General features: G+C 37.5%; 2 protein-coding genes across 3 annotated transcripts in view; both read left to right on the top strand.

Moving 5' to 3' along the window:
- Positions 1-729: 729 nt before the first annotated feature.
- On the top strand, positions 730-76,496 carry NWD1 (NACHT and WD repeat domain containing 1). 2 transcript variants are annotated; one of them, XM_012542394.3, is made up of 18 exons: positions 730-865; positions 8,004-8,120; positions 11,819-12,152; positions 23,566-24,844; positions 31,449-31,652; positions 33,097-33,256; positions 33,339-33,456; positions 34,817-34,978; positions 37,344-37,541; positions 43,150-43,278; positions 45,772-45,980; positions 47,259-47,531; positions 49,500-49,590; positions 58,162-58,316; positions 59,581-59,857; positions 60,688-61,238; positions 70,451-70,556; positions 75,961-76,496. In XM_012542394.3, exons 1-18 carry the CDS (start codon positions 782-784, stop codon positions 76,254-76,256), a joined length of 4,743 nt encoding a protein of 1,580 aa, XP_012397848.3. In that variant the 5' UTR covers positions 730-781; the 3' UTR covers positions 76,257-76,496. The 2 variants fall into 2 exon arrangements, with proteins under 2 accessions (XP_012397848.3, XP_031803834.1); XM_031947974.1 differs by lacking the exons at positions 59,581-59,857; positions 60,688-61,238.
- Positions 76,497-95,072: 18,576 nt separating this feature from the next.
- Positions 95,073-144,179, top strand: part of SIN3B (SIN3 transcription regulator family member B) — an 81,252-nt gene continuing 32,145 nt past the window's right edge. The window contains exons 1-12 of the mRNA XM_031947975.1: positions 95,073-95,211; positions 96,139-96,245; positions 99,273-99,426; positions 112,231-112,431; positions 114,338-114,481; positions 122,410-122,532; positions 125,610-125,699; positions 127,130-127,248; positions 138,354-138,561; positions 138,725-138,841; positions 142,468-142,706; positions 142,928-143,111. Coding sequence (XP_031803835.1) covers positions 95,092-95,211; positions 96,139-96,245; positions 99,273-99,426; positions 112,231-112,431; positions 114,338-114,481; positions 122,410-122,532; positions 125,610-125,699; positions 127,130-127,248; positions 138,354-138,561; positions 138,725-138,841; positions 142,468-142,706; positions 142,928-143,111 — 1,806 coding nt within the window. The 5' untranslated portion in view covers positions 95,073-95,091. The remainder of the gene's footprint in view (positions 95,212-96,138; positions 96,246-99,272; positions 99,427-112,230; positions 112,432-114,337; positions 114,482-122,409; positions 122,533-125,609; positions 125,700-127,129; positions 127,249-138,353; positions 138,562-138,724; positions 138,842-142,467; positions 142,707-142,927; positions 143,112-144,179) is intronic.

Raw genomic sequence — 144,179 nt, forward strand, 5'->3', positions numbered from 1 at the left:
ATTTATTTCTACCTCCATCTTTTCATTAGGTCTTCTCCATCAATCTATGAGTAAGTTTGCAAGCAGGGATGTTTAGTAAACATTTAACAAGCAGCTTTCTGAGAAAAATGTATGCCATACACACTTTTAAGTTTAAGTTGAATTTTTTTCCCATTGCTTTCTGAAGTCTAGAAATCAACAAAACAATAACTAAAATCCTGATTTGTAGTATTTGCTGATTTCTGAGTATAAATGCATGCCTTGAAAATTTAATAATTGGCTTTCATGAGCCAGTTTGAGTTGGCTCTAGCACATCGCTACTTGCTAGGGGACTATGATTATGATTAAGATCTTGTCAGGAATTATATCATCACAGATGACAGAAAGGAAGTTCAGAGAGGGTAAGCTACTTGCCCAAGTGTGAGTATCAGAACCAGGAATCCAATTTGATTTTAAATTCAGTGTTCTCCCACCTCACCAGGCACTCTCTGCCACCAGACCCCGCCTTCCACAGATTCTGGCTCCCCTGCTAGCCAGGGCAGACTGGGGACTCTGATTTACCTGGTAGGAGAATGTGGATGATTTAGCACAAATCAAGGAACTGAAACCCCAAACATACTTTTTGCTGACAAGAAATGAATAGGATCAATTTTCAGAAAGAACTTCTAGTTTTAAAATACCCAGTAAGGAGAGAAAGGGCGGTTGCTCCTGTCCCCAAGAAGGTGTCCTAGAGTAGATTAATTTCCATATGAATTTTCTCTGATTTACTTCAGACTAAATGGACTGCTGATATCTTTCAGATATGGATGCTGAGAGAGAGGCTCTGCTGGGAGCTGCATACCCTGAAGTACAGACCTTTTGTCAGAAGCATGGCTTAATGTTGGAGGTAATGTCTCCTTTTAGAGTTCTGTGCTAGGGACTAGCTCCTTGTGGGCAAACTGAGCAATCTTGGAGATCAGAAGTTCTTTGAAAATCATCAGTTCTATCACTTACTTTTAGGTAACAGAATGGCTTTGTGTTGCTGGGGCCTAGGTCAAAAGTTAAACCTGATAATGAAGACTCACTTTTGTATGGCCTTTACAATTTTCATATTTTTGGATCCTCTAAAAGAGGATTTTGGAATTATTCTCTACTGCCTACATTAAGAATTATCATTCCTAGAAATAGATTCTAGAGAATGTTAGAAGGTGTAAGAAATAAGAAAAAGGTTAGAAGGAAAACAACATTTCTTAGAAAAGGTCATTACATATTAATATCATGGAGATTAAAAAAATGGATGAGTTAGGAGGCAGGAGATTCAGATAACACATTCTTATTTAAGGTGGGAAAGGAAAAGGCTAATCAAATAAGTAAATACAAGAATTTTGGGACTAAGCAGCAGTAACTGGAGAGGACCAAGTTTAGATTTGGATAACCAAAACAAATGACAATGACCAAGTGCTGATTTAAAAGAGATGGTAAATTTATAGTATACATATATATATTTAGACACACACATACACACTCACATAAGTAGTCAGTGGAAGAAAATGCAAACTTAACAATTATAATCATAAATGTGAATGGATTAAATTTCACAATAAAAAGAAAAAAAATAAAGGAATGGATAAAAAAATTCAGCAATTTGATGCACACAAGAAACACATTTAAATCCTATAATCACCTGCAGAATGAAAAGTGAGCACTGAAACAAAATCTTACTCTTTAAGGAATTCTAAAAAAAGGATCATGATCTTGTTGAGGTTCAAAAGGAAATCCCAAGACCAGGATTATGAGGTGTCTCAAAAGAATTTGCAAGCTTGAACCCAACTCCAAGTCAAGGAGCAGTTTATTGTAATTGTAATGCCAATTGAAGTGGGCTAAGTTCCAAAAGGATGTAGCAAAAAATCAGGAGAAAGAAGATAAATTACAGGACAAAATTAGAGACCAGAGCTTCATGTTACTTATTTGCTAATTTTATGGCTTACAGATAGGTTTGAGTGGTCTATTCACTATTATCTCAAATACTTGGTTATTACTGACCAGCACATTATCTTTTGACAATCAGCAATGTTTGTAGTACTATCCTAAGATCAGAAGACTTTAGAATCATTGACAGATTTTTAGAACAATAGCACTCTAAGGTCAGAGGGCCTCAGGATCACTGCTGTATCTTCTCTAAAGTCTAGGGGAAGAAATATATATTATTATATTTCTAAGGCCAGAAGACTTTAGAGTCACTGACAGATAGATTGTTAGAACACCAGCATTCTAAGATCAGGGCACCTCAGGATCACTGCTATATTTCCCCTAGATGCTGTACCCCATCAATATCAGGTAAAGAAACAACAAAATTTGAAAAGTCAAGAAAAACTAATGAAGAAATTACATTATGCCCAAAGGTACCACAGATCATGAAAAATTAATTACTAAATTTATATGTACCAAGTGTCATAGTTACTAAATTCTTTTTTAAAAAGTTAAGTGATTTTAAAGAAGACTTTTACCATCACAAAATGTAAATTTTAATATTTCTTTTTTAAAACTAGATAAAGGTAACAAAAGATAAGGAAAATATAGAGCTGAGCAAATTATTGCATAAGTTGAATTTGAGTGACCTATGGAAAATTCTGAATGAGACTTAATATTTACAGAATATATTTATGAAAATTGGTTGTGTGATAGAGCATAAGAATATAATAAAAATGTAAAAAGGCTAATATTTATAATATGATTTATGGAACATAAAACAATAAAATTGGTATTGAATAAAGGAAATACAATAACAATATAGACCTAAATAGAGACTAAATGATGGAATCCTGAAAAATTATTGGATCAAAGAACAAATTATAGAAATAATGAATGATTATGTTAAAGATAATAACAATGAAACAACATACCAAACTTTTGGCATGCAGGTAAAGAAGTCTCAGAGGAAAACTTTTATATTTAGAAACTTATATTTAGAAACATAACAAAATGGAAAAAAGAGAGCAGTGAGTATTCAATTGGAAAGCCTAGAAAATAAACAAATTAGCAACCTTAGAATAAATATAACATAAGAAATCTTGGAAATCAGAGAAGAAATAAAGAAGTTAAAAATACTGACTACATATTTTCATCTTTTTTGCTTTTTCTTTCTCAGGGTTTTTTTCCCTTTTGGTCTGATTTTTCTTGCACAACATAATAAATATGGAACCATTTTTGACCAATATCAGATCACTTGCTGTCTCCGGAAGGGGAGAGATAAAGAGGAAGGGAGAAGAATTTGATGAAACTATCTTTACATGTATTTGGAAAGATGAAATGCTATTGAGAAAAAATAATACTGACTATAGAACTGATAAAACTGAGAGCTTTTTTTTAAAAGATTAAAAAAAAGATAAAATGCAGATCAATCTGATCAAGGAAAAATTCTAGAACATTAAATTAATACATAAATATAATACATAACATAAAATAAAAAATGTACAAGGTGAATTCATAAGAAAGAGGAAATAAAACTTACTATGCCCAATTATGTGCTGAAAAACAGTATCCAAAAGATATGATGAGATTCTATAAAATATAACATCCAAAGTGGTAGTATTACATATGGAAAAAGCAATGGCCCTAGAATTAGAGGATCTGAGTTTAGTTTTCATCCCCAATATTTGTTATCTGTGTGTTTTTGGGCAAATCACTTGATCTTAGTGCCTTTTATCTGTAAAAAGATAGACTAGATGACTTTTGAGGGCCATTGAGATTTATTATGTTAAAAAAAAATCTTTAATAAGCCAATCTCAGAAAAACTATCAAATAAATGAATTGCCAAAATAAAATATAATAAAAAAATCTGGGCTATTTGATTTACAAATGAATTTTATTAAGAGGTTGATAATATTTAGACTAAAAAGGGTATGCTCAAAAATAAATAAATCTCTCCTTTTTATGAGGTAAATATAATCCCAACAACCAAACAAATGAAAAACAAAACAGAATAAAAATTAGGCCAAACTAACAAATGAATATTAATGCAAATTTTTAAGGTAAAATCCTTGGGAAGAGACTACAGAAATATATGCAGAAAACAACTCACTGTGACTGATCAAGTTAGATTCATAGAAGGGATTAAGAATGGTTTAACATTAGAAAAATAATGATCATAATTAATCATAAAAACATCAAAAACATTAAAAATCATGATTACTTCCATAGATGCAGAAAGAAAAACCTTTGACAAAAGTTTATGTAAAAAACCCAAAAAACATAGGTACAGAACTTTCTTTAATGCAATCAAAATCATATACTTAGAAACAAGAGCCAGCATTATTTATAACAGAGAAATACTAGAAATGTTCCCACTATAAAGAAAAGTAAATCAAGGATGTCCTTTCTCTTCATGATTATTTGATATGATTCTAGAAAGTCTAGAAACAATAAGAAAAGAGTACAAAATCGAAGGGACAAATATTGGCAACAAGGAGACAAAATCATCCCTACTTCTAGATGACATAGTATTATATTTAGAAATCTCCAGCGACAGCTAGGTGGTGAAGTGAATAGAGTACCAGCTCTGAAGTCAGGAGGACCTGAGTTCAAATATAACTTCAATCACTTAACACTTAACACTTGGGCAAGTCACTTAACTCCAATTGCTTCAACAAAAAACAAAAAACAACCAAAAAAAGAAATCTCTAAAAGATCATTGGAGAAACTGAGATAATTAATAGCTATAGCAGGAATATAGGACAGAAAATAACTTCCCCAAACCGTTACCATTTTTATAAGTACTAACAAAAGAGAGAGACAGAGACAGAGAAAGAAGTAGATGCTTTCCCCACCTTTGACACCTACTTGTGGTTCAATCATTTAACTTCTGAGACCTTTAGAAAACTCTCTGAAGTTTCAGAGAAGATGCTGACGTGCATTGGTAGAAGGAATTTCCTCCTCTGGTTGTTCCCTGTAACAATAAATTCATAGGTCCAGTCTACCCCTATTCCCACTAACAGTAACAACAGCCAAAAACTTCAGGTAAATATGGAAATGCCAATCAAAATAATAATGAACTACATAAAATATATGGAATTAAAACACACATGGATTTATATAAAGATTACTCCAAATAAAGTGAAACATAGTTGCAGAGATAGCAACTATAGTTGTGAAAAGAATAAAATCACAATATTACCTAAATTAATTTATAAATGTTATGCTGTACATATCAAACTACTGAGAGAATACTTCTTAGAAGTAGACAAAATAACAAAATTCATTTGAAAGAACAAAGAGATTTTAGACTCAAGAAATATAAAGAGGAAAAGTACAAGCAAAGGGCATAGTATTACTAGATGTTACACTACAGTATTTTATAGAACAGTATTCATCAAATTATTTTATATCAATTTTAAAAATCCAGGAAAATAGGTCAAAATCCATAATACCATAAACCCTAGTCCAAAAATTATTGGGAAAATACTAGGTTTTTAAAAATACTCTTTCATTGACAGAACATATGCATGGGTAATTTTTTACAACATTATCCCTTGCACTCACTTCTGTTCTGACTTTTCCCTTTCCTCCCTCCACTACCTCCTCTAGATGGCAGGCAGTCTTATACATATTAAATATGTTACAATATATCTTAGATACAATATATGTGTGCAGAACCGAATAGTTCTCTTGTTGCACAAGAAGAATTGGATTCAGAAGGTAAAAATAACCTGAGAAGAAAAACAAAAATGCAAACAATTCACACTCATTTCCCAGTGTTTTTCTCTTTGGGTGTAGCTGATTCTGTCCATCATTGATCAATTGGAACTGAATTAGATCTTCTCTTTGTCTAAGATATCCACTTCCATCAGAATACATCCTTACATAGTATTGTTGCTGAAGTATATAATGATCTCCTGGTTCTGCTCATTTCACTCAGCTTCAGTTCATATTAAGTCTTTCCAAGCCTCTCTGTATTCATCCTTCTGGTCATTTCTTACAGAACAATAATATTCCATAACATTCATATACTACAATTTACAAAACCATTCTCCAATTAATGGGCATCCAAAAATATTAGTTTTTAAAAAGGAACTTCTGGGTAAAATTAGAAACCAGTTAGGATCAGATCAACATTTTATATTACATTCCACAAATGATCAGAACATGAGCATATTATCTGAATATTAAAAGTTCATATAAAAAAAATAAAACAGATCAGAAGAGGGTAAAATCAAGTCTCTTTGGCAACTATAACTAAGTGGTGACTTCTTAATCAGAAAAAAGACAACAGATTAGAAAAGAAAATACATTATTTTGACTACATAAAATTAAAAGGAAAGAATAAGATCAGTGAAGACAGAATTAAAAGACAAATGGTAAAGTGAAAAATCATAAATGGCAAAACTCTAATGCTCCAGTTATGCAGAAAATTGACACAAATATATGATACCAAGAGCTATTTTCTAATAGACAAGTGGTTCAAGATATGGAATTTTAAAAAGAAAACTTGTAAATAATAAATAACCACATGAAAATGCTCCAAAATATAAGAGAAATGAACATTAAAACAACTATATGGTCTCATTTTATGCAAACTTGTAAAAGTGACAAAATGTGAGAATAGTCAGTTTCTGAGGGATTGTGGGGAAATAATCCCTCTAATTTACTGTTGATAGAGCTGTGAAGTAGTTCAACTATTTTGCATTTAAATGTAAAATTATGAAAGAAAAATGACTATATGTTCTTACAATTTAACTTAGCAATTGAATCCTAAATATTTTGTAATTAGGTGGCACAGGGGATGGATTACTGACTCTAGAGTCCAAAGGCTTTGAATTCAAATCTAATCTCAGACTTTTACTAGCTGTGTGATCCTGGGCAAGTCTTGCAACCATGTTTGCCTTAGTTCCTCATCTGTAAAAAGGAACTGGAGAAGGAAATGACACATGCCAAGAAAACCTCAAAAGGAGTCGTAGAGAGTTGGACACAAGTCAACATCAACCACAACCTAAATATGTACTACCTCAAAGAAGTCAAAAACCAAAACAAAGGTCCAAAACATAATAAAATATGTATAATGGTACTTTTTATGGCAGTAAAGAGTTTAAAACAAAATACAGTAAAGCATTAATTTTTGCAAAGCATTTTCTAATTACTATGTTATTGATTTTCTCAATGACTCTGAGGTAGGTACAGATATTATCTTGAAGTTTTAATGATGCTTTTTTTAATACCATGTAGAGAGCTGAAACTATTGAGTCGATGCACTGAGGTTAGGACTGTCGAGCACTTAAGGCTAACTACCAATTGGACAATATTCTAAAGGCATATGCTTGGAAAATGGTCCTTTTCACTATCTGTGCTGGCTCAATAATTGGTGCATACAGAGGATTGTAGGAGGGACTAGGGACTGGAGTAAGACTAGCCAGAGTCACTCTTTAGCCATAGACGAGGGAGAAGGCAGTTGCAGAGATTCTGCTTCCATCCTGTCCAACCCTGCGTCTAAGACCAAGAATAAAGACTAAGGACTTTTGTTTATCCTAACTCCAGCTGATTCTGAGGTGTCTGGGGTGCTAGTGTGGTCATCACAATACCACACTCACTTTCTCTACTCCAAAGAATGCTCTTTTGTATTTAAGAAAAATAATTCAGCAAAACTAATTATTACTGAATTCAACTCTCACCTGAGAGTATATGAAAAAATTTTTTCATTCTATCTCTCATCGTTCTACCAAGAAAGAGTTGTCCTATCAAACTGAGATTCGTCTTTGTAATTGAATTTAGATGCCTTTGAGTGTTAACTATAGATATTATTATTCTTCACAGTGCTCTCCTGATTTTGTGGTCAGATTTCTTATAATACCATGCTGCTTCTAGAATTCTAAGGAGCTAAGACATGGAATCCATTCCATAATTTATAACTTCCATTAAGTTACATTTTGACATACTGAGGGTCCATTAATCAAAATAGGCTTATGGGATAGTATCCCCCTTCTGTAATTTGGATTCACAGACTTCTCTACAGCTGGCCTTTTCCCAACTCATTATGTGATTATTGTCTTACCCAGGTGGTAGATCTGAGGTGGGGTCTCCCTACTTTGGAGGCTGTGGATCACACAACCACTGACCTGTGCTTGGAGGAGATCGCAGTGTGTCAGAAACTCTCCGCAGGACCCACTTTTATAGTAAGCAATCAATAAATCAAGAGGAATCCATTAATCGCCTGCTATATGCCAGGCATTGTGCTGGGTGCTGGGGAATGCAAAGACAAAAGGGAAAATAGCCTTTGCCCTCAATGAGCTTATAATTGAGCAGGAAAGGAATAACATGAATATAGCTTTATACAATTTATGTTATGTAAAAAGGCACAAGAACAGAATAGTTTAGTACTACTATCTTCTGCTGCAGAGTTCATTAGGTCTGGTTGACTCATCACAATTATGGTCAGCCACCTCCCATCTTTGTCTAGGGTCCATTCTGGAGGTCAAGGAACTGGCTAGGGAGAGATTGCTGTCAGTAGTCCCAGCTAAGAAGTGGGGACAAAACTAAAATGAGAAAGGATAAAGCCATTTGAAAAGAAGAATACATAGATAGGTAAATAGGTAAGTAGGTAAATAGAGTAAAGCATTAAGTACTTATTATGTGGTAGGTACTATGTATACAAGTACAAGCAAGCAATACAATTTGGGACAATTCCTATCCCAAAGAATCTAATACATTAAGGGGAACTGGAAAGAGAGGAGAGAAACAGAGACATGGATTGAAGAAGGCCTTAAAGTAATGTGGAGTTTGGTTCTGGGAAAGAAAAAACAAAAAGTTTGCATTTTAGAGCTCACTTATCAGTATGACAGGGGTGTTGAAGAACCCAGACTTCCATACTTTCCCCCTTGCTATTGTTTATCCACACTTTAATGGACATTCCTGAATTTGACACACTTTGGCCAAAGTGGCTGGATCATCTTGCTTGCCCACAGGTAGCCCTAACTGATCAATCTATTCGTTCAGAAATGTTTATTATGCAAAGACTTTGTGATGGAAGCTGTGGAGGGGAATAAAAAGGAACAAGACTTTTCCTAGCTTCAAAGATGGGAAGCCTTGAACTGAAAGAGAACCTCAGGACAATGATTTAAGTTTCTCTTTCTTTTTTTTTTTTTTTTTTTTTTAGGGTGAAATATACATTCTTTATTGAATTGAAGCCCTTCACCAGTTCCTGCCTACCTTTCCAAATTTCACATTATTCCTCTTTGCTCATTCTACATTATAGTCAAACTGTCTAACCAACTATTCTTCAAATTCAGAACTCCATTTCCTACCTACTTGACTTTACACAGAATATGTTCTGTGCCTAAAATGTTCTTCCTCTTCACCCTAATCACTGCAATTCTTAGCTCATTTTATTTTCTAAGAAAAGCTTTTTATCTTCAAAATATATGCACAAATAGTTTTCAACATTCACCCTTGCAAAACCCTTGTTCCATTTTTTTCTTTCTTCTTTTCCTTTACTCCCTCCCCTAGATGGCAAGTAATCCAAAATAGGTTAAATATGTGCAATTCTTCTATACATATTTCTACATTTACAGGATTTAAGTTTTGACCCTGCCATGTATTAACTGTGTAACTGGGCAAATAGTTTATTCTCTATGGGCTATGGTCTTTCCATTTATAAAATGGGCACATAGAATGGTTTCATGGCCTTATCATGAAAAAGCATAATGTACTATGGAAGTAGGAGTATTAATAGTATAGATGTTAAGGCATTCATCATGAAATATTTCATTATATTTAGTTAATCTCATGATTTGGTCTCATGAATGTAAAAAAGGTCAGATGGCAAACCCAACAGTATCTTTTTCTCTTACTTCATTCTGTGCTTTTGTCTTTCCATGTCCATCAGTCCTGCAGAAAGCATTTACGCAATGGACTGGAAGTTTTCCCTCTAGTTCTTTTAATGCCAGTGGATATCAATGTAATTATTGGGTACAGCCATGAAAGGGATTTTTTTTTTAAAACCCACAATACAAATGTAGGGTATTATCATTAAGGCATTTATTTAGTAGTGAATGTATGCAACATGCCTAATTCCAAATCAACACTGTATTGAATCACACAAAGGTGACTTTTTCCCCCTAAATCTGATTTGTTTAAATTGTCTGCAATCCATGTCATTTTTTTCTGCTTATCTTCATGTATTTTTTTCTTTCAAAGATCACATTTTGAGGTGAGGGTAGGTAGGTAGTGTCATATTTTGGGCCAGCTTATCTTTAGACAAGGACTGTAATTTAAATAAATTACTGAGAATACATAGGAAGAGCTCATATATATGATGTTAATGCCCAGTCTATAGGGAAGACTTAAAACATGAGGGATTTAGGAGGCTTTGCAAGGAAATTAGAAATGACTCTTAATATTCTTTTCTTTCCTGACTTCTCACTTGCCCTCATCCTCTACTGACAAACCTTTAGGCCAGACCTTACCTCACTCCTTTATTTGGAGTGATCCTATCCTTCCTTTATAAGATAAAGAAAGAAACTCGGTGAAATGAGCATTGACTTTGGGTTTAAAAGATCTGGCTTTGAATCCCACTTCTAATACTGGCTGCATGACTTTAGGCAAATCACTTTCTCAGACTTCAGTTTCTTTATTTATGTAAAATAAAAGGGTTGAAGTAGGTAGCCTCTGGAGTCTTTTCCAGTTTTGGAATTATGATTCCATGATAAATAAATAAATAAATGATAAATAAAATATGATTCCATGATACATTCCATGACAAATCTCAATGTCCTTTGCAAGGCTGAAGAATCTTGAGTGACTTTCCATGAAAATTCAAATTGACCTCTAAGTCTTTAGGGAACCATCTCTCTAGTAAATAAGTCATTAGGCTGTTGTAGAAATCCACATTTTCCCCAATGGTTTCTCCATTAGAGGGTTTGGGGCCTTTAGGGGAAAAAAGCAATCAGAATGTCTTTCAAAACACATGTTGTGGATCAAGCAGACTTGGTTTTATGTTTTGGGTTTTTTTTTAATTCTTTTTAAAAACTGTTTAAAGCTTTGTGTAGCTATAATGAAATAGTTAGCCAGTGACCCAGAGTGTCACAACTTGAAGGGACCTTGGAAATGTCAGAGCTGGGAGGATTGGAGAACCCAGAATTTCAGGAATCTTAGAAATGAAAATGTTAGAGCAGAGAGGGCATCTAGAACACAGAATGTTAGATCTGGGAGGAGCCTCAGAAAGGAACTGAGAATGGGAAGGAATTGAAAGCATAGAAGATCAGAACCTAAAGGCACATTAGAACATAGAACTCTAAAATGAGGGAAACAGAAAGCATAAGATGTTGGAGAGTAGGAAGAACTCTTTGAATTGAATTCCTTAATTTTAGAAATGAGAAACTTCAGGCCCAGGTCAAATCTCTCTCTCAAGGTCACACAAAAAGTTAGTAGCTTTGGCTTGGGAATTAGAAGATGCAGGATCTTTATTCTTGTAGGATGCTGGGGAAAAAATACCTTCCCTTCTATGGGGCCCATTTCCTTATCTGTAAATTGAGGGGTTTAGATAACTACTTCCCTCTTATTTCTGATGTTCTCTATTCCAAGAGCCTTCCTAGCTCCATCACCCCAGGCACACTAATTCTCAATTATTACTCATGTGATGTATCCTCAATTGATGAAATCTGGCTTATGAAAAAAACATTACTTTAGCTCCAGAGTCTGTCCTTAGTTCCCTCTCAGATTCCTAAAGCTGAAACCTTTGAGGCAGGAGGTCCCATTGGCCTAAGGTGGGAGGGTAATACTTCTGGGTAGAGACCCCTGAGATCTCAGTCCTTGTTATAAGTCCTATCCCAATTATTGCATATACGACAGTGTCTCTCTACACCCTCTGCGGCAGGCACTCGTGGGGGATCAATATGGACATTGCCCTATTCCCCGACTGATCGAAGAGAAGGAGTTCCAGGCCTTGTGTGCCCAGCTCACAAAAAACCCGAACAGCTTGACCCTCCTGGCCCAGTGGTTCTGGAAGGATGAGAATGCCGTCCCTCCTGTCTACATCTTGCAGCCCATCACTACACACTTGCCCCAGTACCAGAAGCAGCATCATGTGGACTATGCAGCCTGGAAGAAGGCAGAAAGCAGCTTGGCCACGGCCCTGAGATCAGCAGCCCAGGAGGCGGAGAGGCAAGGCTTAATCAGCAGGGAGCAGAAGCATCGATATCACAAATCAGGTGCAGAGATGGACTATAGTGTTTCCTCTGAAACTAATAACAGTTCCATTTCTATAGCATTTTAGAGTTTACAGACTACTTTCCTCATAACCATTATTGTGAGGAAAGTAATATGAAGGTTATTACCTTTATTTTGATTCTTTTTTTTTTTTTGGCTGAGGCAAGTGGGGTTAAGTGACTTACCAGGGTCACACAGCTAGGAAATGTTAGATGTCTAAGGCCACAGATTTGAACTCAGGTCCTCCTGACTTCAGGGCTGGTGCTCTATCCACTGTGCCACCTAGTTACCCCTATTGCTCTTATTTTACAGATGAGAAAACTGACTTTCAGTCAAGTGACTAGTTTAAGGTCATGCATCCAGTTGGGAAAGGATTCCAAGTCCTGCATTTTTTTCTAAAAGTACTACCTAGATCTCTAATTATTAGGGAAAGGAAAAGGAAATAATTTAGATACATCCTGTTGGCCCCTGAATTGTTTTTTTTTTTAATTCCATAATATATTTTTCTTTTTTTCTGTATTTATTTATTTAAAGCTCAAATGCAAAATAAGAAAAAACAAAATGGAAAAAGAACCCCCCCCCAAAAAAAACACCATTTTTATGTACCTAGCAGAACACTGGGGGGGGATTCAAAATAAGTAACAATAAATTTCCATTTCAAGAAAACATTTATAATAATAGAAGACATTGTATTCATAATTGTCCGTCTTTTATTTTGTTATAGGTTTTTTTTTGTTGTGTTCTCTGCTGTGCACTTTTTACTTTATTCTTTTTTCCCCCTTTCCTCCCTCTGCTTTCCCCAAGCAGGCTGTAGTTAAGCATGGATAAATTTATGCATATATGCCACTTGCTATCTTAATCAAGAAAAGTAAAATATTCACTGTAATGGAATGGGAAGAGATTGGATCTGGGAACATGAAGATCTGGGTTAAAGTTTTAGTAATGATATTTTCTAGTTGTGTGGACTAGTCTCATTTTCATCCTCTATAAAATGGGGATAATTATATTTTATCTGGTTATTGTGAAAAAAGTGATTTATAATTACTAACATGTCATTAAGGTTTTTGCTACTTAGAAAAGATCTCTAATTTCATTAGTTCTGGTACTTTTTTATTTATACAGATCATCACCTTGGTAAATAGTTTTTCAGGAATTTCTATGGCCAAGACCCATTCTTCTTCTAGTAGCCAAACTTTCAATGGCAATGCTTTCCCCATTTAAATAGACTGGTCCTTAGATAACAGGTTCACAATCAGGGGACTCTTCAGAGAATATTATTAAGTGGTCTAGAGAAAAAAAAGAATGGGATTTAGAACCAGGTGTCCCAGTTTAGAATCCTGGCTTAAGTGGAATGTGATCATTGTCTTTTAATATCTGAAGGATTGTCATGAGGAAAACAGGTTTTTTGTTTTGTTTTTCTCTAGATATGGGGTAAAGGAGAACTAGGATTAATGAGTAAAAGTTATAGGGAAATAGATTTTGGTCATTTCTATAAAAGGAAGGATGTTCTAATTACCAGAGCTATCCAAAAATGGAATGCACTCCCTTGAGATGTAGTAAGCTCTCTGTCACTGGAGGTGTTCAAGCAGAGAATGGATAATAATAGGTAACACATATATACTATTATACAAAGAGCTATTCTCCCAATATCCCTGAAAGGTACATATTATTATTCTCTCACTTTGCAGATGAAAAAACTGAAGCTTAGGGTAATGAGATGCTTTGTTCAGTTAGTAAGAGGTCAACAAGGTCAGTAAATGAGAAAACCTGGACTTTCCCCCAGATATTATGTCTCCAGATGACTTTGCCTGTTTTGAGACAAGATGAGCATTTATCTAGGATACCAGAGAGAGAAGGGATTCCTATATTAGGCAGGGTCTTGGATTTGATGATCTTGGAGAGCTCTTCTAGCTCCTTCCTTCCTCTGTTCCTCCCCTCTCCTCTCTCTTTTCTTCACTTCCTTCATTTCTCCCTCTCCCCCTCTCTTCATTCCTCCCTCCCTTGTTTCCTTTCTTTTCTCCTTTTCTCCTTCCTCCCTCCCTCCCTTCCTTCCTCCTTTTCTGTTTCCCTCCTTCCCTCCCTCCCTTTCTCCCTGTTTCCCTTCCTCCCTCCCTTCCTCTCATCTTCCCTTTCTCCCTTCTTTTCCTCCCTCCCTTCCTCTCATCCTGCCTCTCTACCTTCTTTTCCTCTCTCCCTTTCTTCCTTCCTTTCTCTCTCCCTCTCTCCCTCACTCCTTCCCTCCCTTTCTTCCTCTCATCTTCCCTCTCTCCCTTCGTTCCCTCCTTCCCTCCCTTTCATCCTTTCTTCCTCCCTCCCTCACTCCCTCTCTTCCTTCCTTCCTTCTTTCCTCCCTCCTTCTCTTCCTCCTTCCTTCCCTTCCTCCCTCCCTCTCTCTTCCCCTCCTTCTCTTTCTCCCTCCCTCTCTCCTTCCCTCCTTCCTTCCTTCCTTCCTTCCTTCCTTCCTTCCTTCCTTCCTTCTTTCCTTCCTTCCTTCCTTCCTTCTTTCCTTCCTTCCTTCCTTCCTTCTTTCTTTCCTTCCTTCCTTCCTTCCTTCCTTCCTTCCTTCCTTCCTTCCTTCCTTCCTTCCTTCCTTCCTTCCTTCCTTCCTTCCTTCCTTCCTTCTTTCCCTAACTCTGCCATTTACATAGTAAATATCATTAAAGGGCTTTGATTCTTGGGTCAGAAAGCCCAAGCTGCTTAGGTATCTGAGTGAGTTGGGATCTAGGCTTGTCTCTGAGGAGCTGTTGCCATGCTCCTGTGGCTGGGAGTTTCCCACTGAGGTTAGAGCATCTTCAAAAATAACTTCTCTCATTAGAGGTTAATTTCAAAACAAAGCCACCTCTTTGGAGAAAGCTTTAAGATGTGTCTGGCAATTAAAGCTGGGTCCACTCAACAGTAAGCAAATATTTGGGGAGAAATCACTAGATATTTGTGGCTGTGGATATTAACTTTTAATTGCAGGATGACTTTGGGCAATTCCTTCTCTCCTTCCGTAACTCAGTTTCCTTTTTATATGAAATGGGAAGGGAGCCCTAAGGTCACATTTAGTGTTAATGGCACTTATATAAGACTTTACATATTACAAAACACTCCGAATACAGTTTCTCATCTGATCTTCATAACTCTGTTAGGAGGTAGCATATTATTATTATTATTCAACAGATGAAGAAACTGAATCCCATATACTTAAAATGTCTTGCCCAAGTTCACAAAATTAGTAAGGGTCTGAGGTAGAACTTGAACCCACGTCCTTTGCCTCCAAATCTATTCATGCTTATTTCACTAACCTGCACTGATTTGAGAAAGAAAAGAGACACAAGCTTTGGGAATGCCCTCAGCTACAATAAACAAGTGATTCAAAGTGAGAGATTAGTTGATTGAAGAGGAGCCTGCAGTCCTGGATGGTAATTCTTTCTCCCTAATTTTGTGTGAGGTGAAGCCATCTATGTCCTCTCTTTATGCTGTGTGTAGTTTGATTCTATCTGGCAAAACAAATAAACAAAAACCACAGAGTCAGTACCAAAAAGTCTCTTGAACCTTTTCTGTCAGTTTGTCCAGTCTAGTTTGTTTCACATAATGTACCATTGTTGTCTGAGTATCTTCCATAATTTCTACTGAATTGTTGACCTTACCTATACAAAGTTAGGGCTATCATGAAGCAATCTTAGCACTTCCCTGGATGATCTTGGCCCTTCCCTTATGTGACCTTCAGTTTTTTCATCTGTCAAATGATTGAGCTCAGTTTCCTTTCCAGCTCTGACATTGTATGTTTTAGATTTTAAGTTATATGTCAGTTTGTGATACTTTATATTCTGGGGTTTATGTTTTAAGCTTCTTTTCTGTTTTGACATTCTATATCACAGGGCCCTTCAAGTTCTGAAATTCTGTCAACATAGAAAGGGGAAGTACACACACAAAATTAGTGAGTAAGAATTAGAATCTAGGTCTCAAAACTTCTCTTCAATCAACTAGACTTTCACTTTGAATGTCCTTCCCAGTTCTGTTATTCCTTGCTCCTAGCATTTCACCCAGCTATTCTATGTTCCATGTTCTATGATCTCTGAAAACTGACATTCTATAACTCTAAGTTTCTTTTCAACTCTGACAATTTCATATTTTAAGCCCTCTCCCTTCTGGCACTTTATGTTCTAAGGTCCCTCATATCTCTAAGATCCCTCTCATCTCTAAGGTCTCTCCCAGTTTTCGCAATCTAGAAAATCTGTAAATTCAAAGAGAGAAAAATTTCTGCTCTAACAGGATATCCTGCTAAACTATAAAACAAAGGTGTGGAAATTTGGCCTAAGGAAATATCAAATTATGGACATTCTTTTAGGAACACTCAGTATCCTGCTGTGGATACAGATAAGTTATTCCTTATCATGAAACAGTGGTAGAGGATATTAAGACATTTTAAGGGGTAGCACAAAGATAAAACTTTTAAAAACACAGATAAGTTTGAGATTTTAAAAGGGGACATGAAGTTTTGAGCACATGTAAAGTTTTTAATAAAATATTTATACTTTAGGACCACTGAATATTATTTAGACTGCCCAACTTCTTAAATTTCTTAAACTTAAATCAAATCTGAGGTCTCTTGACTGGACGTGGGAGTCATGAAATTATAACATATCAGAAAATTTTTGATTTGTATATCTATTTTATATATCTATATATCTGGGGTCATGTAAAAATTTCTCAGTCAAAAAAGATTTGTGAGTGGAAAAAGTTTAAGAAGCCCTGGTTTAGAGAACCACAAAATCATAGAACTTGAAAGCTGAAAGGGACAATAGAGACTATATTGTTGAAAATTTTAATTCACATATGGGAAAATTAAAATTAGGAAAAGAAAAGGTCTTGATCAGCATTATATAAGGAAACAGTGGTAAGTTCCTATTATTTTTAAATTACAAATTAGAAGTTCAATAAGCAATTTTTGTACCAGGAAGAAGTAAGAGGAAATATGCCTTTAGTGAGGTGCGCTTGGGATAGGGCCAAATAAACTCTAATCTGAAATATGTCTCCCTAGCAGAGAAGAAATAAGGTTGGCTAGGTAGTTTCCTCTTTGAACTAAATTCAGTTATCTAAGGCAAGGTCTCAGTTACTCTTCTTTCATTATGGCCTTGAATAAATTTATTGTCCTTTTCCTTTTAAACTTTTAGTTTTAAAAAGTATAGTACATTCTTAAAGAATCTTTATCATATCAGATTCCCAAACTAATTTTCCATGGCAATCCTTTTGCATGTTCCTTTTGGAGTTCAAAAATTATAGATAGAAGCTACATCCAATACTGACTGCTTCTCTTTGAAAGGGAAAATAGTATTCAGATATAAACTGAAAAACAACACATATAATATACTGTACTTGAATTTCATACAAGCCAGATTTAGAGCATAAGTCTGAGTTAAATTTGGACCAAAACAATAAAGTTTAGAAACCTAGAAATATTGTATGATTTGTTACAGTCTTCAAAGTCTCAGAAGATTTCTGGCTCATTAGTATTTCCTCTTCACAACCTTTCCCTTCCTTAGTGAATGACCTTCAGGAGTTTCCGCAGTACCCCCAAATTAATTTGTTATGAATGAATCATAGGTAGCTATAAAAAAAACTCTCTTTTTGATAATCCTTCTCTAATATTACTGCTCAAAGTGGCTTTTCTCTCAATTCTCTTTGTGGTTGCAGGTTTGTTTGTTTGTTTGTTTGGTTTAGGGATTTGTTGTTGGTGGTGGTGGTGGTGAAGCAATGATGGGGGTTAAATGACATACCCAGGATCATACAGCTAATTGTCTTTGTTTATCACATATGATGCCTGGAATTGGTCACACACATCAGCCCCTTTCTTTTTTTCCTTCCTTCCTTCCTTCCTTCCTTCCTTCCTTCCTTCCTTCCTTCCTTTCTTTTCTTTTCTTTTCTTTCTTTCTTTCTTTCTTTCTTTCTTTCTTTCTTTCTTTCTTTCTTTCTTTCTTTCTTTCTTTCTTTCTTTCTTCTTTCTTTCTTTTCCTTCCTTCCTTCCTTCCTTCCTTCCTTCCTTCCTTCCTTCCTTCCTTCCTTCTTTCTTTCTTTCTTTCTTTCTTTCTTTCTTTCTTTCTTTCTTTCTTTCTTTCTTTCTTCCTTCCTTCCTTCCTTCCTTCCTTTCTTCCTTCCTTCCTTTCTTTTTCTTTCTTTTTTTCTTTCTTCTTCTTCTTCTTCTTTTTCCTTCCTTTCTTCCTTCCTTCCTTCCTTCCTTCCTTCCTTCCTTCCTTCCTTTCTTCCTTCCTTCCTTTCTTTTCTTTCTTTTTTTCTTTCTTCTTCTTTTTTTCCTTCCTTCCTTCCTTCCTTCCTTCCTTCCTTCCTTCCTTCCTTCCTTCCTTCCTTCCTTCCTTCCTTCCTTCTTTCCTTCCTCCCTCCCTCCCTCCCTCCCTCTCTCTCTTTCTCTCTCTCTTCCTTCCTTCCTCCTCCCCTCTCTCCCTTTCTCCCTCTCTCTCTTCCTTCTTTCCTTCCTTCCTCCCTCCCCTCCCCCTTCTCCCCCTCCCCTTTCTCTGTCCCAATTGGGGTTAAGTGACTTGCCCAGGGTCACACAGCTAGAAAGTGTTAAGTGTTTGAGATCAGATTTGAATTCAGGTCCTCCTGACTTTAGGGCTAGTGCTCTATTCAATCAGCCGTTTTCTGGGGGCCATCTACTCTGACTTTTCATCCAGCAACTTCTGGCAGTTTCCATGACTAAGGGGATTCAATCAGGAAGAGTCATTCCCTCATCAAGATATAATGTCTTTGTGCCTTGGTTTTCTTGTTAGTAAAATGGAGATAACAACAATACCACTTTGTAGAACCAATTCCCAATTCATGTTGCTGTAGGTAAATTTGTGTTTTTGTTTTTTAAAAGATGTAAGAGCAAGAAAAAGGCTTCTTTTCTCTTTCTTTTGGATAACGCACACCCTGCTAGTCTATAGAAGGTAGAAGAAATAGAGCAAAGGTCAGGGGGTCACTACACTCTTGTTCTAGTTAAATATTACTATTACTCTTAAATATTATTATTATTATTATTGATGCATGCCTTATTTTTCCTATTACTATAGCAGTTGCTGTTATTTTTCATCTTTTTATCCCTAATGTTTAGCACACTGTGGATGTGGATGTGGAAGGAAGTTAACAAATCAGAAGCAATAATGGGAGGAAGTTACCCAACAACATGTTTTAGTTTTTAAAAGAAAAGGTATCCCTACAACTTGAGTAATATAGATTTGGAATTATTACAACCTTCTTCTCTTATGCATAAAGGTAAATGGAGGCAGTGAGGCAACAAGGCAGCAAGGTAGCTCAGTGGGTAGAGTCTTGGACCTGGACTCAGAAAGACCTGAGTTCAAGTGTAACCTCATAAATTTCCTAGATGTGTGATGTTTAGCAAGTCACTTAGCTTTTGTTTCTCTTACTCCACTGGAGAAGGAAATGGCAAACCATTGGGGAAGCTAGAAATAATAAAGTGGAGAGTTCTGATGCTGGAGACAAATCTGGTCTCAAATATTTACTATCTGTGTGATCCTGCACAAGTCATTTAATTCCATTTGCCTCAATTTCCTCATCTGTAAAATGAACCAGAAAAGGAAATGGAAAACCACTCCAGGATCTTTCCAAATGGTTCACAGAGTCAATTATGACTGAAATGACTCAACAAGATGTAACTAAGGTACAAAAGGGTTTTACCTGATTTGCAAAAAGTCATACATTTGGTAAATGGCAGAGCCAGGATTTGAACCCAAGTCCTTTAACTGTCAAACTTTGCTCAACTGCCTTTTAAGATAGTAGCTTGCCTCTGGATAAAAGCCTTCAAAAAATTGGGGTGGTCGCTTTCAGAGATATCAGGTGAATGCACTGGGAGATCACTTCTAGGACTGAGATGGCCGATTCATTTGCCTCTCTGCACTTGGGCAATTGATTCTTGGACCACAGGCCCTTGGAACCTGTTGGGTTGCATTTTTGGCCTTCTCAATTTAATAGAGCTCAGACTTCCCTGGTGTACTCTTTGAGAAGCTAGATAGCCCTCCAACCCAGAAGAAGGCAATTGCTTTGGCAATAATAACAACTCTTATTTCTATAATAATATAACTAGCAATTATAAAGTATCTACTATGTACTAGACCCTAGTGCTTTACAAATATTATCTCATTTGATCCTCATAACAATGCTGGGAGCCATGTGTTACTATTATTCCAATATTACAGTTGAAGAAACTGAGACAAATGAATATTGTGACCTGTTCAAGATCACAGCTACTAAGTAATTACTAAGAAACTCAGGTATTGCTGATACCAGGCCTTTGCACTCTATCCACTATAACCACCTCCCTGCTCCAAATGCAGCATATCCAAACATTGGTCAAATGGATTTTTTTAGTCATGACAATTTAATATTTCAAAGAATCAAAAAACATAAGAGCTGGATCTTAGCAGTAATTCCTCCCATAGCTGTGCATCCAGTCTCTGCTCAAAGACTTCCAAGGAGGAAGAACTTGCTACCTCCTGAGGCTGCCCATTTCACCATTGGACAATTCTGACTAGGAGGTTCTTACTTATGTGTCCCTGAAACTTCCACCCATTTCTAAGCAGTATCAATCAAATTACTTCAGATTTCTGAAGACCGTTATTATGTTTCACCTAAAGCTTCTCACCTTCATTCCTAGTTCTTTTTAAGTGATATTCTTGTGGTTTGATTTTAAGACCTTTCACCACCCTAGATGCCCTTCTCAATATATGTGACATCTTGTCAATGTCCTTCCTTTGCAAAATACTTTCCTCACACAGCCTGAGGAAATAGATATAAGTATTATTATCTCCATTTCACAGATGGTGAAAGAGAGAGGAAAGTGATCTATCTTTTATCTCAACTATTAGATTAAATTTTAAAAATCATCTTGTTGGTCTAAATATAGGTTACCCCAAGCTTAGGCTAAACTCCAATATAATATCTCTTTAAAACAAAAAAAAAATTGGAAAGATTTACCTATAAGAAGCACTAGCAAGAGTAGACTACATTTGGGATTTATGCAAACAAAACTGGGTTAGGGGCTTTGAGGGGAAAGAAAAAAAGGTCTACATCCAGAGTAATATGTTCTCTTTTAATATATAGAAATTGGTATTGGGGGGAGCTATATTTGTAAAATGATAGACTTCCCTAGAAGGCCAGCATTCATGGCTTACCTTTTTGGCTTTGGTGGGTTTTTTTGTGTGGTCATTGTTTGGATTTATCATTTTATCCACATAGGAAATATCTTATGTGTGAAAACTCCCTCTGTCATTATAGATTGACATAACTTAAAGTGTTGGAAAGGGTGGTATATTGGAAAGATTGATTACTGTCTCTGGGGCCAGAGAATCTGGGTTCAAATCCTTCTGGTACTTACTATGGATAAGAATTTGGATGAGTTATTTAATTGCCTTTTGCCTCAGTTTTTTCACCTGTAAAATGAAAAGGTTGAATTAGATTGCATCTGGGATCTTTCCAACTCTTCATGTACATTCTGTGAAAGTTGTCCAGGGTCACTGAATCAATATGTGTCAGAGGAATTGGTCTTCCTGTGTTCGAGGCCATCTCCACAGTCACCATGCCATACTCTTTCTCTCCATACCTAGAAAATTACAGTTTTTAAAGATTATTATTTTTTATTTATTTATTTTTTATTGAGACAATTGGGATTAAGTGACTTGCCCAGGGTCACATAGCTAGGAAGTGTTAAATGTCTGAAGTCAAATTTGAACTCAGGTCCTACTGATTTCAAGGCTGGTGCTCTATTCACTGCACCACCTAGCAGCCTCTCTTTAAAGATTTATTATATAAAGTATGCACCAAAATGGAGAGAGCTTCCATAAATCTTGTACCAGAGTTCAAGGTAGACATACTCCTCCCTCAGGTATATTTTTGTTGCTATTCAGTAATTTTTCAGTCACATCTGACTCTTTATGATCCCATTTGGGGTTTTCTTGGCAAATATACTATAGTGTTTGCTATTTCCTTTTTTTTATTTATTTTTTTTATTTAATAGCCTTTTATTTACAGGATATATGCATGGGTAACTTTACAGCATTAACAATTGCCAAACCTCTTATTCCAATTTTTCACCTCTTACCCCCCCCCCACCCCCTCCCCTAGATGGCAGGATGACCAGTAGATGTTAAATATATTAAAATATAAATTAGATAGTGTTTGCTATTTCCATCTCCAACTCACTTTACAGATAAGGATATTCTTTGCGTTCTTAACTCTTCTTCTTAACTCTAAACAGAGTTAAGTGACTTTACCAAGGTCATACTGAAGGTGAGAGAAAAACAGGGCAGCCAAAATAATGAAGTTTTAAGAGCGTTTATTGCTAGCTAGCGACTGAACCCCAACACCAAGACTGGAGGGGTCAGCAATGAGTGGCCTCAGGGCCATATATTTATAGAAAAAAGAGAGAGACATCAAAATGTTTCTTAATACATTTGTCATAATAAAGGAATTTTTATTCTAAACAGGAGGCAAAAGAAGTTATCACTCTAAGGGGGTCATTCCCAGGTAGCAGCAAGCAGCACTTCTTTAAGCTTTATCAGGTTGTCAAGGTCTCAAGACTCTCAGGACAATACATCTGGGTTGTTCAAAATACCATCTGCATTAGGGAGTGCATGAGTACTAGTTCTTACTAGTAATAAACTTACTAGTAATAAACTACAAAGATTCAAGATTATGTTTCTCACGGCCCAGACTGGAATTCAGAAACATGAGTCTTCCTGACTCCAGTTTGACTATCCACTATGACACCATCTTGCTGTTTATGTCTGTTGTTTATCCTGGAATCACAATAGCTTAAAATTAGTGTTTTTTTTTTTCACAACAACCCTGTGAGGTAGATAGTAGAAGGATTATGTTTACTTTTACAGATGAGGACAATAAGAATCAGAGAGGTAAGCCACATGGCTGGTAAATTCAGGGCTGGGACTGGACCTCAGGACTTGACTTTCCCTTCTAATTCTTTTACTTGCCTATGACATCAGCTGCCTGTCATCAGAGCTGAAGCCAGTACCTGGGCCATGTAACAAAAAACCGTGTCCAAGATAAGTCACATTAAACACACTGTCATTTGACAGGATCTGTTCTGTGGGGAAAAGAAATCCTGAAACACAGTTCAAGGCCACTGCTGAAGAGATCATTGCACCTGATCATCATTATTAGTGGCTTTCTATTTTTAATTAATTATTTATTCTTAATAGATACTGAATTTTGTTGTTCCTATGCTGCTGAAGGATTACATGTGCTGTTAAGGCAACCCAAATTTGGCATCCTGAGGCAATGTCCTAGTCTCCACTCTCTGCTGGGAAAATGTCTTCTTGGAAAATGGAAAATGGATTAATTTATTTGAGATTGTGAGTCTGTACTTGAATTCTCAATCTCAATTTGTTTTTACTTTTGCAGTGATCGAATGGGAAATAGAACATGGTCTTCTAAATATAGGTAGCTGTGACGGTGATATAGGGGCAACAGTTTTCCTTAGAGAAATCAAAGACCTGAATAAGCACATTCTAGATGAGTGTGACCTACCAATGGTAGACCTGCAGGAAGATGGCTGTCTGGACATGGAAGCTCAAAACTTCCTCACTAGCCTCAAAGTGAGAATTACAGACAACCATCCCAAACTGCTGAAGGTGCACTTTGTCCAGTGGAGCCAAGACCTGGTGAACCCAAAGAACCGAGCACATGCTAAGTACCTGAAGGAGCTGGGAGAGCAGTTCATCGCCACAGTAAACCATCAGATTCTTGAACGCCTTCGCTACCAGAATAAGGGCAATCAGATGCTGGGCCCTTTTTTCCAGGAGCTGCATCACCACATGGCCCAGTGCAAGGACAAGTGCCAAGTGTTTTGTGGGAGGGAGGAACTCCTGAGCAGAATTGGAAAGGCCATCACAGCAAATGATGGCATCAACCATTCTCCCCTGGTTGTTTTTGGGCCTCCTGGAGTTGGAAAGACAGCTCTGATGTGCAAAATATCAGAACGCATCCAAGACTTCCTGGGACAAAAGATAGTGCTGGTATTTCGGATCCTGGGAACATCTCAGGCAAGTTCCAACAGCTGCATTTTATTGAATAGCATCTGTCTCCAGGTGTGCTTAGCCTATGGTTTGCCACTTCCACCTGCACAGGTCATGGCTGTTTATAGTGGTGCTGTCCAGTTCTTTCAAGATCTTCTCTTCATGGTTTCCAGCAGAAATGTTGAGTCACTTGTGCTCATATTGGATGCATTTGAAGAGTTGAACTTGACTTATGGGGCAAAAGGTCTCACATGGCTGCCAAAAAAGTGCCCCCCCAAAGTTCACCTCATTCTCTCTGCTTGCTCAGTAGAGTCTAGAACCTTAAAAGCCCTGCAGGGGGTGGTCACTAGCTCAGAAGCTTATTTTGAAGTGAAACCACTCTCTGGGGAGCAAGGTCAGAAGATGATTGAGCTCCTTTTGTCATCTGTGAAGCGGAAGCTGAGCCCTGCCCAGAGGGACCTACTCTGGGCCAGCCTCCCAGAATGTGGGCATCCCTTGAGGCTAAAACTGGCTTTTGATGAAGCCCAGAGATGGGCATCCTACACATTACCTGTCTCTCTGGCCACCACTGTCCAACAAGCAATGCACCAGCTTTGTGCCCGTTTGGAGGAGTTACATGGCCAAGTCTTGGTGTCCCATGTACTTGGGTATATTGTGACTGCCCGGTAAGTCAGTTTTATTTTTGCCCTGTTTACTTTTTAATGCAATGATAACTGTAACATAAGTGTTATTATGATAAGGTGTTTTATGTTTCAAAAGCACTTCATCATGGTCTTATTTATTGATGCGTCATATTTTATGGGTATGTAACAAACTGATCTCTTTTCAGTCTAATGTTCTGTGGTCCTATAGTTGGTTGGTTGTTGTCCTTTGTTCTTGAAGAGGACCAAAATGACATCACTATGCTAGAGTCAAGTTACAGTGTGTCTATGGCTGATCAGACTGATACGAGTTCTGAATGCTCTGCTGTAGGTCAGACATAAATAGTCCCTAAGAACATTTAGGATGGATTCTCTAACTTTGTGCATTTCACATTTCTAAGTAATTCAATTCTGCTTTGCTTCTCTGGTGAGGGTACACCATGCTGGGAGTCATGTACAGGATACCTGGTAGGATATGATCCAATGACTTTATAAGTTGGAGCATATCTAGAATCAAAGTAGTGAAGGCACTAATATCCACATCATATGAACAGAAGTTGGAGGAACCATAGCCTTTTAGCCTGGAGAAGAGGCAACTGAAGGAGAATATAAATCCTCTCTGGATTTCTTAAGGGCTTTCATGGGGAGGAAAATCCCAGCATCAAAGATTTGGAAGTCCAAACCATATCTGAAGAAGTATCTCCATGACAATATTCCCCAACAAATGGTCATCCAAACATTCCTTTGAGAACTTCTTATGAAGCAAGTCCCTACCTTCTGTCACAAGTCTCTTCTCACTTCAGTCCATTCATCAACTCAGCTGGAAGAAAAGCTGCACTTTTCTAAAGTGCAGGTCTGACCATATCATCCCCGACTCAATAAACTCTAGCAGCCCCTTAATTTGGCATTCAAAGATTCTTACAGCTTGCCCTGTATCCTCCTTTTCAGTCTTCTGACATCCTAGCCTCTCCCACATACTCTACAATCCAGTGACTCTGGCCTCCTGATTGTTCCTTGAACAAGATCCCTCTGACTCCATGCATTTTCCCAGGCTATCCCTCATGCCTGGACTGCTCCCCCTCTTTGCTTCTGTCTCTTGGTTCCCTAGGCTTCCTTCATAACCTAGCTAAAAATACTACAGGAAGCATTTCCAATTATTCTTTATTATTGGTTCTATTTCCAATTTCTTCTGCCTATATTTTGTTTATACATAGTTGTTTGCTATTGTCTTCTTCATTAGATTCTGTGTTCCTCTAGAGGGACTTTTTCTTTTACCCTTTTTTTGGCATCCTCAGAGCTTAGCCTGGAACATAACAGGCACTTAACAAAAGTTTATTGGCTAACTGAAATCTCATTTCCTTTCTGGAGATTGTTAAGTTTTTCCTTACATTGGATCTAAGTTTGAAACTCCTAGCTAGTTCTTTCCTGGAAACTGTAAGAACAATTCTAATCTGTATTAGCCTTTTAGAGCTCTAAAGTCAGCTCTCATGTTACAGAATCACAGAGTTTCATGCCAGCATGGGATTCTGAAAATCTAAGTGTTTAAAATCCTGGCTTTGCAATGTGACTTTGGGGGAATTAGTTAGTCTCTCTGGGTCTCAGCTTCTTCCTCTATAATATAAGGGAATTAAATTTTGTTCTCCTCCAGCTCTAAAACTAGGATCTTATTATCCTATGACTATAGCTGATGACCTGACCTTTGTTCAAGACCTCTGCTGAGGATGACCCACTAACTCCCAAGGCAGCCCATTCCTTGGGCACTTTTAGAGAACTCCAATTTTTAACTTATTTTTCCTTACATCAAATCTAAATCTTCTTTCTGTAATTTGTGCCTGTAGCCCCTTTTTCTATTCTCTGGGACCAGGTGAAGTGAAGGGAAGGGGTTGGGGCTTTGATTTCATTGGTGAAAAGAACTGCTAGAGAGAAGGAACTCCCTCTATCAGTACAGATCAACAGCTTTACTAGAATTTATAATCTTAGAGAATGGCTTAGAGCAGTGAATTCAGCAACTTGAGCATAGTGTGTCACAGGCAGGAACTGACGTCAATACTTCCTGCCTCCAAGGCTACTATGATATAGTGCCCCATGAGAAATAAAACAATTCACTCTACATCACATAGTTCCAATAACTTAGCCAGCAAGTTCTATTTCTTTAATATAATAGCCCTTCAAATATAACAATAATAATAATTCTTCTTTGGAGTTTACAAAACACTTCACATGAATTACCTTATCTGATCATTACAACAATCTTGTGGAGATGTCCCATTTAACATATTTGGAAACTGAGGCTGATACAGGTTAAATAACATGCTCAGAGTCACACAGCTAGTAAGTATCTGAGGTAGAATTACTTGACAAAAACTATGATGTTCCCCCCAGGTTTTCTGTAGGCCAAATAGAGTCAATTGCTTCAAATAATCTTCATATAAAATCATCTCAGATCCCATTCCTATCCTAGTTGTTGTTCCTTGAATCTGCTTCAGTTCATTGATGCCCTTTCTAAAACATGGCACCAGAGATTTGATCAAGATGCCAACTATGGTTTGACTAGGAGAGAGTAGGATAGCTTCTTCTTCATGTTGGTTGGGATTCCTTTACTAAGGAGATTAGCCTTGTTCTGCTTGGCTCCAGAGGGCCAAGATCAAGGAGAAATGGGAGGAAGATGCAGAAAGGGGGATTTCAATGGGTGAATGAATGAAAATACTCTTATGAAAGATGTTACAAAGTTAGAATTGAAAGGACTTGGCAACAGATTGGATTTAGGTGGGGGGGTGTGAATAAGGAGTTGAGGATGACACCTAGATTTTAAGACTGGGGATTGGAGGATGGTGCCTTCAACAGTAATAGGGAAGTCAGGAAGAAAGGCAGACTGCGGTTGGGGTGGGAAAATAGGGATTAATATGTTCAATTTTGGACATGTTGAGTTTAAGATGTCTATGGGACATCCAATTTGAGATGTTTATAATAGGCAGTTGGAGATTCAAGACTGAAATTCAGCTGTGAATTTAGAGCTGGAAACAGATTTGAGAATCATCAGCAGAGAGATGATAATTGAATCGATGGCAGCTGAAATTGCCAAGTGAAATAGTATAAAGGGAGAAGAGAGATTAAGTCTGATTCTTTGGGGACAAAGGAGTCTGAGAAGTGGTCAGAAAGGTAGTTTCAGGAAAGGGAAATGATTTGCTTAAGATCACTGGCTAAAGGGTGGGACTGGAGATGGAGCCCAGGTCTTCTATAGCTGGTTCAGCCAAATGTCCCAGAAGGCAGGCCAAGAAAAATGGATAGTAGTGGTAGAAGCAAATTTCGGCTTGATGTAAGAGGAAAAAACCCAACAACTTATAATTCTACCCAAAAGTAGGTCCAACTGCCTTTAGAAGTAATGGGCTTCCTTTCATTGGAGGTCTTCAAGCACAGATGACATGGCCACTTGTCAAGTGAGATGTAGTAGAGATTATTTTTGAGTGTGGATTGTACTATACGACTACTGATAATGAAACAGGTAGAATACTTAAGGGCCTTGCTCATCATCACACAATAGGAAGTATTGGAGAGGAGATCTGAACCCGTGATGCTGACTGCAAATCTAGGACTTTATCTCTCAGGCTTCCCAGGGGATCATTAGTAGGATAACAATCATGGTCTCTGGTATTTTGATGTTTACAAAGTTCTTTCTTCATATCTTCTCTGTGAAGTGGAACTATTGCAATGATTATCATTTGGATTTTATAAGTGAGGAATAAAGTCTCAGTGAGGTGATTCACTAAAGATTATACAGTCAATAAGTATGAGTTCAGTTGAATAGTACAGTGGATAGAATGCTAGATCTGGAGTTGGGAAGATCTGAGTTCAAATCTGATCTTAGACATTACTAGCTTGGGCAAGTCACTTAACCTATGGTTGCTTTAATTCTCTGGAAAAGGAAATGGCCAGCCACTCCAATATCTTTGCCAAAAAATCCTACATACAGTATCCTATCATTCCTGGAATCACAAAAAGTTGGACATGATTAAACAATAATTTTAATGTGCTAAACTTAAAAAAATGCTTACTGTTTTTCAAATACAATGGGTTTTCTTTGTAATCCTATGTATTTTATTTTATTCACCTGAAAACATTATTTTTATAAGAGGCCCATAGGCTTCCCCAGACTGGCTGCCAAAGGTACCCAACACAAAAAAGATTAAGAAACTTTGCCATGGAAAGTGGGATCACAGGATCAGATTACTCAATTTTTTATATATAAAGTGGAAGGAACCAGACAGAACAAAGAATCATAAGATTTGGAGCTAGAAGAGAACTTCAAGATCATCCAGTTCAACCTTTTCATCTTGGAAATGAGGAAATTGGGGTCCTAAGAGTCACAGACCCTTCCAAACACATGTTCAAAAACACTTCCCACCTGCCATTGGTTATCAATCAATCAATCAACCAAGTATATATTAAGTACCTACTATGTGCCAGGCACTGTATTAAGGGGTGAGGATTCAAAGTCCACAAATGAGTTTTTTTTTTTTTGGAGGGAAGGGATTAACAATTAAGAGAATCAGGAAACCTCTTGTGAAAGAGGATTTTCTAAGGCTGAGCCTTGTGGATCCTGAGGGATTCCCAAGAGGTAATGGTGAGGAGGAAGTACATTCTAAGCATGGAGGGCAGCTTAGGCAAAGATATAGAGATATAAAGAGAATATTGTATATGGAAATAGCAAATAGCCCAGTTTGGTAGCAATATATAGTGTGTGGAGAGAGTGATGTATAACTAATCATTTTGGAAAGCTAGACTAGAGCTGGATTGTAAAATGTGTTAAATGTCAAAAAGACTCTGTATTCTGACCCCGAAATAGTGAGTTCCTAAAACTATTCAGGCAGGTGCATGACATGCTTGGATCCATACTTTAGGAATAAAAACTTGGCAGCTATGTGAAGGATGCATTAGAGAAGGGAGAGGCTGCGATCAGGGAGGACAATTAGACTCTTGTAAGAGTTCAGGTAAGAGGTGATAAGGACTTGAATTAGAGTGGTGGCCATGTGAAAGGAGAAAGGGAACAGATCTTTGAAATGCTGTGGTGATAAAACTAAGACTTGTAAGCTGATTGGCTATGTGGGGTAAATGAGAGTGAAGATGAATCTAGGAGGCCTTCTAAGTTAAGAGCTTGAGTGACAGAATATTGGTAGTTCATTCCACAGAAATAGGAAGGTGAGGAGGATAGTGGATTTAGGAGGAAATTGCCTCAATTTTGGACATATTGAATTTGAGGCATCTAGGACATATGGGATGTTCAGGCAGAGAGGTTCAGAAAGCAACTGGAGATGCTGGAGAAGTTCAGGGGAGAGATGAGGGAAAGATAGTTCAACCCATATGGGATGGTAAGATCTTTGGAAGAGAGCATATGGACAGGAAAAAATGGATAATAAGGCTTTGGTCAGAGCTGGGATATATGCAGAACTGAGGCAGAACATAGATGATGAACTAACATAAGAGGACAAAAAGAATCATCTAGAACCAGGAAGGAACAATGTCATGAAAATCCAAGCAAGAAAGATTATACATAAAGAGAGGGTAGCCAGTGTCAAATGCTGAAGAGAGTCACTTATGTTCATAGGCAGCCTCTGGAGCTCTATTTCCATGCCAAGATTACTTGGTCAGGGGATTGTGCTAATCTGATTTCTAGATTTGCAAGGACTTTATCCTTACAGCAAAATGTTGTAGAGATCAACAAGAGATCTAAGTTTATATCCTCTCTGATAAACTACACAGGAGGGAACCTATCCATCTCTGCTATACATCCAATATGGAATCACTACTGAGGTTCCAGGCTATTTTCCATGCTTGGAATATGTGCTTTCTCTATTTCTTCTTCCTAGAATTCTTTGTTTGAAATGTAGCTCATGCCACCTCCTCCATGAAGACTCTTCTGATTTCCACCCAGTTAGTAATACCTCCTCTACAAATTTATTTCATATTTATTTTCTATATTCATTTGGGTGTATAATTTATATATCTCAAACAACAAAATGGAAAAATAAAGCACTTATGAACTGGCTATTCTATTATAAGCTCCTAGAAGCCAGGGATTTTTTTCATTTTTGTCTTCATACCTATTATAGTGTTTGACACATCAGAGGCACTTGGGGAATATTTGTTTCAGCTCTGGTCTTTTTGTCAGAAATGCTTGAAAGTCTATTTCATTGAATATCCATTTTCCCCTGGAGGATTTTACTGTTTTGCTGAGGAGGTGATTCCTGGCTGTAGTCCTAGCTTCTCAAAGGACACTTCTTGAGAGACGTCTTGGTATAGTGGAAAGAGTGTTAGACATTAGAGAGTCAAGAGATCTGGACAGTTTGGTGGTCTAATACTCACTAACTGTCTGTCTCTTGTCAGGTCATTCCTCTCTCTGTGCCTCAGGGACCTCGTCTGTAGAATGGCAATGATAATATACTGCTTACCTCATAGCATTGTGTTCTTGCAACAGTAGATACTTATTTCCCTATGGTTAGGTTGAACCTTTTATGGTAAATCAGGTCATAAAAAAGATGATCTACCAAGAGACCTTCAGGAGATGACCAGACAGATTTCAACTCCCTCTACACCCCCTTACTCCCCACATATTCCCAACCCTCTCTGGCAGGTATGGGCTGTCGGAAGCAGAACTGAAAGATGTCTTATCTTTGGATGACGAAGTTTTGAGGGAAGTCTATCAAGAGTGGACTCCTCCTAGCAAAGATGTTCTTCGTTTTCCTCCTCTCTTATGGGTGAGGCTCCGGCGAGACCTAGGGGATTGCTTGATGAAGAGACCTGCAGATGGCTTCATGCTACTTGGACTCGCTCACAGGTAGACAAAATATCCAAATGGCTGGATTGATCAGAACCTCAAGTGCTTTGCTTAAAAAAAGGAGGGAGTAGTTTTTTTGTAATAGTCTAGTTATTGCTGCTGACATTATTAATAGGGCCAATGATTATTGGCTCTTTCTTCTGAATATTCCCTTTTCTCCCACTTCCCCACTCCCCACAAGGAGAGAGTATTGATAACAAATAAGGAGATCAAGTAAGGTCTCCTATAGTATGGCACCTGAGTTGAATGTTGAAAGAAGTTTCCATAATAGCTTTTGAATTCATCTCTAGTCAAAGTTCTTATTTGGCAGCTAGTTGGCACAGTGAATAGAACACTGAAAGTGTTCTCAAAACTGGTAGTTTTGAGTTCAAATTTGATCTTAGACACTGATTGTATGATCCTGGACAAGTTACTCAGCTTCTTAAACTGTAAAATAAGGATAATTAAATACTTAAAATGCCTGCTTCACAGATATGGAAGCATACTAAGGTCCCTCCTGCTCCCCTTTTTAGACTATAAATTGCAAAATAACATTAGTTTAGTCTGAAGTCCTTGTTCTAACCCAAATAGTAACAACTCTCATTGGTCTTTTTTTTTTAAACTATTAGTTCTAAAACTTTTGTTTTTATTTTTTACTGACCTAACTTGTTTCTAAAGCAGAGGCCTGATAAAACTAGGAAGTAACCCTATCAGAAATTGATTATGATAATTATCAGATTAAGAACAAAAAAAAGACAGTCTTTTGATTGATTTAGTTAATACAAGTATCTCTTGAATTTACTTTTGACTAATTTGAAGGCTGGATCTTTATAGGGAGTAATTAAAGAGGGATTAAATAATTTTATAGAAAATGATTAGCCAAGCTACTTGAAAGTTATATTAGTATTGGTATTGTTCTGCTTAATGAGTCAAAACTGTTGCCTGAACATTTTTTGTTTAATCTTGATCATAGTACTGTATCTTTATTCTTGAACTCTATACATTGAAAGAAGAAAATATCTTGGATCAGAGATACTTTCAAAAACAAGAAGGATCTCTGGCTCTTTAAATTTCTCTCTAAGTAGAGTTATTGAGGATTATTTAATAAATTCTGACATTTCCCCACCTACAATGCCCAGAGTACTGATAATTTTTTTTAACTGAGGCAATTGGGGTTAAGTGACTTGTCCAAGGTCATACAGCTATTAAATGTCAGATTTGTCAGAATTTGTCAGAAATGTCAAAAATCAGATCAGATTTGAACACAAGTCCTCCTAACTTCAGGGCTGGTGTTCTATCCACTGTGCCACCTAGCTGCCTCTGGAATACTGATAATTTCTTCCACATTCTCCCATCTTGTTAAGATACAATTTTGATGTATGTGCATAAATACTTTGTAAATAATAAAGTTCTATCTAAAGGTCAGCTATTAATGTTATCTTACACTGGTCCCTCTTCTTCTAAGACAACTGACTGAGGTGGTCAAGGAACGCTATTTATCAGGACAAGAGAAAACAAGGAGACATCATCTCTTATGTGAATTCTTCACTGGAGCCTGGAGTCAGGGTATAAAGAAACCTATGACTCTACCCCTCCTGGGAAAACCACTGAACTTTGACAGGAAGGTGAGATCCACATAAATGCTCTTTTGAATAAGATTCATAGGATTGTGTTTTCCTTTGTAACTCTTTCCTCCCTTCTTTCCAGGTTGCACCTCAACCACTCTGGTTTTCGGATACTGTTGCAAATCTTAGGAAGTTAAATGAATTGCCCAGTCACCTGGCTAATTCAGGACGTATAGAAGAGTTGAAGAAGGATGTTCTGGGTAAGGATATCAGCTTCCCTAAGGATATCAACTTCCTTATTCAACAGAACTGATCATTACAGATGGAGAAATGGGGGTAAAATATAGAATTTAGGATGTCAGAGCTGGGAGGAACCTTAATACACAGAAGGTCAGAGCTGAGAGGACCCTTAGAACATAGCATGTCAGGACTGGGAGGGATCTTAGAACACAGGGAATTAGAACTGGGTGGGGAGTTGTAAGAATACAGAATGTCACAGCTGGAGAGCCTTTAGAACACAGAAGGTCAGGCCCAGAAGGAACTTAGAACCCAGGATATTAGGGCTGGGGTGGGGGAAAATGGGGGTCTTAGAACTCAGGTTGTCAGAGCTGGGAGGGTTCTTAGGACCCAAGATGTCAGAGCTGGGTGAGCCCTTAGAACATAGGTAGTCCCAGCTGAGGGGAGTGTTAGAATACAAATGTCACAGCTGGGGAGCCCTTAGCACATAGAATGTCAGAGCTGGGAGGAACCTTTGAATACAGAATGATAGAGCTAGGAGGACACAAAAGGTCAGAAGTGGGAGGGCCCTTAGAACTAGGAGGGTCCTTAGAACAATAAAAATAATTTAACACTATCCTCTCATTTTATAGATGAAGAGACAAAGGTCCAAATTGGAAAAGTAAGCAGTTGACCCAAAACCAGAATCTGTGTGTCTAATTAGTTTCACTTGTTTCTGTACCCAAGAAACTCTAAAGTTTACCAGATGTAATAAGACACAAGGATATATGCAGAGCCCTGAAGGCTTGGCCCTTTGGCATTTGTTGTGAGGGTACATTACAAACTCTCTGGGGGTTATAAAAAATAGGTGAGTCAGAACTACATTCTCAGATATCCAAGCCTTTTCAGTAGTGGCCACCACACTTTTTTTTGACCTGGGCAGGCTTCTTCTCTAGTTTGCCCAATGCCCTCACATGCTCTACTCAATCATCCCTGTGCCAGCCAGATTCAATTGGGTCAGTTCCTTATGAGACACATTGACTAAAACAGCCAGTATTAAAGACTAATGTTCTAACACTGAAGTTGTAGAATATCCCAATGAACAAAGTCTTATGAGTATTGTGGAGGTCAACAATATTTCTCTCAATAATGACCCACCATGCTTACACTTAGAAAACATAAACAGCCTGACCAGATCACCATATCTAGCTATATGTGATTCTGAGGGCTCTTGTATGGAGCAAGGGCCATGACTTCTTGGGAGCATCTGTGCTTATGTTTGCCACTTGTCAATTAAGGCTTTGTTGTTAGGAGGAGGAAGGAAGGGTTCCAGAAGGGATGGAGAAGAGATATCTCAATCCTCCAGCCCCCAGATAAGGTGGAAATGGTTTCCCTTCTTTGCAGGGAACATGGATTGGATTTCATGTAGAGTTCTTTCCAGTGGAATCACAAGCATGCTGGAGGATTTTGCCCTATGTGCTGAACACCTTGACTGTCCTGAACTCAGTCTTATCCGTGATGCTGTACAGCTCTCAAGACCCACTATAGATTGTACAGTGGGCATGGGTAAGTGACATTAGATCACTAGATGTAAGGAAATCCTCTTCTATGTTGAGCTTCTGATATGATTTGCACAACACTAGAGAAACATTAACTCTATAATATCCCACATCTTTTGACTCAGCAAAATCAGTGCCTTTTCTTTTTGGATCAGCTCCTGGGATCCTATCATTTCTCAATCTGTTATTAGCAAAAATCCAAAAAATAGGATGGTGTAGTGGAAAGAACCTCAGAATGGGATCTAGGAGGCCTGGAATTTAATCCTGGCTCTGTCCTGGGTGTCTGAAGCAAGTCTGTTTTATCATCAGCAAAATGAAGACATTCAGTTAAACAATATCTTACAAACTTTTTAGGTCTAAGAGTCTATATAATGTATTAAAGGTAAAAGCATCCAAGCTCAGACAGAGTCTTCAATTCAAATTCCTCCAGGTAATGAAGATTTTGGCAACTATCTAGATTTATGGATGCTAAGAACCAAGTCTGCAAAACCGAGGAGAGCAAAATTCACTGTCTTTTTCTAGGACTAAAATTTCTGAGGAATTGCAGCAAGGGGATTCTCTCTCTGGCTAAACAAGAGCATAATTTAGTCACTAGAGGGCAGTGAAAGTATGTTCACCCATGTGAATACATCCTTTGTAAAGAAAAAGACAGAGCTGGAAGGGAACATTTAGTCTGAGAACTTTAAGGGAAACTAAAACTCAGAGAGAGGGTATGGATTGCCAACATGACATATAACTTGGTGATAGACATTTTAATGCTCTCAAATGTCAAATACTTCAAAGACATCAAAAGACTACAGTAGGCAGTTCCTTTAATGATGAAGATCACCATCCTTCCATTTGAAATTTCAGTACATTTATCACCTGATGGCCAACCCTCTAGGGCTGAACTTCTCCTCAATCTCACTGAATTTAGCTGTCTCAGTCCATCTATCACGGGATTTGAATTTGGAACTTTCTAGCTTACTAGTGCTTGTGTGCCACTGGCCAAAGCCTTGTGGAAAGAGGACTTTGGGAAAGGGAGTGGTGGATACACTTCTGGAAAGTTACATTAATATGTGAGGGATCTGGAATTTCTTTGATATGGAAAATCTCTTTTAGGAAAGAGGTTGTATTATATCCCCATTATTGTATTGCATGGTATCCCCAGTCTCAAACTGAGTAGATAAGCCTTAAGAGTGTTCCTTAAGAGAACAGTTGAGTAATTTGTTCACAGATAAGTGTCAAGGGCAACGTTTGAATTCAAGTCTTTCTGAGTTCAAGCCCAGTCCTCTGTACATGTGGTCTCTTCTGGACCTGAAACAGATAGGGAAAAGGACCTGGAGCTGTGATCTGAATTATAGAGGGAATTCCCAAGTAAGGAAAAACTCTACAACTGCAGGTTGGTAGTTCTCTGAAATGTATAGTCTTAGAGAGTTAAAGTTAATTAGATTTGCTTAGGGTAACACAGCCAGGACGTGTTAAAGGCAGGGCTTGAATTTTTCAAGGCCAGCTTTCTATCTGTTTATATTATAATGCCTCTGTCTGAGAAGCCATATAAATTTAATATATTTTTGTTGTTATAGAGTTGTTTCAGTCCTGTCCAACTCTCCATGATCCCATTTGGAGTTTTCTTGGCAGGGATACTAGAGTGGTTTCCTTCTCCAGCTCATTTGATAGATGAGGAAACTGAGGCAAATAGGGTAAAGTGACTTGACCAGGGCCAAACAGCTAGTAAGTCTGAGGCCAGATTTGAAATCAGGCCTTCATGACTTTAGGCCCAGCTCTCCATTTAATATTCCAGTGTCCTTCCATCTTGAAAGTTTTTTCTTCCTGCTTGGGAGGAACTAGTGATAACTGTCACTTGCCTCTTGGAAAGCATTTTGGGCTCAAGGGCACAAGCACCTCAGGATAAGTCTTTCCTCTGACATTTACTTGCTGTGTGACCCAGGGCTAGTCATCAAACTCCCTTGGATCTCAGTTTTTTCTTCTCGGAATTGGGGATAATAATGGGAATAATACTTATCTGTGTTTTTGTAAAGTTTAAAGGAATATGAGTTACTATTATAGTCCTCTGCAATTTTATATTTTAGTTTTAGGCAACTATGTTTGTATAAAATAATAGGGGCAGCTGTGTGATGCAATGGATATAGTGCAGACCTGAAATGAGGAAGGAAATGGCCAACTAAATCCGGTATATTTGCCAAGAAAAACCCCAATGGGGCCATGAAGAGTCAGAGAGAACTGAAATGACTGAACATGAAAAATAATCAACAACCTAAAGGAAAACTAGATGATTTTTTTGGAGGAAACCTTTCTAAGGGTATCCTTTCATGAGGTCTCAGTTTGGCTATTTGTCCGAAATCCTAACTAAGTATGGTCCTTTCTTTCAGACAAGAGCATTTTCTACACAGAGATTTTGGCCCGGCTTTATTCCTTCTCCTCTCTCTACCCAGCACTCATTGGACAGCTGTGCCATCAGTGCACGAGGTGGTTTAATGCATATCCACATCCTGTTCTCATCCCCCTGTGTGGGTTCCTTCTGCCTCCAGGAGGGCCCCTCCAGGAGATGCTCACAGGCTATCACAAAGGTAAGTTTTGTCAGTGGAGTGAGGGGGAAAAACAAATGTCTTGGAGAGCCTGGTTTTAGTCCTGACTCTGACACTGTTGAACTGATTTGGGGTAGGTCAGTTTTCTCCTTTGGACTTCTGCTTCTTGCCTTGTAAAACAAAGGAGCTCAGAAAGCTGGGGAAATACCTCATGCAAAGTCATACAATTAGGAAATGGCACAGCCCCAGGACCTAAAGTTTCCTTGTCCAGGGCTCTTGATCCTACATCATTCCTGTCATGTACATCTATTAGCAATCACAAAGTCCCTAAGAATGCAATTTGCTCATCTTTTTTCCACTAAAAGATTCCCCATCATTGGCAAAGGTGGCAGGGAGGGAGGATGCCCCAAATCTGGCATCACTCACTGGCAGGCAGAGGAAGTGGAGAAATAAGGGGCCCTGAATCACTTTAGCTGAGAACATGTCTAAGAAGTCCTGCAAGTTCCAACTTCCAATATTTTATGTTAAGTTCTTTTCTAGTTTTGACTTTCTATATTCTAAGATTTCTTTTGGCTTTGACTTCTTTGTTTCAAGGTACTTTCTAAATCTATGGTCTAAGATACTTTCTAGATCTAATGTTCTATGTTCTAAGGTAATTTCCAGTTCTATCATCTTATTTTTTTATGGTTCCCTTCTCAGTTCTGGCATTCACAAACATGGATGATAATTGCCTATTTGTTATTTGTATCAATCAGTTAATCAGTCAATGAACAAATATTTATTAAAATGTCTTCTATGGCCAGTTAGTACACTAGGTGCTAGTGACAAAAAACAATGCAGTCCTTGATCTTAGGAGTTTATATTCTACTAGAAGAGACAGATATATTTACAAGTATATACAAAATTAATACAAGTCAAGGTGGCTAAGTGGATAGAACGCTTGCCATGGAATCTGGAGGATCTGAGTTTAAATCTGACCTTGGACGCTTAATAACAGAGTGACCTTGGGCCAGTCACTTAATCCTATGTACCTCAGTTTCCTCCTTTGTAAAATGAGTTGGAGAAGAAAATGACAGTCCACTCCAGTATCTTTGCCAAGAAGACCTTAAGAAAGGTCACAAAAAGTCAGATAAATAAGAATAATGACAACAATAAGGAGAACAAAATTTTAGAGAAAAGGTCCTCTGGAGGTCAAGGAAGGCATCCTGTAGGAACTGCCTCCTTTGAAGCCTCTTTAAAAAAAATTATGCATTCTAAGAATTGGAGGAGAGGAGGGAGGGAATTCCAGGCCCCAAGGGGACAGCCAACCTTGGTGTGACAGACTGCTCCATATTCCCTTGGGTTTTAAAGCTGCTTTAAGCAATCAGTATTCTCTGCTTTTAAAAATGACTTCTTTCTTTCCTGGCAGTTGTTTCATGTCACTTTCCTGTCTGAGGGAGAATCTAGTTTTCTGTGACTCTCTTTGGGATTTCCCATCTTCCATGAGTAAGGTCCCATGGGCACTCTCAAGGGTTGTCTTGTGCTGCCTCATGCTGACTCAGATGTACCAGCTTCTCTGGAGGCTACTATTTATAAGTAATAAATACTAGTAATGAGCCTGTATCTAAGGGGAACAGGAAGGGTAGATAGCTAGAGGCACCAGTACTTTTAGCTTATTTTTGAAAGGAAAGAATTATAGATCTGTTTATCTATCCATCCATTCATCCATCCATCTATTTAATCTATTTATCTATCTATCTGTCTATCTACCATCTATCTATCTATCTGTCTGTCTGTCTATCTATCTATCCTACCAATTGCTCTTATTTGTCTTCCTTTTTTCCTTCTCCTCCACCTCACCCTCTGCCTTGTTTGCTCTTTTGAGGGCCATCTCCAATCATCTTGATTTATATCTGGTCATTTGAGCCAGATAGTTCTGGAGGAGAAAGTGAGACTGGTGACTTTGCACAGCCTTCCCTCATTGAAATCCAATTCCCTTACATCACCTCCTTGATGTCACCATGTTCTTCCTTAAGAATGAAGAAAATAACAAATTAAAAACTGATTGTAATAACTTAGAGAAATGATAGTTGAATCATGACAGTCCTTAATCAGCCAAAGGAATCTGGTTTCATAGTAGGGACCAGTGCATATCATTTTTATCTATTATAGCAATGAGCATTGGCCCTATACACAGTAGGTGCTTAATATGTGTTTGTTGAATTGAACAAACACTATTGGACAATATGATGGAGCTGTAACTAGGGTGGAATGGTTTAGGCTTTGACCCAGGAGGCGCTGAGAGTCCTTGCTCTCAGCACCTCAGACAACTGAGTTTAGCACCTAGTTAGCAAGAATAAGGATATTAACAAGTGCCACCTTTTCTCTCTATCCCCACCCCATTCTCCCCACTTAGTAGCACCTCAATGAGCTTCTCTATGGTTTGGTCCCACTAGGCTCTCTCTCATTTTCCAGGTTCCAGATCTATAATATGCCTACTTGAATTTAATATGTCAGAAATCCATAGTTAATACTGCTTACCCTAGATGCCCCAAATCCTAAAAACAGCCTTGCAGCTCAGCAGAAAGTGCAACGTGATGGAAATCAAAAGATATGTGTTTAATTTTAGCCCTACTACTTATTAACTATATGAAGGCTTAAACTTTTTCTACTTATAACCCCTTTTCATCCAAGAAAACTTTACATGACAGTATATAAAATAGGTATGCAAATCAAACATTTCATGATTTCCACATTCAGTTAGGAAAACCCCATATGGGTCTGCAAAACACAGTTTAAGAAGCAGGAAGTTATATGACCTTGAACAATTTACCATTTCTCTACCCCAGTTTCTTTACTTATTAAATAAAGAGCTGGCCTAAATGACTTTTAGAGTGCTCCTGAAGATAATATGTTTGGCTAGATAATTTTTAGGTACCCTGCCAACTCTTATATTTTATGTTCCAAAATTCGTTCTGGTTCTGACACTTTGTGTAGTTGTAGAGTTCAAAGCTTCTTAAACTATGGATCATGACCCCATATAGGGTCTTACAACTGAATATGGGAGTTATGGAAAAAAAGTAATCAAATATTCTGCCAAGATTTAATGCTTTATGGAAAAATAAGCAAGCATATACATCTCAGTATATAAATTTGCTTTTCAACTTTTACAAACGGTAAAATTGTATGTATACCAAAGAATTGTTTTAAAATAGATTCCTATATGTTATATTATCAATAAATATTTGGTTTGTATGCCTATTTCATATATGTACATATCCAGAGTTGCATAAAAATTTCTTGGGCAAAAAGGGTTTGAGAGTGGAAAAAAATTAAGAAGCCCTTATATAGTAGACAGAGCATTGATTGGGTCTGAATTAAAAAAGACATGAATTTGAATATCACCTCAGACTAATTGTATGACCCGAGGTAAGTTACTCAAATGCTCAGCCTCAGTTTCCTCATCTGTAAGATAGAGATAACAATAGCACCTCTCTCACAGAATTACAGGAATCAAGTGAAATAACAGACTAAAACATTTTTCAAACATTTAAACATACTATTTAAATGATAACTATTATTGTTATTGTTGTGTTCTAAGATCTCTCCAGCTTTAATATTTTATGTTCTAAGTTCCTTTTCTGCTTTGACATTCTAAGTTCTAAAGTCCTTCTTAATTCTAAAATTCTATGTCCTAAGGACCTTCACATATCTGATATTCTATGTTCTGTGTTCCAGGGACTTTTTAGCTCTGTTCTATGCTCTAAGATCTCCCTGAACCTCCCCCCTCCTCCTTTTCTTTTTTTTTTTTTTATTATAATGATATTTTGCTTTTCTCAATTACATATAAAATATTTTTTAACATTAATTTTAAAAAATTAAGTTCTATATTCTCTCCTTTCCCCTTCTCTCTTCCTGAGATAGTAAGCAAATATATGTGCAAATATACAAAAATATTTCCATATTAGTCATGCTATGAAAGAAGATGCAAACAAAAAAAAAAAAGAAAAAAGTGAAAAAAATAGTTTGCTTTGATTTGCATTCAAACTCTATTAGTTCTTTCTGTGAGGATAGCATTTTTCATCATGAGTCCTTTGATATTGTCTTGGATTATTCTATTGCCGAGAATAGCAAAGTCATTCACAGTTGATCATTGTAAAATATTGCTGTGACTATGCATGATATTCTCCTGATTTTGCTTACTTCACTTTGTATCAGTTCATGTAAGTCTTTTCCGGTTTTTCTGAAATCATCCCACTCATTTCTTTTCTTTTTTTTTTTTCTTGCTTTTATTATTATTATTATTTTTTTTTGCTGAGGCAACTGGGGTTAAGTGACTTGCCTAAAGTCACACAGTCAGGAAGTGTTAAGTGTCTGAGGCCAGTTTTTTTCCCCCCTGAGGCAATTGGAGTTAAGTGACTTGCCCAGGGTCATACAATTAGTAAGGGTTAAGTGTCTGAGACCACATTTGAATTCAGGTCCTCCTGACTTCAGGGCTGGTACTCTTATCCACTGCACCTACTAGCTGTCCCATTTCTTATCGAGCAATAGTATTCTATTTCATTCATATACCACAGCTTGTTCAGCCATTCCCTAATTGATGGGCACCCTATGGTTTTCCATAGGGAGTAAGTCCCTATGGGCAGTAAGGGATACAGTAAGCTGGAGGATGGTATCAAAATCACTAGGACTGAGAGAGTAGGAGGAGGTGGAAGTATTCCAGTCATTAAAGAATGAATAAGCTGAATATCAGTGACTGGGGAGAGGTCTGTGGAGGGATGCAGAGGTTTAGATCATTTGTTGTTCAGGTATAAACTTCTCTGCTGCCACAATATTTTTGTACAAATAACATCAGTTTTCACTCTGGCATTCTATATTCTATGTTCTAGGAGTGCTGTCCTATGCTTTAAGGCTTTTTCCAGTTCTGACATTCTATGTTTTAGGGCTTGTTGTTGTATTGTTGTTGTTGCAGAGCTATTTCATCACTTTGATTCTATGTGCAAGATGTGTAGTGAATCCATAGGTGAATACAAATAGCCTCCCTTTCCCCTCTCCCCCACCATCATGGAGTTTTCAGTGTAATAAGAAAGCTAAGACATGTGCACAAAAAAGCCCCACAAGGCAGAATGAAATAAAGGCTATATCAGAAATACAGGTAAAGTCCATGGGGGAAGAGGATCAAAGAGAGAACTGTGGGATGAGAGAAATCAGAGAAGAATTTTTTTTTTGCAAGATGTGGAATTAGAACTAGTTCCAATAACTTTCTTTGAAACAAATCTACTGTGAAACAAGGTTGCCTACTATCACCATTACTATTCAATATTGTATTAGAAATGCTTGCTTCGGCAATAAGAGAAGAAAAAGAGATTAAAGGAATTAGAGTAGGTAATGAGGAAACCAAATTATCACTCTTTGCAGATGATATGATGGTATACTTAGAAACAAATCCACATTGGTTTTAAAGGGTTTTCTAGTTGCAGATACTCAAGGACCATTGGTAAATAATTCTCACATTTCCTTTATGTGCATGTAGCTTAAAAAACTAGAAGATTGTCTCCCATTAATTTGTATGCTCCTAGCACTTGATCTGTAGCTTTCTGCCAGCATTGTGAGATCTCCATCTTCTCTTTCCATTTTCCCCCTTTCTATCTGACCTCTGTGTTTCCTGCAGGCATTACGGCAATAGAGTGGAGCTCCAATAACAAACTCTTGATAGTTGGATCACAGAATGGAGTCCTGGTTGTGTGGGGTATGCAAGAGCGGAAGAGCCAAGTGGTGCACATCTTAACTGGTCACACTGGTGAGAGTTTGAAAGGGAATTTTTTCTCATTTATTTTTTCTGATGTAGAGTCAACTTTCCAAGGATTTAGGCCTCCATAGAATCATTTAATTAAAGGAGTCAGGAGGGCATAAAAATCATGGCATTGGAAAGTTGGCTGAAGAAATTTGGGGTGCTCAGAACTAGAGAAGACAATACCTAGGAGGGAAATGTAATAATTATACATTTATTTAAAGGACTGTCATGTAGAAGAGACAAGATTCACTTGGCCTCGATGGGCAGAACCAGGAATAATGGTGGAGGGAAGAAGGGAAGTTTCAGAGAGGTTTTAGATTTAGATTTAAGATATTGAAAAGCTTATTCATAATGAGAAATGTCCAAAAGTGGAATAGTCTGGTTTAGGTGGCAGTGGGTCACATCCTTAGGTAATGAATGAAGTAAAGCCTGAATCATCAATCAGATGCCAGTAAGCATTGTTAAGTATTAACTGTGTTCCGGGAATTGTGCTAAGTGCTGGGGACATAAAAAAAGACAAAGCCATATTTTCTACCCTTAAAGAACTCATCTATTGAAGGAGACAATATGCAAGTAACTATGTATATTTGTGCATGCATAAAACATGATAAATTGGAATATGATCTCCCAAGGAAGGCATCAGTATTAAAAGGGGTGCTTTCAGAAAGAGGGATTTTTCAGGGTAAATGGAAGGTAGTATAATGCTGGCAATGTAAGGTGTGGAGATTGGGGAAGGCCTCTTGCAGAAGGTAGTGTTTGAGCTGTCTTGGAGACCAAGGTAGCTGGAAGGCAGAGGAAGAGCATTTTGGAAATAGAGGGTGACCTGTGAAAGGATATGAGTCAAGAGATAGTGGTGGATTTGGATTGAATGAACCTCAAAGATGAAGTTATTGAGTGATGGGGTAGAAGGAGAGTCTGCAATTAGAAATGGGGCTGTCATTCACTCATATCTGGCTCTTTGTGAATCCACTTGGGATTTTCTTGGCAAAGATACTGGGATAGTTTGCCATTTCCTTCTCCAGCTCATTCTACAGATAAGGAAACTGAGGCAAACAGGGTAAAGTAATAATAAACTGAGACTGGATTTGAACTCGGGTTTTCCTGACTCCAGGCCCACTGCTCTATCAATTGAGCCACCTAGCAAACTCTTGAACTCTCTCATTATGACCACTGTGGGGAGTAGGGATGAGAAAGATGGGAGTAAGTCCCAGAGCACTAAGGGATACAGTAAGTTGGCATCAAAATCACTAAGATTGAGAGAGTAAGAGGGGGTGGAAGTATGTTAGTCATTAAGGAATGAGGCTAAGCTGAATATTAGTGATTGGGGAGAGGTCTATGGAGGGATGCGGAGGCTTAGATCATTTGTTGTTCAGGTATAAATTGGATTAGATGGTAGCTCTGAGATTTTAAGAACCTATGGCCATATCACTTAGACATATTCAATTGTCTTTGTTTTTATACGTTCTTACAGAAAATAGTTCTATAAAATATAAAACAAAAACAAAAGCCAGGTATGTTAATGATTAAAGTTATGTTTTTTAAAATGACATTGCATATTTCAGTGTTCTACATCAGCCTTGAAAGTGTAGATTTTAGGTGAAAATGAGCTTGTTAGAGAATGAAGGTGGCAAATGAATAGAATTCTGGGGCTGGTGTCAGGAAGAACCTGCATTAAAAATACTTCCTTCTCACTTAGTTGTGTTTCCCTAGGCAAATCACTTAACCAATTTGGTTGGGGTTTTATGTTTTTTTTTAAATTAAAGATTTTTATTTTCAAAATGTATACATGGATCACCCTTACAAAATATTGTGTTCTAATTTTTCCCCTCCTTTTCCCCCATGCCCTCCCCTAGAATGGCAAGTAATCCAGTATATGTTAAACATGTACAATTCTAAAATCAGATCAAGAAGAAAAAAAATGAGAAAGAAAATAAAATGCAAGCAAACAACAACAAAAAGAGTGAAAATACTATTTTGTGATCCACACTCAGTTCCCACAGTCCTTTCTCTGGGTGAAGATGGCTCTCTTCATCACAGGACCATTGGAACTGGCCTGAATCATTTCATTCACTTAACCAATTTGTACCCATTTCTTCACCTTTACCTGAAACTTGTAATGGGGACAACCGGGTGGTGACTAATTGTCTGTAACCTTAAGCAAATCACTTAACACTGTTTGACTCAATTTTCTTATCTGTAAAATGAGCTAGGGAAGGAAATTACAAATTATTACTGTATCTTTGCCAAGCAAGCTCCAAATGGAGTCACAGAGAATTGGACATGACTGAAAATGATTGAACAGCAAAAAATTGTTGTAGTACCCATCTTCCTGGGTCACTGGGAATTTCAAAAGAGGTAATGCACATAAAGGGCTTTGCAAACCTTAAAATGCTGTATAAATATTATCATTATGATTATTTGTTCCAAAGCCATTGGCATTTCTGGTTGTTGAATTTTAATGTATCTCAAGTGTTGCGAATGTTCTCTCCTGTGCTATAGGAGAAGTGAGGTGTGTGAAAACATTTGGACAAGGCAATTATGCCATCTCTGCTTCCAAGGATTGCACACTGCGCAGGTGGAATTTAGTTTCTGGCAAAGAGAAGTATGTCATTCGGGATGGAATCTTTACTGATCGCAAGGAGCCATATTTCTGTTGCCTTCATGTGGATGAAAAGAAAAAAGTTGTATATTCAGCATCTGGTTTGAAGGTATGGAGGACATGAATTATTACATGATGGGCATTTTTACCACCACCCAGGAGTTAGGGCAGCTTTTCTGTGAGGTAGCATCAATGACAGTCTTTTAAAAAACTAATTAATTCTTTTTCTTTTTTTTTCTGAGGCAATTGGGGTTAAGTGACTTGCTCAGGGTCACACAGCTAGGAAGTGTTGAGTGTGTGAGATCAAATTTGAACTCAAGTCCTCCTGATTTCAGGGCTGGTGCCCTATCCACTGCACCATCTAGTTGTCCCTTCAATAATAATCTTAATGAAGGATATGAGCATCTTCCACTCTGAGGTTGCTTGGATAAAAGCAAAGAGTTCCAGAGATGCTGGGATGGTGCTATGTTGGCCCAATATACTGCAATGACAAAGCTATTGTGCTTTGTGGGGAGGAGGGAGGATATGAGAGCTTCTTAGTAGGAGAGCACCAAGGGGCTGGGGGTCTGGTATTCCTAGGTGGCTTTCCTTGTAGATTTACTCCTCCCTAAATTAAGTCTCCACTCTGCTTTGTGGGCTGTTCTGAACCTTCTTACATCCTCCTTCCCACCTTCACAGGAGAGGACTCCATGTCATACTTTGTGGAGAAAACAGAAGTCATTAGTCCTGAGTTCCCCTCTTCTTTCCTTTCTTAATAGCAAAACTCCTTGAGATAATCTCCCATTCTTTTCCTGCTTTCTTCCAGTCCTTGTTAATGGTATCAGCTGCCTTTTCATATACCCTTGATTGCATCCTATCCCATGACTCCACAGATCATTTCCTCTCTCTAATCTTCAATCTGTATTTATTGGTTTCCTCTCTGCTGCTTACAAAATGATCATCTCCCTACTTTTAAAAAATCCTTACTTAATTCTATCATCCTGACAAGTTATCATCTTTATTTTTCCTTTTTACTGCTCATCACGAGACCAAGCTCCCTACAATGCTATATAGACTTACATTCTCTCACTTCTCAATAGTCAGCAATCTGACTTTCAGCCTCATTACTTTACTGAAACTGCTGTCTCTAGTTAGCAATAATCTATAAAGTGAAAATTTAATTCCTTTGCTTTTACACAGCCTAAATTTTCTCCTGTCCTTTCCCATAGAGTCATCCTTTATGCCAGCAGAGACTTATTTTTTTCAAATAAAAAAAGCAAGTGGGTGTGTGGGGGGAGTATCAAATGGATCAGTTTAACAAAGAGAAACACTTGCATTTAATGACAGGGGAGCCAAGAGAGACAGTTCAGACCACAGGCTGATTGTTTCCTCCTCCTCATTCCTTTAGATTAATGCATGGAACCTGGAAACTGCAGAAGCCATTTTCCACATTGTGGGTGATGCAAGGGATCCTTGGCTTTGGGCCACAGTATTTCCTTCGAGCTCAGAGGTTGTGACACTGTCTAAAGAAGGGCTTGTGTGTACCTGGGATGCTCACACTGGAAAGTCCAGGTCAAAGCATTGCCTCTCCAATCTGAAGGAAGAAATCTGGACTAGTGGAGTCTCACTCCAGAAGCAAGGACGGATTGTTGTTGGCTCCCACAGTGGCTCCCTCTTATTGGTATGCATCTTTGGTGACTATTATCATTAGTTCATGCATAAAAGTGAGTGGTCTGACTAGCTCACAGGATGATAAGCTGTATATCTTAGGCTGTTTAATATGAAAGAAATAATACTGAGTATAAAAATATGGGCTCAAGTCATGGCTTTCCCAACATGTCTATGTATCAAGTCATGTCCCCTACCAAGACTCAGTTTCTTCATATATAAAATGAAGGGATTGGACTAAATGATCACTGAGCCCCCTACCATCTCTGACCTTCTAGGCTTGGTCTCCCTTCTACCTCCAATATCCCGTGTTCTGAAGTTTCTTCTCTCCCTGATATTTTGTATTCTAAGGTCCCTCCCTGCTCTGACAGTCTGAGTTCTCAGATCTCTCTCAGTTTTGAAATGTTAAGTTCTAAAGAAATCTCCAGCTCTAACAACCTGTGATCATTCTGCTCCTGTACAGAATTGTTGTGAGGATCAAATGAGAAATGGATGTGAAAATGCTCTGTAAACATGAACCATTCATTTCCTAAGAATCATTAGGAATATAATTGCCATTATACCCTCCTCCAAGATAAAACATTCCATTTCTATGAAATAAAAAAGGAGAATAGAAAGGCATTATAAACCTACTGACTCATATCAATACAACAAATCATTAAAAACCCCCAATAATTATCATGTCTATGGCACTTTTCTCACAATGCTGTGAAGGAGATGATTAACTATCCCCATTTTAAAGATGAAGAAACTGAGAACTGAAGAGGTAAAAGGTCTTGCCCAAGGTAATATTTATAATGTTAGAGCTGAGATTTAAATAGGTCTACAAACTCCCAGACCAGTAATTTTTCTATTCTATAAAATGCCAGGGGAAATAAATAGAGATTATTGATTCTAACCACATAACCAGTTAATGAAACTTGTTTATAATATTCTTGGCTGGAGGTCAAACAGTTGAACGCTTCCCTGACAAAAAGAGTACCTAGAATTATGTAAGTAGTATACAACAGATTATGTAATTCTAGTATACAACAAGGTTGGGATTTGAACCCAGATGGGGCTAATTGGTTGGTTGTTAGCCAACTTTGATAGTTAGAAAGTGCTTCCTTAGATTAAGCTAAAATCTGCCTCCCTATAAATAGCATATAAAATCAAAGGATCTTAGAGCTGAAAAGGACTTCAGAGGCCATCTAGTACAACTATGTCTGAAGCAAGAATAAATACCTATTACAACACTCATAACAAATGTTCATTCAGCTCTGTTTGAATAACTCCAGTCATGGGGCACTCGATACTTGAAGGAAGTGTGCTATAATGGAAGGAATGATTGACCCCAGTCTATCACAGTTAATCTTTAGTGGGTCCCCTCAGTTACAGCACCATATTGGATTAAAGTAAGTTGTGTGAAATTCAAGGACTAACATTAACAGCCCTGAGCTTTAAAATGAACTGAAGGTTTTTTTTTTGTCAGAAAGAACCAGAACTATGTTTATAATAAATGTTTAGTGAATAAGACCAGTGTCTAGCACATGCATGAGAGCAACCAATTGCACAAAGGACTTGAGAACAGTTTGCTTTCCCTCTTCCCAGAAGAAGGATTTTCTCTTTGATAACTGCAGAGTCCAGACTTGAAGGTGATAGCCCCCCCCCATTTCATTTTTAACTTATTCTAGAAGGAATTATGCCTCTTACAAGAGACAGGGCTAGCAGGAAAATAACAAAGGAGAAGATACTATATCATTTCATTTTCTTGGTAGGCATGAGGTAAGTGCTAGGAATCTGTAAAAATAGTTAACTTGCTAGTTCTGTTAATTTGATGAAGTCATTGGAGGAGGGAATAAGATGGGGTGCATCTTTGCCTAGGGTGTATATGTGGAGGGGGTCTTAATTTGCTATGATGTGGGAAATCCCCTGAAAGGACTCTTCTGGATTTTTAAATAATTTTTTTTGCTATATCTCCCATTTCTTTATCCCAAAACAGATCTCCCCTAAGGGAAGCAGTCTGCTGGAAAAAGTCTCCACTGCTGTGCAGCTTCTGGTAGTTTCAGAAGATGAATCTCTTCTTGCTGCAGGTACAGAATGCTTCTGGCTTTCTTACTTGACAATGATACTATCTGTCGTGTTCTAATTAGTTTTCTGGAGGTCTTTAGACCAGCCTTTGTTTCAGCAGAGTAATCACTATGAGAATAGCTGGAGATAAAGTCCAGAAATCTTTATTGTCTCCTTCACAGTCTTGTCTCCTTGCCTGGGGCCCCGGCCAGCTTTCTGGAGATCCTCCAAAATGTGTCTTGGTTTCTGTGGGGGAGGCAGGAGGACCACCATAATGGTCTCTGTCTTGAAGCCTCCTTGAGTCCTGGAGCTTGTGCTCCAGCGTCCAGTCTTTTGTCTTCCCTGAGTCTGTTCCAGTTCTCTCAGTCCCCCTTCAAGGTCTGACTCTGACCTTCTTAAATACTCTATTACAGTTAAATCCATTAATCATACTGACTATAAGCCAATCAATCATTCTTTCACTAGGGAGCCATTATTTGTTGTATGATTAATTCAATCATACTGAACTAGAGAACTATTAATCACCATGCTAAACTAGATAACCATTGTCTCATCAATTCCACTGACTTAATGCCTTGTAAGAATCCTTGTTTCCGAGTTCTGGACCATTACATCTCCCGCTTTCTTTTGTTTTAGAACAGAGGTGGTCACCTCCTTCCTGACTTCTCAGGGAGGTGAGAAGTGTCTGAGGTCAGATTTGAACTCAGGTCCTCCTGACGTCAGGACTGGTGCTCTATCCACTATACCAACTAGCTGCCCCCCCCCCCAGTTATTCTTTGTTTGATGTCCAGCATTCTATCTGGTGTGCTACCTGGCTCTCTCCAAGAGAAAGAGGACTGAGAACAAGCAAACCATTAGGTTTGGCAATGAAGAGATCATTGGTATCTTTATAGTGTGCAGTTCAGTTGAATGAGATTAGATGCCAGCCTGCAGAAAATTTAGGAGCTAGTGAGAAGACACATTCATTTTTTAAAATAAATTTTATTTTGTTTTTAAATGAAAGGAGAGGAGAGATAGGATGGAGCCATCAGAGAAGTTAGGATCAAGTTTTTCTTTTTTTTCTTAGGATAGAGGATAGTAGAATAAGATAATGTTAAAAAGATAGGATGGCAATGAATTTGGGAAGATCTTTTTATGGTGCAAATTTTGAATAGATTTTATTCTCCAGGATAAGAATTACATTTTTATTTGTTTGTAGTACTGATAAAATGCAACATCGTTGATTTCTTTCCCTCTCCACACATTCAAGTATTCAGAATGTGCAGATTTACATAAGTAATCCCAGTCCCAAGAGCCCATTGGTATGGGAATCTCACCTCATCGGTGGGGTCAAATGCCTAGCCTGCATGAGAGGTGGGATAGAGTTGACTTAAATGTTACTTTTAAACTGCCACTTCCTTGGCTGCAAATTTGACTCCTTGAATTTTTGAAAAATTGTATTGAGTGTTCTTTTAATTCATTTAATCCATCTATTCTATGATGGGTCTAGAAGAAGCAGCTCCAAATGGAGCTGCTCCATCACCTGAGAATCCACCAGACGTGTCTCCTGACATGTTCTCTGCACTCTGGTACAATTTAATAATGATGATATTGCAGCTCTCCAATTCTTTCTAATGCTCAAATTCTTGCTTTCCAGCAGTCCAGTTCTTATCCAGCTAGTTGGTTATTTTGTTATGTTTATCAAGGATCTTCTGTTTGACTTCATTACCAATTTTACTTTTTCATTCTCCACTATAGCCTTCATGTTGAAAGCATAAGATTTAAGTGAGTTCTTAGAAGATACCTTGTCTCTTTCCTTTTTATCTTTAGCTTTGTATTTCTCAACTTTGTATGCTCAATATTTTCTTTGCTCAGATGACCTTTGTCATTGGTGATGGCGGTCTTTTCCTTGCTTGTGATCTATCCACAGCAGGTACACTGAGGATGCCATTTTCATCAGTGTCAAAGATTACTTCATTCTGAGGAACACCCTTGGGGTCAGAGTGAGTTCCTGTGAACTCAAACTAGCCAAGCAGATTTATCCTTTGTTATTGCTCTCTCGACTTTGCAAACCTGAGTAAATACACTAGGTTAGTTGACTGAGTAGGTGATAAAGGGCGATGTCTGCTTGGTGTAGGGATGATGGTATTGTGTTTGATCAAAACAGTCATAACTCTATCAGCAATTTCAATATTAAGGAAAGGAGAAGTGACTCCAAAAAGTAGCAAGTCTTGAACATTCTTTAATTTATCTCTGGACAAGATGGCAGCTTGGACAGCTGCATCATAAGCAAAAGCTTTATTAGGATTAATACTGTTGTTTTAATCCAGAGCCTGTTAAATATTTTATTTTTTCCATTTTATATAATGGAAAGAAGTTTCCATTATATATAAAAATTTTTTTAACATTCACTTATTTTTTTTAATAGCCTTTTATTTACAGGTTATATGCATGGGTAACTTTATAGCATTAACAATTGCCAAACCTCTTGTTCCAATTTTTCACCTCTTACCCCACCCCCACCCCCTCCCCCAGATGGCAGGATGACTAGTAGATGTTAAATATATTAAAATACAAATTAGATACACAATAAGTATACATGACCAAACCGTTATTTTGCTGTACAAAAAGAATCAGACTCTGAAATATTGTACAATTAGCTTATGAAGGAAATCAAAAATGCAGGTGGGCATAAATATAGGGATTGCGAATTCACTGTAATGGTTTTTAGTCATCTCCCAGAGTTCTTTTTCTGGGCATAGCTGGTTCAGTTCATTCCTGCTCCATTGGAAATGATTTGGTTGATCTCATTGCTGAGGATGGCCAGGTCCATCAGAACTGGTCATCATATAGTATTGTTAACATTCACTTATTTAAAATTTTGAGTTCTAAATTCTCTTCCTCTTCTCCCCTATCATTGAGAAAGTAAGCAATTTGATATAGGTTATACATGTACAATCATACAAGACATATTTCCATATTAGTAATTTTTTTTCTGAAATAAAATACAGACTAACAAAACCCCCAAGAAAAACTTAAAAAATTTAAAAAATGCTTTGATCTACATTTAGACTCCATCAGTTCTTTCGCTGGAGGTGGACAGCATTTTTCATCATGAATCCTTTGGAATGGTCTTAGATTATTGTATTGCTGAAAATAGCTAAAGGAGCAATAGCTCCTTTTTTTGATGTGGGTCCACTGTTATGTCCTGCTTTCTAGAGCCCCCAAGTTGGGATGACAAAACTTACCATTGCTTTCTGGAGCCCCCACACCAGCGTGATTAAGATAGACCTTCCTAGTGGAGAAGTAATGAGGTGGGACTCTATTTTTCTACCATCCTCAGGAGTCCTGCCTCATCACTTCTCCACTAGAAAGGTATATCTTAATCATCCCAACATGGGGCTCTAGAAAGCAGGACTCAACAGCCCACTATGCTGAGCAGTCCTTTGCCATTTTCTCCTATGTCATGTAATCGATTGCAAAGTTCTTCAAAGAGACCTTAAGCGTGTCCTTGTGTTGCTTCTTCTAACCTCCATGTGAGCACCTGCCTTCTGTGAATTCTCCATAAAAGAATCTTTTAGGAAAATTTATTTTTGGCATTTGAACAATCTAGCCAGCCCATTGGAGTGGTATTCTCTGTAGTAGAGTTTTAATGTTTGGCAATTTAGCTTGAGAAAGAATTTCAGTATTCAGTACCTTACCATGCCAGGTAATTTCCAAAATCTTCCTAAGATAATTTAATCACAAATAATTTAATTTCCTGGCAATGGTGCTGGTATGCTATCCTGGTTTCACAGGCATATAATAACGTGGTCAACACAATGGTTCTATAGACCTCCAGTTTGGTAGTCTCCTCTCTCCTACACTTTCCTGTGGAGCTTCCCAAACACTGAGCTATCTCTGGCAATGTGTGTGTCAGCCTCATCATCTATATGTACATTCTTGGTAAAGTATATTGCCGAAGTAAGTGAATTTATCCACGGCATTCAAAATTTCTCCATTTGCTATAACTGTTGGTTCCATGTAAGGATGTCGCAATGCTGTTTGGTGGAGAACCTCTCTTTTCCTGGTGTTATTAAGCTAAGCAGCAGAGAATTGATCTATATTTTGGGCATCTCATCCTCAGAGACTGCAATAAGTGCATTTTTTGTTTTTGTTTTTATGTTCAGATCTATTTATTAAAATTTTTTTATTAAAGCTTTTGATTTTCAAAGCATATGCAAAATTCCTGCAAAACCTTGTGTTCCAAGTTCTCTTCCCTCCCTTCCCCACAATGCCTCCCCTAGACAAGTAATTCAATATATGTTAAACATGTGCAATTCATCTGTATCAAAAGCATAATTTTTGGCAAACAAAAAGTCATACACCAAGCTTGGCTTGTAACCTTTTCAAGTTAAATAATTTACCATCAGTGCAGAAGCTGAACTTGATGTCATATTCATCCTCATTGAAGGTATCTGACAATACTGATGAAATATGATGCTAAAAAGTATGGGAGCAAGCATATTAATGTGCTTTACTCCATTGGTGACTGGGAAAGTGGGAAAGTATCACCCATTATCAAGAACCTGTGCAAGCAGGCTGTTATAAAATTGGCATAAAATACCAATGAACTTTTCTAGACCCCCACATTTCAACACGATCTTCCACAAACCATTACAACTGATGGTATCAAAGGCCTTGGTCAAATTGACAAACATTGTGTACAAGTTGCTGTTCTGCTTGTGATATTTCCCGGAGTTGTTGGACAGCAAACACCACATCGATCATTTCTTAGCTTTTTGTGAAGCCATACTGGCTGAGATAGATGACTATCTTCCAGGTGAAGGGTTAGCTTGATAAAGAAGGCTCTGGCAAGAATCTTACCAAGTGACTAAGAGAGAGACCCTCTTGTGATTGTGACAAGGCAATCTTTATGTAGTTGGACAATGGAGTCATCCTTGAACTCCTGGGGGATAACCTCCTTTTATCCTATAACCTGGAAAATTTCAGTCAGTTTTTGTATGAGCAGTAGACTCCCTGCCTTGTAAATCTCAGCTGGAATAAAATGAGTGCCTTGTACTTTGCCACACAAAAGGAGCCTAATGCTTTTCTTATAAACCTCTGCTTTAATTGGAAGTTTATCTAGCGAGGTATTGACTTCAACCTGAAGTATATGGTCAAGAGCTTCATCATTGATTGATGACGGTCTGCTGAGAACACTATAGAAATGTTCAGCTTCTCTCTCCAGGATCATGTTCTTATCACTGAATGTGGCTCCATCAGCACCAAGTAGGTGATATGCAACATAGGTCTTTGGCCTATAGTCTTCAAGGCATAATAAAAGACTTTGGATCATTACTATCAACATAAAATTGATTTTCATTTGCCTTTTTACTGAGGCAAGAATCCTGCATCTCTCTAAGCTTCACTTGCACTTTATTTTTTTTAATAGTATTTGATTTTTTTCCAGTTACATGTAAAGACAATTTTTAATATTCACTTTTTTAACATTTACTTTTTTTTGGTTGAGGTAATTGGGGTTAAGTCCCAGGGTCACACAACTAGGAAATGTTAAGTGTCTGAGGCCAGATTTGAACTCAGGTAGGTCCTCCTGACTTTGGGGCTGCACCAACCACTCTAACCACTCTAACCACTCTACCACTGCACCAATTAGCTGCCCCACCATTTGATTTTAAAATATTTTGAGTTCCAAATTGTTCTCTCTCCGTCTCTCCCTCTCCCTCTCTCTAAAATTATAAGCAATTTGAGATAGATTATATATAAGTACTTTACTGGTGATGAAATTAAATGCTCCTTCCTAAAGACAGAAATTATCCTGGTGGTAAGTTCTGTGGAATTTTCTTCTTTTACTTAGTAACTTCTGAATTTCTCCATTATTTTCTTCAAATTAATCCTGATGTTTGTAAACATTCTGGGCCAGATGAATAAATGCTGTGCTATATATCAAATTCTCCTAAAGCTGCCCATTCCTTTTCTGCTCCACTATTGCCAACTATGGGTCAGTTCAGCTTTTCACCCAAATTAGCAACACACTTGGAATTCTTTCCCTCATCCATGCTTCAAGGCTCTGTTCAAATATCACCTCTTACAGGAAGCCTTCCATGATTTTCTCCAGCATCTCAGATAAAAGAAATCTAACAGCAGATAAAAGGTCCATGCCTATTGCTGTATTCTCTTCACAAGGAAGAATATAACATCTAGATTCATAAGACCTAGCATTGGAAAGGAAATAAGAAGTCTTTATTCTAGTCCAATCTTTTGATTTTAAAGATAAAGAAACTAAGACTCATTGAGCAGATTCTTTTTAATTAATTTTTTTCCCGAACAACTAAAATTTGCCTTCTCTTTCTTTTTTGTATTTCCCTTTCCAAGCAAGAACAAAAGAAAAACAAATACCCTGTCACAAACATTTAGAGTCAAATGATTGAGTAGATCATGGGTGAGATGTTAAGGAGGAACATGAACATTCAAGTATCACAAGTCAGGTAGTTTATTATTCACAGCCATGGAATTGTGTAGCTTTCAGTCCTGTGGGGAGCATAGGAAAGAATGTAAGCACATGGATATGTGTAATCTCTTAGAAAGTACAGAGAAATGAATGTCTGCCCTCATTTCTGAGAGTTATTACTGAACAAATTATAATTTCCATTCTATTTTTTTTCAATCTTGATTTTTTAAAACATGTCCAATTTTCCCATGAAGTCATTGGCTTCTATTTGGTCCATTCAAATTTTCAGGGACTTTGTTGCTTGGACAAGGTTTTATACCTCTTAAGCCAAGATATTAATTCCTTTTTAAATTCTTTCTTCCAAATTTCCCATTTATTTTCCAATATTTTCTCTAGTGCTCTCATTTAATTATAAAAAACATTTTAAACTCTTTAAAAAATACTTCATCTTCTGGAATACTAGTTGAATTTATGAGTGATATGTATTTTACTCTGAGACTTTGCCAGTAAAGTCATTCTTTTCTTCTCAGTTTGTCTTAAATATCCTTGTCACATAATTACTTTTTAGGTTGGGATTATTTTTATGTTTTCTTTCTTCCAGTCTACTTCCCAACTTTAAACTTGATACACATTTCTAGAAACAATCCTGAGCTAGTCCTACTGCTGCTTTCCTAGGGATAGTGTGTGTTGTTTTAATCCAGGATCTCAGGGAAAGCTAAGGATGGGGACCTGTAAGCAGTGTTTCCAAAATAGTCTGATCCAGGGTAAAATCTGATAATTAATTGTTCTCCTGGTCTGATTTCTGCAAGTTCCTGACTTGGGTTTGAGCTTGATTCAGTGACAGAATTGCAAGCTTCCCCTTGATCTGAGATTCCTGCTTGGTTATTCACATATAGGCTTCAGACTGCCCTAGCACATTGAAATGAACTCTGTTCTTGAGGTTAGAGTCATACTGCTGCTGCTTGCTTCTGAAATTGCTTCTCCTTTGGGACACTGAACAGGGCTGCAACCACTATTTATCCCAGATGCCACCCCTGAACACGTCTCTTCTTCTTTCTGTCCTGGATCTATGATCCAGAATTGGGTAGTGGGTGACAAAGCTGCTAGTTGGCACAGTTGGCACAGTGCCCTAGTATGGGTCTGGGACTTCTTAACCTTGTGCACAGCCTCTTCCTGCATTGAAGCACTTTGCTTGGTGGCTCTTGGCCAGACTTATCTCCAATATTCATAGACTTCTCTGTCTCCCTAGGATAACCTGAGTTGGAAAAAATGATTCTAAGATTGATTTTTTCCTGGCATTTCCCCAGCAGGAGTTATTCTGGTATCTGATATCAGTTATATATGTGACATCATCTCAAACATTATTTCCCTATTAGCCATAGTTCAAAAAATAGCAAAAAAAAAAAGGGGGGGGGGCGGAAATTATTTGGCAATTTGCATTTAGAGTTCATTGATTCTTTAGAAATGGAAAAATATATATTTTTAAAATCATGAATTGTTTGGAATTATATTGCATCATTGTATTGATTAGCATAACCAAATGTTTCACAATTGATCATCATTAGAATATTGCTGTCACTGCATACAGTGTTCTCTTGGTCCTTGTACTTCATTTTGCATCAGTTAATATAGTTCTTGTCATGTTTTTCTGAAATCACTCCATTATTTCCCATAAAACAGTAGTACTCCATCATTATCATATGCTACAACTCATTCCCCAATTGATGAGGATCCCCTCAATTTCCAATTCTGTGCCCCCACAAAAAACTGTTATAAATATTTTTATACATATATGTCCTTTTCCTTTTTCTTTGCTCTCTTTATGATGCAAACCTTGTAGTGATATTTCTGGGTCAAAGGATATTGTACAGTTTTATAGCCCTTTGGATGTAGTTACAAATTGTTCTACCTAGGTCCAGATGGTCAGATCAATCCACTACTTCACCAGTGCTTTTTATTAATGTATCTGGTACATTTTCTATATCTGTAGGATTTTTGGTGGGGGGCTCATTGTACTTCTCCCTACTTATCATGGCTCTGCCTTTCCATAACAGATCCTTAAGAAGCACTTAACGAGATCATATTTACAAAGCACTTTACAAACTATTATAAATGGTATTGTTGTTATTCCCTGAATTGAATTGTTGAACTACTGTTGTTTTAGGTTTTGGAAAATATGTTCGAGTATTTTTGGCAGATTCAAAGGGATTTCATAGATTCATGGCTGTGGATCTTGAACATGAGAACACAGTGGAAGCAGCCATTATTGGTCCTGATAATAATGTGATTGTCACTGGGTCTCTTGATGCATTCATCCAGGTAAGAGAAAAAGAATGCTTGGTACTCAAGGACCACAGACCAAGGACATGGCGGGACAGTTACAAATGGCTCTGATACATTCATCTATGTTTTTCTAGAGTCTCAGAACCATAGAAAATTACAATAATAACATTAGGAGTTAGCTTGCCCAATTTCCTCATTTTATTGATAGAAAAATGAGCCCCAGAGAGAATTCCTTGTCACATAGCAAGTTAGAAGCAGAGACTAAGACCCAAGTCTCCTGGCCCCCAGTCTGATTTTTCTTCTCTAAGTTAAAAAAATAATGGAACCATGATCATCCAATAACCATCCAGAGATCTTTCAGTTATTTTAGAATGTTAGGGGATAGGCAGTATCAGTATTATTTATCTCTATTTTGTAGATAAAGAACCTGTAGATAAAGCCCTCTGAAGGAAAATCATTGCCCAGGGTCACACCTAGCATCAGGAATACCTAGTCCAGGCCTCCTGGGTCTAAATTCATTCCTCCTTTCACAACACCATGCTGCTTCTCTGATTTAGCTTCCTCTACACTGCTCTGAACCAGATATTAGCCTAGTGACCTACTACCCTTCAAGGTTCCTATTTGTGCTCAGGAAAGGGACAGGTAATGATAAGGATGGGGATGGAGCAGGGGCTGTCAGAGTAGTTTCCTGCGAGGGCTTTACACCATTAGTGTTTGGATAGTGTTCAGAGCAGAGAGACCCACACACATATATGCATGTAGCCCACAGGCTTGAACTAGATTAAAATATTGTTGGGAAATATTTAACAAAATTTTAAAAAATACAATAAAGCAAAAATAATGTTAATGTGATTTTCTAACTTAATATGTGCCCATGGGTACTCTTATGTATTGTTTAGTTGGCCCCCTTTTCTATTTGAATTTGATATCATTGGTCCAGATTCAGGGCTTGGGGGGGAAGGGCTGACTGTTTATGACTCCTTGAGGAGGGCAAAACAAAGACTTTTACATACCATTGGCCCACTTTCCTGGAGAAATGTATCCTACTGATCCACATCAACTTTCATATATATATATATATATATATATATATATATATATATATATATATATATATCTCCTTCTTGATGCTTTTCTCCTTGCCTTCATCCCTGACAAAAGGCTTGTATAGACTCATCCCTTGATCCAGGCTGATAAATTCTCTACTAGCCTTCAGCCCCCAACTCCTCATTGATACACTATATGCAAACACTTAATAGAATATTCAATTCTTCCTGCTTCCATCCTTGATTCTTCTCAGGTTTGGAGTCTGTCGGAACAGGGGACCCTCTTAGACATTTTTGATGGTATGGGAACCCCAGGGAATATGTTGGCCTGCTGTGGAAACACTTTGGTTTCTGCCTCCAGGAATTCATCATCATTCAGTGTTTGGGATCTTGCTTATAATCGGAAGCATAAACTCTCATCCCCTTTTTTGGACCGTACTGGCTGTGCTGCAGTGTCTCACAATGGAAACTATGTATACTTCCCCAAAATAGGAGACAAAAACAAAATCACTGTCTGGGACTCTGTGGAAGGTTTGTAAAATGCCATATAAAAGCCTATAATCAGAAGATGACAGGATCAGAGTTAAAGCTGAAAGAGCCTTAGAGGTCATTAAGTAGAACCTCTTCAGATGAGAAAACTGAGGACTAGGGAGAGTAAATGCTGATGGAGGCCACAGAAGTAGTGGGTAATAGAAGCAGGATTTGAATTCAGGCCTTTTGACCCTAAATCTGGTCCACTGTATATAACACACACACACACACACACACACACACACGAACTCCACTGTATATACCATAAAACATCAAAAATGGGAGCAACTTTTAAGATACAAAACATAGAACAGCTGGAAACAATCTTAAAACATGGAACGTCAGAGCTGGGAGGGGCCCTTAGAACCCAGGAAGTCAGTCAGGGAGGGCTCTTAGAACCCAAGATGTCAGAGCTGGGGGGAACCTTAGAACCCAGGAGGTCAGAGCTGGGAGGGCTCTTAGAACCCAGGATTTCAGAGCTGGGAGGGCTTTAGAATGAGTGTCAGAGTTGGAGATTCCTTAGAACAAGGATGTCAGGGCTGGGAAGGCCCTTAGAACTCAAGATGTCAGAGCTAGGAAGCCCTCTGGAACCCAGGATGTCGGAGCTGGGAGGGGCTTTAGAACAGAAAATGTCAGATTTCTTGCCAGAAGCTGAAGTTCAGAGCAATGAAATGGTCAGTCCTAGGTTATATAAGCAAGTTAACAGCAGAGCCAGGACTAGAACCCAGGTCTCCTGATTCTTAGTCTAGAACTCTTTCCATCAAACTCCCTTACTTTTGTTTGAGAGGGAAACAAAGTTATTCTTAATGCAAAGACTGTCTGTGTTTCAGGGGAAGATCATGATATCTTAGATGCTTCAAATGAAGTGCGGTGCTTGGAAGTCGCTGAGCAGATGAAGTTGCTCTTTGCTGGGCTGATCTCAGGGACAGTCCTAGTGTTTCCCCTGAACTCCAGGCAGGATGTAATGTGCATCCCACCCCCAGAAGCTAAGAAATCAGTCAAATGCATGGCCCTGAGCAGAGGGGAGGAACGGCTGGTCATTGCATATGACAACATAGTACTGGTGATGGACATTAGGCCAGAAGATCCCTGCCCAGTAATTGATGGACCTACATACACATTTTATACTCAACTTCCTGCTTTGATATCAAGTATAGCTGTTCTCACCAACTACCAGGTAGTTTATGGCATGACCAATGGAGAAGTGTTTATTTATGAGTGTGCAAAATCCAAAGTTTTCCCCTTAGAAGCCCCCCAGGGCAAAGTTACTTGTTTAGAAGTCAGCCACAAAGAACAATGGGCAGTAAGCAGTTCTCAGGAGTCTCTGCTGTACCTTTGGGACCTAGAGCTCTGCAAGTGGAAACATACGCTGACTTTTGAGGTAGGCCTTAATCCTTAAACATAGAAAACCTAAGAATTCTGTGAGTAGGCAGTTATCAAAATGCTAATAATGATGGTAGTAGTAATAAGAGTAGCAACTTGTATTTCTGCTTTCCTCAAAATCCTCGCAAAATAGGTGTGTAAGTATTATTTTTCTTGTTTTATAGATAAGAAGTGAAATGCTTTATAGATAAAGAGGTTGCTAACACTGATTTGCTGAGATGTTGAAACTGCAATTACTTACTGTCAGGGTCCTTCAGCCTCTGAAAGGATCGGTCGTTCAGTTGTTTTCTACTATATCTGACCCCATTTGAGGGTTTCTTGGGAAAGATACTGGTGTGGTTTGCCATTTCCTTCTCCAACTCATCTTACAGTTGAGAAATTGAGGCAAATAGGATTTGCCCAGGGTCATTGAGGCCAGATTTGAACTTGAGAAGATGATCTTTCTCCAGACCTGGCTCTCTATCCACTGTTCCATCTGGTTTTCCTCCTGAAAGGGTCATAGAAGCATATATTTTCAAAGCTGAAAGGAATCTCAGAAGCCATCTAGTCAAACAGGTATAATCTTTATTTTTCTTTAAGGTTTCACTTTTTCTGTCATCCTTTTACTTTATCTATGTGCATGCTTCATACTTTAAATAGTAAATAAATTCTTTCAGAACAGGTACTACTTAATGTTTGTCTTTACTGTTCCAGACTTTAGCACACAGTTCTTTACAAATAGCAAATACTTAATAGTTTTTAACTTTAATTAAATTGATCAAGGATTCTTTTTAAAAACCTAAAGAGTAGTCATCATCCAGTCTTTTTTTCCTCTCAAAGACCCTTTCTGAAAGTTATTGTACTACAGCCTGAAGCAGCCCATTTTGCTTTTGCATAGCTATAATTATTAGGAAGTTTTCCCCTACATCGATGTTATCTGCCTCTATAATTTCTTCCCATTGCTCCTGGTTTTGCTATCTGCATCCAAAAAGAGCAAGTTTAAAGCCTCTTCCATATCAAAGTCCTTGAAGACAACTATCATGTCCCTATTACATTTTCTGTCCCCAGGTATGAAGACCGAGTTAGCACCCTGGATACTTTAGAATCAGCTGGAGTCAGGATAAGCAAAAATCCTTGGTCTTTATTTTTGGTCGAAGTGAGAGGAATGGACACAGGAATCTCACACCTCTCCTCTTCGTCTCCCTGCTAGAAGTCACTCTGGCTTGGCTTACTCCACCCCCTAGTCCCTCCTCCAATTCTCTGTATAAACCAACAGATTGAGCCAGCACAGAATAGTGGGGTGGGCCATTTTCCAAGCATATGCTAATAGAGTATTGTCCAATTGGTAGTTAGCCTTAAGTACTTGGTTGTCCAACCTCAATTCATAAACTCAAAAGTTTCAGCCCTTTACATCTCCCGCTTTCTTTTGTTTTAGAACTCAGATGGTCACGCCATCCCTGACTTCTCAGTAAGGTGAGAGCCCCCAAAAGGAGGAGCTCACGCCCCCCCCCCCGACTTCTCAGGAATGGAGGTGAAAGCACTAAAAAGGAGATGATCACACCCTCCCTGACATCTCAGGAAGGGAGATGAAAAGCACCAAAGGGAAGTGGGGCTTGCTAGTGGGTTTCTGGGCTGAAGGGTCTTATTAGAAACAGGTATGCACAAACCCATCAGCATGGGAGTTATTGCACAAGCACATAGCAATAATACAGAGGCTATTAGTGATGACTCTCCCCATAGTCAGGACAGGCTCAATGTGGTATAATAAATATGAATTGTACATACAAGTAGTGATATAACAAACAATATAAAGCAACATGGTGTTGTAAAAGATTTCCAGAAGTCCTAGAAGGAGGGTATGTAAACAACAGTTACACATACACCTTCTTCAGCAGCCAAGAGATAGTCCAAAACCAATCTATTGTCCATTGCTTCATGTGTCAGGGAATCCAATGATCCCCAAGTTTTTGAAGTCCTGCAACAGTCTTTTTATGTGTTAGGGAATCCAGTAATTCCAGCAGATTTTGAAATCCTGCAACAGTCTTATCATGTCTCAGAGAGTCCAGTGATTCCTGAGGGTTTTCAAGTCCTACAACAATTTTATCATATCTCAGAGAATCCAATGATTCCTGAGGGTTTTCAAGTCCTACAACAATCTTTTCATGTCTCAGGGATTCCAATGATTCCTGAGGGTTTTGAAATCCAACAATTTTTGATGTCCATGAGTCAAATGCCATAACTGCCAGTCTCTTTAAGTGGTGGGCACAGTCAGCAATGGAACCACCCAATGTTTCTTGGGTCTTCTTCGTTTCAAGGGTCTGCTTTGTCTCTCTGTGATGAAAGGTGAATACGGCTCGTTGGCACCCATCTGATTCCTTCTCCATCTGTAGAGATACAAGCAAACCCTCTCCCCCAAGCAGTTAACCTATCTGGTCCCTTCCATTCACCACTTTCTGGGTCTTTCCACATCACCTGGGGATTATCTAAAGATAATGGAGCTGCTAGAACTGGACACTGCCCTTTCAGTAGGTTATAAAACCTGTCTGTTGGAGCCAGTGTATCTTTGTCAAAAATCAAGAAGTTAATAGTATGAAGAGCAAGATTTAGAAGTTCTCTAGGGTTACCTGTGGCTCCCCCTTTCTTTTGTTTTTGGAGGAGCGTCTTAATGTCTCTGTTTCTCCTCTCTACTATTGCCTGTCCTTGAGGATTAAAGGGTATGCCAGTGGTGTGTAAAATCTTATGCTGTGCACAAAAGTATGCAAAATGTTTAGAAGTATATGCAGGTCCATTATCTGTTTTTATTGCTTGTGGCACACCCATAATTGTAAATGTTTGGATAAGGAATTCAGTGACCACTCGGGCTGTCTCTTTTGCTGCTGGTATTGCAAAAGTGAATCCTGAAAAGGTGTCTACCACAACATGGATAAAAGACAGACAAACAAAAGATTTATAATGGATTACATTCATTTGCCAAATTTCATTGAATCTCAAACCACTACTCTTCCCTGATTCTTCCCTGGAGGCAGTGTAGGAGCGTGGAAAGGAAGGCAAGCTGTACAGGCTTTTACTATGCTCCTAGCTTCCTCTCTTGTTTTCCAAATTGTAAATGTAAAACTCGAGCAGCCTGATGATATTTAAAATGAGATTCTTGGGCTTCTTGAAATAAAAGAGTATTGGCCAACATAGGCTATCTACTTTTGAATTACCACCAAAAATAGGACCTGGATGTCCACTAAAAAGTGGACATAAAATCTAACCTGGATGTTTTCTCACTTGCTCTTGAAGTTCCTTAAAGAGCTGATATATATTAGAGGTTACAAATTTTATTTGGGCTGTGGCAATTCTTTGTACCACACCTACTGAATAGGCCAAATCAGATATTATATTTATATCTCCTGGATTATAAGTAAGAGCTAGAATGATTGCATACAATTGAGTGGACTGAAAAGGAGTTCTAACTACTTTCTTTATAGTTAAGTCACAAGAGTATATAGTGTAAATATTATGTTTTGATGCATTTGTAAAGATCATTGGTCCTTTAAGAGGAACTTCAGAAGCTTTTTCTTCAAGAATCTATCACCAATTATGTAATAGTCTGGTTATCTTTAATGGAGACCCATGTGTAAAATTTGGAGCTATGGCTAATAAAATTTGCACTCTGGGATGGTTTCACAGCACACATTAATTTGTGCATTAGTATAAAAGGTGTATATCTTGTCAGGTCTTATCCCAGATAAGTGTACTGCTCGCTTAATGGCCTTTAATAAAATTCTAGCCACAAGCACTGGGTAAGGAGTAAGACTGTTCTGGTTGTGCTGGGAGATTCACCCACTCTATCACACTGTCTCCTTGTTGAAGGACTGCTGTGAATGCCTCGTGTAGCAAAATGATATTTCCAAGGATTTTTGAATGACTCTTTCAACCACATTGGATAAAGCCAGTTCAACTTCTCTCAAAGCCCCTTGAGCTTCTTTTGTAAGCTGAGGTAGTGAGTTTAAAGCACTGTCTCCCCAAAATGTCATATAATGCTTGCAACTGATAGGTAGTCAAGCCTAACACTGGACTCATCCACTGGATATCTCCTATCAACTTCTGAAAGTCAGTTAAGTTGTTTAGCTTCTCTGTTCTTAAGGAAAGATTTTGTACTGTAAGCACCTTAGAGTATACTTCATATCCTAAATATTGAAAAGGAGCATGCATGTCTTTGAATTTTTTCTAGAGCTATGTGCAATTTGTAGTTCCTTAGTGTTTCTATGGTCTTTTGTAGCCATGCTTCTAACATTTATTCCTCAGGTGCACATCCCAATATATCATCCATGTAATGTAATAACATTACTTTTGGAAATGCTTTTCTTACTGGAGTAAGAGCAGTAGCAACATACATTTGACACATAGTAGGGCTGTTTTTCATTCCCTGTGTCAAAACTGTCCATTCATATCTTTTATAGGGCTCAACTAAGTTAATGCTGGGCACTGAAAAGGCAAATCTTTTCATATCCTCCTTATCTAGAGGGATAGAATGGAAACAGTCCTTAATGTCGATAACCCCAAAAGGTCATTTTCTAGTATTTGAGTAGGAGATGGAAGTCCAGGCTGAAGAATTCCCATAGTTTCCATCTGTTCATTCACCTTTCTTAAATCAGTCAACATCCTCCATTTTCCAGATTTCTTTCTTACAACAAATACTGGGGAATTCCAAGAACTTAGGGAAGGCCTGAATTTTATCACTACCTAAGGGCCACTGTTCTAGTCACACTGGTGTATCAGTTTTCCATTGGATAGGAACAGGTGAAAGTGTTGGCAGGCCTTCAACAGCAGCCCTGCCTAAAAAACCGAAGTACTCATTTGTAATCCTAATTGTTGTAAAATGTCTCTTTCCCACATATTGATGGGGGTTTTTTCAACTATAAAAGGAGTAAAAACTCCTGTTTCACCTTCAAAAGTCGATCTCAAAGAGGTAGCACTAACTTTAGCTGCTATTGATCCTCCTATGCCAGACATGTAGGTGTCTGTCTTAATCTTTGGCCAGTGACTGGGCCAGTTGCCATTTCTAATGATTGTGCGATCTGCACTAGTATTTACCAATCCTTCTAATGGTATGCCATTTATATAGATAGCATATGATGGTCAGCTGTCACGCTACTGTCCAGTATATTCCTGGATTTGTTGCTTGGAGTCAGAATCTGGGTGACTATCATCAGGCTGCTTAAAAGGAGTCTGTATCAGTAAACCTGATGTTACTACTTCTCCTGGTTGATAAGTCATACATTGTCTACTTGTATTAGTAACTGGGATATTATCTATACATTCTCCAGTTTCCCACATTAGTGTATGGATGGACCCTGTTTTGTTAGTACTCTCAGGAGGTGAAATGGTCAAGCCTACTGTGCCTGGAGGCAAGGGATCCATAGGCTGGAGAGGAACAGATTTCACTTCTCCAGGGGGTATCTCAGTTGTCCCAGCTACATATTCTCCCCAATTATAATCCCTTTCTCCCATCGGATAGCTTCCTGGCTGATTGGTCATGTCTGCGTACTAAACTTCTAGGCACTCTCTGGGTGTAGCATTGGTTTCCATCATGCCCCAAGTGTTTTTTGTCTTGGGCCCTGGGGCTGGGCCCCTCATCCTGTTTCCCTGAATCAGTCTACATTCTGATGCCCAATGGAAGCCTCTATTGCATTTTGGACATGGGGTATTGGGTTTTGTTCTCCCACCCTGTTTTCTCACTCTGTCTCTATGCCTACACTGAGCTTTCAGATGCCCTGCTTTATCACATTGAAAGCATTGACAAGTCTCTCTGGAAGTCCCTTGCCAAAAGGGACCCTGTCTTCCCTGTTGGGATCTTGGGAAGTCTGCATCATAGCCTGCCTATAAAAGGCATTTGTGCCCACTTTGGCATAGCATCTTATGATTTCCTCGAAAGGAGCATCCTTGCATAGTTCTAGTATAATTCTTCTACAAACCTCATTAGCATTTTCTTTAGCAAGTTGCCTTATCATAATGTCTGTTAGTGCATTTTCACCATTAGTTCATACGACAGCTGTCTGTAGACATCCCACAAAATCAGCAAAGGGTTCATTTGGCCTTGTTATTTTTGTGAAGGCCTCACCCTCGTCATTTTTATTGGGGAGAGAAGCTCATGCTTTGATAGCAGCATCAGCAATTTGCTCATATGCTGCTAAGGGGTAATTAATGTGTACTGAAATTTCTGCATAAGAACCTACACCTGTTAGTTGGTCACAGGTGATTGGAATATTAACTCCACTATGACTGTTTTGTTGGGCTTGTATCCTTTTTTTTTTTTTTTTTAATTTATTTATTTTTTTTTTATTTAATAGCCTTTAATTTACAGGATATATACATGGGTAACTTTACAGCATTAACAATTGCCAAACCTCTTGTTCCAATTTTTCACCTCTTACCCCCCCCCCACCCCCTCCCCTAAATGGCAGGATGACCAGTAGATGTTAAATATATTAAAATATAACTTAGATACACAATAAGTATACATGACCACAACATTATTTTGCTGTACAAAAAGAATCAGACTCTGAATTATTGTACAATTAGCTTGTGAAGGAAATCAAAGATGCAGGTGTGCATAAATATAGGGACTGGGAATTCAATGTAATGGTTTTTAGTCATCTCCCAGAGTTCTTTTTCTGGGTATAGCTAGTTCAGTTCATTACTGCTCCATTAGAAATGATTTGGTTGATCTCGTTGCTGAGGATGGCCTGATCTATCAGGACTGGTCATCATCTAGTATTGTTGTTGAAGTATATAATGATCTCCTGGTCCTGCTCATTTCACTTAGCATCAGTTCGTGTAAGTCTCTCCAGGCCTTTCTGAAATCATCCTGTTGGTCATTTCTTGCAGAACAGTAATATTCCATAATTTTCATATACCACAATTTATTCAGCCATTCTCCAACTGATGGACATCCATTCAGTTTCCAGTTTCTAGCCACTACAAAAAGGGCTGCCACAAACATTCGTGCACATACAGGTCCCTTTCCCTTCTTTATAATCTCTTTGGGATATAATCCCAGTAGTAACACTGCTGGATCAAAGGGTATGCACAGTTTGATAACTTTTTGAGCATAGTTCCAAACTACTCTCCAAAATGGTTGGATTCGTTCACAACTCCACCAACAATGAATCAATGTGTTGGGCTTGTATCCTACAGAGCTCACTATATTCAGAAAGCCACAACAAGTTTTGTCCAGGTTCTAAGCATGTCCTTGCTATAGATTTCCAGTCCCTAGGGGTTAAGACGTCATAAGCCAAATTATGTAATAACATCTTAATATAAGCTGATGTAGCCCCATAAAGAATACAAGCCTTTTTCAGGTCTTTGATGATTTCTATATCAAAAGGAGTGTATCTTCTACTTTCTTGACCTGAAGAGTTCCAATGGTTCTCAAAGTCTGGTCCAGAGTATCCTGGGAATCTCTGAAATCCTTTCAGAGAGTCTACAAATTCATAGTTTTTATTTTTAATGTGATCAACATCTATAACTATAAACCACATAAACAAAAACTCTTTGGACAGATCCTCAATAATTTTAATAGGATAAAGATATTGAGAACAAAAGTTTGAGGACCACTGAGTTAAACTGTTGAATTACCGGATACATTCCTATTTTCAAATCCCCTAAATCCTGCCCTTCTTCTGTGGCTTTGAAATTTATGTTGGCTTTCAACTTTGTACCAACCAACTCTTAATCAGACACATTTGAAAGAATAGGGAAGGTTAAAAAAAGTAGCTATTACTAATCTTATGACACAACCATTATCATTATACATTATAGTTCTTTGTGCTTACAATTGTGGGCAAGCATGGCTTGGTTCACAAAATTTATCCCAGAAGTCAAAAACATAGAGGAACACAGAGAAAACCACTGAAGTTGATTTAAAGTGCTCTGCCAGAGAGTAGACTGAGTTATTGCTCTCTTCTCTCCTTTAATGGTAATCAGATCTATCATTAGCAATTTTGATGCCCAGAGATAGGGAAAAATATCATCAAATCAATTTTAATGGCAAATTCAGTTGGAGAGCAAAGAAGTATGGAGTTCAACTGAGGTTGAACCCATTGAAGTAGAGATATGAGGAAGTTGGTAAGGACTAAAAATGATATTATTTTGTTAAAGGATTGTAGTTTCTTTCAGAGATTTCTACATTTTGGGGCCCCGATGCAAAGCCCTGATCATCTTACTCATTACAGCTTATGCAGTATTATAACCACATTATTCCAGATCAGCCTAAGTGAATCAACCCAGTGATTTTGGCTCTACATGGTATTTTCTGCTGTCAGTAGTTTTTAGAATGGGTAGTGTACTTACTAGTGCTGTTGTCTGCAACAGCAGCTTCCTGACTCCCATGTTTCAATTGTCTTGCCTCTCTGATTGTGGTAATACTACATAAGTGATGCAGATTTAGAGTAATTATATTGTAGTGAAATTAAAGTGTAATATATATCCTTATCTGTAAACAAGAAGACTGAAGAACAATGGGGAATTCTACTAATCTTTCACCTAAATTTATTGGTTTGAAAAAATGCTATTTACTTAATCCAGAGTTCCTGAATCTTTTAAACACAATGTTTAGTGTGTCAATCATTATTTAAAACTACTATGCGTTTAGGCCACTAGCTAGTGCCATATTGAAGAGTGCCAGGTCTCAAAGCTGACTTGAGACAGCTGTGTGACCCTGTTCAAGTCACTTAACCCCATTTACCTCAGTTTCCTCATCTGTAAAGTGAGCTGAAGGAAATGGCAAATTCCTTCACTATCTTTGCCAAGTAAACTCCAAAAGCTGCCGAATCCAACAGGACTGAACAACAGCACCACTATGAATCTACTGGTGTGCTATAATATGGCACAGAGAAACACAAGGGGCTCTTCCCTTGAGAGGTAAAATGGTTGAGGTTAAAATCCTAATATTAACCAAACATCCAAACTTTGGCAAGTCACCCAGCCTTTCTGTGACTCAATTTCTTTGTAAAATGGGAAAATAATTCTGGTACAATCTTAGAATTGTTGTGAGAAACATTTTTGTCAACCTTAAAGTGTTGCATAAACAGGAACTCAATCTTCTCAGTGGAACTGAGTGCTCCATTCCAAAACTTTGCTATGGCTATGTCACTGTTTAAATGTTTCAGAGTTGGATTTCTGTCATTTTCATTTATGTTTCTTTTAAGGCATAATCAAACTCTCATTGTTAATTTTTACCAGAGTGCCTTTTCCAGAGGAATTCAGTGTGTCTGTTTCTCCAAAGATGATAAGTATGTATACAGTGGGTTAAAGGATCAGTCCATTCTAGTCTGGAATGTTTCCGATGGTGAGTTATTTCACATATCTTTTTTTTTTTTTATTATTTTTTGTTAAAGCTTTTTATTTTCAAAACATATGGATGGATAACTTTTCAACATTGACCCTTGCAAAATCTTGTGTTCCAAATTTCCTCCTCTTTCCTGCCCCCTCTCCTAGATGGCAAGTAATCCAATATATTTCACATATATTTAAAAAAAATTATACCTTTTGCTTTTTCACCACATTTATTTCAAAACATAGCCCTCTCCCTCCCCTTTGCCTTCCACAGAAAGTCTTCCTTCTTAACAGATTAAAATGGAAAGTTCAGCAACTGCCTGCTTGTTAGCAAAGCCGACAGCATATACAACATTTCATCCTCATGATCCCTACCTCCCCAGTAGGAGGGAGGTGAATTTTCTCATCTCTTTTCTAAGGCCAAGTTTGGCTATTGTAACTATAAAACATTCAGTTTAATTTCATTTATCATTTCCATTGTTGTAGTCATTATACATTGTTTTCCTGATTCTACTTACATTATGTGAATGTCTTCCCATATTTTTCATGTTCATTGTTTCAAATGGTGCAATAATATTCCATTGCATTTATGTACCACAATTTGTTTAGCTATTCCCCATTCAATGTACACCAATTTTATTTCCAGTTCTTTGCTAGAAATATGATCTTCTGCCTTTGATCTCCTTGGGGGAATATTCCTAATAATGGAATCTCTGAGTGAAGAATGATTTTATTTCGTTTCATTTTTTTTTATACAGAGTCAATTTGCCTTTACTATTTTGGAGCAAAAAGCAGTACCTAATTGATTTTACTCAAATAAGGTCTAATTCACTTCTTTTGCACTTAACATTTTTATTTTTCAATAATATTTTATTTTTCCAAATATATGTAAAGATAGTTTTCAACATTCATTTTTGCAAGATTTTGTGTTCCAAATTTTTTCTTCCCCTCTCCCTTATTGCATTTCTTTCCAAGATAGCAGGTATCTGATACAGGTTAAAAATGTGCACAGAATGACTTTATTTTTAAAGTAAACAGATTCAGATGATTAAATATCATGAAACAGTTGGGTGGCATAGTGAACAGAGCATTGGCCTGGAGACAGAAAGATCTGAATTCAAATCCAGTCCCAGATGCTTACTAGTTGTGGGACCCTAGACAAGTTACTTAATTGCTCTTTGCCTCAGTATCCTTGTAAAATGAGAATAGCACCCTCTTCTCCAGGTAGTTGTAAGGATCAGTTAGATTAATTACATAATTATAAAGTGTTTAGGACAGTGTAACACAAAGTAAAAACTATATGTGTTAGCTGTTATTGCTATCTGACACTAGGCAAGTTATTTAAATTCTTTATGCCTCAGTTTCTTCATCTATGAAAATAGGGATATTAACAGTACCTATCTCACAAGGCTGTTGTGAGGATCAAATGAGATAGTATTTATAAATCCTAAAATGCTATATAAATGCTATTTCTATCATTAACTGTAGACTACATATTTAGTTAAATGTGATAACCTCTAGACAGTAAGTGCATCTTTGAAGAAGAAATTAAGTGGAGATATGTCTATCACCAAGTCCTGCTCTGATCCCTCATTTTTGAGTAGAGGTGACCTATTCAGGGGCTTGGTCAAGGAAATGCAGAACCTGGCAGATCCTGTCAAATTAGGAAGGCTTCTAGATGAGGTCTGGCAATTGACCTATATGTCTGATGACTGCTTCAGTATGAACTATCCCTCAATAAGTTTTCCTCTTTGGAGATCTACGCAATCCACTTGTACTTTCTTCTTCCCATCAATGTCATCCTCTCAGTTTTTTTCAATGAGTTTAGTACTGATCTAGGTGCTGTGAAAAGAAGTTGAAATCACTGTTGGGAGAAAACCATTAATCAGACTTCTATAAATTCAGCCGAAGATCCCAGGAGCTCTCAATTATGATGTCACATTGCAGGCTCATATTAAGCTTCTGGTCCACTGACACCTCCATAACTGTTTTCTAACCATGTCTCAACAATTCTGTACTTATGCAGTTGGTCTAACTCAAGTGTAAGATCTGATGTTTGTCCATATTAAATTTAATCATTCTAGCCAGCCTAGCCTACTATCTCAAACATGCCATCTTTTGTTTCTGTGCCTTTTTATATGCTATCCTCTTTTTATTCATACAATGTCATTTTTGCTTCTTGGAATTCTTAGCTTCCTTTAAGATTTAGTTCAGGTAATCAGTTTCTACATGAAAATCTTTCATGATCCACCTTAATGTTGCCCTTCTCCTGTTCCTCTCTTCCCTCTTCCCCACTCAACTTCAATGGCTTCCTATTGCCTTCAGGAACAAGTATAAAAGCTATTTGGGATTCAAAGCCCTTCAAAATCTAGCCTCCTCCCTTTCAAGTCATTTTACATCTTACTTCCCAGCACTTTTTTTTTTTGATCCAATGATAATGGTGGTCTATTGACCAAGTTACCATGACACTCCATCTTGTGGCTATGGACATTCTTTTTGGTTATTCTCCATGCTTGGAACACTTTTCCTCATCTACTCTGACTGACTTGTCTGGCCTCCTTGAAGTTCCAACTAAAATTCCACCTTGTCCATAAGCCTTCCCCACCCCCTCTTAAATATATATTCTGTATATAGCTTGTTTTGTGTGTATTTGTTTGCATGTTGTCTCCTCCACTTGATTAAAAACTCTTTGAGTGCAGGGACTATCTTTTGCCTCTTTTTGTACCCCAAAGCTTAGCAAAATGCCTAGCACATGATAGATGCTTAATAAATGTTTGATTTGATATAACCCTTCTTCTCACCATTGTTAGTGCTTTCTAAAATTTTGTATTTACTTATTTGTTTTTCCTTCATTCTCAAAGACAACCATGACATCAGGTAGGTAATGCCATGACATGATGTGTCCCCCTAATACAGAGGCTTTTAATCTGGAGTTTATAAAGTTTCTTAAAAGGCATTTTGATCATTGTATTTTAATATAATTGGTTTCCTTGATGTAATTCTATGTATTTGATTTTATGCATTTTAAAAACACAATCCTGAGGAATCCATTAGCTTCACTGGACTGACTACCAAAGAGATCACACACACACACACACACACACACACACACACACACACACTTAAGAATTCCTGCCCTAGAAGAATGTGAATTCCTTTTTGGCCAGGGCTATTCCATTTTTATTTTTGGATCTCTAGTGCCTACCATACATGGTAGACATACCATACAACCTGTCAAATTTTGGATTCCAGTTTTATCATCCATTGTATTTGCTATCCCTTCCTCTGTTCTGTCATCTACAATTTTGATATTTTTATATAAGTTCAGTCTAAGCCCTTACTTGACACAGAAATTCTCATTATGACATCTCTTACAAGTATCGTACCTTTGCCACAGGGTTAAATGATTCTGGGAAATTCTTATTTTTGTCTCTCTTCACCTTTAAAAGTAAAAATCTGTCCCCTATACTTTCTCCAGACATAGAAAAGGCTCTCTGAATACTCTGAAACATTAGAGGCCAGAGAAATGGTTCCACACCCATTGTAGAGTGGGTGATTCTTGTCTTGAACTTCATTTCAGTAATACCATTTTTCACTTGGTTCTTATGAGAAATATGCTTGGTAAGGTTTTACTGCAAAATGCTCAGCACTTGTGGTTATAAGCATTGTAAATTTTAGAATGTATTCGAATATCAAGTGGCTAAATAAATGCTGGTTGCTTGGCAGCCTCTTGAGATTTTTTATTTACATTGTAATAGGCCAAATCTTCATCCCCATGAATTTGAGTCCAAGCCCTATTGTCTATTGTGTTTCTGTGGCAAGGAAAAAAATGGATCTAAGTTTGGGATCTCTGTTCTTTCTCTCTCCCTGAGGCTAGCTTCAGAGAAACTCCTGGAGAATAGAGGCATGTTTAATAATCTTAATAACTTCCTGTTAGATATAACAAGACTATGTCAAATGATACTTTGCAGTTGAGACTTGGTAAGACAATTCACAAATCCTTCCATAGTCAATCCATTTGAACAAATGGTTCTTTCAGTAGAGCATTGAGCCACAATAACCATTCATTCAGCATACAATTATGGAGTGCTTAATATGACCACATTTGAATATCTGTATGATGCAAATTGGACAAGATTTTCAAAACATGATATGTACCTGACCTTAGGTAAATCTGTCCCCCTTACTGCATTTCAATTATCTCCTTTGAAATGTTAAGGGATTGGACTAGATGCTCTCTGAAATTCCTCTGTCTTTGCCATTCCATATTCTGAAGTCCTTTTATTCCTAACTTTCTATTTTATTTATTTTTTTGCTGAGGCAATTGGGGTTAAGTGACTTACCCAGGGTCACATAGCTAGGAAGTGTTAAGTGTCTGAGATCAAATTTGAACTCAAGTCCTTCTGACTTCAGGGCTAATGCTCTATCCATTGTGCCACCTAGTTGCCCCTTCTCTATTTTTTTTAAATACCATATGTGACATTCTATGTACTAAGAACCCTTTTGACTTTGGCATTTTATGTTATGAGGTCCTTTCCAATTCTGACATCCTAGGAGTCTAATATTTTGAAGGGCTAATAAAGTATTCATTTTTCAAGAAGGATGTGAGGGGCATGGGCTTTGGAAACTTCCATACAAAACTTAAGTATCCTCAAATTATTTTGCTAGTCTAGTGACAGGGCAAAGAATAAATGACCACTTGTGTATGTTGTAGAAAACATTCTTATTCTAGCATGTCTTAGACTAGATTGTGCTGGGGGTCCCTTCCAACAATGAGATTCTGTGTTGCAAAGTCCCTTCCTAAAAACCTTTTTAACTTACATTCTAAGATTCCATAAATTTAGATATGTGAATCTGGAACCATCAGGTAATAATCATCATTAATTCAAGCATAATATATGTGAACAATCTGTGATTTGAATTCTCATTGTAGGAAGTCTTCCATCCAAATAGATTGTTGTCACCATGACTTAGTAGTTGAGTCAGTTAAGACTGACATAGTCCAATAGTTGGTTAAATATTAAAAAGAAGGGGAAAGTTAGTTGGTCTAGTAGATAGAGCACCAGCCCTGAAGTCAGGAGGACCTGAGTTCAAATCTGACCTCAGACATTTAATACTTCCTAGCTATATGACCCTGGGCAAGTCACTTAACCCCAATTGCCTCCGCAAAAAACCCAAATAATTAAATGAATGAATGCATATATATCTATAAAGGCTTTGAAGCAAGGTTTTCCTGCCTCCAAGCTCAGCACTCTCTCCACTACCCATACTGCCGCCTCTGTTACAATATAAAATATAGCAATCAAAGAAGTTGATTCCTCTGTCTCTCTTGGAGAGATGCCTGGAACAGTGCTGCCTACCCAGCTCATCTTGGTTGTTTTAATTTTCTCATTTGTATCTTCCTGACTTGTCCACAGGTTCCTTGTTGGCTGTTCAGTTTGTGTGTGCAACAGTAAACAAAATTATTTCTACAGCTGATGGATTCATTGCAACAACGAGACATGGCTATCTCATCCGTGAGCGCTTCCAGTGCCCTCAACCAATAAGTGCCTCTTATGACCCCCTCAAGAACATCAAGGCAGCATGTATCATCAAAACCAAGAAGCAGGAAGAGATTCTAGTGGTGGTAAGAAAACAGCAGGGTGACTCAGAAAGAGTGGAAGAAAAGCAAAACAGTACAAATAAGATCTCTCAAGTTTGTGTGGTCATATGACAGAAGGTGAGATATTACAAAGAGAATTCAGCAGGCAATCCCATCACTTCACATAGGACCGTCCTTTGTTTTTCAAATTATTCTCTTTCCTCATCATAACCACTTCAGCTCAGACCTGCTACTAGAATATCATCATTGGACCTTTTAAAAATTTTATATAGTAAACAAATATTTATTAAGCACCTACTGTCTACGAGGCACTGTGCTTAATATTGGCAGCATAAAGTTAAAATAACTTCCACTCAGTTACCAGAGTAAATATTAGAATCATAGGGATTTTGAAGCTGGAAAAGGTTTTAAAAAAAGTCTTCTAGTTCTTAATACTTTTTTCACAGATGGGGAAGCTGAGACCCAAATAATTAAAGTGACTTACCTAAGGTCACACAGGTAAAATAAGCATGAAAACCGGAATTTCAACCAAGTTATTCTGACCCTAAATGCAATACACTTTCCACTACCCTATCCTAGTAAGGAGTTTCTCCTAATGAGCATTGATTAGCTTGTCCATTACTTTCCCAAGCATACTTGAAATCTATTTAACCTTGAGTTAAAACAAGGAATGATTCTGTCATCCCTCTCCCTTCCTCTAACCATGAACCTTTTGCTAGTTAACACTTTTAGAGATGCATGTTTTTCAGACAGCAGGATTTCTGAGCCAGGCTGAACAAGCTGTTATAGTATCTTCTTGCTTTCACACCATCTGCTGCTGTGGGTCTGAACAGTGAAACACTAGAAATCCAGCTTCCATTTTTATGGATGGCCTTCCAAAAAAATCCCTACTTGTTTCCAAGGATTAGTGCTAAGGGGGAAGAGAACCCAGAGCTTAGAGATGCTTCCTTCATTATTCTAGAGACCACATTTTTATATCAAATCAGCCTCATCTTACTCCAGCAAATTTGTTCGTGTTAAATAAGGAGTTGAGTCCCACTGCTTATATGTTTCACTGAGAAGTAAAAGTAATAGATATTGGGTCATCAAAAAAAAAAAAAAAAAAAAAAAGAATACATTCCACAAGCTTTTAGAATCACATAGATTAGTTTAATACCATGTCATTTTAAAGTTTCAAACAAATGTTCTGGAATGTAAAAAGCTTTTACATTCCCATAGTATTAACAATTCACCTCCTACATGATGCTGGCAGCAGTATTTGCCTAACAGAATTCCGAGGGTATTACTGACATGACATTTTTGTAAAATGATCTTAGCCCAGAATAGTATCAAATTAGCACCACAAAACATAGGCTGAATAAGAGGGATCCCAAATCCAAAGGGTTCAGAAGTATGAGGAGGTCAGAAAGGAAATGAATCTAATCATTGCTACTCAGAAATCACAGTTTGGGAAGCTATAGATTTTGAGGGAACATTTTTTCTCACATTTTGTTTTCCAGTTTAACTGTCCCCTGCCTTAATTTCCTAAAACTATTAATTCTGATACCCGATAAGTAGACTATTAATCTATACAAAAAGATGCTTTCAAAGCTTTTTTCTATAGAGTTTCCATAAAATTATGTATGGATCAAAAGCATGCAGGGACTATAGAGATCCTCACTTTACATATGAAAAACATAAGACTCAACGAAAGGGGGCTTGCTTCATGCCATATAACAAGTTTATGGCAGAGCCAGTGGTAGGGCCCATGTCACCAGATGCCTACCCTCAAGCTCTTTCCACTGAACCAACCTTCCTCCTTTGCAGAGCTTGAAAAGAGAATTTGGGAAAGAAAATGCTCCCAATTACAGTGATATTATTTATTTTTCAAAAATGGAATATAGAAGAAACTAAAGAAATGTACCTTGATCTGAAACATTAAAACATAAAATAAATCAAAGTCTATAAAAGTATTGCTTTTTCTGTCTCTGTTTCTTGCATTCTGTAATGGCTTCACTTTACCACATGAGAGATCTGAGTTAAATAATCCATAACAAGAAATAGCACTGGAAAACTCAGGCTAAGCACTAATGTTTCCAGGTGGAATAGATCAAAAAAATTATAATTGTAAGAATAACAATAATAGTTGACATTTCTCTAATTCAGCAAGTGATTATTAAACTTCTGCTATATACCAGGGACTAAGTTAGCCATTGGGGATACAAAAAACCAAACAGTACATTCCCTCAAGGACCTTACATTTTACTGTGGAGAGGAAGAAACACCAATCTATATTCATGTAGTTCCAACCCTTATCCTCTGAGTAGACAAAATACACAAAATCTGTACAAAAAAATTTCCAGAGGAAATGTAGAAAGAGGAGGGATTGTATTGTAGATACTGAAAACAGTTTGTATAAAGGTATAGAGCCAGAAAGTGGAATGCTATCAACAGGAAAAAGCAAAGCAAGCAGGACAGTTTTCCCGAAAAATAGAATGCATTGAGGGGAATAATGTACAACAGTATTCCTAGAATTATAAATTAGAGCCAGATTGTAAAGGAATTTAATTGCTAAATGGAGTTTATATTTGATCCTGGAGGATCAATTGCCTGGAGGCAATAGGGACCTATTGGAGCTTCTTCAGCATGGTAGGTAGGAACAGGGTCAGTCTTAAGGAATTTCTTTCTTAAGGAATATCAATTTGACCATTGCATGGATGGATTGAAGACTATAAGGCAGGAGACTAGAGGCATAAAGCTTCAAATTCAGAAGTTATTCTAATAGGGCCATCAAGAGGTAATGAAAGCTTGAACTAGGGTGGTAGTCATAGAAGTAGAGGAAAGGAGATGGATAAAAAAGATATTGGGTAGGTAGAACCAACAAGACTTGGCAAATGATTGAAATTGGGGAATGAGAAAGAAGGATAAAGTATGAGTGAAGTTTGAACCTGGTAACTGGAAGAATGGTCGCCTCAAGTGAAATGGACAATTTAGGAATAAAGAAAGAATTTGGGGGAAAGAAAGCGAATCTTGTTTTGAACTTGCTCTGATTCTGAAATATCTATGGAATATCCAATTTCAAGTATATAATGGATGGTGATGAGGGCCTCGACTCAGTGGAGATACCTGGGTTGTATATAAATATTCATTACAATTATATTTAATATTACATATATAAAGTCTGTAGTTATCTCTCTAGGGATGATAACCCATAGAAGAATGCATAGAGAACCTATAGAGGCTAAAGAGATCAATGGAAAAAAGGATGAAGTGAGATAAAAGAAGAGAGTCCAGGATATATCATAATGATTAGGAAATATGAATTGGATGATGACAGGTAGGAGGAAAATTGAGAGAGAGAATGGTGTCATGAAAATCCACGAGAGAGAGAGGGTTTAGGAGAGAGGCAGTTAAGGCAAGGTGCTTTACATAAATTATTTCATTTGATGCTTATGACTCTGTAAGGAAGCCACTATTATTATCTCATTTAAAGATAAGGAAATCCAGGCCAAGAGTGGTTAATTGGTCCAGTAAGTTTCTGAAGTCAGATTCAAAATGAGGTCTCCTTGATTTCAACTCCAGACTTCATTAATTGGGCCACAATGCTTTTCAACAAGAACTGCTGGGATGACACTGAGTGAAAAATTTTCAGCATCTTATATATTGAACATTTTGCTGCCTTTCAGAATTTAAGGCATCAGATACAAGGTGACTTTTCTATATAGCATTTTCATATATTCTTTTTTAATCCTGGCAACAACCTTGTGAAGGAGATTGTGTGACTATTATTGTTCTTTGAAGAAAGGGAAAAGTGGCTTGAATATGTCACAGTTTGTAAAAAATACTAGAAATAGGTTTTTGTTCCAGTATTTTTGACTCCAAATCTCCTTCAGAAAACTGAAATCTTTTTATTAGCAAAATTTGGCTATGATATATATATATATAATCTTCACTAAAGTCTTCCCCCAATACTTCATTCTGGTGGCTATAAGTGCTCAAAGCCTATATTAAGCGTCCATGCTCTAGAAGTAGCTTTGAGGTACTTTGAGCTTTAAGTATGAACTTGGTGACTTATGCATCTATTATTGAAAACCAGCATAGGAAAACCTAGAGAGACTCCTCACTAGAAGACTGACCATTGGGTAATGGATTTATTTAGCTATAGGAACTCACAAAAACCATATACTAAATTGTAGAAAGATTGTAGTTGACATATAGGGATAGAGCACTTATAAAGCTAAAATTTCAGATAGCTGAAGTAGGTAAAACAGAGATAAATTCAATGTATAAAGTAGGGAATTAATTTGATATGTGTCATCTTAAGACTCATAGCTACAAAATATTTATGTCTTTTGTTCTCAGCCAAGGACTGAGCTTAGCTTAATCCCCCAGCCAGAGGCAGGAATAAGCTAAAAATAGTTGCTTATATATGTAGTCTCTTGTTCCACAGTAGAATGAATTATAATAGAAATCATACCACATTAAATTAGAATGAGGTCTCGGAAATCTAGTCCAATAATCTCATTTTATTGAGAACATTCAGAGAAATTAAGGGAGGTCCCACAATGGTTTTGTAACAGAGCCGGGCTTAGAACCCAGGCTGTTTGATAGAGAAATGGCCATTTTTCCATCTACCTTATCAAATACAAAAGACAACCAGGTTCTTCCAAGTAGCAAGAAAGAGCAGAAGACTCCAAGTTGCCAGAGTTCATGTTCATTGCCATCTTCTTACCCCATTAGGTTTCAGTATAAACAGCATGGCTTTGAAGAAAAATCTGTCTTAACTCTTGACAGGGACCCAAGGGACATTAATTATCTTAGATCCCAGATTGGCCTCTGCGATTTTCCTCACACCCACTATGTTTCAGAAACTGTGTTAACCGATGGGGGTAAAAACACAGAAATGAACTAATTCCTGTCCCTGCCCTCAAGGACCTTATGTTTTTATCGGGGCAGCAGTAGTTATCTGTATATCTAAAATAAAGGCAAAGTAATGGTTATGGCCTTAGGATGAAACTGAAGCTTTGAAGGAAAGTAGGGATTCTAAAGTGAAGAGGGAGATGATCAATGCAAAGAGTTGGAGCTGAGACAGAGTGCCAAATATACTAATGAGAAGCCCTTTTGGCTGTACCAAAGAAAATATTAAGGGATATAGTATCTAATGAGGCTATAAAGATAGAATGGAGTCAGGTTTCTGCTCATATTTGTTCCTAGTGACTAGAGCTTATGAGCAGGAAAGTGACGTGGTAAAACATACTTTAGGGAAATCCCTTTATGTGGAGAATGGATTGGAGAGGTTAGAAATATTGGGCAGAGAGATTGATAAGGAGATTTTTAAAACAGTCCAGGCAGGAGGTGATGATTGCCTAAATTGGGGTGGCAGCTGGATGAGTAGAAAGAAAAAAATGGATGTTAAGGACCATGCGTAGGTGAAAGGGCAGGTCAGTTCTCGCAGAGCCTCCATAGCAGTGAATCATAACATTTGAAGGAGTTGCAAAGCAGTCTTTGATGCAGATGTTCCTTGTGGAGTGAAAATGAAATAAATTGGAGGCAAAAGGGAGGAGAGGTCAGAGGGCTCTTAGTCTCCTTGTATCCTCCTCCTCCTTTCACATGAAGAGATCCATTCTACAGGTCTGAGTTAAACCTCCAAAAGCCACTGGCAGGTGGCTCCCGTATCACAACAGATACAAGGGATACAGAGGTAGAATTGACAATACTTGGCAAGTGGATGGATATGTAATCTATGGCATGAGGGAAGGGTGAGGAGTGAAAGATGACTCCAGAGTTGTGAACCTGGACAACCATAAGGTGGTGATGTCCTCAATAAAAATAGGGAAACTGAGGAAATGGGGGTTGAGACACTTATCAAATACTTACTTATTAATAACACTGTCCAGATTGGATACTAGATCTATAGCCAGAATGGGACAAGTGGAGTGTTACACCAAATTGGCAAACTGAGTAACCACAGACAGTATCTGAAATCCTTCATTAGAAAACCAATTAAGCTTAAAACTGAAATTTGCAAAAAAAAAATTTAATATGATTTATCTTACAATGGTGATAGAGGGTCCTGACATCCCTACAAAGTAGATATCATCTTAACTATATTGCTCACTGTTTTCCATCCTATCCCAAGAGGTCATGTCCCTTGACTTCACGATCACTCACCAGTGTTCCACTTCCATGATAAAGAATCATGTCAGTGGTCCATGCCCTATTTCAACAAACATTTTGATGTCCCTTGAGTTCACTATTTCTCACAAGTATTTCACTTGCATGATGAGGAATTCTGAAAATCTTGTATTTTACCACAGTCTCATAATGTTTCATCTCTTCCTATGTTCCATTCCTCCTAAATCCATCCCTTATTGTTACTTGGACTTCTTAATCTTTTTTACTACCTCAGGGCTCTTCTTTTGCTCTGGCTTTGATATTTTATCTTCCCAATTTTTGCTCTATGGCTAACCAGTTCAACATTATTGAACCATTTTTTTTGTTTTATTGCCATTTGCCAAACCTTAACTCTTGATAATTCTCACAATCTGCCTCCTCTGCCCTGCCAAAACCTGTGCTGTGTCCCCCAAAGGCTCTCGATATATTAAGATATTCCTTTTACTCCTGCCTAATTAATTTTCTATGATAGCTCCCCAGCAGCTGTTCCAAACTTTTACTCTTCCACTTCCCTCTCCCACCCTTTCTGCAGAGGACCTCTTCAGACTTTTGTAGTGGGTTTGAACAAGGGGAATCAAGAGTTCTTTGCTCCTCTTAATGAAATTAGATGGCATAACTCTTCTAAGAAAGGGCAAGAGGCTCATATTCAGTGGAGCTAGAAGACACAGAAGCTCCTGTGACTAGTGGGCTGTGTTGAAGAGGCCATGTCAGTAAGTGTCAGGAGGGTCAGGCTCTTGTGGAACAAACTCTCTTCTTAATAGTCTGTAAGAAGAGTTCTGAAAATGGCTTCTCTTTTGGTTCTTTCTCTTTGGGTCAATTCCAGCACAGTACTTTCTCTGCCTTGAACTTCCATCAGGGATAAGAGGATAAGAGGAATTTTCTCTGCTCTCTCATCATCTAGTGGCAACTGTGGATTGTTCTCAGGTACAAAAAAAGTGGGAACAAGTGCTTGCCCAGGTAAGGTTGAGTCTCTGCTTCTTTTTCTTTTGCTGCTTTTTGTTTACTATTTTAAATACAGAGAGCCTCAGAAATGTATTTTTCCAACTTTGGTGATGACCTCCTGAGTTTGAGAGTTCAAAAGTCTCTGGATTGGGTGCTGACAACCAAATGGGAGAAAAATTTTTACATTACTTCTTGGAAAAGAAAATGATTACTACTGGGAAGCTCCTGCAGCTGAACAAATAAAAGAAAGAAGATTCAGAGTTTGACATCGTTGAATTGCTTGGACTATGTAACTTTAAGATGAATTTGGATAAGAATATAAAATATCTACTCAGCAGCTCCACAAAGTTGTTTTCTGCAGAGACTATGAATAAAATTTTGAGATGTTTTAAGTTTACTTTGTATGGTTTTTGAGTTATTTGCATCTTATTTTTTTTTTTTTGTGGTGGAAGAAATGAGAATTGGCTAGGCTGACAGAGAATAGGCCCTGGCTGACAGAAGTGACTCCATGTTTGACATTGAAAAGTTCTTGTGTTCTTAATGTTGGTTTGGTCAACCACATTTGGGCAAGGAATGCAAAGCTTTATTGATTATAACCAGCTTAGAAAATTCCTAATCAATATTATTGTTCATAAGAAATGATCCAGCAGGATGATTTCAGAAAGGCCTTGACTTACACAAACTGATGCTAAACTGAAGTAAGTTGAACCAAGAGAACATCATACATAGCAACAACAAGATTATGTGATGATCAACTATTATGGACTTGGCTATTTTCAACAATGAGATGATTCCGGCCAATACCAATAGACTTGTGATGAAAAGAGTCATTTGAAAAAAAAAAAAAAAAGAAAAGAGTCATTTGCATGTAGAAAGAGAACTATGGGGACTGAATGGATAGAAGAGAAGGTAAAGGAAGGTTTTCTTCCTAAGAGGTCCCTAAACTAATAATATTCCAGTCTTATTACTATTTCTAGTCAGAGTACATGAGCATTTCTGCTTAGAGAGAAATTCAGAGTTGCCTCTACTAATCAGAATACTTCCTGGCTCCCTAAAAATTTCTAAATTACATTTTCTGGTAGTTGTGAAACAAGACAAAATTCCACAGCAAAGTAAAAATACATAGTTTAAGTTTATGGTTTTTCATTTACTAAACAGAACAATAGTTGGGCAGACTTGGAGGAAATATCTTCCTGAGACTAATTATCTCTTCTGAAACTATTCCCTCTAAGGATTCCCACAAAGATATACTTCTTTAAAAAGGGATTAAACAAGAGGATATTCCTCTTTAATTTGTTTACTATAACCAAACCAAACTCTAATAATACTAGTTTCAGGGAATAAAGAATCCTCCCTGAAACTGTCTTCTATTCAGGTATGGCAATTATGTTCTGGCACTTTCTTCCAGACCAGCTACATGCCCCCTCAGAGTATCATGCCATTATCTAGGTTAGTATTAAATTTTTCTCCTTTGCCATGGAGAAAAACTCCAATTGGCTATATATTTGTGCTTCTGTAATGGACCAATAACCAGAACCATTTAACTATATAAAGTCAATTTGCTTTTATAATGTGATATATTTGAATATATAGTAAGAATAAGTTACAAACATTTAACATAACTCATAATAACCTAGAATATGAGTCAGGCCAAATTTTGATTAGGAAAGACAAGAAAAAGCCACAGCAAATTGTTTTTTCAACCCAGAGAAGACTGATAATGAAGTCTATCAACACTGGAGTGGAATGGAGATTGGCTAGGAGTATATAGAGCAAATGTGGGGAGCATAGAGATGGAAAAAAGGGCTGAGATAGAGCACCACAGTAGAAAGTGAGCCCAGGGGATTCCTGAACTATTACTAGTTACAGAAATAGTTGCCATCTAGCAGCTGTCACTCATTACCCACATTTGGGTCATAGATCCAAAATAGATAAGAGCAGTCATAATCAAGGTAGGCCTTCACTGAGGACTGAGCATAGAACAAGTTTCAGAAAGGCAGTATGTTCTGGACCGAGGAACTCAACTCCTGTTTTTAGTCCAGCAAATAGTGGAATAACCACTGAAGGACTACAAGAACAAGGAAGAACCAACACTTTAGTCACTTTGGACCTGTAGAAACTACCAATGGACACTGACTAGAGCAGTCTATAGAAACACATAAGCCAGCAAATTCAGACCTAAGTCAGGAACTTACAAAGTTTGGACTAGAAGATCAGTAAATGTATCTCTGTCTGATCACACTATTTCAGGAACACTGAAAGCTTTCAGGTTCTCAGACTGAGTTGAGAAAGTAGTAGAAAATGATATAGAAGGACAAAAACTCAAGCCAGATATCCTCCCAGAAATAAGCCAAGTAAAACACTAACATAAAGCTCAAAGTCAAGAAGCAGGTTGAAAGAATGAATGAGCAAACAACAAAAAAGAAACCTGATCTTAAAGAGATAATATGGTGAAAGGGAAATCATGACATGAACACAGAAGATAATAAATTGAAAACATCTACAAGTAAAGCCTCAAGGAAAAATGCATATTGAAATAAGCTCAACAAAAATTTCTAGGAGAGTTAAAAAAGAGAGCAAAACCAAGATTTTAAAAACCAAATAAGAGAAATAGAGGGAAAAAAGAGAAAAGAAATCAAAGCTATATAAGAAAAATATCAAAAGAAAATCAACAAGTTTGAAAATTATAATTCCTTGAAAATTAGATGTGACTAAGTGCAGATTAATGACTTCAGGAAACATCAAGTAATAATAAAAGGAAGGCAGCAGACTGGAAAAAAGGAGAAAGTGTGAAATACCTCATAAGAGAAACAATTGACCTGAAAAACAGAACCCGGAGAAATAAATTAAGAATTATTTTTTTATGATCATGCATACCCTATAACCTAGGAATACTACTAGTACTTGGTCTGTAATACAAAGATATCAAAAAAGGGAAAAGAAATACATACAAAAATATTTATAGTAGGTCTTTTTGTGGTGGCAAAGAAGTGGAAATTGAGGATATGCCTATCATTTGGGGGAGTGCTGAATAAGTTGTGGTATATGTTTCAGATGAAATGCTAATTATATATACTATGAATAGATATTAATTGCATTACTATAAGAAATGATAGGCAGGATGGTTTCAGAAAAATTGGGGAAGATTTATTTGAACTGATTGAATTAGGAGAACACTGTGCATAGTAACAACAATGTTATAATAATGATACTCAACTGTGAAAGACACATGATTCCAAAGGCTGCATGATGAAAATGTTATCTACTTCCAGAGAGAGAACTAATGTAATGAAGTGCAGATTGGAGTACATTTTCTTCACTTTATTTTTCTTGCCTTTTTTTTGCAACATGGTAAATATAGAAATGTTTTGCATGATTCTACATGTATAATTGTTATTGTATTGCTTGCCTTTTCAATGAGTAGAAGAGGGACTGGAAGAGGAGAATTTTGAATTCAAAATTATTTAAAGTTTTTTTCAAAAATAAATAATAAAAATTTAAAAATTAGTTTGCTATCATGAAGAGCCAAGATGGTAGAGAATAGATAGGACATTGCTTGAGCTCTCCCTAGCTTCCCTCAGAATCAACACTAGATTGAGCCTCTTAATGTATTTTGGAGTGACAGAATCCACAAATATTTGGAGTGCAATAATTTTTCAGCTAGATATCTTGGAAAGACTTCAGGAAAGGTCTGTCTATTTGGAAAGAGGGAAACATGGCCCAGCACAGGCCCAAAGAAGGCACAGAAGTGGCACCCAGTGCAAGGAGGCCCAATAAGGGGACACCTGGTGGGAAGCATCTAGTGGAAAGCTCTTAGTCAAAATAAATTAGTGCTGGTTACTCTTTCCTGGGTCAGAAGTCCAGTGGGTCAGCAGATCAGCTGTGATACCTTCTAAGGCAACAATCCAAAGTAAATTGTGAGCCTACAAACCCCAACATAACAGGTGAGACTTGGCCAGGTTCACCCAGTGCAGCGAGAAAACCTGCAGCACCATCAGCCCCAATCCCATCCTAGCACAGTCAATGAGAAAACCCCTATCCCCCTGCAAAGAAGCTTGGGACAGTTTTCTCTGTGCCCTAGGAACAGAGCTCAATTTTAAAAAATGAACAAAAAAGCAAAAAAAGCTGTGACTATAGAAAGCTCTTACAGAAACAGAAAGATCAGAACACAAATACAGAGGATGATAGCAAAATGCCTTCAGGGAAACCTCAAAGTGAGATGTGAACTGGCCTCCAGTTCAAAGGATTCTCTTGGAAGAGTTCAAAAAGGATCTTAAAAAAGAGAAGAAAAATGGGAAAAAGAAATGAGTGCTATTCAGGAGAAATGTGAAGGATTGGACAAAAGAGCCAATGACTAGAAAAGGAAACACAGAAGTTGATTAAAGAAATTAACTCCTTAAAAATAAATTTGGTGAAATGAAAAAAGAGAACAACTTCTTGAAAAATAGAATTGGCTAAATGGAAAAAGAGAACAATTCCCTAAAAAACAGAATTGGTAAAATGAGAAAAATAATCCACCGAATAAAACAACTATTTTAAAAGTATAATTGGTCAAATGTAAAAGAAAGTAAAAAACTAATTGAAGAAAATAATTCATCAAAAATTAGAATTGGACAAATAGAAGTGAATGACTCGATGAAATATCAAGAATCAGTCAAAAAAAACCCAAAATGAAAAAAATAGAAGAAAATGTAAAGTATCTCATTGGAAAAACAATTGACCTGGTAAATAGATCCAAGAGAGACCATATAAGAATTATTAGATCCAAGAGAGACCATATAAGAATTATTAGATTACCTCAAAGTCATGACTGAAAAAAGAGCCTGGATAACATCTTTTAAGAAATCATCAAGGAAAACTGCCCTGATATCCTAGCTCCAGAGGGTAAAATAGTCATTGAAAGAATCCACCAACCACCTCCTGAAAGAGATCCCAAAATGAAAACTCCAAGGAACATTGTAGTTAAATTCCAGAATTATCAGATCAAGGAAAAAATACTGCAAGCAGCCAGAAAGAAACAATTCAAATATCGAGGAGCCACAATCAGGATTACCCAAGATCTAGCAAAAGGTTAACAAACCATACATATTCTTTGATCCAGTACTGGGTATATCCCAAAGAATCATAAAATAGGTAGAAAGATGCGTATGTGCAAAAATGTTCATAGCAGCTCTCTTTGTAGTGGCAAGGAACTGGAAATTGAGCGGATGTCCATCAGATGGAGAATGGATAAATAAATTATGCTGTATTAATATGATGAGCAGTTCAGAAAAAAAAAAAAAAACCTGGAAAGTTTTTTCCAGCAAAGTGAAACTCAAGCAAAGTGAAATGTACTATCTGTCAAGTACATACCAAGCAATGTTTTGGGATGACCAATGTTTTGGTATGGTTTGTTAGCCTTTTGGGCATAGTTCCAAATAAATGATTTTGCTATTCTTAGCAGTACAATGATCCACAACTACTTTGAAGGATTTATGATAAAAAATCCTATCCTACCCATAGAAGAAACTGATTTTGTTTGAATATAGATTGAAGCATACTTTCTCTGTTTCTCGGTCTCTGTCTCTTTATTTTTCTTGAAGGTTTTTTTATTAGGGTGGGAAATCTATGTTTTCTTTTACCATATAACTTTTATGAAAATGTTTTGCATAACTTCACTTGTGGTTTTCTAATAAGGGCTGAAGTGAGGATAAAGGAGAGAATCTGGAACTCAAGTTAAAAAAAAAACAAACGTAAAAAAGTTGTTTTAAATGTAACTGGAGAAAAATATTTAATAAATAATAAAAAACCCAAATGACAAGCAGGATGATTTTAGAAAAGTCTGGACTTATATGAACTTATGCTAAGTGAAATGAGTAGAACCAAGAGAACATTGTACACAAGAAGATGATTATGTAATGATAAACTGGGATGAACTTGGCTTTTTTCAACAATGGGATGATTTAAGGCAATTCCAATAGACTTGTGATAGAACTATATGCATTCAGAGAGAGAACTATGGAGATTAAATGTGGATCAGAGCATATTATTTTCACTTTTGTTGTTGTTGCTGTTTTGTTTGTTTTTTTCTTCTTTCTCTTGTTTTCTTTTTTCCCTTTTGATCTGATTTTTCTTGCACAGCATGACAAATATGGAATTGTTTAAAAGAATTGCCTATCTGGCTATGTGACTCTGGGCAAGTCACTTAACCCCACTTGCCTTGGGGGGGGGGGAGAATTGGCCATATTTAATCTATTGGATGGTTTACTGTCTAGAAGAGGGAGAAGGAGAAAGGGAGGGAGAAAATTTGGAACACAAAAGTTTTGCAAAGGTTAACGTTGAAAACTATCTTTGCATGTATTTGAAAAAATAAAAAGCTATTATAAAAAATATTGTACTATTTAAAAACCACGAACAAAAAAAGAGCCTAGACATCATATTTCAAGAAATTTTGAAAGAAAATTGCTCAGATATCTTAGAAGGCAAAGTAGAAACTGAAAGAATCCATCAGTTACCTTTTGAAAGAAATCCTAAAATGAAAGCTACCAGGGATATTATAGCCAAAAAAATGCTGAGCTCCCAGGTCAAGGAGAAGATAATTCAAGGAGCTAAAAATAAAGAATCCAAGTACTGTGGAACCATAGTCAGTATCACATGAAATTCAGCAGCCATTACTATAAGGAAGCATAGAGCTTAGAATGTATTTCAGAAGACAAAGGGATCAAGAATTACACCCAAGAATGATCTACTGAAGAAATCTGAGCATAATCCTACAAGGGAAAAATGAATATTTAAAAAAATAGAAGGACTTTCAAGCATTCCTGATGAAAAGCTAAATAGAAAATTTGTCATTCAGACATAAGACTATAAAAAAATGTAAAAAGGCAAATATAAGTGAGAAATCATAAAAGACTTAACAAGGTTAGATTGTTTAAATTCTCATATGGAGAGATAGTGCATATAACCTCTCAGAGAACTTTATCATCACTAGGATTCTTAGTGGAAGTTTAATTATAGAAGATTCAAGTATGATTTTATTATGTTTGAAATACATTAAAAGAAGAAGAGAAAAGTAGGGAAGACCAATGCACTGGAAAAGGTGAGGGAGGAGAAGCAGAGGAAGGAAAAAGTTATTTCACATAAATGGTCCTTGCAAAAAAGAGTTTATACAATGGAGGAGGCAGTAAGGAAAGATGAGCAAGAAACACTTGAAACTCGCTTTCACATAGACTGGTTCAAGTAAGCTATATTGTACAGTTATAGAAATTCTTATCTCACAGAAAAAAAGGAGGGAAAGGGGTTAAGAGAGAGGAAGAGAGGAGAGTAGGGGGAAGGTAGTTTTAAAAAAGCAGGGGTTAGAAGCAAAAGAAATGGAACAAGGTTAAAAGAGAATAAGATGTGGGAAAAACATAGTTAGCAACCAATCTTAATTGTGAATGAGATGAACTCATCAATAACGTGGAAGAAGTTAATAGAATGGATTAGAAACCAGAATCTTAACAATATTTTGTTTATAAGAAACATACTTGAAAGAGAAAGATACACATAGAATGAAAATAAAGAACTAGAACTGAATCTTTTATGCTTCAGCTGAAATAAAAAATACAGGGATAATATTCATGATCTCAAGAAAACAAAAATTACAATAGACCTAATTAAAAGAGATAAACAAGGAAGGTATGTTTTGCTAAATGACATCACAGACTTTTTACTTTCAGAGAAAGGAAGGAAGAAAATTACTTTATATAAATGAAGCTTGCAAGAAAGAGAATATATGTGTACCAAACAACATAACATTTAAATCAAAGAAAAAGAAAAAGCATTTCAGAAGGAAATAGCAAAACTATAATATTAGGGGACCTCAATTTTCCCCTCTAAGACCTACATAATCTAACCTACATAAATCTAAATTTAAAAAGGAGATGAATAGAATTTTAGAAAAGTTAGATATGATAGACCTCTGGAAAATATTGAATGGGAATTAAAAGCAGTATACTTAAGTCTTAAGTATGTATGACACTACCTTTGCAAAAACTGACCATGTATTAGAGGCATACGTATTTCACAAATAAATGCAGAAAAGCAAAAATATTAAATTCATCTTTTCCTGAGTATAATATAGCAAAATTATATTCAATAAAAAAGTATACATTTCCTCTATACTATTTTGGTCTCTGGAGAGGATAGTTCAATTTGTTTCCACATAACACTGTTCCCATCAAGCTCATGTTGAAATGTTGCATTACTATTGGATGAATCCTCATCTCATCTTTTACTGAATTAGGGTCTCAAAAGTCACTCCTAAAAATCACTCTCAGCTTTTTTGGTATTGATATTACACTGGTTCTGAAAATCAGACTCTAGGATGCTGGAATGCTGGAATCTTGACCTTTTAAACTCTTAAGAGCTGAAGCTCCAGTCTCCTTCACTTAAAAGGAAAGAGAATATATACAGAGGCCAATGATTGAGGTCCTTTCATAGAGGGGAAAATACTCTACTGGCAACACTCATTATTGGATTGTCTCCCTCTGTGAGCAAAGTCTCCAAATGAGAAAGAGGAATTTGCCGAAGCTCACAGGTTCTTTGAATGTCTTCAAAGTCAACTGAAGAGCCTCTTAACAATTAATAAACATTTAGAGTTACTGCTACAGAATGTACATGCATCTTCTACAATTTTTTCAAGGTATTTCCCTTTTATATATCCTACAAGCAAGCTTCTTAGCCTTCTCCAGGTGGAAAGACACCATTTGTGCATGTGCTGGACTCCCATTACACAAGGAAGAATATAATTAAAGAGACTTGGGGTTTCTGATGTCACAGTATTTTTTTAAATTTCTGTAACACAACTGAGACCTTAGTGCAATATACTTACAGGCACCAAATAAAAATTTCATAGTTACAGTTATCAAGGAATTTTATATAATTACTTTCTCTCCTTTCACACATTCCTATACTAATTCAGGACTTTATCACCTTTGAGGTTAACTACTGCAACAGTCTCTTATCTCTCATTCATATTCCATAGGGATGATAAGTTGATCTTCTTAAAGCACAGGTGTGACTATACATGTCACTGTAAGCTTCACTAATTCCTTATTGTCTTTTGGATTAAATACACACTCATTTGCTGAGCACTTAAACTTATTCACAGTCTAGTTCTAACCTCTATTTCCATAATGGTTACACATCATTCTCCCCTCACATATTCTGCCTGCTTGCTGTTCCCTATATCCAATATTCAGTCTCCTGCCTCTATGACTTGGATCAGACTGTCCTGAAGTTGAGTGCTTTCTTTCCTCATCTGTTTCTTGGGATCCCTAGTTACTTTCAGGACCTGACTCAATTCAATAAGTACAAGAAGACTTTCCCCGAGTCCCCCAGTTAGTGCTTTCCTTGCTTCTCCATACAATTTTGTACATGTAAAGAGTAGGGTTTACTTTTTTCCACAGGAGCATCTGCTTTAGCAATGGCATTCTAAGAGAAAGAAGGAACTGAAGAGCTACTTTGAATGCTCTATCAGGTAAGACATGGTGAGATGATGTTCTCTGCCTTAGTTTAAGTAGTCCTGACAAGCAAAATACTGTAGGTCTAGGTACTAAATAATTTTTTTTAAGTCCTGTGAATGCATAGATGAGGCTTGTCATTTCTTGAAAGGTTAGTTCCTGAATGTCACTGTACACAAACAGATGGAAATTTTGAGCCTTTTTGTTTCCAATTTTTCATCTTAATACAGGAGTTCTTAAATTGTAGTCCATTAAGGGTTCTATGAACTTGGATGGAGAAAAATTACATCTTTAACTTTCACTAATTTTTCATTTTTAGTATAATCCTATGTTATTTTATGAATTTAAAAACATTATTTTGAGAAGGGGTCACAAGTTTCACTAGCCTATTAAAGAGGATGATGACACAAAAAAGTTAAGACCTATGATTTCTGTGCTTCACCCCAGGTTCCATCTAGTCTTTTATTCAGATAAGAAAAATTTCACCAATAATTTATAATTTGTTAGTCTTGTTTTGTCCCCATTGTCAAAGGAATGTAATGTTCCTCCTAATCCAAAAATACTTTTTTGGGCTTTTTAATGTTTTAGGGAACCTGAAGAAATTCCCTCTACTAATCCAGCTCATCCAAATGAGCTTTAATTTGAACTTAACTCGAAGGCCCTGAGAAGTGAAGTGATTTATTCAAAGTCAAGGGCCCAGAAAGTCTACTCACTCATATATGATACCACATTTTACTAAATGAAATTATGTAGAAAGAATAAAAAACAAACAACATGAACTTGGAGTAGAAAGAATAAAAAACAAACAACATGAACTTGGAGACTCCTGAATAGAGAGGTATCTTAGAGGTGGTTCAGATCTCAACTTCGATTTCCAATATCCTAGTTGGGCATTTTTAAAGAAACCCTGATTGTATTCTCCCACAAAACACACAGAGACCAGGTGGGAAAGAGAAGCCATTAATTTATACTTTAATGGTATGAGGCACACATGTGGAAAACACACAGGACCAAGGACACTCACAACTCTAGAATAGTCTCAAATAGCCTTCCTTTCTTCAGATAGTCCTCATGAAGTTTTCAGTGTCTGGCGGTTTTAAAGTTTCATGAAGAAAAGAGGGATTTGTCCTACCATCATGCTTTTTTATGAGGGAAATCTATCAAGAAATTTTTCACCTTGGTGCTTGGAGAAGATGGTTGGGTGCCATCTTATATCTATTTCTGATTGTCTTCAGCAACCCTACTATGAAATCTACCAAATCCTCATTATGAGAATGCTTTTGATATGAATACGGAAGAGTCAAAATTCCCAGAGATAAGTCAACAGTTTCAGAGATACACATATACTCAGAGGTCATTATTCTTTTTGAGGATTTCTACTGGAGCTTTTCATTGTTTTCTCATTTGGTCTTTCACAATAACTGTCCATTACAACTTTTGTTTTTGGTACTTAATGGAAATTAAAGGGGAATTACAGGGAACATTAATCCTCATGATTTGTAAAGTGATGCACCAAGTAGGTGTTAAAACATACACACACACATATATTTATCAATTGGGACAGGTAGATGGTGTAGTGTGTGGAATGCTGGGTCTGGAGTCAGGAAGACCTGAGTTCAAATGAGACCTCAAAAACTTACAGGAAATGGCAAACAACTCTAATATCTTGCCAAGTAAACACCAAATGGGATCACAAAGATATGGATATGACTGAACAATACTTATTTGTGTACATTTTCTTCAAAAAAAAAAAAGTAAGATCTTTGAGGAAACTACCTGTTTCACTTCTCTTTTTGTATCTCCAATTTCTGAGTATTAAACCAATTAAAAAATCAAACTATTAAAAAAAACCATTCTGCAATTTTCTCAGTATAGGAACTATTAAGCAGTAACTAGTCCCACCAACGAAGCTGGATACCTGCTCTTCACCTAAATGATCTCAAAGCAGAGATTCCACATATACTTAAGGTAATTCCAGGAAATTCATCCCATGAACTTGGGATGGAGGAAAATTACATCTTTATTTTCATATATCCTAACTAAAATAGAGCATTTCCTTCAATTATTTAAAAATATTACTCATTATGCCCACCATGCCCCACTCCGGCCGCGGGGGCCGCGGGGGTCCAGGAGCCGGGTGCGAAAGTCCCTACCGAGGACGAGCGGGGGAGACTCTCGAGCTTCCGTCGTGGGCCAGCAGCGCCCGAGAAAGAGGAGACGCGCGAGGGGCGCGCCCAGCAGAGAGAAGCAGGGACCCAGTCCCCAAATTTCGCCGTTGGGCCCCGCCCCGGGGGCGGGCCCAGCGCGCTGACGTCATGCAGGCGCACTGACGCGAGCGGGGCGGGGTCGCTCCTGCGCCTAGTTCCAATATGGCGAGTGGCGGCGGCGGCGGGGGGACCGGGCCGGGGGCCGGAGCCGGGGGCCGAGGGATGAGCGGCGCCCGCTGGGGCCGCACGGGCCCCGCCGCGCAGGAGAAGCTGCCCGTGCACGTGAGCGCTCGCCCTCCGCCCCAATCGAACCGCTAACTGCCGCCCCCCACCCGCACCCTGTAGTAACCGTCGCCTCCCCTCCCCCTGCCGTTGGTGCCCCGGTGGCCCCCGTCTCCCCCTGCCAGCCTCTGGGCTCACCCTGCGCTTCCCCTCTTCGGGCCTAGCCCCTTCTTTTCCTAGTGCCCTCCTTTTCCCTCTGCGAAACTCCCCGCTTCGTCCCCCTCCCCCTGCATGTCCCCATTCGGGGGTCCCCGGCTCCCCTCCCAGTCAGGGTCCTCCCCTGTCAGCTTTTCCCCTTTCCCCCATGCATAGCATCCCGTATCCCTGCTTCCCTGCTCAACCTCTCCCTAGTGCCCAGTGCTCGTCTTCCCCGGGAGTCCCTCCCCATTCGCTCCATCGCAGCCTCCAGTGCCCCCGTCACCCCCTTCCCTCCCTGCCCAGCCCCCCAGTGCCCCCGTTTCTCTTCCCTGCGTCCCCCCCTCAATGCCGAGCCCCTCCCCAGTGCCCCACTGCCATCTCCCTTCCCTGCACAGGCTCTCCAGAGCTCCCATTTGCCCTTCCCCCCCAGTGTCCCATCCGTCCCCTGTGTCTCCTTTCCAATATTGCATCTTCCTCTCCTCTCTCGGGATGGGCTCCTGCTTTTGGCCCCGAAGCCTTCCAGGCAGCGAAGGCCCTCTCCCACCTGTGGGCCCAGCCCCTGGCCTCCCCACCTCATCTCCCAGAGTTCTGCTGGCCTCTGGCCTAAGGCTCTAAGCTGATCCTCTTGGGCCTTGTTGCAGGCACACTTCTTCACTCCTCCCACCCATCCCCTTTTCATCTTTCAGGGGTTCCCGTCTCCACCCCTCCCCCTTGGCTTTCAATTTCCCTTCTTTGCTTTTGAAGGGCAAGATGCCTTTCTCCTTCCAAAACCCCACTGTGTATCTGCAGGTGGAGGATGCCCTCTCCTATCTGGATCAGGTGAAGATCCGATTTGGGAGTGACCCTGCCACCTACAATGGCTTCCTGGAGATCATGAAGGAGTTCAAGAGCCAAAGGTAATAATGCTGGAGTCCTTACCTAAGACGTGGGCCACTAGCTCCCTGTGGAGGAGCACACAATGTAGAGCTGGAAGGGAACTTGGGAACATCTAGCCCAGTTCAATTTTGACGTTTTAAAGATCGGTAAATTAAACTGGTTAAGTCTATTGCCCAAGTTCACTCAGGTGGAGAGGTTTCATGGGGTAGTGGAGAGAGTGCTGACCCAAGTACAAAAGAAACCTGGGCATAGCTAGTTGTGCATCCTTGGCCAAGCCTTTGAACATCTCCCAGCCATAGATTTGCAAAGTGCTATACATGATATCTGTTGACCCTCATAATCCTTTGAAGTAGATGCTCTAATTTCCATTTTACAGATGAGAATACCAAGGCAGAAAGAGGTAATTGACTTGCTGGGGTCATACAGGTAATAAATGGCTGAACTGGGATTTGAATCCAGGTTTTCTTTAAATCAGCACTCTTCCTCCTGCATCCCTTGGCTGTGAGGAATAGCAAAAAATCCAACTGTGTTTGACCTTAAAGTCTCTGGATGGTTATGATCCATCAGGAGGATGAAAAAATAGGAAGGGTCTAGGTTGTGAGGAGGTTTAAATGGCAGACATCTATTTATATTTTTTCCTTGAAGTAATAGGGAGCTACTGGAGTTTGAGTTGGTGACCTGGGCAGATTTGCACTTTAGGAAAATAGGGTGGGCTGTGGGTCAGAATGAGGGAAGCCTGAGGGCCAGTTAGCTTGGGGCAGAGGTGCTAAACTGAGCTTTGGGGTAAAGAAGGAAGCTGGATTTTGATGGTCTTCAGAGCTTCTAATAGTTCACCTTCTGTATGTTAGATGACGATGTTGACGGGCTTCTTGGTGGTTTTTTTAGCCTTTTCTCCTGTCTTCTAGTGAGTTTGGGAAAGGAGATTAGGGAAAGGATTTCAATTCAAAGGGTACCTTAGGATACCCATGGATTCTGGGGAAGATGTATGAATGAGAAAATATTAAGTGTCTCCCAAAAATACAAGCACTGTACTAAGTGCTGGGAATACAAATACAAAAAAGTGAGTCCTTGACCCTGATGTTTAGAAGGGATGGGTGGCTCTGGAGGGAAAGTACTATTCTCAGAATCTCTGGGCTTGTGAATGGGGCCATTGGGAAGTCAATTATCTTTATGGTGCCTTTTCCAGAGCCAAGGTAGCATTAATTTGATGGCTGTTTCTAGAGCAGAAGTTTTATGAAGCTTCATCTGTATGAGGTAGATGTAAATTCACCAGTGGGGAGGGGAAGAGAGGTCTCTGGGATCTGGGCTTAACAGGAGGTGGTAGACATGAGAAGAGGCAATCAGTACCTTTTTTATTCTTTATGGCTGCCTTTACCATCTAGTTGGTTAAAAAGCTACATTCTTGAATTGAAGGTATTCACCTCTCCAGGAATCCTTATCAGCAAAATGTCAGCATTCTGAGAGCTTTAAAGCTAATTCATTTCAAATAAAGTAACATTTTAAACACTTATTAGTCCATTGTGCTAGGTTACTTATTATACAAGACAACAGAAATAACCTGTTTACTTACTGAGTATCTTTGTGTAATCTTACTGTATCTTACTGAGTAATAAAGTGATACCTTGTTTCTGTGGTCCTTCAAGACTTAGATTTTGTTTCTCTTATATCTCTGTGAAATACAGCATAAGCTTGATCAGCCCTAATTAATAGAGAAGGAAATTGGCTTTGAGAAGTTAAATAAATGACTTCTCCAAAGTCACATAGCTACTAACTGTTGGAGCTGGAATTTGAACCCTGGTCATCTTTCTTCAGGTCCATGCAGTGCTTTTTCTACTAACAGATGGAACTTAAGAATAGAGGCTAAAGGATGCTGTTCTAGGAGTGTTTATTGGTTTTATGAGAGTTTCCTTCTCCCCTCCCCCCGGCCAGGTGTCTCTCCCAGTTAACTGTGTGCCTGAAGGGAAAGGGATTCTAAGTAAGGAGGCTTTTAAGAGACATAGAATGACAGAGCTGGGAAATAGCTTAGAACATAGAACAGAGAATTTCAGACTTGGAAGGGACCTTCCTTGTCTTAACAGTCTTATATTTTACTTCCCTCCATGCTATTATGATCCAGGCACAATGGCCTCTGGATTGTTCCTCCCCCAAGACTTTCCATCTCAAGAAGTTACCTCCAGCTTCCCTTTTCTGGGTCTTGTTTGCCCACAGTTATTTGCATATGGCCTCCCCATGGGACTGAGCTCTCTTAGAGCAGGGACTCACTTTTTTTCCTTTTGTATCCTTTCATTCCACAGAGTGGCACATAAGTGCTTAATAAATAATTTTTGGCTACCTGTGAGGGACCTAGAAGGGAAAGCCCTTAAGCACACTGACTGCCAGAGCCTTTTTATTTGATGGAACAAGGGGCCCAGGCCGCCTGCCTGTGTAGCAGGGCTTTGTCTCAAGGGGAGAGGGAATAAACATTTATGAGCACCTCCTATGCCCCAGGCACTGCGTTAAGCACTTATACCAATATCATCTCTGTCATGCTTTCTGAGGTGTGTTAGTTAGGGTGTACCTTTTCTCCAGATAACTCTTCACAGCATACAGGACATTCTTTGTCTTGTCCTCTGTTGCCTTTGGTCCCAAACTTGCATAGTCAGGTGACCTGTCGCTGCAGGAAATCTTGGCCAGTTTCTTGGAACCAGCATTTATAGAGGAGCTCTGTCCTAAAGGCTTCCAGCCGATGCCAGGGTTTGATAAAGTGGTTTGAAGTGCCGAAGCGCTTTGGGACTCTGCAGCTTCTCCTAGAAGGGGAATTGGCTTTTTGGTGAGTGGTGGTGTGGGAACACAGTAGCTGTAATCGTGATGGCCTGGTATTCTGCCCTGGTGGTGCCCTCGGTGTTCCACTCCATCCAGCATTCTGCTCTGGGCAGTTGTTGGAGACTGGGCACCTTTGGTAAGTGAGGGGCAGAGCCCTAGAAGCCGAGGGGGTAACTCAGAGGAAGCTTGGTTGTCATAGAGAGTTCATTGCTTAATGCTCCTGCCCACTCCACTTCTTGTTTTAGCATTGATACTCCTGGCGTCATCAGGCGAGTGTCTCAGCTCTTCCATGAACACCCTGACCTCATTGTTGGATTCAACGCTTTTCTTCCTCTGGGATACAGGATAGAAATCCCAAAGAATGGCAAATTAAGCATTCAGGCCCCGTTGACAAGTCAGGTATGTTGAGATGTTTTGAGTGACTGAAGTGTATCCACATAATGTGCATAGATTTTAAAAGGAGAGCAGAACTTGATTTCCAGCATATGTAAGTTGCTTTGATTGCAATTTAGAACACATATTGCTACCTGGCCTTTGCTAATCAATTTTGGCTCAAACTAAAATATATAGAAACACCCACATAGGAAACCCAAAAAAATCCATTTTGAGAATCTAAATACTGGCTAGGTATTCTAGTTCATAGCCTTCATATCATGGATTGATTCTTTAGAAATGTGTTTTTATTTTGAATAGAAAGGATTGTGCCAACAGCTGTTGGTAAATTATTTCATTTTTTAACTTCCCTTATGAGGGCTTTAAGAAAACTTAAATATATTTTCAGACATATTGTAGGATGTAAAACTGTATTCAGGCCAAGAATTAATAATAATGTCCCTTTGTGAATGTGAGGCAATCCTGAGGCCTTGAAGACTATACCATATAGTCCCAACTCCTTGGTACTAATACACTGGGATCTGGAGATGAGAGCTGCTTATCCTCAGGAGATTGGCTACCAGGAGATTTAATTTTTTTGTCTTTGCCTTTTATAGAGATCATCTATTGAGCATAGAGGGATTTGGTGGAAGCAGATATGCATTGATTAAATTATAAATTTTTTTTTCTTTTTAAAGACTGAGTTTCCTATTTTTGCCCAGATAAGTGCAGAGGTTTTTCATGGACCCAATCCCATTACTGAGGGGCTTTGGACTTGTTCCTTTTGTTATTCTAAGGTGTTCCTGGCCCATACCCCCCTTCCGTTCCAGGGATTCACTATATCAATGCCAGATTTAATGTAGTCACCTGATCAGCTTACTCCATTTCAGCTCAAGGCTCTTGAGCAGATCTTCCAGCTCCTGGCTCTGAGGTCGGGGATTGCCGGTGTTCACCATGGTACCCAACCTCAGAGTCTTAAAGTTAAATATATATAAAACTTTAATATATTTAAGTTGTGGGTACCTGCTCTTTGGGTCCAAGAAATGTGACCCTATAGAGGTAAGTTTTATTTGAGGATAGGTCAGAAAGGACTTAGATCATTATATCTGTACCTACCATTTACAGACACATCTGATGTTCCAGGCCCATCTACTGCATCTCTTCAGGATCTGAGCTGGTAGAAAACTCTTTTTTGGTACCTCTCTGAAAAGGGGTTGCCCAGAGACTCCTTCAGGACAGGTGAAGGGGTGAGAACTTGGATAGCCCTTCTCTGCAGCACCTAGACAGCATTTCAGGCTGGAGCAGTTCAGTGTGGTGGGCAGAGGAGACTCAGCCAGGTGTGATCAGGCCCAGTAGTGAGGTGGACCTTAGGGAGTCTGTCTCTCTGACCTTCAGTTTCCTCCCATGTCTTATGGAGATGATAGAATACTGCATTTCACAGTGTGGTTGTGATCAAGTGAGATATAATTCATATCAAGCTTTTTATAAGCTGTTATTCTGTGACCTCAGACAGGTCACTTCCCTCTCTGGGTCTTAGTTTCTGCATCTGAAGAAAAAAAGATAGGGGGATTGAATTAGATGATTTCTGAAAAATCTTTCAGATTTTTAAGTTAAGGTGATAATTATAGAGAGAGTTATAAGGATAACTGTTAAAGAAATTGGATGATGATGTATATGGGGATGGGGAAAACTATCATTAACTCCAGGACAAAGATAATCTGTGGCATTTGCTATCATTTCTTCAGAAATCTGCTTCTCTATTTTAAAAAGTAATTTGGAAGCACATGACTGGAATTATGAAGAACTTTAAATTCATGTTTACAAATTTCAGAGTCAGAGTGCAGAGTTTGTGCTTCTTAAAAAAAATCATAGCTAGATTTATTATTAGAAGTTAGGTTTTGAGATAACATTTGTTCTACATATTTTTATGGATCTATTAATTTAGCAGTAAGGGTGGTTAAGGTATAAATTATAACCTCCTTCTCCATTCCCTTAACATTTTGTGATTTGTGACTTTATACTCCACAGAGGAGTGATAGAATAGACTGGAGACCCTCCTCTAAGGCATTTTAAAATTTCAAAGAATCCAATTTAACTCTGGCTATTTGTTTTCTGCCCCTTACTCTTGGAACCTGATTTGCTCATCTCTGTATTTGATTATACATTTTTTTAAATGATGTCTTTATGCCATTTGTGCTTGAATAATTAATTGGTCGTGTTATTAAGCCTATGCAAATTGACTGTGTCTGTCTTTTTGTGTTAACTTCAGTTTTGAGTCCAGGTGGTATCACTGGGAGAATATTGGTATTACATAGAGGGATTTTTATTAGGTAATAATTTCTTGGGCAGATTGAAAATACTGTGGTTTCCTAAATGCATTTAGAAAACTTACTCTTTTATTCAGCTTTGGACAAATTTGTTATCCATTTTCAGTGATGCCCAACATAGATATGTAATGGACTTAATCCACTGCCTATCCAAATATGTGTTATAATTTTGGAGATGGGCATCTTGAGCCACTTGATTTTTCTCATGTAAATTTCTAGGCCTCTTTTGAATGGCTGTCTGAGCAGTCACTAGAGTATGCATATGTCATCTACAAATAGCATTTTGAGGTCTTATAATTTATAGCAATCTCTTTTCAGTTTGTACTTTGCCTAAAAATCCATCATTATGATGTTAAGTACCCTAAAGCCTTGCATACTGATGATAATCAGAAAATTGTTGATAAACAAAATTGAATTTTATAGAGGCTTTATGTTTACTTTTTTGCTCTGCTTTTTGTTAATCAGCAAATAAACACAGAATTTGCTATACATTGCAATTCTGTGGCTAACCATGTGTTCCACCATAGAAAATTCTGTGAAAGCATATTTGTTCTTTTACCAAATTTTTACCAAGGGTTCTTTTGATACATGGGAAGGTCATTCTCATAAAGTTTTACTTGATAAATTACAAGTTGTTATTTGCTTCTGTTTTCTTAGTTGCCTTTTCGGGGGTAATACATAAAATCCATTTTCTTTTTTCTCTGTTTAGGAACGTTCTTCTTCTTAAGAAATATCTTGATTATTAGTTCCTACATACTTTAAAAACTATGTGGCCTCCTAATGAGTTCCTTCTGTGTGTTTGATCAATTTTAGACATTCTTCTAGACTTCACCCTTTTAAAGTGTCATTTCTCTTTTCTTATGGGAGGAGTACATTGGATCTTAAAATGTTAAGAATCCAAATATGGTGATTCCAGTGTCATTAATTTTTTTAAAGTCAATTTTAATTTTAGTTCTGAATTTTCTCTTATTCCTTCTCCATTCAATCCCCAAACATATTAATATATAAAAAAAAATTCCTGCATTAATCATGTCCAAAAGAAAAAATGCTCCATTTAGCAATCTTGAGTCCATCATCTCTTTATTTGAAGGTAGATGCCATGTTTAATCTTGAATCCTTTGGAATTACTGTAATAGGTCATTGTATTGATCAGAGTTCTTAAGTCTTTCAAAGTTGATTATTTTAACAGTATAGTTTTTATTGTATAAATTGTTCAATCTTCTCATGTTTTTCCAAAACAGTTCTCTTCATCATTTCATTCTTTTTTAATTTTAATTTTTTAAGCACAGTTTTAAAATTCTTTTTTCAGTTCCAAATTTACTTGTTTTTCTTTATCCACTCAGTGAGGAGGGAAGAAAAATATGTAGAGTCTTTTAAAACAAATTTCTGCATTAGGTTTCCAAAAAAGAAAAAGAAAAAATATGCTTCAGCCTGCCTTTTGGCTCCATTAGTTCTCTGTCTGGTGGTGTATAGCAGATGTCATCATATTTGGTATTGTGTTGGGTCATTGTGCTGATCAGAATTACTTTGAGTTGATTATTTTTACAATATTGCTACTACTGTATATATTATTCTCCTGGTTTGTTTATTTGATTTTGCATCAGTTAATACATGTCTTCCTAGGTTTTTCTAAGACCATTCTTTTCATCATTTCTTACAGCGCAGTAGTCTTCCATCACATTTGTATAACATAAGATGTTCAGCCGTTTCTCAGTTTCTACTTCTTTGCCACCACAAAAAGAGTATCTATAAATATTTTTGTATACCTTGTTCCTTTTTTCTCTTTCTTACTGGCTTAAAGGTTATGCACAGTTTTATAGCCCTTTGATTTCCAGAATGGTTGGAGTAGTTTATAATTATCCCTGGATGCCATGTAGGTTTTTTTTTTTTCTTCGTCGTCGTCTTCTTTTTTTATTACAGCTTTTTATTTACAAGTTATATGTATGGGTAATTTTACAGCATTGACAATTGCCAAACCTTTTGTTCCAATTTTTCCCCTCCTTCCTCCTATCCCCTCCCCCAGATGGCAAGTTGAACAATACATGTTAAATATGTTAAAGTATAAATTAAATACAATATAAGTATACATGTACAAACATTTATTTTGCTGTCTAAAAAGAATCGGACTTTGAAATAGTGTACAATTAGCCTATGAAGGAAATCAAAAATGCAGGTGGACAAAAATAGAGGGATTGGGAATTCTATGTAGTGGTTCATAGTCATCTCCCAGAGTTCTTTCGCTAGGTGTAGCTGATTCAATTCATTACTGCTCTATTAGAACTGATTTGGTTCATCTCATTGCTGAAGATGGCCACGTCCATCAGAATTGATCATCATATAGTATTGTTGAAGTTTATAATGATCTCCTGGTCCTGCTCATTTCACTCAACATCAGTTCATGTAAGTCTCTCCAGGCCTTTCTGAAATCATCCTGTTGGTCATTTCTTACAGAACAATAGTATTCCATAATATTCATATACCACAATTTATTCAGCCATTCTCCAACTGATGGGCATCCACTCAGTTTCCAGTTTTTGGCCACTACAAAGAGGGCTGCTACAAACATTCCTGCACATACAGGTTCCTTTCCCTTCTTTATGATCTCTTTGGGATATAAGCCCAGTAGTAACACTGCTGGATCAAAGAGTATGCACAGTTTGATAACTTTTTGAGCATAGTTCCAAATTGCTCTCCAGAATGGGTGGATATATTCACAATTCCACCAACAATGTATCAGTGTCCCTGTTTTCTCACACCTTCTCCAACATTCCGCATTATCTTTCCCTGTCATTCTAGCCAATCTGACAGATGTGTAGTGATATCTCAGAGTTGTCTTAATTGCATTTCTCTGATTAATAATGACTTGGAGCATCTTTTCTGCCATATAGTTTTTTGGTAATTTTTTTAAACAAGGAGATTATATTTGATAACTGAGGCCGTTTGACTTCCTCTTAAGACAATACTTAAACTTCTGGTGATAAGAAAAAAAGAAATTGTGCTAAGAGCTGATATCTTAACTTTTATCCGTTTTCCATTTTTAATGTTAACTTTTTAAGTGGATTGACTTGAAACCCTTATAATTTTGTAACCTAGCCATCTTATTTTTCTTTATTTTCTAATTTGGTGTTAATTTTGACCTTTTTTTTGGATAGTCTTTTGTCTAATTTCTTAAAGATACTTGATAAAGAAAGGATTTCCTCATTAGTATCCAATTGTAGTCTAGCAAAACAAAAGCTCACTTAGTCCATGTCCAAAAATATATGTGCCTCATTCTACACCCTTAGTTCATCACCTCTTTATCAGGAAATGGGTAGCATGTTATATCATGGATTCTTTGGAATTGTGGTTGGTCTTTTTATTGATAAGTTTTTCATCAGTCTTTCAAAGTTTTTCTTTTTTTCACTGTTGTTAATATATATTCATCATTTTCTTGGTTCTGCTCACTTCACTCTGCATCATTTCATACAAATCTTTCAAGATTTTTCTGAACTGTCCCTTGTCATTTCTTATAGTGCTATAATATTCTATTACATTCATATACCATAATTTGTTCAGACCTTCCCTAATTGATGGGCATCCCCTCATTTTTCAAATCTTTGCTATCACAAAAAAGAGCTCCTGTAAACATTTTGTACATATAGATCTTTTTCATCTTTATTTGATCTCTTTGCAATGTAGACCTAATAGTGGTGTTACCGAGTCACAGAGTACACATAGTTTAGTGACACTTTTGACATAGTTTTACGTTATTTTCCAGAATGGCCATACCAGTTAATAGTTCTAGCAAGTACATTATTGAGCCTGTTTTTCTGTAGTGCCTCTAATATTTGTAATTTTCCTTTTTTTACAAACTTTGCCAATATGATAAGTGTTGTTACAGGAGCAACCAGCTAGTGGCTGCTGGATGTTACGGTAGCCACCTGCTAGTGGCTGCTGGGGATCTAATTCTGAACAACAGAATAGATCCCTTCATGTGAGAGGATGATGATACAAGGAGACTGAGAGGTAGTTGTATTCTCTGACCTCTCTCCTCTCCTTTCTTGCCTCCAATTTATTTCATTCCCAATCCACAAGCAACATCTGTGTCAGTAAAGGCTGATTTGCAATTCCTTCAGGGGTGTTATGATTTACTGCTGTGGGGGCTTTTGGAGAATTGACCTGCCCCTACACACTTGGGCACGGTCATTAACAAGTTAGAGTTTTTTACTTTTCACTTTCTAACTCGAGCATTTTTCTCCCTATATACTATAGATGATTTGGATTTCTTCCCTTGAAAACTGCTTGTTTATGTCCTTGGATTATTCATCACTTGGGGAATGACTTTTATTCCTATAAATTTGAATCAGTTCCATATATATCTTGGAAATGAGACATTCATCAGAGAAACTTGAAAATATTTTCCAATTAAATCTTTTCCTTCTAACTTTACTGTGTTGGTTTAGTTTGCAAAATCTTTTAAATTTTATGTAGTCAAAATTGTCCAGTTTATATTCTGTAATAGTCTCTTTCATTATCTCTTATTTTCTATATAGTCAATTTCATTTTCTATGATGCTGTAAGTATTGCCATTTCCACCACCTTTTGATTGTCCTCTTGAAAAAGTATTTATGACATATATGCATGACATTTTTTAGGGATGACAATGTTGTGTAATATTCTAACTTATAATCTCATTTTAAAATCCAAAACCTTCTCTTCTGCCATGTTTTCAATGTCTTCCCTTCACATTAAAGCTATTGAGTATTAAAGCTATGTGAAATTGATTTGAAAACCTTTTGTCAGGTTCTTCATAGAATTTGTTTTCTCCTTTTTCTTCCTCAGCACGTCAATCCACTTGGTGTAGTTGCCTTGATAGTCTTTTTGCTTATGCGCTTGATTAATATTGCAAATCAAGATATCAAATATCTTACATAAAAGTGATTTTTTTGGTTGCCATTGGGCCCATAGTGAAACCTGTTCTGTAAATTACTTTGCTCAAGAAAACCGGTGAGCCATTCTTCCATGGAGATGTAATTTGTTTGTTTTGTGATTAGAATGCTAATAAGTGAAGAAGCATTAAGTATTTTGTGCTAAGTTCTGGGAACATCAAAACAAAGTCTTTGCCCTTAAGTCTCATTGGCTGACATAGCCTATTTGGGGAGTCCTGGTCATGATTTAGGAAATTATTTTTGATGTTTTGTTTTAGGAAATCACAGGGATGATCTGGAGAGTCACATGAATTGACTTAGGTATAAATACGGGGAGTGGGAAGAATATAAAAAGAAAATGGTTTGAGTGGAATATAAAATAAGGTTAGGGTCAACTAGATATATTGTACAATGTGAATTTACACTTACTAATTAGTATAGTTAGGCCCCAGGATTGAGGCTCCAAAGCTAAGTGGGTTAAATTTTCAGGGGCACAGTTTCTGGAAGTGTGCGAGGGGCCAACACAGTGGTATAGTTCCTTTTTTCTAGTAACATGTCATTGTTTGTCACTGGATAAAAGTCACACATTTGGAACATCAATAGTTAATTTAATGTTTATAAATGAGCTAAATACTGTATGGTTCACATTTTTATTTTATGACTTTACAAAATATTTTCCTCACATGAACCCTGTGAGACTGGTATTACAAATAAGATTTGTATTTTAAAGGTGGGGGAACAATGAATCAGAAATGACCATGACTTGAACCCCAGTCTACTTCTTAGGGCTCTTAATTACTAGAGATAATGATGATGATAATGCTTAGTTCTTTAGCTCTGTAAGGTTTTACAGAGAACTTAGAACACTCTTGTGAGGCAGGAAGTACAGGTATTATTATTCCTATTTTTAGGTGAAGGAAGCTAAGGCTTAGATGTTAACTTATCATATAACAAATGTCTGAGCTGGGCCTTATCAGTTCCATTTTTTTCCCCATTACAGCATACTTTCTCTCAAAGCTAACCTCTTATACAGAAAAGTACTTTTCTAAGAAGAAAGGATTGTTTGATTGTGTGGTATTATTATTATTATTATTATTTTATGGGAAAAAGGTGGGAATCAAAGAAATTAAATTGAGCTTCATGATGTGAAAATGCATTTTTGTACTCGCTGAATTTTCCTGCAGCTGGACTTTTATAGTTGGATCTTGACAGAAATATAGTCTTGCATTCAGAGAAAATAGAAATAATTGTACTTACTGCCCTCATCACTTTGAGATATACTTTCAAAATCACTGTAAACAATCTCTTCTTTCCTCTCTTTTCCTTTTCTCTCTTCTCCTCTTTTTTCCTCAAAAACTCCAATTTGGAGCTACTGAACAGAGATTTATATTCCTCCTGTAGCCTAATCGTAAAGTACACAGTTTTCTACAAATTTTCCCTTTGTTCTTTCTAGTGTTAGCATTTAATGTGGCACTTTTCAAGACAAGTAGTAGTCATGATGGCGCCTGCCTCATAGAATTGTTGTGGGGATCAAATAAGATATCTGTAAAGCACTTAGCACAACACCTGAGGGATTGGGAACAGATCAAACTCTTGTTTGAAAAACTCAACCTGTTAAATTCCTTTTTTGATCCTAGTTATTTTCTGTTTGGCAAAAATCTTAAATCACTCTTCCAAGTGATAAACTGACTTTTCACACACACGCCTCCTGTACTCTCCCTCTGTGTAGGCTAGACATCCCCATCTCATAGCCCTTCTTTAGAGATTATCCAGTTTATTAATCTTTCCTAATTAATGTGATACCTGAACTAAGCAGAACTTCAGATGTAATCTCACCACAACAAAATAATTTCTACCTCTTCCCTCTCCCTCATTCTTTCCTACCTCCCTCCCCTCTAAATTCCTAACATTCCTATCGCCCCTCCCCTACAACACGTTCTTTGTTCGTGGGAATCAGGTCCAGAATATGGAATTCCTCTTGGAGAAGCAGCACCTTTACCTTCTGAAACAAGGTCAGGTTGATTGTGGGTGATTGTATTGACAGGAAAAAGAGCTTCAGTGAAGAACTATTCCAACCTATACCATAAAAAAATTCTGTTTCACACAGCTAACACCAGATCTTTGCTCTAGTTCTGAGCCAGCTCATTCTACTTTTGTATCGCTCCAATTGCTGGGAAATTCTTTCCTTATATCAGTTCTCAGTAAGATAGTCAATTAGTATTTATTAACTGTTGGCCATTTGCCGAGATCCTGCTAGTACTGGGGGATACAGAGATAGAAATAATATAAGCCCTGCCCTGAAAGAATGAAAGGTTCTGTTGGAGGGGCAATATGTACACATAGATATATAGCCAGGACTTCCTAGCTTTGAGATGCAGCTTTTTCCTCATAAAGTAAAAAAGACTGTAGTCATTCTAGGGATATGGAGACACCTTAAAGACTTAGTATAAGTGTTGTTGAGAGTCAGGCTTTGAAGGAAGCTAGGGATTTTGCCCCAGGGGAGATGGAGGCCACAGGGGGGTCGGGGGAGTTGGAGGCCATAGAAGGGTCAGGGGAGTCCTGTCTGGTCCAGCTACAAAGGCATGTGGGAGCTGTAATGAAAGGCCTAAATGCCAAAGTATTAGTTTGTTTGTAATCCTAGAGTAATGGAGAGCTGGGGCAATTGATTGAGCAGAGCAGTAATATGATGAGACCTGTTCTTTATGAGTAATATTACTGTGGCGGCTGAATGAACGATGTCTTAGAGAAGGGAAGAGAACTGAGGCTGGGAGATGGCTGAGGGAGTGTTTGGAAGCAGAGCAGATTTTGGGAGTGAAGGAAAGAGAGGCGAGCCAGAATGATTGTATATGAGGAAACCCCAAAACAATTTGCTGTTTTGCTAAAGCTTTTGTGGGTATCTGGACAGTTGAAATCTTATAACATCCTTCCATGCTGAGCTTGTGATCCAATCGATAAGCCACATAGTCAGGAGCTTGCCTCAGTTGCAATCTAATGTCCCTTTTTTTTTTTTTTTGGGCTGAGGCAATTGGGATTAAGTGACTTGCCCAGGGTCACACAGCTAGGAAGTGTTAAGTGTCTGAGGTCAGATATGAACTCAGGTCCTGGTGCTTTATCCACTGCGCTACCTAGCTGTCCCCTAACGTCCCTTTTTCTGCCATCATGTCTCCTCTTTTTCCTGAATTTCTCAAGTTAACTGTAGCATATAACTTTCCTGATCCTTAGACAAATTGGCAGTTGGCATCAATGGAATTGAAAAGCTGCTTACACTAATGAAGTCACAGATCTTGCCCCACACATCTTCCTTCATCTGTCTTGTACCTTGTAAATGAGGCACATTCTAGTCCTGGGCTGCTCCAGGCCTTTCTGATGCTGACGGGCAGCTTTGTTTCATTGGAGCAAGATTCCTGCTTCACTTTAACTTTTTATCATCCTTAATGCCCTGGGTTAGAGCCTGGTGTATTATGGCTGACTTTTTGTTGGCTTGTCTCTGTGAATGGGACCTTTAAGGTCAAGTATATTTCTTGTTTTGACTTCTCTGGTTTATCTGTCTTATTGCCTGGGTTCTTGCGTATGTGTGCAGGCAGCTGAATACAGGTGTTGCTTCTGGTCCTTGATACCTCTTCTCCTTAATGGGTTATATCTGTTATCAGAATTATGTGGGCAATTTTATGTCAACTTATCATTTTCTTGATAAAGTTTAGAAGTCTCAGGCAGATGTTTTTGTTTTTGTTTTTGATCTTTACTTGTTTGTTGTACTCTCTCCTTGGTCTGTTGTTATTATATTTTAAGTCCTGGACCAGAAATCCAAATCACATTTTCAGTTACCGCTTTTCCCCCTCCCCCCTTTTTTCCCTGTCAATAGTATTTTATTTTTCCAAATACAGATATAGTTTTCAACATTCATTTTTGTAAGATTTTGTTCCAAAATTTTCCCCCTCCCTTCCTCCCTCATTTGTTACCTCCCTAAGATAGCATATATAGTCCTTTTAAACATATTTCCGTATGTGTCATATTATAGAAGAAAAATCAGATCAAAAAGGTTAAAAAAACAAGAGAAGGAAGAAGCAAGCAAGCAAAAAAGTGAAAATACTGTGCTTTAATCCACAGTCATCCACAGATGTTATTTTCCATCTGAAATTATCTTGGATCACTTAATTGCTGGAAGAGCCAAGTCCATCATATTTGATCATTACATAATCTTGCTGTTATTGTGTACAATGTTTGCTTGCTTCTGCTCATTTCAGTCAGCATCAGTTCATATAAGTCTTTCCAGGCTTTTTTAAAGTCATTCTGCTGATTATTTCTTATAGAACAATAATATTCCATTACAACTTAGCCATTCCCTAATGGACATCCACTATATTTCTAATTACTTCCCACTACAAAAAAAGGTGCTACAAACATTTTTATACATGTGTAGACTTTTCCTCCTTTTAGGATTTCTTTGGGATATAGACTAGTAGTAATACTGCTGGATCAAAGGATAATAATCCTTTGGATAAATTCCAAATTATTCTCCACAGTAGTTGGATCATTTCATATCGGTTACCATCCTCTTAACAAGCTATTCACATCCCATTGTGCATTTCATTTCTGAAGACCTTATCTTGAGTTGCTAACAGCATTAAAAACACTGCCTTTATCCTTAAGGTCTTCTGTTTTGTGCCTGGAATGTTAAAAAAAAAGGAATCTAGTGTGTGGTATAAATAGTTTTGGTTTCTGCAAGTTTTTGGATATATATTTATCTATACATTGATCACCAGAAGTTGAAGGTAGTCATTAGGTTTGATAAACCTTGGGAACCTTTCCTTCATCTCTGAGATAATACCTTGAGCAGATAGCATATTTTCTTTTTTATCAACTTGATATGTGGCTCCTTAGCAGGGAGTAGCCTATTGCTACTGTTGGCAACTTCATGCAAGCAGTATTAACTTTTCATTATTCCTTCACACAAAGTGGCGCCTCCGAGGGTCCAGCTTTATTCAGCCTCATAGCTATTGCATTGTATAACTTCAAAGAATTGGGCTCTTTTTTCATCTTTACTTTTCTTTAACATTCTTTTCTTTGCCTCTTCAGGCTATTTTACAAAATATTTTATTATTTTTTATTTGTTTTTCAATTTTTAATTTTAAAAATCTTTTTATTTTCCAATTTAACAAGTAATTTACTTTTCCTCCCCCCAAAAGGAGAAAAAGGAAAATAAAACTTTATTCAAACCTTTTTCTTCAGGTAGAACATGCTAAGTTTTAACTTAGCTAGTGAGTGAAACACAGAAGCAGATAATCAGTTTCAGAAACAAAATCTGCCTTTTAGAACTAATACCCTGACCTCTTAGAGAATTTGCAAAGATAATTGGTTGCAATGTAGCTGCTGATTTGTGCTGGTAAAGGGAGTTTTCTTCAGTGGAATTTCCTAATCTATAATAAAACATAAATACATAATTAGAACTCACACATGAGTATATTATATATAGATGGGTTTTTTTTATGTACATATGTGTGTATATGTATGTGTGAATTACTTAGAGGTTTCTTTAGAATCACTTCTCTGCATCCTAGGCCTGATGTACTGATGATGTGTTCTGGTTGAATTTTCAGGAGAATTCCCACCATCGCAATGACTCTGCAGATGACTATAAGCAGCAGCTGGCATATAAGGAAGACAGACATCAGGGACCCTTGGAATCTGATTCGGTGGAATTCAACAATGCTATAAGCTATGTGAATAAAATCAAAACCCGTTTTCTTGACCACCCAGAAATCTACAGATCATTCTTAGAGATATTACATACTTACCAGGTAAAAATGCTGGGGGTATCAGATTAGGGTATAAGTTTGTGGTACTACTGAGCATTATTTGTAGATAAAATGAAAGGAATTTGATGATTTAAGAAAGTCTCTTGAGGTGAAGTTTAGGCCTCCTGTTACTTGCCTTTCAAAAAGCCTCTGCACCATCTTGGTTCTTAGGTGATTAATAAGATCTTGGGATCCCAGAATGAGTGTCTTAATAAGCATAAGTTTGTGGTTGTTAGGTTTGAACTGTATGTGCTCCTTTTACTAGCACTCTCTGAGGATGTGAAGCTACAACTTCATATTCCTCCCTGGTTATACTCTTGTCCCAACTTCAGCTATATTTCGGATAAGGTAGGCCTCTCTTTCTAGTCCCTGCCTTTTTTGTCTTCCTTTCCTAAAGAACCATTTTTAAGATACTTCTGATAATAGATCATCCTACTGTAGGGAAAGTCATAGGAGGATTTGACTATTTCTTAACAAAGTCCATTCGTCATGTGGGGCAGAGCCTTTGATTCCCATTTTGATGTTCCAAGGCCAGTTATCCAGGAAGGCAATATATGAGTCCTAAAATAAGACTTACGATTTCAAGAAAAAATCAGGAGAAATCTGCTTTGTTGTTTCTTAATGGATATATGTTTTCCTGAATCAATAACAAAGTTTTTTTGTTCTTTTTTTTTTTTGCTGAGGCAGTTGGGGTTAAGTGACTTGCCCAGGGTCACACAGCTAGGAAGTGTTAAGTGTCTGAGGTCATATTTGAACTCAGGTCCTCCTGACTTCAGAGCTGATGCTCTATCCACTGTACCGCCTAGCTGCCCCCCATAACAAAGATCTTAACAATAAAACCTATTAAAATATATATGTTTATTTGGCATTTTAGCTAAGACTGATAAGAAATCTTGGAATTCCTTTTTATGGATATGCCAGTCATCAGCCTGAGATTTGGCTACAGGAGAAAAATTGTGTGATAGAACTGAAGAATAGAATTGCATTTGGACTGAGTCTTGGAGTGCCACCAAACCCTTATTTGGGGGACTACAGTTGTGTCCAAATGATAGATAGACCCAAATTTATTTTTATTTTTTATTGCTGAGGGCAGTTGGGGTTAAGGGATTTGCCCAGGGTCACACAGCTAGGACTTGTTAAGTGTCTGAGACCAGATTTGAATTCAGGTCCTCCTGACTTCAGAGCTGGTGTTCTATCCACTGAGCCACCTAACTGTCCCCCAAATTTATGTTTGTGCCTTTGGAATGTAAGTAATCCTTCTGTAGGGTCATGAAGAAGCCCAGATATATCTTCTAATTATATTTTTTAGGAAAAAAAGTGAATTAGGATTTCTTAAATCAAATACTAGGTTGGGGAGGCTCTGTTGGGGTAGAAGATTAAGCTGTTAGGATAGTAGGTTTAAATCCTATCTTATTAAGTTCTATCTTAGATCTGACTGGCCAGGGGCAAGTAAGTTTACTGCCCCCAGAATTGTGAGGCAAATGTCCAAGCCCTGGACAAATTGGTTTAGTGTTCTCTTCTTTACTGTTGGGGATCTTTCTTTGTGCTGCTCCTTGTTGGGGTGTGGATTTTCCCCTTGTATTCCTTTATAGTTACTCCAGTATCATCTTGAGGAGTGTTTGCTTCTGAGAGGTGCTGAATTACTGCTTCCTACTTTGCCCTCCTGACTCCTCACTAGGCGGTCCTTTGGTCACTTAAGTCTAGACAAAACCTCCCCTCCCAGAGAAAGGAAGTGGAGGAGTGTGGTTATTGGAGATCCTGGCACACAGTTACATCTGCATTGCAGCATACTGCGTGCCAGGCTGTTAGTGTCTGCTTTTTGGTTTTTTGGTAATTTGATTCTTGAGTGTTAATAATTTGACTCTTCTCTTCACTAATGATTCCTACTTCCTTCCCTGTAAATTGACAGAAGGAGCAGCTGAACACTAAAGGACGCCCTTTCCGGGGTATGTCAGAGGAGGAAGTCTTTACTGAGGTAGCTAATCTCTTCAGGGGACAGGAGGATCTACTCTCTGAGTTTGGACAGTTCCTTCCAGAAGCCAAAAGATCTTTGGTATGTACTGAGATGAGATGGACTAACCTGGCAAGGAGCTCATCAGTGATAACCCTGTAGCCTTTTGTTTTGGTCATTTCTAATTGGGAAACTGGCTGTCATCGACAAGTTGGCATATTTCATATATTTAGTAAAGTTTATGAAGTATGCCGACTTGTCGGTGACAGCTAGAGGCCTGGCACATGTGTGGGGTCCCTTCACTTTCTCCCACCATTTGTCCAGCTCAGCCTAGAGGGCAGGGGTTTCATGTCTTTTCCTTTGGGATTTCCTTAGAGATTCCACTTAAAGGTTCTATATATAATGAGCTCCCATTATAACTAAAGCTCTGTCTTCCATGGTTTTATAGAACACTAAAATTAATTCATTATATGAGCAGTCCCCAGTGTATATATGTTATATTGCTAAAATCCATTTATAAGTTGGTTGTTTGGAACTCAGACTATATTTTCCCATGGGAACAATGCTATAAATTGGGGATGTATTGGGGATGGGGAATGTCCAGCCCCTGGGTTATATAAGATAAGTGAAATCATTTGGTCTGGCCTCTGCCTCAGCAACTGCAGGTGACAACAACAACTAACTGCTTGAGTTTTTTAAGTTGATAATTTTATATGGCTCATGAGTCATATTGTAAATATCCAAATGACTTTTGACAGAAAAAAGGTTCTCCACCCCTGTTACACGTGTTGGTTGAGTTCCCAGATCAGACCACCAAACCTATTTAACCCCTAATATGCCTAATGGATTATACTGATAATGTTTATAAGCAACATTACCATTATTTAAAACACTGTGCATTACCATTATTTAGAACACTGTGTTTAAAACATGTTCAGAGTTAAAACATGGAATATCTGTCAAGTGTCTGCCCTTGCTAAAACTCTAACATACATTCATCAACTACATGGCTAGAGTGCTAATCAAAAGATCAGACATTTACTGAATTTAGGACTTTGGACAAAATAATGTTTAATAATTTCTCTGGGTCTCAATTTCTTGACTTATATTAAGCATTTGCACCTAAGATTCTGGAGTTGGTTCCCATGGCCTTGGAGAAGGGAATTTGGGACAAGTACACTGGTGAGGAATGAGGCTGAGCTAGGGGGTGGCAGTTAGGGAGGGCTTTGGGGACAGTGATAAAGTGGAATGAGTGGTCATGAACAGCAAGAGAAATATGGTCTTTACCTTTGTTTTCCCTCTTCATCTGCTCTTCTTGAAAACAGTCTTTGCAGTAACACTTGAAGGCTACAGGATGCAATGAGGTAGGGGAAGGGAGATGAGGCTAAAGCCCATTAGGTGCCATAAGAGTGTTGGCGGACCTGTGGGGTTCTCTTGTGTAACAGATGCCTGGGTTGTTTCTCTCTGTCCTCAAGATGCAGGGGAAATCTGGCTGGTGAGCCTCATGAGATGGGCCAGAGAGTGGGAGGTGGAGGATCATTAGTCCTCCTCATTTTTACCTTAGAACTTCACCTGAGTACTTCCTCCTCACTAGGAAATAGGAGGCTAGATGAACTGAGGACATATCCCAGTTCTATTCTCTAGGGGGTGGCACATGAGAAAGAACACTTAACTCAGAGTCAGGAGAATCTGTTTGAGTTGTGGCTCTCCTAGAGTTGTTTTGAGACATGTGTTCCCATTTTGAACCTCTGTTTACTCATCAGAAAAATGGGGGTGCTCTAGATCATTTAAAAGGGTCTCTCTTAAACATCCTGTAGTCATGTATGTATCCATGTTTATCTTTTTTTTTTTTATTTAATAGCCTTTTATTTACAGGATATATACATGGGTAACTTTACAGCATTAACAATTGCCAAACCTCTTGTTCCAATTTTTCACCTCTTACCCCCCCCACCCCCTCCCCTAAATGTCAGGATGACCAGTAGATGTTAAAATATATTAAAATATAACTTAGATACACAATAAGTATACATGACCAAAACATTATTTTGCTGTACAAAAAGAATCAGACTCTGAATTATTGTACAATTAGCTTGTGAAGGAAATCAAAAATGCAGGTGGGCATAAATATAGGGATTGGGAATTCAATGTAATGGTTTTTAGTCATCTCCCAGAGTTCTTTTTCTGGGTATAGCTAGTTCAGTTCATTACTGCTCCATTAGAAATGATTTGGTTGATCTCGTTGCTGAGGATGGCCTGATCCATCAGAACTGGTCATCATCTAGTATTGTTGTAGAAGTATATAATGTGTATCCATGTTTATCAACAATTTTACATTAAATTCAGCAATTATACTTTCTGTGTACAACATTGTGCTAGGCCATGGGAGAATAAAGATATAATCCTAGCCTTCATAGAGCTTCAAATCTAGTAGAGTTATATGATATGTAGATTTATATTGTATTGTTTTCATACGAAAAGTTCATAAAATGTTTTGTGAGGTCCAAGGTCATTACTAGTTGTGGGGAATGCTTTGTAGGAGAGGTGCCATTTGAATTGAGCTTAAAAGATTTTGAAATATGAGTAAACATACAGTAGGTAGAAAGCATCAAGAGTATTTCAGGCATAATAAAAATAGTGCAATCAAAAGACCTAAAGCTACACAAGTAAATGTGGAAAAAGTTGCAAGGGGAGGATTGTAGGGAAGGAACTTGGTTTGGGAAGCCTCGAATAAAAGACAAAGAACTCTGGATTCTGTGGGAGTAGACAGTCATTGCAGTAGATCTCTTCCCAAGGAAGATGAATTTTGCAATTTGGAAATCTGGCAGTCCAGAAGATGATAATGAAGGTTCTAAACTAAGGTGGGTGGAGGGAACAGATAGATATGGTAGAGATTTATTGGATATGAGAGGTGACAGGAAGTGGGGGGAGGGAGAGAATAAGTCATGATATGTACATAAAAGTTGGGAAATTATATAAAGGGATTACTGCCTGAGGCTGAAATTTCATTTAGCCATTAAACAGTAAATGTCTAATTTGTATCCTGTCAGGTATTGTCATCTGCACTAGGATACAGCAAGAAGACTTAGCTCCTGCCCTCAGGGAGCTTTCAATGTATGTAGTAGAAGAGATAATATATGGATGGCTATGATAATTAGAATATGATGTTTAAGAAGAATTTAAAGTGGTAAAAGGAACAGAATTTTTCTAATGGGGATAGAATTGATGGTATCAGGGAAGGATTTTTAGATGAATTAGGTTTTCATTTGAGACTTGAAAGATAAGATGTTATAATATAACCATTGGAAAATGGGGTGAGGAGGTTAGAGCATTCCAGGTGGTAAACTTTAAAATGTGTAGGTATTTTTAGGGTTGGTGAGTTAGTTTGGCAATTTGACTTGGTAGTAGTGGGTTAAGCACCAAGAAAAGCTGGTACCAAAAGGGTGAGATGATGCCTTGACTGTGTCAGCATTTGTAAGATTACATTAGGAGAAAATCTATGCTAGAATGTCAGGTGAGAAAGGGTCCTGCTTATCATAAATTATTGGCAATAGTCATAGTCTGGATTTGAATACTGTCAGTGATAGGGAGGGACTTCACTATTTTAACAGGTTAGTCTGTTTTCTGAACAGATCTGATGAAATGTCTTATATTTAGGTAAAATTTTAGCCTCTCTCCCTCTTTGGCCTTGAACATGAGAGTCAGGTTGTTATGAATGGAATTTGTAATGAGCCTCTTTTTGGATCTCTGATCTTCTTATTCACCTTTGTGACCCCTGGGCAAATATAATTGGGTCTGTATTCCAAAGAGATTTTAATGGAGGGAAAGGGACCCACATGTGCAAAAATGTTTGTAGCAGCTCTTTTTGTAGTGGCAAGGAACTAGAAACTGAGTGGATGCTCATGAGTTGGGGAATGGTTGAATAAGTTTTGGTTTATGAATGTAATAGAATATTATTGTTCTGTAAGAAATGACCAGCAGGATGATTTAAGAGAGGCCTGGAGAGACTTAGATGAACTGATGCTGAGTGAAATGAGCAGAACCAGGAGATCATTTCCTGCTCCTTAACAGTTTTCTCATCTATAAAATGCTGTGGTTAGATTAGCTGCTTTTAAAAGTTCTCTCCAGTTCTAAAAATCCAGTGCCCTCTATGGTTTTATTTCTGCCTTGCTGGGAGGGGACAAGCCAATAGGTTGATGACACCTTTTTGTACACGACAGCTTTTCTTTTATTTGCCTTTTTTTAAAATGAAAACTTAATTTTCAAAAGATATGCATGGATAATTTTCCAACATTAACTCTTGCAAAACCTTGTGTTCTGATTTTTCTCTCCTTCCCCCCACTCCGTCCCCTAGATAGCAAGTAATCCAATATATGTTAAACATGGTAAAAATGTGTTAAATCCAATATGCATACATATTTATACAATTATCTTGCTGCACAAGAAAAATCAAGTCAAAATGGAAAAAAAATGAGAAAGAAAATAAAATGCAAGCAAGCAGCACTTAGAGTGAAAATGCTATATTGTGATCCATACTCAGTTCCCACAGTCCTCTCTTTGGGTGTAGATGACTCTCTTTATCATAAGATCATTGGAATTGGTCTGAATCATATCCTTGTTGAAAAGAGCCTCATATATCAGAGTTGATCGTTGTTTAGTCTTCTTGTTGCCGTGTATAATGATCTCCTGGTTCTGCTCATTTCACTCAGCATCTTAGCCAATCTGAGAGAAGTGTACTTGTCTTAATTTGCATTTCTCTCACCAATAGTGATTTAGAGCACCTTGTCATGTCATTAGAAATGGTTTTAATTTCTTCATCTGAAAATTCAGACAGCTTTTCTACATAGGAAGGCAGCAGTCCAGTTCTGCTGTCTTGTTCCATGTCTGCTTCTGGTTTTCCTTGGTTGCCTGAGTGTGCATAGCTGTCTTAAACTCTAGACACATTATAGAAATAAAAAGAGCTTAATTCTCCTTTGTAAAGGAGAGGCTTTCCTGCAGCTGCATGCAGTGAATGATGGGTTCTGTGGAGAGTCGAGTTGTGTCTGCCAGGAGAAAGAGAGGGATGGAGCAAAGGACATGATAACCATCAGTGAGCAGCATGCTGGTTTCACCAGAGAACTCCCATCAGGATCAGGCATGTGACTGGTTTTCAGCAAGTTACTCTAACCACCAACCTGCTCTCTGTCATTCCTCTAAAGTTATCTTCTTGCAGTTATCTATTGCACTGCATATGTCTCACATATACCTAATTATTTACATGTTGTCTATTCTATTAGGATGTGTTTGGTTTTTTCTTTGTATCTAAAGCTCAGGGCAAGGCTTGAAAATAGTAAATAAAAATTTTAAAATGCTTATTACTGACCAAAAAAAATCAAGCATTCCCCCTGCCTCGATTCCTCGTACCCCTGTTGGCCTAATTCCTTTAATAAGGCTTCTTAACAGTAGCCTGTGAACTTTTTTTGATTACTATTTTGATAACTATATTTCAACAGAATTGATTTCCCTTGTAATCCTATTATTGTATGCATTTAAAAAATATTTCTGAGAAAGTCCTTAGATTTCCCCAGACTAGTTGCCACAGGAGTCCTTCACCCAAAGGAGATGAACCCCTGAGCTAGGACCCTGAGGGTTTATTTGTATTACAAAAATCTGTGGAGGGTAATTATGTGCATTTCAACAGTTTAATCCTTGAGTTCTTTTAAACAGTAACATCCCTATCTTAAAACTCATTTATAAACATCCTACTGAATTAGATGCATAGCAGGTTTGTCTTTAATAAGACACAGTTGTGCAGTATTATATTAATTCCTGGTCATTTCTTAAAACTTAAAAAAACAAAACAAAACCCAAGATAAATTTTGAGGCTTTTTTGTTACTGCTGAGAAGCAGCTTGGAAAAATGAATTAAGGGTCAGGAAAACTTGGGTTAAGTCTTGTCACATGGCAATTCCCTTAACCCCTCACACCACTCTCAACCTGTAAGTGGCTAATGGAGTCACAGAGCTGGACTCCCCAGAATAATTTTTAGGACTACATTAATGGAGATATAGTGACACATATGGAAGAGATGCCGTCCTTCTAAGTTTGGAGGACCTGGATTCAAATCTTGGGGCTTCTGCTTCCTAGCTTTATGACCTTAAAATGTGTTGGGTATAATGCCTATGTAAGTCATCTCAGTGAAGTATACAATTAGGTGCAAACATTGATTCATCTGTAGAATGAGGCTGATAGTCCTTATCCTTTGTATTTCAAAAACTTGTTGTGAAGATCAGATAAGATGTAAAGTATAAAACATTTATAAAAGAGGTGTTTAAATCTAAATGTTATTTGAGAGGAACTGTGCTAGAAAGGTCTGATGGATGGCCCTAGATCCATCGTTCCTATCTCGGGTCTTCTTTTTACTAAGGACATTGAGCAAGTCTTTCTGAATCTTAGTTTATCTGTAAAATGGTGTGCCACTATCAGCCCAGTCAATTTTGCCCAGCTTGTAATTTGGAGCAAATAAGATATTTGAAGCAAAGTGCCATATGGTTGTCTAAGGTATTATTGTTGTTGTTATTGGCTTTGCATTGTAGTAGTTAGAGAGCTGAGCTTGCTTCCATAAAGATCTGAGTTCAGAATCTCCTCTTGACACATACTAGGTTTGTGACCTGTCCTTTTCCTTACTGTTCTGTATAACTCCTTGATGTTAAAAGGTATAAAAAAGATGTCACGTATTTATGGAAGCAAGTTTCTGCACCAGAGAGATCCTTATACCAGTGAAATTATATTATGTAGTCTACTTCCCATCCTTTTATTATTAGCTAATTATAGTTCTTGAAAGCTTTGCTGTTGGGAGTTAAACTTTCAGGAGGAGTTCATCAGATTGGGCCCGTTTTAAGAGTAGGCGCAATGGCAGTCGTATCGCAAGGCCACCTGAGCTATTTAGTCTTCTTGTTCCCTACCAGCTGCTTAGCTGCCACATAAGAGGTTTTTTGCTGTTAGTACCTCATAATGACTATTGTGGAGGGAATACCCTTAGTGGTGAAATCCCAGATTCCTAAAGAATTGCAGTTGAAGAATAGTTATAAATACAACTTTCAGACAGCCTCTGAATGATTTGAAAATGAGAAAATAGAATTGATGGGGTTTTCTTGATCATTAAAATGACTGAAACACCATTGGCTTAACCTTTACCAAATCTAAGAGCCTACCAATATATCAGAAAAACAAATCTTTTGTGGTTGTTTTCTTCCTCTTTCCTACCTAAATAGATAGTGGTGAGGAGCAGCCATGATAGCTGTGGTTTTGTAAATAGACATTTTATAATTTCTACCAGGACATTTGTCTGTAAAATCATAAGTTTTAGGACTGGAAAGAACCTTAGGGACCCTCAAGTCCAGCCTTCTCATTTTGCAGGTGAGTAAATTGAGATTCAAAGAGATTAATAATAAGGTCCTTAATAGGGACACACTAATTCAGTGTCTGAAGCAGGATTTGAATTCAGGTCTTCCTGATTCTCAAGTTCAGTATTCTCTCAGCTGTTCTACCTAGTTGCCTTTATTTACATTCATCTTGAATAGACTTGATGTCTTGGGAAAATACAGTATGTCCACTGAGGAATACCTAGATATTATTCATAGCACTACTAAACCAGATGTTTTTAAAGGGTTCACATACAAAATATTTAATTGGCCTCAATTTTCTTTTGGTGCTGCCATTTAGGAACGTATTGAAAAATCTGACACTGTGGCTCTGCTCAGGAATATGTTAGTATTTCTTGGACCTTGCATGGCATTTGTTACCTCTCTTAGATTCCTGTTGATTTATTCTACACACTCCAAAAGTGAGGTACTCAATAAACTCCAGAAGGGCAGGAACTATCTTATTTCATTACTGCATTTCTTTCAGTACTCAGCACAGTACTCTGCATGTACCAGGTGCTTAAAAAATGTTGGTTAAAATAATGGATTTGCCTACTATCTGTGAACACCAAAATGGTACAATGAGAGTTGTTTGTAACTAATCAAAATTTTTGTTTATTTCCTTTAGTTCACAGGAAATGGACCGTGTGAAATGAATAGTGTTCAGAAAAGTGATCATGAAAAGAGTCTGGAACACAGCAAAAAACGGTCTAGGCCTCTGCTCCTTCGTCCTGTCACCGGCCCAGCCAAGGTAACTATACACTGCAAGGAAGGCAGATTAAATCCAACCTAGGGATTAATTTAAGGAGGCATGACAGTGCTTTTTTTTTTTTCTTCAAAGGATTTATTTGGGTGATAGTGTTATCCTATAAGTTTTGAGATTTAAATTCTTCTTTCTTGGAAATGAGTTGCTAAATAGAAACAGTATGATATAGATGAAAAAATAAAGAAATGAGTAAAGGAACCTGCTTGTGGGCATGGGCACATTCCTTAATTGTCCCTTCTGCTTTGACACTTTGGGTCCTAAGGTGATCTTTCTTGGTCCTGATTTCCTGTGTTATAAAGATGATCCTCCTCAGTTATTGATGTGACTGAGTTTCTGTTTTTGAAAACCATTCTAATCCTGTCACTTTATGTTATAAAATCCCTTCCAGCTCTGACGTTTTGTACTAGGTCTAGATTTTCTATTAGTTACTTGTATGACCTTAATTCACTCTCTCTCTGTTTCATATGTGATAGCCAAGCTCCTCTGTTGTTTTTGTGTTAATTGTGAAGATCAAATAAAATAATGGGCTAAAAGTATACTTAGATTACTTATGTGTCTTTGTAGGACTTTTTTCTCCCTACTGGAAATCTCCATGTGAAGAGCATAGTAATTCTTAATCATAAAAAAGTTGGGAACTATCTTGAGAGCTCATATATCAGATCATTTTACTGTTATCTCTGCAGTCCAGCTGAGGGGTCTGGAAAATAACAAAATAACCTCTGCTCAGGCAAAAGTGATATCCTGTAATACCTGTCGGAGCTCTTGCTTTGCTTGTGGAGGAGCCATACAGGTCTTTAGATGGCTAAATGAACAGATAAATCATTTCTGAAGCAGTGCTTCTGTGCCAACTACTGTGCTACGTGCTGGGATACTAACAAATACAGAGCTGGTCTTGCTCTCAAAGACCTCACTTTCTAGTAGGGAGAGATAGCACATACAGGGAGGGCATTTCAGGTGCGAGTAAAACAGAGGTTTCCTAAGGCCATGGGGGTAAATCATATGGTGACATCTTTTCTAATGTCATTTTCCTTGAGGAAACTACCTCTTTTTGATGTTGAAGCATTTGTAATGTTCAGGGATTTCACTGGGGAGAACTGATGCATCTAATAAACAGAATTCTCACTAGGGAGAGGTGAGTCACTTTGTCATTGTTGGAAAAAAACAAACAAACTGTTAAGCCTGAGGCTCCCAAAGTGTCCATAGATCTCATTAATTGTGGAGATGGCCTAGTCAACCCTGGTGACATGGAAGTTCAGAGTTGGAAGGGCTTATTCCAGCTCAACACATTTTTTCCTTTTACCTCCAGGGAGGTCTCCCTTAGACAACTCCCAAAAAAGGCTTTGCTTTTCTGCAGTCTAAACCTGTCTTTCTGAGACTTCCCTCCACTCTTCCTTGTTCTACCCACCTGGTCATACAGAAAGAATCATACCTAATTCCTCTTTAAGTTATAGCCTTTCCAGTACTTGAAAACAGTGGACAGGATTCTTCATTAGAGAGAAGCTGAATATTTCCAGTTGCTTCTTCCTGTCCTCATACAGTATAATCTTGAGCCTATTTCACACTCGTGTTTACCCTTCTTCTCTTAATGCTCTCCAGCTCATCAGTTTAGGCCCACACTGGAACAGAATAATGTAATTGTGGTTTGACCAGGTGATTGGGACCTCCATCATCTTATTCCTGGATATTCCTCTCATTGCAGTGTTAAGCTTATTTGCATAAGGTCTCCATGCCTTGATCAAGGTTTTTAAGTATTTCATAATTGTCTTCTGTACAATTCCATATATTATTTTTCTAGTTTGTGTTCATTTCACTCTGAATAAATTCATAAAGCCTTTTCATTTTGTTCTGAATCTGCCCAGTTTGTCATTCTTTATGGCAAGTTATAGTCTTCACTACGTTCACATACCATAATTTGTTCAGCAATTCCTTAATTCCATAAAGTTTTTAAAAGTTTTCATCCTGTGTTTTAAGAAGTATTTAATGAACTGGAAAATTCAGATCCTTCTACACAATACTTAATAAATGAGGAACTATTGTGCTTGTGTGATAGAGATTTCTAAACTTGTGATTGAGGCACTGTGTACTGTTAATAAAAATGTTGGCTCAGCGTGTAGCTGAGGCTGACATTGATGACTGGTTTTTATTAAGAAAGGCATTAGATTTCCTCTTCACAGACAAGCATGCCTCAAGAAATTCGAGCAGCTGTCAATGATCCCTTCTCAATGAGAATCTAAAATGGTGACAGTGACAGCAGAGCCAAAGGGCCTAGGTTTGAAGCCTAATTGTGGCGTTAACTATATGATCATGAATAAATCACTTAACATTTTCTCTAGGCCCTTGTGAGAGTTCAGGGCAAATTATGGGGAGTTGAGCCTGTAGGATTCTAAAGTTCTTTTCTATTCTTGGATCTCTAGTAGATCAGACTATGTAAAAAGATAGAATCTTGCTGATTGGGGAAAAGCTATTCAGCACTGGTGTATGCCTGTGATTTAACAAGGCAGGGAGAACATGGGCAAAATATGATCCAGGACCAGATCCTGAGGTACTAAATATCCAGCAGGGCAGGAACAATGTGAATTTGAGACCTTGAAAGGGAAGGACTATTCAGCATAACCTGGCCTACAGTGTCTCTTCCAGGGAAGTTACTGGGCTGAAAAGATCATGGGTCTGATTCTATATCTCTTCTCTTCTTCATTTTGGCCTGCAATATGATTCTTGTGTTTAGTGCCTGCCCTGGGCTAAGACCCTGTGCTAAAGTGTTGGAGTTAGACAGCTCTTACATTGCTTGTCTGGGAGAGAATACACACAGAAAACACTGATAAACTCAGGGGTGTTTGGGTGGAGTGCTCCAAGGAAGTAACCTGAGAAGGGAGCAATGATTATTGGAGGTTGAGGGATGGTGGGGTGGTGGGGAAATGTTCAGTAGAGGTGCCCTGGGTCTCTTAAGAGTTGGTGTTCATGCCTCTATCAAGCTTTTATTTAGTGCTTATGCCTCTGGCAAGCTTTTTTTGACTGCTTGGTGCAGACAAACTGCTTTAACAGTGCTGAACTTTTCATAACAGAAGAAAATGAAATTGAGAGGGACCAAAGATCTGTCTGTTGCAGCTGTGGGAAAATATGGAACGTTGCAAGAATTCTCTTTCTTTGACAAGGTCAGTGATTTGATCTTTTCTGTTGGGAAACTGGGTTCTAGTCAACAATTCTGCATTCCTTTCCTTTCCTTTTCTTAACAATTCATTGTTCTGTTGATCTGGAACAGGGGTCCTCAAAACTTTTTAAATAGGGGGCCAGTTCACTGTTTCTCAGACTGTTGGAGCGCCAGACTATAGTAAAAACAAAAACTTTGTTTTGTGGGCCTTTAAATAAAGAAACTTCATAGCCCTGGGTGAGGGGGATAATTGTCCTCAGCTGCCGCATCTGGTCTGCGGGCCATAGTTTGTGGACTCCTGATCTGGAACATATATTTGGAACTGGGGAGGAGAAAAAGCAGGGTTTCTAGTCAAGCATTTGGAAAAATCCTTGGTAAGACTGTTTTGCTGCTTTATTGACTTGAAACTTGATTTCCGTGGGAAACTCAAATTGGTCAGATAATGGTTTTTGGTAATTAATGGTTTGTGGCAATTCAGTGGAACCCAGCTATGAAGCTCTGATAGGTTCTCCAAGGTGGAAAGACTTTCTAGGGTGCGTGTGTGCATGTGTGTGTTTGTGTGTATGTTTGTGTGTGTGTGTGTGTTTTATTGATTTCAGCTTTATACTACAATCATTTCAGACTGGGAAGACTATATGTACTGGCCAGTGCTTCTGTTGTCTAATGAACAGCTTAACTTAGCTTGCAGAGACTAACAGACCAGTAGAAGATAAAATCTTTTTTGGCAACACCCACACTAAAAAAATGGCAGCTCTTTAAAATATTGAAATTTATGTCAAGTGATTCAGGTTCCTAATTCTTAGTCATATTTCCAGGTTTTTGAGACCAGTCACACCTTCCTGCTAGACCCCCTAGAATTCTTCTCATTTGGGTTAGCTGTTGGGCAAACTATCCTCTTTTTTCCCCCATCAGAAGGGATCTGTGAAAGATATTGAGCTAGAATCTTTGCTGTCATTGTGTCTATTAGTATTATGGTATCATTATATGACCAAAGACACTGAAAATACATAGATAGCAATACATAGCATTGGCTTGGGTTATTAGAATTTAATAACTGGTTCATATGCTTTTGTAGTATAATAAAAGTTTTGGGTATAGAATCAAGAGACTCACTTGAGTTTCTTCTGGGTTTGAATTCTGATGCTGATATTTTTGGTTTTGTAATTGTAATCAAATTATTTAACCTGGTTGATCCTCCCATTTCCTTATCTTTACAATGAGAATACCTACCCTACTTAGTTTCCTTATAGGGGTGTGGGAAAAGTGGCATAAAAATGTGAGAAATAGCCCCCCCCCCCTTTTTTTTTTGGTTTTGATTATTTGCATACTTTTAATGATTTACAAGCAGAATAATATCTGGATTGAGATTTAAAATCTTAGAAATGACAGGAATCTTCAGCATAGAGTTTTCTACCATTCTTCTTTCTTCCCCAGGTACGCCGAGTACTAAAAAGTCAAGAAGTCTATGAAAATTTCCTTCGCTGCATTGCTCTTTTCAATCAGGAGTTGGTGTCCGGCTCAGAGCTCCTACAACTGGTCACCCCTTTCTTAGGGTGAGCTAATGCCTTAACCAGTGCATTATGAGATTTTTAAAAAACATTTTAAGTCACGATTAGGAATGACAGTTATATAACCCCATAAAAGTTTGCAAAGTATTACAAGCATTTTATTTCACGGGAGCCTTCCAATAACCCTCTGAGGGAGGTATCATCCCCATTTTACAGAGGAGGACACTGAGACTCAGGTGTAGAAAGTGACTTACTACCCAAGGTATCACTAAGATTTGAACCCTGGCTTCTCTGATTAGACCAGCTCCCTGTCCTCTGTTGTAAGCTTCTTTGTTTGCCCAGTATGTTCCAAGTCAGAATGTGAATTTCTCTAGTTGCTTTAAGATTATCAATAGGAACATTTAATAAGCCTTAGTTCCCAGAATCTCAGAGATAATGACTTTTATGTCTTTTAAGTATCTTTTAAGTGTTAATTGACTCTTCCAGTGCTGGGAACAAGAGTGTAGTTGAAGATTTTTGCATGTAGAATTACAAGCATATATGCATAGTTTAGAAGAGTGCCATTATTATATTTGAATTGATAATGTCAGAAGTCACCTACACTCCAACATCAGAATAAAACTTTGATGAAGGGAGAAAATGCATTCCTCCTCCTCCTACTTTTTTTTTCCCCTTTTTACTCTTTTCCTTTTCCTCCTCCTTTTTCTTTTTCTCTTTTTGTTCCTTCTCTTCTTCTTTTGCCTTTTTTTTCCTCCTTTCCCTCTTTTCCATCAATAGGGAATATTTTTGTTGATGCACAAAATGCTGCACCCAGTTCCTGTTCTGCTTGTGACAAAGATTACCATGTGTCCTCTGTACTTCAGGCACCTCCCTGGGACTTGTCTCTCAAGTCAGAGGCAGCTTGTCATCTTCACTGGGGGGGACTGAGACCACAAATCCTTTGTATTTTCAAGCGCTATTTGATGCTCGGTTATTATTCTGTTATTAATACGTTATCTGCCAACAATATTTCAGTATTTTAAAAAGACATACAGCCATGAGTCTGGATGTGTTGGCCTTTGAGGGATGAGCCTAAGCTAGGCAGATCTCAGGTAACAGTCTTTACACATTCAAAGCCCTTTTTGTTTTAATAGGGTATGTTTGGAAGAGCACTTATTTGACCTATCCTACAAGAGTTGAAGAGGGAGAAGGACCTTACCTTTATATCACAATTGAACATAATTTAGACTAGTGGAGAGTTAGTAATCATATAAGAATGTCTTTTAAATTATTTTTGTTGGCAATAAGCATCATTTGCAGCCTTGTGATAAGGCTTATTTGGAAAATAGACTTGAGGAAAATTGTATGGAGTTAAACAAATTAGCCAGGAACCTGTGCTCTATTCATCTTGATTGTTTATATAAAAGAAATACCACTGCCTGATGCTTTTTATGGAAATACATTATATGTACAAGAGTTTAGGTCTAACTTTAAAAGTCCTTATTCCCCAAACATGGACTTACATGCCTTTTTTAAAAATTTATATTTTATGCCAGCACAAAAATCACTTTTCAAGATATTCAGTAGGCATTTAGTACTTATTGTGTGCCAGAATCTTGAAATAAAAAGACAAAAAAAATTCCCTGCTTTCAAGTTGCTGACAGTATATTTTGAAGAAACAGTGTGAACACAAAAGCAACAACAAAGTTCAAAATAAAGACAATAGTAGTATCAGAGGAGGAACCTTTCAGCTGGGGAGGGATGTCAGGAAATGCTCATCATGGGAGGTGGCACTTAGACTCAACTCTGAAGGAAGTTATGGCCTCTCTAAGATAGAGGTGAGGAGGAAGAGCATTCCTGTAAGGGAGAACTCAGGAAGAGGATTGGAGTTTGAATTTTGTATTTGTGACAGGGAATAGCAAATAGGTGAGTCTAGTTTCTGTATAGATTGTAAAAGAGAAGAAAGTTCAGTAAGCCTGAAAAATGTAAGACTAGGGACAGATTTTTAGACAGTTGGTTCTAAAGACAAAGAGGAGCAGAGAGAGCCACTTGAGTACGGGAGTGACATAACGTCAGATCCATGGTTTAGAAATATAAATTTGTTAGTTGTGGGGAACAATGGAAGCTTCTAGTTTTTTGTTGCAAATACATACATTTTCAATGTAACTGCCTAAGTTTTCATTCACGTGTGATTGAAAAGTTCTTTAACTCCAAATGAGAAGGAAGTTTGTCATCTAACAAAGATGATGATAGTCATATATCTAGAACCAGAAGGGACCATGGATACCATCCAGTCCAATCTCTTTATTTTTTTAGATGAGAAAATTAAGGTCCAGGGTGATTGAATAACTTGCCCAAAGCCATATAGTTATTACATCTTTTTCAAAATAAAGACCTTTAATCAAAAAGAAAAGTCAGTTACATATTACATCCCCCCCCCCCAAGCATTTAATTAAAAAAGCACATAACAGAAAAATATCTCCTCATATAGTCTATTTCCCAAATTCCCATTCTGTTGGTTGAAGAGGAAAGAATTAAAGCCTCTTGACTCATGTTTCTTAGCTAGAACGCATCTTTGCCTCTGAAATTGCCACTTGCTATTTCCTTACAAATTGCTGGTGTCTGCTTTTTCTACAAACTGTTCCTGTCCTTTGTGTACATTGTGTTGTAAACTTATGACTCTGTGGGTCATCTTTTAATGGGTTCAGTCACATGAAAGACAAAAGTCAGAATCCAGAGTCATATGACTATAAAGACAGAAGACTAGAAATTTTCTATTTCAATTTTTCTATTTCCTATTAGTTCTTAAAACTTCTCTAAAATAGTAGTTTATGTACAAAAATAAAGCAGTTACAGCTGACTTCACAGTGTTGGATGCCAAAAACCCCAAAGAAGTAAAATCCAAATAAACTTAACAGCAGAGAAGTCCAATACTACTTAACCTATAATGCCTAAATCTCTCCTACCCCTGGCCCCCTATGCTACAATAGCAAGGTTGCACAAAGCAGCCCTTTGGCTCTCAATAGAACCCAATTCTACAACTCAATCTTCCAAAAGAGATTACTTGGGAGATACGAAAGGCAGAAAATTATTTTGATTGGGACATTGTGTATTGAGGCAGCCCTGGGCAACTGAGCTCACCCAGGTAACTGAGGGGAGTGTGTGTTAACTTAATGACACTCCACTAAATTTGAAGTTCAGCATCCATCTAGGGTCAGTTCATACCCATGGAAGTCAGCTTGGGGCAAAGATGGATTTGTGAACTGTGAATTTTTTCAAGAGGAGGCTGACATAACTGAGAATTCCATCCAGCATGCAGAGAAACCATCCTCAGAAGTTAAGGGAAGAAGTCACAAAGTCAGAAATAGAAGATCAAAAAATAATACTGAAATTAACTGAAGATCTCTGGAGAAAGAAAACTCAATTAATAGAAAATAACTCAACACCTAATGAGAGAGAAGACCTTGTGAATTTCCAAGAGTACATGGAATTACAGGAGTTTCTTCCTGAATGGCGAAAAAACAAGATTACTGAAAGCAAAATTTATGGAATGTGCAGCAAAAATAATTAGCAGAACTCAAGAAAGGAGACAATATCTGATTGTCCTTCACTTTCATGTATTTTCATTTGCAATTTGATTTCAAAGACAGAATATGTAACAACAACTTAAAGATCATAGGACTCCAGAAGAACGCAAGACAAAAAATCTGAACAACATAATGCAAAAAATAGTACAAGAAAGCTGAACATAGAAAGCAAAATACTAATCAAAAGAATCCATAGAACATATCCATAAATCATATCTGCAAACTCCAAGACACATTGTGGTTAAATTTAGCAATTTCATTGACAAAACAGTACAATATGCAAGCAACCAAGAAACCTTTCTCCAGATATAAAGGAAAGGAAATTTGAATTATGTCTTTATTGGCACTCACCAGACACAAACAGGAAGAAATAGACTAATATGTTATATAGCTCAGAGGGACTCAACATGAAAAATAAAGTGACCTACCTTGCAAATCTATGCCTAACCAATGATGAAAAGGGGGAGGGGGTGCTTCTCAGAGGTTTTGGAGACCTTTCTAGAAAGAAAACCTGACCTGAAGAAATTATTTGCTTTTCCAACACCTCATACATTGGAAATGTAATAAACAACAAAGAAACAAATTTCTAAGTACATATGAGGAGAAAAGGATGGAAACAAAAAGTAAATAGAAGCAGTGCTGGAGAAACAAGCCTGAAGAATGGACTAAACCTCATAACTCCACTAGAGTTGAACCAATGGTTTCTTGGGGGATGAAATTATAGAATGTGAGAATGTATAAAAGGGGAAAAGAGAGAAATGGAGGGGAATATGTGATATACCATAAACAAGTCAAAAGTTGAAGGAAAAGTAACTCCTATATTCCCTTAGGATGAAGAGAGTCTAAAGGAGAATGGGTGATGAAGCAGAGGGAAGGGATCAAAAAAGGGCAAAATTAATGGGAGTGATAACCACTAATATTCACATAGTAGAAGAGGTGTATTAAGTAAAGGGAAATTAGGACCTTACAATAGGTATTATCTTGCTTCAGGAGAAGGGGAATCAGAGCTGCTATGGGCAACTGACACCTAGAAGAGTGGGAAGGTCCATAGACTGAAGGATTTTTAAAGGCAAGTAAAAAAGACCATGGGAAAGGCAAAAGTCAATCCAAGATGTAGGGCAGTTTTTAGCAAGGGGTAGTGTGTACTTTGTCAACTTCAAGAATTGGTATTGTTTTTGTTTTGTTTGAGACAGGGTTAAGTGACTTGCCCAGTGTCACATACCTAAGAAGTGTTAAGTATCTGAGGTCAATTTTGAACTCAGGTCCTCCTGAATTCAGGGCCAGTACTTTATCCACTGTGCCATTTAGCTGCCCTAGGAATTGGTATTTCTAAGAATGAGGTATGACTTTAAAAAAAAAAAAAAAAAGGGAATTTGGAGGCAAAATTTATAAGAAAACAACATGCAGGTTAAAGGAAGGACCCCAAAATAGCTACTAAAAGAAGCTTGAATTTCATAAAATACAGAGAATAAAGAATAGGACGACCATGAATCAAAGAAAATCTAGCACAAATATAAGAGAATGAGGGAAAGAAACCTAGGAAAAGGCATAGAAAAATGAACTTTTAAAAAGTTAACAAATCGGAGGGAAGGAAAGAGGGATTTTGACATTGCTTCTTTGAGGAAGGGAAAATGAAAAATAACTTAAAAAACAAGAATAAGCAAAAGCAGGGAGAAGTAATAAATGGGAGAGAAGGGCAGAGCTTGACAACGACAGAAGAGAACAAGGGCTGCCTTAAGCTAAAATAAAGATGTAACTACTATGTTTAGAGAGGAAAAAGTCTTTAATTTGGGGAGGGGGGAAACACAAAACAAATGAAAAATCAACACATTGGATAAGAAAATTCTCACAATTTTTACTATGAATGGGATGAATTCAAAAAAAGTTGCAATCATGTTATCAAAGCAAAAAACAAACATGTAAAATATAAAAAGGAATAAAGGAAATGATCTTTATATTGAAATGGAAAGTATTAAACTTTTATGTCCCCAAATATTTTAGCATCTTAACTCATAAAGGAAAAATTAACTGAACTCCAAGAAGACAACAGTAGTGGGAGGAGATTTCCTTGTCCTCAGTTTTCGATAACAGAAAAAAAAGTTGGGAAGACTGAACAAATTGCTGGAGAAAATATAGCCAAAAAAATTACTGCATCTTCTAAATGAGGATGTGTGTGTGTGTGTGTGTGTGTGTGTGTGTATCAGCATCACATGACATTTTTGCAAACATTGATCATTTATTAGAACATAGATAATTGCAAACAAGTGTTAAAAACGCAGAAATAGTAAATACATCCTTTAAAGAAGGTAACAATAAAAATACTAAAATTACAAAAGTCAGAGACCCAAATGGAAACTTAATGAAATAAAAACCCTAGAGTAGGTCAAAGAACAAATCATAGAAAACAATATTTACAAAATTATAATGAGATAATATATTGACATTCTGGAATGCAGCTAAAGTAGTCATATGTAGAAAAAGTCTAAATGTATATTAACAAAATAGAAAAATGAACTGTATACATTTTTAAAAATTAGGTAGCAGTAAACAAAAGAGTAGATATTAAAAATTAATATTTTAGCCTGTCTGATTAAGGGGGACAGAAAAATCAGAGTGAAGTTTCAACAAAAAGACTACTCGGAATCTGTTATATACAATTGTATGCTAAGAAAACCAAGAAAAAACAAATTCAGAATTTTGAAATATCCAGACTAACAGAAACTAGTCTTAAAATAAATCTCTTGGTTCTAATACATTCATAGGAAAATTCCATCATACATTTTAAAAAGTTAATCCCACATAAATTATTTTTGAAAATTTTGATAAAAGGATACCAGATTACTTTGAAACAAAAATAATCTCAAAAATAGCTCAACCGTGAAAGAATAAAGCCCAGAATGAGAACTGTAGACCAAGATACTCTTCAAATAAATGATACTAGCCTCCTTGTTATTTGCACTAGACATTACATCAGACTGAACTTTTTTACTGGCTGTCCTTCCTGCTTGAAATTGGTTCCCTTCCCATCTGTACCTTCTAATTTCCGTGGCTGCTTTAAATTCTTAGTTAAAATTTTTTTTTTCAAGAACTTCCCAATATCCCTTCATGCTATCATTCTCGTCTCCATTTTACTTTGTATATACCTTGATTGTACATAGTATTTCCATTTTACTTATGAGACTGTAAGTTCCTTTAGTGCAGGACCTGTTTTGACATTTCTGTGTAACTCCAGTGTTAGTATAGTGACTGACACATAGTAAGTACTTCGTAAATGCTTTTTGAATTACCACTATTGAATATTGATTCAAAAATTTTAAAATCCCATTAGATTTTATTTTAACTAGCTAATTATCTAAGAACCCATTATGACCAAGTTGGATTTATGCTAGAAATGTAAGGGAGTTTCAATATTAGGAAAATATACTAGACATATTAGAAACATAAACTTCCAAAATAACATGATTATCTCAACAGATGAAGAAAAAAGCCTTTACAACTCATTTATGCTAAGAATCCTATAGAGGAACAGATTAAAAATATTAAGTTATTTAAAACCAAAAAGCAAGCATCATTTGCAATAGGAATACATTAGAATCTTTCCCAATAAATATAGACATAGTCCTCTCCCTATTTAATGTAGTTCTGAAAAGACCAGCAGAAGCAATCAGACAAAAGGACAATAGATAAATAGTTATCTTATTTGCTGATAACATAATTTACTTAGAAAATCCTAGGAAATTAGCAGAGGTACTAATTGAGAATAGTGAGAAAAATTGCACAATTAGAAGCCCTCAAAAATCAACATTAATATAAAATTAAAAACACAATAATAGAAAGGGAAATTTCACTCCAAATAACTGCAAACTTGCCTTCAGTAGCTGGAGATATAAAGCATCTAACATTTGGAATGGCTTAAATAGCCATGACAGTATAACAAAAATGACAAGTCCACCAAACTTTATATTTACATTTTTAATGCTCTATCAAATTTTCAAAAGGATGCTTTACAGAACTTAATGAGAATTCATTTGGAAGAATAAAAGTTCTAAACTTAAAAATTTTTTTTTATTTACAAAGCATATGCATGGATAATTTTTCCAACATTGACCCTTATAAAACCTTTTGTTCCAAATTTTCCCTTCTTGCTCCCACCCTCTCCCCTAGATGGCAGGTAGTCTAATACATTTTAAATATGTTGAAATACATGTTAAATCCAATATATGTATATATATTTATACAATTATCTTGATGCACAAGAAAAATCAAGAAGGAAAAACTGAGAATGTAAATATCCTGCAAGCAAATAAAACAGAGAGAATGCTTGTTGTGTTTCACACTCTATTCCCATGGTTCTCTCTCTGGGCTCTCTTCATCACTGCACAAGTGGAACTCTGATTGAAGAGAGCCATGTCCATCAGAATTGATCGTCGGTGTAGTCTTGTTGTAGCCGTGTATAGTGATCTCCTGGTTCTGCTCATTTCACTTAGCATCACTTCATGTAGATCTCCCTAGGCCTCTCTGAAATCATCCTGTTGGTCATTTCTTAAGAACAATTATATTCTATAACATTCATATACCACAATTTATCCAGCTATTCTCCAACTGATGGGCATCCATTCAGTTTTCAGTTTCTAGCCACTACAAAGAGCTGCCACAAACATTTTTGCACATGTGGGTTCCTTTCCCTTTAAGATCTCTTTGGGATATAAGCCCAGTAGGAGCACTGCTGAATCAAAGGGTATGCACAGTTTGATAACTTTTTGAGCATAATTCCAAACTATTCTCCAGAATGGTTGGATCTGTTCACAGTTCCACCAACAATGTATCAGTGTCCCAGTTTTCCCACACCCCATCCAACATTTGTCATCTTTAACAGTCATCTGACAGGTGTGTAGTGGTATCTTAGAGTTGATTTAATTTTCATTTCTGTGATCAATAGTGATTTGGAGCACCTTTTCATGTAATTACAAATAGTTTCAATTTCTTCATCTGAAAATTGTTCATATCCTTTCCATTTATCAATTGGAGAATGGCTTGAAAAAGTTATAAACTTAAAGGAAATAAAAGTCTAAGAAGGGAAACAGTACTTATAGACTTATAAAGCAACAGTTATCCAAACCACTTGGTAATAGTTAAAAAATGAGAGCTAGACCAATGAAACAGACAAAAGATAATTAACAATGGAACTTGATAAGCTGGAAAATTTAGGAAAAAACTAATAAAAATTGCTGGGAAAATTTGAATGCAATCTGGCAGAAATTAGGCTTAAGAGTTTTATTTTATAATACATTCTCAATGTACCTTAATATTAAAGATCACACTATTAAAAGTAGAAGAGAAGCAGATCATGTACTTTTCATAGCTATAATTATGCCTTTCCATAGACAAAAATAATGCAACTAAGGTAGATAGTTGGTTGAAAGGAAAATCTTTTTATAAAATTTCTCTGATATGGGTTTGTTATCCAAAGTATTAGTAATTGTATGTGTATATAGACAAAAAGTATTCTCAGTATATTAAAAGTCATAGGATATATTTCTAATCCTAAATTAGTTTTCTTAGGACACAATTGTGTATAGGATATGAATAGTTTTCAGAAGAATTGCAAACATTACAGCCACATAAAAGAATGCTTTAATTGACTAGAAATGCAAATCACTTAACCTTAAAAATTATTAAAGAGAGAGGATACTGTAGTTTGTTTTGGAGAGATTATGGGAAGATTGGCACATCATTGTGTTGTTGATGGAGCTATGTACCATGTAGCAGTTTGGAATTATGTAAAGTGACTTAAACATCCATATCTTTTGACCCAAAGATTCCATTATTGGACATATATCCCCATATACTCCCCAATATTTATAGTAGCACTTTTTTTTTTTTTTGATACGTCCATTGATTTGGAAATGGCTAAATTATGGTATGTGAATGTAATGGAATGCTATATGTTGTAAGAAATGAATTAACAAACACAGTGAAGCATGGATAGATTTACATGAACTGATAGAATGAAACAGAGACAAGGAAATAAATACAGTGATTGCAACAATAACTGCAATCAATTGCAAACAATAATTGCAACAATAACACAACAGCCACACACAAAAAGCAAATGTTGCAAAACTTAGAACAAATATAACTTAAAAGAAGCGATATGAAAAGATACTTTTGGTGCAAAGTCCTTAATTATTCAGGATTTATATTTTCAGACTTTTTCAATGTACTAATCAGTTATACTGGGTTTTCCCTCTCTCCCCTCCCTCCCTTTTTTTCTTTAAAAAAAATACTATTTATTAAATGGGATGGTTCTCCAGGAGGCAGGGAGAAATGATACTGGGGAAAACTGTCATGATGTAAAAACATACATCAGTAAAACCTTAACTTAAAAATGAAAATTCTACTCCCAATAGAGGCTGCATTATTCAAATGAAATATTCTAAAGAACAATAAAAATGAAGCTACTTACTAAAAAGGAACACTAATTATACACTTTACTCATGTTTTACCTTTTGTTTTCAGGATTTTTTTTGGGGGGAGAATAAGCAAATTCTGTATTGATATGTCATATTTCTGCCTCAGATAATAAATGACCAAGGTGAATCTTGAGCACAACTCTCCCTGTATTCCAAGTATATCACTCTTGTCTACTAGTCTGTCTTGCCCTTCCATACCATATATACTCTTGTGATTAGTGGCATGTAGATGGAATCTTCAGCTCTTTCATTCCATTGCCTAATGATCTTATTTTATGTCTTAAGCCCATTGCTCGCCATCATGAGATAAAGGAGGGAAGCTTGTCTTCCTGGAATGTTATCTTTACTCCATTGTAATATTGTAGATATTCAATAATGATCACTCTGAATAATATATCTACTATGGACAATAACAGTCTGAAAGTAGAATCATCACTTAAAAAACTTGGGTAGAAATGTAACCTACTTTATATCAATATTGCTGATATAAGAGTCGAATATGCAACATTAGTTTCAGGTCTTAGAATTTAGAGCTCCAAGATTAATTATTGAAGCTATATGATACTGGGTATGTGATAGATACAAATTACATTTGTCCAAATATAGACCAGCTTTAGAAAACTGCATATATCCATCTAAAAGGAATGAGCAATACAAAGTATATACTGAAAAATAAAAAGTTATACCCAAGATATGACAAGAAAATGGACTTATGGATAGACCAATCCTATATAACTTAGCTATTGACTCTGTCAATAATAGCTAGAATAGAGAATTCTTAACCTAGGGCTCTGAAACTTTTAATGTTTTGATAACTATTTTTAGCATAACTGGTCTTCTTTATAATATGCATTTTGTGTGTATTTAGTTCCCAAACATTTAAAATGCATTTAAAAACATTCTGAGGAGTCCATAGGTTTCCCCAGATTACCAGAGGGGTTCAATATTCAAAAAAGTTAAGAACCATTGAGCTAGAGATAGAATTTATTCTCCTATTTTCATTTACTTAAAACTTACTGAGTGAGGACCTACTTTATTCACACTACATAAACAAACCTCTTTGGGAAGGCCATAACTATGTGGACTTACAGTATGCCTTTAACTTTTGAAGAAAATTTCCAGAACTCTTCGCCCAATTCAAGTCCTTCTTGGGAGTAAAAGAGCTTTCGTTTGCACCACCCATGAGTGATCGATCTGGGGATGGAATTGGTCGGGAAATTGACTACGCATCTTGCAAGCGCATAGGATCTAGTTACCGGGCACTCCCCAAAACTTACCAACAGCCAAAGTGCAGTGGCAGGACAGCCATATGCAAGGAGGTACTTGCTGCCCATGTGGCGATTTTTCCTACTTCGTTTTAAGGACATTAATTGTGACCTTTTTCAGAATTCTGGGGAACTAATGAGACAGACTGATTATTGTGGCTTAGTTGTGAGAGATCAAAGATTTATGTAATGTTGGATTTTTTTTTTTTTGTCATAGGTTTTAAATGATACCTGGGTGTCCTTTCCATCTTGGTCTGAAGACTCTACATTTGTCAGTTCAAAAAAAACTCCATATGAAGAGCAGCTGCATCGCTGTGAGGATGAACGGTTTGAGGTGTGTTTGTTGTGCCATTTTTTATCCTTTTATATATCATGGTCCTTTGATTATTCCTTCTCAGTATCCTCATGGTAGTCAGATGACATTAGAGAATCTAGAGGTTGAACTGATTTGATTTTTTTCAGTGCCTTTGATAAATAGCAATACAGTTTTACAACTGATGATAAACTTATTTCATCTGATTTATTCTGAAGTTAGGTTTGTTCAACCTCTCTCTCTCACTTTCTATCAAAGTTTCACCAGTCCATTCTCCTTTCAGATCATTAAATCCCAGAGATTGGGAATCATAGAGATAATTTACTTTAGTTTTTACTGGAAACATGAATTCCTTCTGGAACATTTTCAGTGGTGATCATTCTGTACTTCAGTACTTCCAGTAATGTAAAGTCTTAGGAGGCAGCCCCATCTATAAATAAGTCAGTTCTGATTGGCAAAGTTATCAGAGATAATCTCATCTAACCTCCTTCAGCTTCCATCTGGAGATCCCAGAGATGGCAGACTTTATTTCCTTCCAAAGCGCTCCAGTCTACTTTTAAGCAGCTTACTTACTTGTTAGCAAGATTTTCCTCATATTAAATCAAAATATATCTAATCCATTGGTCCTAGTTCTGTTCTGTAGCTAAAGAGAACAAGTCTGATCCCTTTTCCATACAATAATTGTTTGGCTATTTGAAGAGCTAGTTAGCACATCTTGCTGCTGCTGCTGCTGCTGCTGCTGTATCTTTTCAGGCTCAGTATCCTTGGAATATCCAACCAAATGATCTAATTTCTATTTTCCTTTTACACTGCTTCCCTTCCTCTGGACATAGCGTGTCAAGTTAGCATCCCTCCAAAAATGTGTTACCTAGAGTGAAACATTACATTCCCAATGCAGATAGGACAGAAGAGCAGAGCCACCACCCTTGCCTGGGGCCATATGAATCACCCTCCCCCAGGGACTACACTGAGAGCAGAGATTTCTGGGGGGTCTTGCATTTCTTTTTTGTCTGCTTATGAGCCCATCTAATGCCATTTTGAGTGCTCTTGTAGAATCCAAAGATCCTTAGATCTTTGTGCTCTTTCAGATGTACTTTTTTGTGTTCTTTAGGACTTTTGAATGTTGGAAGGCATGTGGTTTTGTCATTGGACAAACTCCCTTCCAGGAAGCTGAATGTTGAGGGCTGCTTATGTTACCATGGCAACATAATACAACTTTTAGTGACTTGTTCTATTTTTCAATATTATAAACCATATTATCAGTGGATGTGATATTGAAAAAAATGATTCCAGTGATTTGCTGATTTGGGGTACTTAATCTTGTTATGTAAGGATTGACTGAAGGAATGAGAAATTTAGACTGGAAAAGGGAAGACTTGGAGAAGATTCTCATGGTTGCTACCATATAATGGAAGTATCTGTCATGTGGGATGGTGATTGGACCTCTTCCTGTGAGGAATAGAATTAGCATCAGTGAAAGTGAGGTTGCAAAGGTAGATCCTAACAGTTGATGATAAAAATGGCTGTCGTATGGCATAAGTTCCCTGTCACTGGAAGTGTTTCAGTAGCCTCAAGCCCAGGAGGACTAGATGAATTCTAGGGTTCCCCCCTTTTTAATAATATTTTATTTTTTTCCAAATACATATACAAATTTTTTTAACATTCATTTAAAAATTTTTTGAGTTCCAAATTTTCTTCCTTCCTCCCTCTCCTCCTTGTGACTGTAAACAATTTGATACAGGTTATTCATGTACAATCATGCAAAACTTTTCTGTATTAGTCATATTGTGAAAGAAAACAAAGAACCCCTTTCTCCCTCAAAAAAAGAGTAAAAGAATAATAAAGTAAAAAATCATATATTTAGATCTTCATTCAGATTGATTCCATCAGTTCTTTCTTTGGAGGTCGATCGTATTTTTCATGATGAATCCTTTGGAATTGTATTAGATCATTGTATTGCTGCTAATAGCAGAGTCTTTTACAATTGATCATTGTACAATTACTGTTCATGATGGTCTCCTGATTCTGCTCGCTTCACTTAGCATCAGTTCATATAAGTTCAAGTTAATCCAAAATCATTCTGCTTGTCATTTCTTACAGCACAATAATATTCGTTTTATATCACAGTTGTTAAGCCATTCTCTAATTGATGGATAGCTCCTCAATTTCCAATTCTTGACTATCTTAGGCCCCTACTAACACTCAGCTTTCACAGTTATGTGCTATCTTGCACAGATCTGGTTTGAAGAAGGCTTTTCAAGTTGTGTGTGTGAGGACTTTGCATAATGAAACTATTCTGCTTTTAAAAATTCAGATTTTTAAAAGCTGTCAGTGAATTTAGTTTAAAATACTAAATTCATGTCCTCATTTGTCATTTTATTATTACTTTTCTAATTTTGTCTTGCCACTCTTCCTCTTAACCTCTCTATGTACCCAGTTATCATGTCTTTCTGATCATGTCTTTTATATCCATCCTCCTCTTTCTATTCATATGGCCACAGCTCTGGTTTAATTCTTGATCACTTCTTGATTGATACTGTGATGAATTCCTAATTAGTCTTTTTTCCAGTTTCTCCTCTCTCTAGTCCATCTTCCAAATAGATCTGACCATTTTGTTTCCCTTATTAAGAATTCTTCACTAGTTCTGTGTTGCCTTTAGGATAAAATGTGAGATCTTCAACTTGTTTTTTAAAGCCCTGAACAACCAGGTTCCCACTTAACTTTTCCAATTTTGTTCTTATTAACTTACCTTCACACAATTGCCCTCTTAGACTGGCCTGTTAGCTGTTTTCTATATGTGAGTCACAGAAGTTTGAGAGTTGGAAGGGACTTCACTTTCTCAACTTATCCTCACACGAAATGAGTTTTTTACAGGGACTTTTACCATGTGCCCTCCTGTGGATAGAATTTGCCTTGTCAGTGTCTTAAACTATGCTACCCAGACCTGACAACAGTACTTCAAAGAAGGTATTATGTAAGCCCAATACTCCACTATCATTCCATCTTTTTGGAAGCTATACCTCTCCCAGTGCTCCCTAAGATCAAATGAGGTTTTTTTGGCCTCCACCAAATTTCATCTCTTGAATCTGTGCTTTTGCATATGTGATTTGTGTCTTGTTCATTGTGTCAAAGCTTTTCCTTCTTTCTTCCATCTTGTTGAATCTTAGTTGCCTTCAAGCATTGCTCAGGTTTTTCCTCCTATGCAAGGCTTTTTCTGTTTTTCCATTTGTTAGCATTTTCTCCCTTTTGAAATAAATTTACATTATCCTGTATTAATTTAGTTTTGTGTTAGTTGTATTCCCTTAGTAAAATATAGGTTCTTTAAAGGCAGAGATTGTTTTTTCTTTATCTGGAACTTATACAAAATTGTTTAATTAAATTTCTCAGTCATATTTGACTCTTCATGACCCCTTTTCAGGGTTTTCTTGGCAAAGATACTGTAGTGATTTGTCATTTCTTTGTCTAACTCATTTACAGAGATAAATAAGGTGAAGTGACTTGCTAACTAGGGACTTCAAATCCATCTGAGGCTGGATTTGAAGTCTTCCTGACTTCAGGCCTGGTGCTTTTTCCACTGCACCATTTAGCACTTTATACTCAGGGTAGGTGTTTAAGCAATATTCATTGAACTGAATTTATTTTAATAGTTAGATGTTGTCTTGGAGACGAACCTTGCCACTATCCGGGTTTTGGAGAGTGTGCAGAAAAAGCTCTCTAGAATGTCTCCAGAAGATCAGGAAAAATTCCGATTAGATGACTGCCTGGGAGGGACATCAGAAGTCATCCAGCGGCGAGCAATCTACCGAATTTATGGTGATAAAGCCCCAGAAATTATTGAAAGTCTGAAGAAAAATCCAGTGACTGCTGTTCCTGTAGTACTAAAAAGGTATTATCTGTTTTCCCATTGCTGTGGGTTGGGTTGGCTTCCCAGTTTTGGGCCTGAAGAGGGCAGAGAGAAAGATACTATTTCTTTCACTCATATAATTGAACAGTGCCATAAATTAATCCATACATTTTAAGATTTTCACCAGATAGTTGGTACAGATATTACAGTAATATAATGGTTTTTGAATAATGTGAAAAATGAATATTCCTTATGTTTCATAGGCTAAAAGCTAAAGAGGAAGAATGGAGAGAAGCTCAACAGGGTTTCAATAAAATCTGGCGGGAGCAATATGAGAAGGCTTATTTAAAATCTCTTGACCATCAGGCTGTTAATTTTAAGCAAAATGATACTAAAGCCCTTCGATCAAAAAGTTTGCTGAATGAAATTGAAAGTGTTTATGATGAGGTAAGATTTGTCCAGAGATAAGAAGAGACCAAATGCTTTTTTTCAGTAAATCATAGGCTGGTTAGAACTACATGAAAGGTTAGGACATGGTGTGTCTAAATGGGATGGAACTTTGGAACATAAATCATAGAATATCAGAGGTGAGAAAAACCTTGGAATGTGGAATGCTAGAACTGTCCTGGATAAATGAGGAAGTGAAAGTCCTCACATGATGAAGTGATTTGCCAGGGTCACAAAGTATCAGTGACAAGCCTTCAAACTTGAAACTGTTGATGCTTAAGGTCAATACTCTTTCCAGTGCCCTCTATGCTCTTAGTCTTAACTCACTCTGATGGTTTTGTTTCATTTGCTTACTTTGACCCAGGCAGTTGTGGGGCAGAACATTGAAAAAATTTTTTTTAATATCTTTAAAGTGAATCTTCTTCTAACTTGTAATAATCATACACACACAGAGAATGAATAAAGGTTTGACACAATGAGATTAATTTTAAGGAAGGTTTTGAAGAGATATAAAGGCCTAATGTGTCACGCAAAGGCCAATCTAAGTAGTCTGATTGGCCATCACCAAAGTTATTGCAGTTTGGCTACAGCATTCTTTGGAACCTTCTGCTAAATTACAGACAAGTTGGAGCTTCTCCTTCCAGTGGGACACCCCATATTGATGGCATCTACTACTTCTAGAAGAATTTGAAGACATGACAGATAGTTACAGGAAGAGCAGGATGATGTCAGCAAGTAGATTGCTATCCACAGCTGGAATTTAGAAACACATGGAAATATGATTCTTGGAAGTTATAAGTTCTCTACTTTTTCTGTTTAATTATGGTTTACTTTGATTGTTGCCGAACCAGATTATCGGTTTCATTAAGTATAATGTATTAAAACTCTCACTTAAACTGTGTCTTACTTGAGCAGGACATATAGTCCTGTTGTGCTTTAGATAGCTATCTCCCAAAGTAGCTTGTTAGAGTGGAAAGAATACCAGACTGGAGTCTGGAACCTGTGTGAATTCCTGGCTCTGCCACCGCTACATATGTGACTTTGTCACCATTGGCATATCACTTCATT

The sequence above is a fragment of the Sarcophilus harrisii genome, chromosome 1 (genome assembly GCF_902635505.1).
Source record: "Sarcophilus harrisii chromosome 1, mSarHar1.11, whole genome shotgun sequence".
Classification (NCBI taxonomy): domain Eukaryota; kingdom Metazoa; phylum Chordata; class Mammalia; order Dasyuromorphia; family Dasyuridae; genus Sarcophilus; species Sarcophilus harrisii.

Excerpts from the sequence above, each read along its gene's own strand:
- NWD1 (XM_012542394.3), top strand. The coding sequence starts at position 782 with ATGGATGCTGAGAGAGAGGCTCTGCTGGGAGCTGCATACCCTGAAGTA. Across the intron at positions 12,153-23,565 it reads GCATCGATATCACAAATCAG|TGATCGAATGGGAAATAGAA; the intron begins GTGCAGAGATGG and ends TTACTTTTGCAG. Across the intron at positions 58,317-59,580 it reads CTCTTGATGCATTCATCCAG|GTTTGGAGTCTGTCGGAACA; the intron begins GTAAGAGAAAAA and ends GATTCTTCTCAG.